The sequence below is a fragment of the Lepidochelys olivacea genome, assembly GCF_965140295.1.
Source record: "Lepidochelys olivacea isolate rLepOli2 genome assembly, chromosome: 5".
Classification (NCBI taxonomy): domain Eukaryota; kingdom Metazoa; phylum Chordata; order Testudines; family Cheloniidae; genus Lepidochelys; species Lepidochelys olivacea.
In genome coordinates, this window is record NC_140415.1 from 79,980,505 (window position 1) to 80,124,683 (window position 144,179).

The 144,179-nt window shown below is 39.3% G+C and overlaps 1 protein-coding gene and 1 long non-coding RNA gene across 4 annotated transcripts; one reads left to right on the top strand and one right to left on the bottom strand.

Annotated features, from left to right (window-relative positions):
• Positions 1-710: 710 nt before the first annotated feature.
• ZNF608 (zinc finger protein 608) lies at positions 711-107,491 on the bottom strand (the record flags this gene model as incomplete). Of its 3 annotated transcripts, none has more annotated exons than XM_084628384.1 (10): positions 107,428-107,491; positions 103,315-104,375; positions 59,804-60,059; positions 10,870-10,957; positions 7,950-10,401; positions 5,812-6,229; positions 5,100-5,272; positions 4,029-4,182; positions 2,685-2,766; positions 711-1,611 (listed from the first exon to the last, which is right to left on the bottom strand). In XM_084628384.1, exons 2-10 carry the CDS (start codon positions 104,203-104,205, stop codon positions 1,605-1,607), a joined length of 4,521 nt encoding a protein of 1,506 aa, XP_084484510.1. In that variant the 5' UTR covers positions 104,206-104,375; positions 107,428-107,491. The 3 variants fall into 3 exon arrangements, with proteins under 3 accessions (XP_084484510.1, XP_084484509.1, XP_084484511.1); XM_084628383.1 differs by lacking the exon at positions 107,428-107,491 and adding an exon at positions 105,259-105,820; XM_084628385.1 differs by lacking the exons at positions 711-1,611; positions 107,428-107,491 and adding an exon at positions 105,259-105,821 and having other exon boundaries at positions 2,681-2,766.
• LOC311520708 lies at positions 13,078-21,991 on the top strand. The gene is made up of 3 exons (XR_014711675.1): positions 13,078-13,143; positions 19,863-20,023; positions 20,201-21,991. It is a non-coding gene; the product is annotated as an uncharacterized lncRNA (long non-coding RNA).
• Positions 107,492-144,179: the final 36,688 nt, after the last annotated feature.

Genomic DNA, 144,179 nt, shown 5'->3' on the forward strand with positions numbered 1-144,179 from the left:
AGGAAGTTTTCCCTAATGTCCAACCTAAACTTCCCTTGCTGCAATTTAAGCCCAGTGCTTTAAGCTCATTGTTTCTTGTTAACGCAACAACATGTTCTTGGGTAGTATGGGTAGGAATATTTAAAATAAAGGTGGCCTAGTTCTGTCCACAGGTACACACAATCAACTCCACAACGTAAGGCTGCACAGGTTAAATCCAGGGCAAAGTTTGGTTAGCATTTCTAGTGCACACAGCCAGTCATTTCTCAGCTGAAGGTATTAGAGGTGTAAATATCAGAAAGATCACTCATGGGTACTAGGGACCTGATCCAAAGCCTACTGAGGTAGATGGAAAGACCTCCTTTAACTGCAGTTTTGGCTCAGGCCCTATGTGCCCAAAAGGAAGAAAGGGCAAGGAGAAAATGGAACAGGCTGGGCATGGAGAGTGTGGATTCATGCTTCACCTTATTCAAGGATAGCTTAGCTGCCAGACTGGTGAGTGCTGCCTGGGAACCAAGCCAAAAGTCCTTCTGGGGACACTAACAACTGTATAGTGCCTCCAGAGTCTGTCAAACATACCTGTTGGTAACTAGGACACAATCTCTCTCTGAGCTGGGCAGAGGAAAGCAAAGTGAGACAGACGCCAAAAAGTACAAAAACAACTTTTTTTTTTTATTCTGATTGCCAAATTATTTAAGGCAGGTATAAAAATGAAAGCATTCAATATACATTTTACATAAAATAAACTAGATTACAGCATAAAACAAGTAACCAGGCAATGGCATTAAAGTCTCTCTTCTAAAACTGGATAATTGTAAACATTAAAAAAAAGACTGCAGGACTATTCAAGTAATAGAACAATCACAGATGTCTTCTGGTATGCAGGCTATTGGGTTATTTGCCATTCAAGATTATAAAAAAAAAAGACATTTCATTATTCACAGATACTCATTATTTCCCCATTTAAAATCTATACATTATGTACAACACAGTTTTTGTGGTACTGGCAACCCCATGCCTTCCAAATGTATATTTTTCACAATACACAATTACAATGAAACAGTGAGTACAGTAACATTTTACACTGATGCATCTTAACAGGAGCCACCAAATAGACATCTAAATTGTACCAAAGTGTCATCATCACAGTTAGCCTCTCTGAGGGCTTGTGGGCAATATTAGAAGGGTATGCAAGGTTCAGGCACACTGATACATAATATTATTTATTTACAATTAAAAAGCAAAAAGCAAAAAAAAAAAAAAAAACCGGCCTTTTGTGGTTAACATTTTTCTAAACATGACAAATACATTTTTCCTTTATTGTGTGGTTTGCAACTTAGCAGCAGACCCAGTGTGCGAGCCTGGTTACCGATACAAAAAAAAGTAAAGAATATATATATATTTATATATATATATACGCACATATATATATATATATATAAAAACAGAAGTCTAATTACAGCAACATTTGTTACTCTGTGATAAAATCTGCAATTTACAAAAACGAAATGACTGGTTTTTGCCTGCCATTAAGGCATTTCAAATTAACACCATGGAACTGATGTCTGTAATAAAGCGCTTCCTCATGTGATCCAGTCACATGACAATGTACATTTCCAAACTCCTCATTCTCTAAAAAAAAAAGAAAGAAAGAAAAAAGAGGTTTTAGTAGGATATCCTTTTCCATCATTTAACTCTGAACTCTTGAAATGCACAAAAACTGTGAAACTAAACACATGTAATTAGTATTGCCAAACCTAGCCCCCTGCTCCAAATCATGAGATTTTTTAAAAATAATAAAATTGAGAGGGGGAAAGGAATAGTTTGTGTCTCTTCTAGTTTCTGAACCTTTAGGGTGCACTTGGGTCATGTGCTCAGGCTTGTCTCTACAACACTGAGTGCTAAAAACTTGCTTTTTATTCAAATGAAAGGTGAGATTCTCATGTAATCACTGCCTCTGGGGAGCTGGGACTTTAAGAAAAACACCATATATCACGGCACTTGTGATAAAGTCATGAAAATTGGTAATTTTAGTGCGTAAGATTTATTCTGGAAGTGTTTGTGGATACTCCATTGTTAAGGCAGAGTTGAGCTTTTCACTTAAGACAGAATTTTTATTATATATCAGGTTTCCATTTCCTTTAGAGGTTGAAAAGTAAATTCTATTTAAAAGCAAGTAAACCGTTTACATTTGATTCTTAGGTAACTTTAAAATAATATAATCTTTAATGTACCTTCTAAAAATATTTTATTTCCAATAAAAGTATCTGCAAATCAGGAAGCCAGATAGACTTGTACTTATACATAAGAGCAGAAGTTTACTCAACTTTAGATGGATCTACTCCAAAATGAATCCCTTGCTTGCCTTTTATGAAAATATTTTGAATCCTAATTATATACTTCATAATAACTTGTTTTACTTTAATAGTACCAAGAGGTAAAGGATATTCTCTGAAAATCTCAGAGAAGAAGCAGTCTATTTCATTGATTAATTATCTACATTATGATTATAGTATGAGGGTCAACGACAAGTGTCTTGTTCGGAAGAATAGAGCTACAATTAACCAAAAAACCCCCCTCCCTTCTCAATAAAAGCTGCTGTCTATAAGGATGCAGATCTCCAGTCTTAGAAACCTATAATTTGCTTCCTCCCTCCCTATTAAGATGTCTATGTAAGTATAATTCAAGGGTTACAAGATATTTACCTTCTTTGTGCAGGAAACATACCAGATGCAGATGCCTGAGCAGCCACCTGCTGAGTGGCAACAAGGGCAGCAGAGGTCAACCCTGAAGGAAAGAAGAAACAGAAGACTGTGGATATACTTTTGGATTTTATGGTGTTCAGGAAGATAAGTATTGTCGTCAGTTCAAAAACCATAAATAGCAGCCAATCACTTTTTGCAGGATGCATACATCAAATATTTCAGGTAAGAGAGGTAAGACAATTTGCCTGGTCTGACCAATTTGCCTTAATATAATGTACTGAATTCTCCTTAATAGGCATTTTACAAGAAAATATGGCATTCTACCTTATTGTATTTCTTTCCAAGCACTGCACTGCATGGTGCTAAACGGTTTGTATGAATTCCTGAATAGGAAGCTCAGTTGAAATAATGGGTACCAGGAAACAACAAGAATCAAAAGTCACAGTGAATTAAAGAAACGACATGCTAGCTGCTTGGAATACAATACTTCCGTAGTAACTTATCATTTTAAATTTCTCCCACTGAATGAGCATAATGCATCCCATAAGGCGTATGGAATCACTGAATCCAATTTAGAAATATTCAAGACTTTTGCATAGGAAAATGACTCTAAGGCACTGAGAGAACACAATGAATTAATGTCATTTTAGCTACAAACTGTACTAGTGTGTACTTCACTGCAGGGGAGGAAATCTTAATTCTGCTAGAACAGTGTCAGAAAAGGAAGAAAACCTGGGGTAAATCAAGAGAGAATGAATGATCTTTCATGCATCTCTTATTGTGCTTCTTTTTCCTTGACTGCAACAATACGTGCTGAATTCACCTAAATAAAAACAGATCATGTGCTATTGAGAAGCTGTAGCTGTGAAAATCTCAAGGTTGACTGCAGGGTCTCTCTTGTACATAAAATTTGTTCAAAATTAAAAGCTTTTCTCTTTGCCATGCTCTCTCCATTGTTTACACAAGACTAATTGTGTAAAAAAGTTTATTTTTTTACCTCCTTTGGGTCTTTCTAATCAGTTAGTGTCAGTTTTTATTATCGTTGAAAATACTCATGTGAATGATATCCTAGCTGACAAGTAAAATTTTAATAATTTACTGGCAATCAGTGGTTGAGTTCTAAAACAGTATTACTCAAGCATGAAGCTGTAGCTATAGTGTCATTTGGTGTTACCAGCTTAGTCCTTGCTGAGTGTTTTCAAACCTTCTCCCTAGATGTAAACTATTTTTTCTGGTTTCCGTAAAACACGGGTTTCTATTAAAATAGCTTCACATCACACTTGCAACATCAATTAAATGACTTTAAAAGACACATCGATCCTACAGTCAGAAGCCACAGCTCACCTTGAAATGGGTCATATTGCCCAGGTATAAGTGGGTAGCCCATTCCAACGTGTGTGTGGTGGTGTGTATGAAGGTGCCGCTGGCTAAAGGGGGAGTGACGATCTCGCTCCCTCTCTGCTTCCCGCTCACGCTCAGCTGTAGATTTTTCCACAGGCTGACAATAAAAAGGTAAAAGAAAATGTATATAATATTTTTTAAATTGAGAATATCACAACCAATACACTCACTCTGGGTATCTAGCAATGGACATTTAAACACGAACTATGAGATCTGATTCTCCAGTAAACTGGAGCGGATTTGCTTTGCTCCCCAGAATAGAAAGCTGCCCTAAGGCTGGTGTAGCCATACTCTCAGGATAAAGGGATCCTCAGGCATCACACAGCAGCCACAAACCACCTCTTCTCCCACCAATTCTGCAGGAGGAGGTGGCCTATAGGCTCCCTTATGCCCGGCTGATTCCTGGCTGCTCTAACAGCCTATTTGAGCTGGTGGCAGCCGGTGTAAATCAGTCCTTGGACTTCTTTCATTTGCACTGGGGACTGAACCAACTCTCAGGAGCAGGAGAGCTATTTCAAAACTATCTTTCATCAATTACAACTTTACTGACTTATCTGAAGGCAAAATAACACGGTTTACTCTGACATGCAAGTCTCCAAAACAGGATTTTAGTAATTTGCTATTCAGAAGATAACAGCTCCGCAGCAAATATATTGAAGGGAATATTACCAAATCCCGTAGTTCAACTTTTTAATCTCATTATCTGTTTTCAAACAGGATCTTCTTGGCAAACTTTAATAAAGCGTACCATGTACCAAGAGCTATCTATGAATCTGGATTTCCATATAAATCTGCTACTTATATTAGGAAGTATATTAGCAAGAATCCTATTATACTTGTCACTTCCAGTATATGCCAGGGAAGCACCCTGATTTTAAATTACTTTGGATTTAGATGCAGATATTAAAAATATAGTCATAGCTTGACTATGCACATGTTTGGATGATGTTCTCTGCCCTTTCCCTACCCAACCCCAGATGTATTGCTGTTCAATAACAACAGATGAAGCCTTACAGCAGGGGACTTGCTGCGGTACTGGTTGGCATGCTGCTGGAGCAAATCCAGTGCTTTAGATTCAGTGGTTGATTTTGCGTTGATGCTAGGGCTGGTATTGACTTTCTCCGCCTCTTCTCTCCCTGACATCTTCCCATAAACAGGATAATGAAATCCTGGCGAGAGATAGGCCCCTGCAGATAAACAATAAATGCCACATCAAGTTACTGTTTTTACATTTGGTTATACATTGGGGTGGAGAGATTCCTATACAGGGGATTACATCAAAAATGGATCACGTGACTATAAAATTGTATCTTTGTTCTTCGATTTTTTCAGCTAATTCACCCTGATGAATGGAGGTTATAAAGAGGGTTGAGCTTACAGACATTTCAGACATTTATGGGTCCTCTTAAGTGAAAGGAATAGTAACTATAATGGTTCTGACAGTAAGTGCTTAGAATATTTTTATAGGCAATAAACTATCTGTCAGTCTAACAGCAACAGCAGCCTGTCAGGGGTTGTGGAAACTGTAACTGGGAACTCTGACAGTTCATAAAAGGAACATCTTGTATTAAATCAGTTTAATCTGCAGAACTTTCCCTAGCATAAGAACAAGCAAAACAAATGTCATCCGTGAAGCTGCTAACAGCCAATATTAAAATGTAGGTTTTACTCCACTGTTAGTGTGTAAATCTTTACTAGTGTACAATGCCAGTTACAGAACACATACCAGGATAGCTGTGCATTAGAACAGGAGAGACTGCACGGTATGCAGGATGGTTGGGATCATACATCTGTGGGTAAGGATAAGCGTGCAAGTACTGTATATAGGACTGATGCTGACTCATTGGTGAGGAAACGGCCACTCTAGCACCCCGAGAGTCCTTCCAATTTACAGGAGTCTTTCGATCATCGTTTTTGATCTTGCTCTCCTCCAATGACTGGGAATCAGAACGCTTGACCTCTTTCGGCTCCTCTTTAATGCTTGTTAATGAGACAGGGAGGTTGGGTATGGAACCTTCCTTATTAGGTGTTTTTCTAGGGCTGTCTTCTTTTAGTTTTTTCTCCCGATCAAGTTCTTCTGATTTTTGCTGATCAAGGTATTTGGGCTGGTAGACATAATGATGCCATGTTCTTGAATCTGCGTCCTAATATGAGGGAGAAATACATTTGGTTCTAAATGCACACTGTGAAACAAGATAGTTATTGATATTTCTCATACTTCTGTAGAGGTCATGTTTTTATAGAAGTGTTAACAACACACCCAGATTATGTATACTGTAGGACAGACATGCTTCTTATAGGTTCATTATACTTTTAAGCTCAAACTCCAGCCAATATTACAATGTAATAGCAATGTAATAAACTTCTACCATAATCTGATTGAATTATTTTATTTATATCCTTTCCATGCCTTTGACTAGTTTAATCATGAATTACATATATATTAGGTGTTAACATTATGTGATCATACTATATATGTATTTTGATTAATGGCCATAGAGAGAGAGATTTTCCCATCTGTGAACTACAACATTGCTAATGCTACGTCAAAGGACTTAGATAACCTGGAATGATGAACCTGAAAAATGGATCTTGCTGGAAAGGTGCTTATATTGGCCTTGATCCTGCCAACATTTGTACACTTGAGTAACTCTACGCATTACAGTCCCATTCAATTAAGTGGGACTGTTCACATGTGCAAAGTTATAAAATCACTGTTCACCGAGATTGAGGTCAGGGTTTGAGAAATGTGTGTAGAATATGTCTAACTATTATAAAACAGTTTATAAACATGCTAAAGAGTGGGTACATGGTTTCTCTACAGGATTACTTAAAACAGCACTATCTTTACTGAATAACAAAAGAACATTATTTTTTATGAGATGTACAAGGGCTAATTACTATTACTTTACTTTACTGGTCAATGTTCACAGCATAAGAAATACTAATAGGTAAACTGGATTAGCGTTGGTTCAGATACTCATCATAGTCCATGGAAATCTTCTCCTATCCAAACTTGAACCATCCCACTTTCCTTCTAGTTCCATGACCCTCAGCCTTACCTTGAAAGATGGCTTATGAAGATGAAATCTAGGAGTCAATCTAGTGCCAAATGCCAGAGCATGCGGATATTCAGTGTGGGAGCACTGGATCACAGCAAAGAAACAGTAAAATGTCTTGGCAGGGGTGTGTATTGGAAGGCTGTCTAAAATGTGAGAAGGCCAGGAGGAGCCAGAGTGGTAAAACCATCACTGGCTTCAGTGGGGCCAAGATTTTACCCATTGTGTGGGCCTGCAGAGGTCAGGAGCTTACTGACGACAGATAGGGAACCATGTCCCCGATTTTGAAAAGGTCACGTCGGATTAGGATAAAGAGTTGAGCATCAAAGAACCTGCTTGCCCTTCTTTAGTAAATGCCAGCTGTCATCAAAAAACAAAACAAAACCAAAAAAAAAACCCCAAGCCATTTTTTAAATCTACTTTGCACTTCATTCATAGTGAAGAGTGCTTATTTCTTGAAATTTCACTCTGCTGCACTAAGCAGAATGACTTAAATTTACATTTAAGAGTTTTAATTCTACTTGTTTCTATATGGAAACCATGAATTCTGTTTAATTAAGATTAAAAATTTTCTAACTAATTTCTTAAACCTGGATTCTGTCACCTCTACTCATGCTCAGTTTCCTCTCTCTCAGAAGCCCCACTGAAAGCAATAGATCTATTCAAGGAATAAGGTACTACTCAACGTCAGAAAGGGTGCCAGAGTTTGGCCATTTAGGTAAGATAGAAAAATACAATAAAATCGTGCCAGTAAAACCTTAAGAATAATTCAAGATTATCCGTGTTCAAGTTCCAGTGGCCTCACCTGTTTAAATCTTGTGGTAGGATCTACTCCTGTTTGTTTCATTGAATCCATAACAGATTTCATTTCCACAGCCTCCTTTATAAGCTGATGGTTTTCCATTTGTTTGGCTTTGAAGCTATCAGACTGAAGCTGCTGCTGGTGAGTGGAAAGAATCTGTGATTTGCTTGTCTCTTCAGCTTTGCTGGGGACTGATGACCCCATTTTAGTGTTATTTTTGCTTGTCTCTGGAACTGAAGGAGCCTTTGAGATAGTAGCAGAGGGGATATTTTTCTGCTTGTTGTCATCCTTTCCTAGTTCCTTCAGTGGAGGTTCACTCTTCCTTTCACAGTCTCTCCCAGTTTGTGCCATTTTCTGCTCTGCCAGTCTCTGGTCCTCATAATATCTTTCATACTGCTGCCTATAGGCAGGGTTAGAGGCCATCAAGGACTTTTGGTCCATGTAAAGCCCATAGGCATACTGTCCATAATAAAGTGACTGGGCAAGTGCAGGATGTCTCTGAGTTATTACTGACTGGTGCTGAGGCTGTAAATTAGTGGAATTGGTATCATTTTTCTTGGAATCTGATGGTTCTGTCTTGTCTTTCTTTTCAGCCTCTTCCTCAGCCTCCTTTTTGATCTTCAGTCCCTGTGAGGTACTGCTGTTCCCAGCTGCAGGGGTGCTGACCTGTCCAGAGTGCATGTAACTTGGAGAATAATAAGGATCGTAGCCATGGTAATAGGGAGAATGGGACTCTTTTACTTGTGATGATTGTGCTGTGATTGAAGAATGTCCTTTTACAACACTTTCCTTATTAGAAATAATATCTGAAGGAGAGCTGGCCTTTGACCTCATGCCCTCTGACCTGCTGTCAGAACCACCATCGTCCGCAGCATCAGAAATATCAGAGTAAGCCGGGCTGTTGGTTTTAGCAGCTCCACTATCTGCACCATTTTGTGTCAACACATGCAGTGGCGCCAGAGAAGATTGTCCATTCACCAAAGTGCTGCATTCCATTCTGGAGGCACTCCCTATAGAAGGGCTGGGTGCATTGTCTGTGAAAGTGTAAACCTTATCCGCTTCAGCTTTAATACTTGCCATCCTGCTCTCTTGAGACTCTGACAGTCCATTAGCTAACACTTCATTCTTGTTGAGATGGTCCTTTAAAAAATGTCCAGATAAATCTTTCCCAGACCCTTTTGAATCCTCTAGCTTTCCCAGCTTAGAATCCATTTTAGGACTTCCAGACTCTTTGCTTTCTTTGTCCTTCAGCTTTCTCTTCTCCTTTTTCTTTTTGTCTTTGAGTGATGTGAGAGCGGGGTTTACAGTGCTTGGCTCTCCCATAATAGTGGGCTTTGGTTGAATAGGTTTTAACGGAGGGCTCTTTGGTGTAGCCTGAACAACAGTAGTTGTGAGTGAGGGCAATCCGGGTATTGTCCCTGTAGTGGTGGTTGTAAAGGCTGTAGTGGGTATAGCTATTAATTGGGGAGGAGTAGGAGCTGGAGCTGGGGCAATGGGCCTAGCTGTTTTAAGTTTTGACAGATTTTTATCCACTTTGCAGGTATTGGCTTTTTTGCCCCTGTCTTTGTCTCCCAAATTTTTCTTGTCTACTAATCCTTCAGCTTCCAGTTTGGGCATTTCAGAGGCCAAACTGCCATCTGCTACTGAACAATTGTCCAGTGAGGCTGCCATATTAGAAATTACAGGAAGGGTGTTCAATTCACTGTTTGGGCCCTTCTTTTTACCAGAATTTTTGCCAGTTTTAGAACTGATGATTGAAGTTGGGCCATTATTGGTCAACTCTCTTTTCCCCTTGGGTGTCCCAGGGGTATTAAGAGGGCAAGGAGATGTTGGTGCTTTTAGCTGATCAAAACTTGATATACTTGTGCTTGGCTCACTGCATTCAAGTGCCACATTACTTAATGCTTCCTCACAGTCTGAAATTTTATCTTCGCTGTCAGGCTCAAACTCCAGTTTGTTTTCTGGATCTAAATGTGCATGAGCCTGGTGGTAACGCAGTCCATTAATGTGCTTGTACTTTTTGTTGCAATTGGGGTGAGGGCAATCAATCAATACTGGAGAAGAGCAGCCTTGGTCCAAAAACGTAGTCTCAAGTTTCCCCTGTGGGGTGGTTGGAGTGCTTCTAGAATTGGTGCGAATGCGCTTTCCAGATTTATTGTCCTCTGAACTGGAGTTCAAGTCTAGCTCCATTGGAGGCTTATTTTTCCTCTTATTTGTGGATGAGGGGCTAGCTTTGACATCCTCCACTGCACAATTTGGGGGTGTCCTGCGTCCACTTGAATTAAGGCTGCCCCGCCTCCCCTTCCCATTGGCACCACCCCTGTTCTTGTTCTGCAGTCCTCTTGACTCTGTAAAGCTAACATCATTTCCAGGTGCAGCTGCAGCAGACCTTGCTCGCTTTCCTCTCCCCCGACCTCCTCGCATTTCCAGGTCACTTGTTGGCGATTCACAAAACCTAAGTTAAGAAGAACAGATGTCAGAACAGATACTAAAACATCACCACCAGACACCATCAGCTGTTTCAACCATGAACTGATATTTCAAATATCAGAACGACACAGCTTTATGTAACAGAATCCTCTTCCAAATATTAATGTCATGAAAGAAAAAACATTTGCTTCAGGAATAATACTGACAGAGAAAAAAAGTAGTTCTTGTATCCAAGAAAATATTTTAAAATAAACTCAATTTCAATTTAATTCCAGAGATATTTTTTCAGTAACACAACAATAGAAAATACAAATTGCCAGCTCAACGTCTGCATTTTGCAGTGTGAAAGAGAGAATTACTCATTCTTCTTCTGAATGGTGTCAATTATATACAGTTGTTCTTTATTTATCTCTATTTGGTTTCTTGCCAAAGATTGGGGGTGGGGGGGTGGGGGGAAGAGTGGAGAAAAAACAGTCCCAGAATGACTGCCTACCTGGGAGGGGCCCAATCATGCTTTGTACAATCCAGCAGGGTCCCGACATAAGTCTTGTTCCGCCATGTAACATTTACCACCAGGACACCTGTAGGAGGAAGAGAAACAAAATATTATCACAGTTACAACTTTTTTTAAAAAACGAACAGAGCCCCATTCTTATTTGCTTTCAAAAGCTGTGGTCTACACTCTTCCTCTTTTCTGGTTTCAGGGACCTCAAGTTAAAACCCACAGGAAAGAGTGTGTGTGTGGGTGCGCGCGTGTGTGAGATCAAGATACAGCTGACAGAAGGAAATGGTTTTTGCCATGTCCTGCTGTAAAACGGCAACATTCACCTCTTAATTTTGCTATTACTGCACATAATTGCTTTCATTTGGCAGGCAGCCAGCATAAACTGAGCACCAGTTACCAGTGCTTAAATCAGTAGGTGACTCAGAAGAATGTGCTTTGTTTTCAACAATACTATAGTGGTGATATTATTGATCTGAAATTACAAATATCCAAATCACCACACACACAAGTTTTGTTATATAGGGATATCTACAAACCCTCTAGTTATTATTGGCATTCTCTCTGTCATTGTGAGCCTTCCATTAACCTGGCCTCCAACCTAAATTGAGGCATTTAGGAAGACAAATAATAATAATAATAATAAATAATAATAAACCAATGTGCTGTTTCAATGTTAATGTCTTTATCATTTAAAGCTTTGCTTTAAAAATACTTATGTTAAAATTTACATAAATCTGCACAATAAATGTGGGCTTAAAATTTTGTTTTATCTGAAAAATCAATGTATTAATAAGTATATACATTAGGGGCTTCTTTTAAAAAAAATTAAATGGAGGGTTTCATTCAAACTCATTCAGCTTTCTCTCAAACACTTTCACAGACAGAGACAATTTATACTTTCATTTTCACAGACAGAGACAATTAATCATGTTTGTTGACCAGTCAACATAATTACCCCTTTAATTCATTAGATACTGTAGATAAACATAAGGTAATATTCTGAATCAGTTATCATTTCTCTTTAGAATGCATGCTGAAAAGATTAATTTCACCTAGGCAGAAGAAGAGGCATGGTGCAAAATGTTAGCAGATTCACAGAAATTCATTCTAAAGAACTAAATATTTAACTAAAACTACACACGCGAATCTCATGGTTTGTATTTCTCTACACTCCCCTTGTTCTAGCTAGCTTTAGCTTTCCTACAATGGAAATAATAATGGCACTGTGCCAAAGACGTTTCTAGCCTGTCTGCTTGCTTTGTGTTACCAGTGTGATTTCTAATTTTACACTAAAACTATCCCACTCTGCAGCACCAATGTAAAGTAAACATGTAACCTCCAGCTTATTTCCTTAGGGACCTTTTAACAGCAGGAAAGTATTTGAAGTGCTGTTAGCTAAAGTACTAGGGAAGAAGGGATTTCCTTGAAAATTCTCAATAGCAGATTTGAAAATTGTTCCCCATATGGTTTTAAGTTGCTATTATTATAAGTTGACAGTAGAATACCATATATTGTGGTAAGATGGTCTAAAGGACAAAAAATAAATCACTCTTCAACCAAGGCTAAAAACAGGCTCCCAGGATATAAAAGATCAGGCTAAAATTCCTATTTAGACAATCAGTATATTAAATTTATTTTTTATCATCTGTGCTTTGATATTAACAAAATGGAATAGCTGGGGACATATATTTTATTCTGACCCCTTTAAAATAAAAAACAAACACCTGACAAAGCTATGGGGGGGAGGGAGTGAAGGTTTTTCCCATCATTTGCTCTCTAGGGCATCGTGTGTGGTGTCAGAGACCTTTCCAGCTGCTTAAAATTCTTCAGCATGTCAGCTATATTTACAACACTGGAATATATTTGTATTGCCAGAAGGTTACTGCATTTTAGCTTTAGATGCAATAGGCTGAATCACTGTGTTTCAAAGTCTCTGATGTAGCACAAATGTATAATTAAAATTGCTTGAAAGGAAACATGAAAGAAACAACAAACCGTCCATTCTTAGAGTAATAAAATTAAAAACGAGAAAAGTCTGCACAGACACTTAACATTTGTCTGCAGTGAAAGGCTTTTGTTATTGCATTCCCCTAAGGGTTTCACGTTTCCAGCAAAAGCAGGCTTTGGATTGGCCAACTCCTACTGCGAGCATTACTATCTGATTGGCTGGGCAGAGCACTGCAGCACAGACCACAAAAAGCAAGTGCCTCGGATAAGTAAGCTTCAAAGGGAAAAAATGATGCAACACCACAGAACAGAGCAGTAAGTGAGAGGGTGACTGACTGAGTGAGAGAGACTGTATATGCAGAAACTGTTTTATCAGGCAGGAATAATCCGAACAATGAGAGAGGCTTGCCTAATGCTTCTTGACTCTGTAAATCAAACACTGGTTTATTTGCACTAACTAGGCTTGTCAATGTGACGAAAGGTTACTGTCTGCTAAACTGCGTTGTGTTTATACACTGAGACTCATGTCATTGAACTGTTTAAGATAGCATTCAAACCTATTCAAAACTGTAAGAACTGAATTTGCTCACAGGAAAACAGGATTAAGAAAAGGATTACTTAAAAAATAAGTTATTAATCATTAATCATCTGTGGCACCGTTTAAGGCAGGGTAAGATTTTATAAATAACGGTCTAAATGAAACTGATACCTCAAAATAGTAAACCATTAGAGGCTCAACTTAAATGTATACCCCAAATTAAAAAACACAGTAAAAGAACTAAAAAAAGAGCCACCGTGGCTTAACAACCATGTAAAAGAAGCAGTGAGAGATAAAAGGCATCTTTTAAAAAGTGGAAGTCAAATCCTAGTGAGGTAAATAGAAAGGAGCATAAACACTACCAAATTAAATGTAAAAATGTAATAAGAAAAGCCCAGAAGGAGTTTGAAGAACTAGCCAAAAACTCAAAAGGTAATAACAAAATATTTTTAAAGTACATCAGAAGCAGGAAGCCTGCTAAACAACCAGTGGGGCCCCTGGATGATCGAGAGCACTTAAAGACGATAAAGTCATCGCAGAGAAACTAAATGAATTCTTTGCTTCAGTCTTCACGGCTGAGGATGTTAGGGAGATTCCCAAACCTGAGCCATTTTTTGTAGGTGACAAATCTTAGGAATTATCATCACTAGAGGAGGTTTTGGAATTAATTGAGAAACTTAACAGTAACAAGTCACCGGGATCAGATGGCATTCACCCAAGAGCTCTGAAGGAACTCAAATGTGAAATTGCGGAACTATTAACTATGGTTTGTAACCTGTCCTTTAAATCAGCTACTGTACCCAATGACTGGAAGATAGCTAATGTAACACCAATATTTAAAGAAGTGCTCTAGTCTAGAGGTGATCCTGGCAATTACAGACCGGTAAGTCTAAACATCAGTACCAATCAAATTAGTTGAGACAATAGCAAAGAATAAAATTGTCAGACACACAGAAGAACATAAATTGTTGCGCAAAAATCAACATGGTTTCTGCAAAGGGAGATCATGTCTTACTGATCTATTAGAGTTCTTTGAGGGGGTCAACAAACATGTGGACAAGAGGGATCCAGTGGACATAGTGTACTTAGATTTTCAGAAAGCCTTTGACAAGGTCCCTCACCAAAGGCTCTTATGTAAATTAAGTTGTCATGGGATAAGAGGGAAGATCCTTTCATGGATTGAGAACTGGACAAAAGACAGGGAACAAAGGGTAGGAATAAATGGTAAATATTCAGAATGGAGAGGGGTAACTAGTGGTGTTCCCCAAGGGTCAGTCCTAGGACCAATCCTATCCAACTTATTCATAAATGATCTGGAGAAAGGGGTAAACAGTGAGGTGGCAAAGTTTGCAGATGATACTAAACTGCTCAAGATAGTTAAGACCAAAGCAGACTGTGAAGAACTTCAAAAAGATCTCACAAAACTAAGTGATTGGGCAACAAAATGGCAAATGAAATTTAATGTGGATAAATGTAAAGTAATGCACATCGGAAAAAAATAACGCCAACCAAACATACAATATGATGGGGGCTAATTTAGCTACAACTAAACAGGAGAAGGATCTTGGAGTCATCGTGGATAGTTCTCTGAAGACGTCCATGCAGTGTGTAGCAGCAGTCAAAAAAGCAAACGGGATGTTAGGATTCATTAAAAAAGGGATAGAGAATAAAACGGAGAATATCTTATTGCCCTTATATAAATCCATAGTACGCCCACATCTTGAATACTGCGTACAGATGTGGTCCCCTCATCTCAAAAAAGATATACTGGAATTAGAAATGGTTCAAAAATGATTAGGGGTTTGGGACGGGTCCCATATGAGGGGAGATTAAAGAGGCTAGGCCTTTTCAGCTTGGAAAAGAGGAGACTAAGTGGGGATATGACAGAAGTATATAAAATCATAAGTGGTGTGGAGAAAGTGAATAAGGAAAAGTTATTTACTTGTTCCCATAATATAAGAACTAGGGGCCAGCAAAAGAAATTAATGCGTAGCAGGTTAAAAACAAATAAAAGGAAGTTCTTCACTCAGTGCACAGTGGAACTCCTTGCCTGAGGAGGTTGTGAAGGCTAGGACTATAACAGAGTTTAAAAGAGAAATGAATAAATTCATGGAGGTTAAGTCCATTAATGGCTATCAGCCAGGATGGGTAAGGAATGGTGTCCCTAGCCTCTGTCTGTCAGAGGTGGAGATAGATGGCAGGAGAGAGATCACTAGATCATTACCTGTTAGGTTCACTCCCTCTGGGGTACCTGGCATTGGCCACTGTCGGTCGACAGGATACTGGGCTGGATGGACCTTTGGTCTGTATGGCTATTCTTATGTTATGTTCTATTCCAATCTGTTATCATTTATAGAAGCTTTAGCTGAGTGGTCAATAAAACCAGAGCAATATTATACTGTGATTGATAAAAAATAAATGAAGGAAGTTTCATCTTCAAGGAGGAGGGGAGAGAGTAGTTATACTCTTTGAAAATCTCATCCATCTACAATGTTCCTCTGCATGAGAGCTTTACAGTTGCAGACAGATATTCCTATATACAAATATCTATTTAGAACTGTGTGTCTGTATTATGTCCATATGTCTTGCATATAAATTCCTGTGTGGATTGCTCTCATATAGGGAAGTGTACATTCAGTCCACATATGCCACTAGAGCCAAATGAGAATGGCAAGTTTTGGCTTTGGGAAAATAAATGGTATAGCATTTTACTCAAGTGCTGAAATCATTTATTTAATGTCCCCCCCCCCCCCACACTCTCCTGCTGGAGAAGATCACCTTAAGTGATCACTCTGGTTACAGTGTGTATGGTAACACCCATTGTTTCATGTTCTCTATGTATATAAATCTCCCCACCGTATTTTCCACTGCATGCATCCGATGAAGTGAAGCTCACAAAAGCTTCTGCTCAAATAAATTTGTTAGTCTCTAAGGTTCCACAAGTACTCCTTTTCTTTTTATTTAATATTTTGCGATCCCTGGACCTACTCAAGTGAATGGGCAAAAACTTAAAAGAAGGAAGAAAGTGCCAGTGAAGATATATGATGACAATTAATGATTGGTCACTGGAAATTTGGTTTCTGCAAATTAGAAGCTCCAAACTAAATGTCAACTCTACATTTCTGAACCATGGAGATACATTAAAATTATTTCAGTGGTAATGTTAATACTTTCATCTCATTTTATTCTAACGACCATAACCCTGAGAGTGGAAATCATAGATCTTCCCCATCTTTAAATTCTATTATGCTATCTAGCCCATCTCTCTCTGCTACTACAGAATTGTTCCCTAACGTAGATTTTCAGTATGTTGTCCAGTTTTGTTCTAAATGTACAAAGCAACTGGGCTTCTACGTCTTCTCTTGGGAGATTATGCCAAAGCATTAGAATGCTCTCTGTATTTTCCTAATATTCTGTCTACATTTAACCTTAGTTAAATTCATTTTGTTACTTCTTGTTAAAACCACATGTATCATCCTCAACGATTCGTCTCCCTCTTTGGTGTTTATATACTTGTATTCCATTATATTTCCCTGTATTTAATAATGTTAAATGTATGTAGTTTTTATATTGTGTATATATAGAGTATATGCATGTTACATTTTAAAAAAAGAAGCAGCACAGAGACAGGCATCAGAAGTAGCCACAAGCACAGAATAACTGAAATCAATAAGAAATTCAATCATTCACATGACCTTCCAGTATAAGAAAGTCAATACTGTATATTTAAAAAAATAATTGTCAAGCAAATAGGAGTAAATTCTTTCCTTATAAATCAGTTCTACTAATATCCTACTCATTTTTGTTGGTCATTTCTACGGCATCAATCCTTAACTTTAAGCATGTGTATAGTTCCATTTCAATGGGATTGCTCACATGTTTAAGTTAATGATGTGCTTAATTTTTTTGCTGGAATTGGGTCTAAACTTCCTTCTAAATTTGCCAATATCTTTTTGGTAACAACATGCCCAGAATGAAACAGAATGATCTAGGTCACCTCAGAGACATCTGTAGAAAGGAAGCCTTCACTCTCTATTCTTTAAGAAAAGTTATGGAAGAGGATGAATTCTCATTCCTTCATGTACAGAATACAGAATCTCTTTAGCCACAGGCAAGTTCTCTAAGAACGTGCTGTGAAGGAAGCACTTTTAATCAACTAAAATTATAACAGACATGCTTTGAGAGAACAGAAGCAACATGGGATTTTAGGAATGCCTCATAAAGAGACACAACTGGAAGGCCCACTGCAGCAGAGCTCTGGAAGATGAAAATGGAGGTGATCAAAATACTGGATAGCTGGAAAAAAATGACTTGTTGAATCCAGTTAAGATGTACTATTATAATTGGTTCCTTTAGTCCAAATCTTTATCCTGGCACATAACTCAAGTAACAAAGCTACATAACTGGGAATTCGCTGGGGATTGAGGGGGAAGGGATCTTCTTGCCAGGTTTCAGAAGCATTACACGGCCAGTAGCTTCTAATCTTGCTGCATCTGAATCCACATGGAGTGTACCTGCAGATTCACTGGCCCTTCCCTGACCTCACCCACAAAACTCCCCTATATGCTGAGGTGTTGAGAGCACATGTGCTTTAGTGGTTACAGACTCTTGTGTGGTTCTTCACATCCTGACAGATGCTTCTTCCTGTTCAGAAGAAACTCAATTGACGGAGATGAAAAAAATGTCTGTGTGCACATCTCATGAGTCATAGCACTACTACAAATTATGCCACTCTGTCTTCACTAGCTTTCCATCCACAATTCCCAGACAGGACAAACCATTTCTCTGATAATACACAGCAAAAGCATTCACAGACTCTTAGAGGTGTGGCACAATATCTCACCTTAGGTGGGTGCCAAGGTATAGGAAACAGCTGTAAAAAATAATTACCTCCCTTTCCATAACTGTTGTTCTTTGAGATGTGTTGCACATGTCCATTTCACTATAGGTGTGTGCATGCCTCGTGCACAGTTGTCGGAGATTTATACCCCAGCAGTACCTGTCAGGACACCATGAGTGCTCTCTGGTGCCTTGCACCATTGCAAGCATATATAAAGGGCTCTGCTGCCCCTGAACCCACTCAGTTCCTTCCTACCAGAAAGACTCCAATAGAGAGGGGAAGGAGGACAGGTTGTGGAATGGACACATGCAACACATCTTTAAGAACCACAGTTACATAAAGGTAGGTAACTATTTTTAGTTCTTCAAGTGATAGCACTTGTCCATTCCACTGTAGATGACTCACAAGCAGTTCGAATTGGAGATGGGCGAGAAGTCTATTTGAACAGGGATTGCAGCACGTCGTGTCCAAATCTGGCATCCTCTCTAGATTAATGTGAGATGTCATAGTGAAAGGGAAATGTATGGACTGATGACCAGGTTGCCACCCAACAAATGTCCAGTATGGGTACACAAGCCAGAAAGGCTATGGAAGTTGCCTGTGACCTGGTTGAATGAGCCACCACTTTGGCTAATATTGCACCTCAGGGTAATCAGTAGCTCAAATGCATATAGCTGGAAATCCAGGAAGAGATCATCTGGGTGGATACTGCCTGGCCCTTTACTCTGTCTGAAACAGCAATGAAGAGCTGAGACAAAGACTTAAAAGGCCTAGTCTGATCCAAGTAAAAAAACCAAGGCTCTTCTAGCATCTGGAGTATGGAACTTTTCTTTTCCTTTATTTAAATGAAGCTTTGGAAAGAAAATCAGTAAATCAACGGCTTGATTAATGTGAAAATCGGAAACCATTTAATTTTGGGTGAGGTCGAAGGAAAACAGTGCCCCTAAAGAAAATTCTATAGGGAGGCTCCCGTACTCTCCTAACTGAGGTAATAGCTACCCATAAAGCCACCTTCACAGATGGGTGCAACAGAGAACAAGTCACTAGCGGCTCAAAGGGGGAACCCATCCACTTTCCTAGAACTAAATTTAAACTCCACTGTGGAGGGTATTATCTGAGCAAACATTTTAGAAATCTGAGGGACACTGGGGTTTGAAAAAAGTTATCAGTTATACAGGGAGGATAGAAGCTTGAGTTAGTTCCATCAGAGTCCATTTGGTGGCTAAGTGCTAACCCTTGTTTCCAAAACAAAAAATAGTCCGAGATATAGCAAACTGGTGCCTGAGCTGAGGGGATGTCTCTTAAAAAGGAACAAATGGATAATCTCTTCCATTTAATAGAATATCAGGGTTGGAAGGGACCCCAGAAGGTCATCTAGTCCAACCCCCTGCTCGAAGCAGGACCAATTCCCAGTTAAATCATCCCAGCCAGGGCTTTGTCAAGCCTGACCTTAAAAACCTCTAAGGAAGGAGATTCTACCACCTCCCTAGGTAACGCATTCCAGTGTTTCACCACCCTCTTAGTGAAAAAGTTTTTCCTAATATCCAATCTAAACCTCCCCCACTGCAACTTGAGCAAGATAAATAACTTTAGCAAGATAAATAGACCCAGTTGAAAGCTTCCTACTATTTAGAAGAATTTTCTGCATCCCCTTAGAGAAAAACTCATTCTGAGGTTGTCAGCCATGAAGCTTCCACAGAGTCAGGAGGAGGTCCTGAAGATTGGAATGAAGGAGACAGCTGTGGAGGTTTGACGGATAGAGCTAGTAGAATTGAAAACGAATGCTGATAGGGCCATGCTGGGACTATTAGAATAAGGTAAGCAGACTATTTCTTGACTTTGGATATAACTTTGGGAAGGAGTGGAACTGGAGGGAAAGCATCCAGCAGACCTTCTGACCAGGGTAGGAGGAAAGCATCTGTCAGTGAACCTGGGCTGTGATCCCCTTGCGAACAAAAAAGATAACATTTTTTGTTTGCTATTGTTGCAAACAGGTCCACTTGGGAAGTTCCTCACCACTGGAAAATGGATGTAAACACATCTGGATAAAGAGACCACTTGTGGTGACCTGTGAACGACCTGATTAGGTGGTCTACTGAAGTCTTTTGAACTCCCAGAAGATAAACAGCTCTCAGGTTGATGGGACTGGTGATGCATAAATCCCAGAGGGGGATCACCTCTTGGCATAACTTTATCAAAGGTGTCCCCCTTGTTTGTTTACACTGATCATGGCTGCTATGTTGTTGAGTACCAAAAAATTTTGCCCCTTTATATGCGGAAGGAACTCCACACAAGTTAAACAGATGGCCCAAAGCTCCCTTGATATTCATATGGACACAGATACTGAGGCGACCAAAGGCCATGAGTCTGAAGGGGACTGAAGGGACCCCCCCCAACCTAGATCTAATGCATCTGTGACTAGAGTGAGTGACTCTTCTTGAAAGTAAAAAGGTATCTTCCTCACAAAAATGTGCAAGTTCTAACCACCAGTCCCGGGAGGATAAAACTTGTGCAGGTACTTGAACCATATGATGATGGGCCACTGAGTACACCAAGGCCAGCCAACCATGTTGTTCTCTGGGTTGTAGCCTGGCATGCTACACAACACAAGTGCATGCCGCCATCATGTGTCCTAGAATTTTGAGACAATTCCAAACTAAAGTGAGAGGGTGCACTTTTAGATCTACAGCAGTGATGCGCATTGTTTGGAACCTCTGTTCTAGCAGCAAAGCCCCAGCCTTTGTAGAGTCCAGAGCTGCCCTAATAAATTCTGTTCTTTGAAAGGCATGAGGATAGATTTCTTTGTATTGATTAGAAGCTCCAGAGAGAGTGTCAAAAGTGGACTGAATAGTGGTTAGGGTTGAAGAGTACCTAAGACCTGGTGCAGCCTCTTAGCCAATCATCCAAGTAGGGGAACACATGAACACCCAACTTTTGCAGGAATGCCACTACTACAGCCATGCGTTTTTGTTGGATCATATTAAAGAAGTTCTGTATTAAAATCACAAATGAGTTTGATTCCCCATTAGTTTAAATTCTAGGGTATTACTAACTAAGAGGTCTCTTGGTTTTTGGTACTGTTTCTCTCCCTCTATGTGTGAAACTTGCAAGCTGCTAATTGCATTAGTACATTCTAAGACAGAGTCTGTTCTCAAAGCAATTCACGCAGAGAGACTCAAAGCAATACTCTAACAACAGAAACAGCACCCTGAGACTTCCCGCCCTTTTGTTGTATTAACAATTGTGATTAAAATAGAGATAGAGGATGTATGTGGATGGATGCTTGGTGTGGATAATAACTGAATGATCAGGGAGGTGCCAGCCTAAGAATCCAGTGTCCATCGGCTGAAGAAGGCGTCAAGTGGAAATAACCAGAGGACCCCCCCGGAGGGCAGACTGGAATCCACCCAACAGCCTCAAGAATGGGAGCACCAAAGAACAAGATAACATCTTGGAGCCGTCAGAAATGTGCTATCTGCTGATTGATTCAGCAACAGCATGATAAAGCAATTCCCATAGACTGGCATAGGAAGAAATTCCTATAGAAATAGACTCTAAAAAGTGAGAACTTTGGGGTCTGATTCTGCAAACCAACTTCCAGGAGCATCAGATGAGCATCTGACAAGGCCCTGCTCCCTCCTCATGTCCAGGCCACTTGGCCAGTGGCTTGGCATGAGCAACTCTAAGGCTGGTAACTACGGTAACAACCTTGCAGAACCTGTGTGTGTGTTTGTATGAATGAATGTGTGAATAAATATGAGACTGAATGGAATGTTATAACTATAACTAACTGCTTACTATGATTCTTTCTGTATTCACAATAAATGTGGTATTTTGCCTTTTTCCCTTTAATAAGATCCTGCTGGTTTTTATTTTATTGGTATAACATTTTGTGACTAAGCTAGGGGATGCTGACAAGTCGAAAAGCAATACTGCAGTTTGGTTGTGGGATCTGTTGACCATGAATCTGAGAAACTTTCTGTCAATCTCCATGTGAAAAGAAAAGGAGTACTTGTGGCACCTTAGAGACTAACAAATGGTGGGAGGAGGTATTGTTTCATATTCTCTGTGTATATATAAAGTCTGCTGCAGTTTCCACGGTATGCATCCGATGAAATGAGCTGTAGCTCACGAAAGCTCATGCTCAAATAAATTGGTTAGTCTCTAAGGTGCCACAAGTACTCCTTTTCTTTTTGCGAATACAGACTAACACGGCTGTTACTCTGAAACCTGTCATGTGAAAAGAAGCATCCCTTTAAGCTAAGAGCAACGTACTAGTCCCCAGGATTGAAGGAAGAGATAATAGACACTAGAGTAATCATACAGCCTTTTGTTTTCATTGTTTAGCTGCCTTAGATCTAAAATAGGCCTCAGAGCGCTGCGACATGAAGGACTGAAACCATTGGGACTGCTGTAGGAGGAACAGCTTTCTTTTTGTTGTCGGTGTATAGATCTCCAGAGACTTAAGGGTCTCCCTTGAATCCTTAAGACTATGAAGCCTCTCATTTGTTGTATTGGAAAAGAGAAAGGGACCTTCAAATGGGAGGGCTTGGATGGTTTGTTGCTCCTCTGGGGGAAGACCTGATGATTGCAGCCAAGATGAACATCACATAATGATGGCGAAAGCCATTGCTTGAGCCACAGAGTCCGTTGCATCCCAGCTCACTTGCAATGATATTTTGACAATTAATTTCCCCATCTCCCCCACAGCACTGAACTCCTGCTTTGCCTCATCAGGGAGCTTGTCTTTGAACTTCACGATACTATCCCACAGGCTGAAATCGTAGAGACCTAGCAGAGACTCTGAGTTCACGATCCTCAACTATAAAATTCCTCTGGAATAAAACTTTCTGCTTTATCAAATGGGTCCACCTTGTTTGTTTACACAGACCATTGCTGCTATGTTGTCTATGAATACCGACAAATTTTGCCCCTTGATACGCGCAAGGAACTCCACCCAAGCTAAACAGATGGTCCAATGTTCCCTTGATATTTATATGGAGACACAGATCCTAAGGAAACCAAAGTCTAGCTTTTTTTGCTTCTTTTCTTTTCAGGGTAGAGGCCCGGTATCTCTGTCTCTCTTTATGTTAGCAGCAGCAACTACCAGGGAGCCTGGATGTGGGTGGTTATAGAAGTGCTCAAATCCCTTTTCCATCCTTTTAGCAGTTGGAGGCAGGGAAGATGGGGTTTGCCATAAAACCTTGATAGGTTCCAGCTTAGCTTCATTAATAGGGACAGCTATCCTAGACCAGTGTTTCTCAAACTTTTGTATTGGTGACCCCTTTCACACAGCAAACCAATGAATACGACCCACCCTTATAAATTAAAAATACTTTTTTTTTTAATTTAACACTATTATAAATGCTGGAGGCAAAGCGGGGTTCGGGGGTGGCGGCTAACAGCTCACAACCCCCCATTTAATAACCTTGTGACCCCCTGAGAGGTCATGACCCCCAGTTTGAGAACCCCTGCCCTAGACAGTCCTGCAAAGGCTAAAATATCCATGGGCCTGTGTGACCCTTGCTGCACCTCTTCTGGGTGGAAATACAGAGCTGCAGCCACCTCCTCAACAAGTATTGATGAGCTCTGAAATCATCAGGAGAGGGAAAAACAGACTCAGTCACTACCACCTCATCAGGCCATGAAGAAGCAGCAGCAACAGCTAAGGGTTGTTGAGGGGGTCCCTACTCCAGTTACTCCACAGGAGAGTCCCAAGCACACTGTCCGACACCAGTCCTGGGGGGAAGGAAGATGTTTACCTTGCTGCAGATGGTCCCTGTGTCTAGCCAATATTGAAGGGTGGAAAGGGAGCGGAGAGGCTCTAGAATGTGGAGGGAAGCCCAAAAGAGCCACTGATACAGAGGCAGAACCCAGCTATGTGCAGGCCATTGGCTCATACAGTGCTGAAGCTGTGGCTGGTACCACAATGGGAAGGCACCCACCTCAGAGTCTGATAAGGATTCCACTTTCTCAGACCACAGACCAGCTCCAAGTCTGAAGATGGGGGTACCAACAAGATCATTGCTGGCTTCCCTCTAAATGGAGCCCCACGTAGAGGAGCCACAACTGTAGAGGCCACTGGTACCAAACAGTGCTCTGGGGCTGGAGCTGGGACTCCAGAAGCATATGCTTCCAATACCAGTAATGGGTAAGATTCCTGAACAGCAGGGGAAGCTGGCACTGACAGGTTATGCAACTCTCTGGCTACCACAAAAGTCAGAATTGTAGATGGCACTGAAAAGGGCTCCTGAGTCTGCAGTACCGAAAGATATGCCAGTCTTTTAGGGATTGATCTCCTTGGACAATTATGGTCCTCCAGATTCAGCAATCCCTCCTGTCTTATGAACTGTGTCAGGAGGTGACACTTCTTTGAGTGTACCTTGGAGTCCTTGCCTCCATTCGGTCCCTTCACCGTAGAATTTGAAGGCCGTGGTACAGAGTCTTTGGTGTCTTTTCTTAGGTACCGGCAACAAGGATCTGCCTCTGGACTCAGAAAAGGGGGAGCACTCCTAACTGAGTCAGATGTGCTCAGTACCCGTTCTGAACAGGAAGGTTCTGACAGCAGGCGAAGTGCAGACTTCAATAGCAAGTACTTGAGTCTGGCAACCCTGTCCTTTTTCTATTGGGGTTTGAACCCCCTACAAATGTGACATTTGTTACTCACACGCACCTCTCACAGACACTCAAGGCAGCTGGGGTGTGGGTCGCTCACTGACAAATTTATTACATGGCTGACAGGCCTTGAAGTCAGGAGAATGAGGCATTAGTCTGGTATAGACCCCAGTATCCAAACAGGAACCCAACTCTAGAAAATTACTATTCCAAACTTATTCTTATCTCTAAATATGTACAAACACACTACACTAGACTAAAAACTAACTCTACAGGTACCATATACACTATTAGAGAGAAGATTTACAGACACAAAGATCAGCACTCCAACAGTCATCACTGGCAGTAGGAAGGAACTGAGTGGGTCAGGGCAGCATGGCCCCTCATACCTGCGTGCAGTGGCGAAAAGCGCCAGAGGGCACTCATACCGCCCCATCAGGTACTGCTTAGGGGAAAATGTCTGACAAACGTGCACAAGACAGGTGCGCACACCTTCAGCGGAATGGACACGTGCAATCACTCAAAGGAGGAGGATTATTTTTTCTGTTCATTACACTACCCCTCTTCAGTCCATTTCTTTAGCATTATTTCAACAGGAGGCACAACTGGAAAATATTTTGAGGAAATCAGGGATATGATGCTATCTGCACATTGGCATTTCTTCCACAAGGAAGGACAAAACAGCTCAAAATAACCAAGGAAAATTAATGTTCTATTCAAGGAGGGAGAAAAACTAAGGAATTTATAATGCAATTTTAATCACAAAATATTTAGAGTATAAGTTTCTCTCTTCAGGGAACTTGTCCTTTAAAAGTAGGTAGTTATAAAGTGCCTAGCACATTTTTGATGCAGTCGTATCAAAATAATAATAAATATGATTAGGTTAAATAAAAATAACTCTTCCAAACTAGTGTAGTAGACTACTAATTCCATGTTGGTTTAAGTATTAGGATTTGAGCGCAGTTTATAAATTATGTATATAATAGCAAACAACATATCCCAAAAATAGGAGCATATATCCCCTTTACAATTTGGATATATCATTCTATATTCAAGTTAACAAAGGCATTCACAATTAGGATACTTCTGTAACAAGTGATATCCTGCACACCAAGCTGTGTCAAGCACCCAGAAATCAAAACAGCCAAGTGTAAGGAACAATCTTTTTCAATATTTCAGAAGTTGACACTCCTGCTGCTGTAGATTTCCTTTTTTATTGCAAAGTGGACACAAGTAACCAGTTCTCTAAGAAAGAAAATAAATGTATTACACCTTTGGATTCTCAAAAACAATCCAATAGAACGAGACAGGATCATGTTACCTAAGATAGTCAATATTTTTTTGCACCAACATCCATTGACCAGTTAGTCAATAGCTCAGTCAAGGTCTTACAAATAGGCCTTAATGTAAGTGTAAGAGATGCCAAAGAATAGTTAGGGGCTGTCCCAAAGACCAATGAATTCTATGTGATCCTTTCCGTTGACTTTGGGGGGCTCTGGATCAGGCTCTTAGCAGTGGCAGAAGATCCTATATGAGAGACATTTATTCTCAGTTCACACTTTGAGGACCTTTCATTGCTCTTCAGCTTCACAGCCACATTGTAGGATGTGATAATTATGGCAAAAATGAAGCTAAACCAGTTGCGAAAACAGAATATACATAAATATCCCCAAGGACACAACAGGGTGTTCCCAAAAACATTTTGGGATAGTATTACTCAGTTTAGTGCATATGAAGGGTAGAAACTGTAAGCAGGTACTGGCGTTTTGTTATTGGATGAAAGAATGACATGAAAAGTGAAAATTTAAAATACAGTCCTCAGCAAGTTTAAAGAAGAAGTATTTTGTATGTTTTCGTGATGTTTTCATGAACCCACTTTTCTTTTCCTTCCTTCTTTTCACTCATTGGATACCAAATAGCAGGCCTGAAATTCATTGGCTACTGAATATAAATCTAGATAATAAGGTATGTAACACAATTTTGGTGGGGGAAAAGTCTATATTATTTCAGCAGTGATTTAAAAACAAAATCAGTAAAAGTAAATATCATAGCAGTGCTATATATGCTAAGCATTACAATACATATAACTCTAAATTCTTTCTTAGTGTTAACTACACTGTATACAACTTAGGAGACCGGTTGTGACATTAGTAAAAGAGAGAAAGCATAAATACTGTCTACACTGTTCACCACAAGGATCTCAGCTGGGCACTGGGGATCGCCAAGGTAAGGGTGGCAGTAGGGAGGGAGTAATTCTTCTCCCCCAGACTTTAGATTAGGAATGGGGCCACCTCAAGCCTAATGCTCTGAGTAGCTTCAGAAACCCTTGTAGTCACCCCAACAGCCCTGCAGCTGAAAGAACTAGACAATACATGTAAGATTACGATAATACATTATTTGCTTTCATAGTTCTGTTACTAAATCATAATAATAAACTTAAGCCAAGATTTTTTGATGCCAGGGCTCAAAAGTTTGAAAATGAGATTACTAATTTAGGTTCACCATTAACAAATTTAGGAGCCTAACTTTAGACCCCAATTTTTGAAAATCATGACTTCATAAAATATGTCATACTTTCAAAGCACTACACAAGTAGCCACTAAATGAATTATAATAGGAGAGCAATGAAATGCTCACATGAGATGTAGATCACAGCAACTACCAGAGAAATGCTAGTTTACTTAGATCAACTCTAACCTATCTTCCTAAATAACTCAAGGGCTGGATTATAGGGCCAAATTCTCTACTGGTGTGAATGGGTGCAGCACTGATGCCAATAGTGCTGTTTCTATTTACTTCCATTTATTTGGCCAGTAAAATGAAGTCAGCAGGTTTACACAAAGATTGTCTGAATATCTTCCAGATGATCTTCTAAAGGTGAGAACCATTTTTTTCAATCAAATGCCTCAACATGGATGACAGTCAAGCCTAATTGCCTTGGCATGCTGGTGTACCGTGGAGACTTTTCCACTTTCAGACAGTTTTTGCTCACTTGAAGCTGCAGAGAAAAACTCCCAGACAGTAAGTACTGCACTTCTTTTTTTGTCATTGTGTCCCAAACAAAGTCAAATTGGAGAGACTTTTATACCAAAGCTTTTCTGATTTAGCAGCTCTTGAACCTCGAGAGACCAATCGCAGGACTTCAAAACGGCATATTACCACATTTGTCACTTGATGCACACACACAAGCACACAAAATCAATTCTGAATATCTTCACTATCAGTAAATTTGTACACAAATCAAATTCAAATTGGTATTTGGCCCCTCTCTGCTGAATATACATAAAACAGATTGGGACACCTAAGATAGCCCAAACTATGGGAAACGGTCAGCCATGAAATAAATTGCTACCCAAGGATTAAGCTAGCTTTATTCTACACTTGTGACCGTCAACTAAGTTCTGCTCATACCTATTTGACATCATTATGTCCACAGTAACTAAAGTATTTCAAGTGTCAAAATGTATGGGAAGGAGAGGAGAAGGAAAACCACAATTTAGGAGACTAAGACTCATATATGGTCTGAACTTTTTATTGTCACTCATTTAGGAGGACCAGTATAACTCCTGTGTTAAAAATTTTATACAACAGCACCATCCATCATATAATCCTCCATCTATCCATCCATCCACGTTCAACAAAAAGAAAAACCCATACAAAATTTCATATTTTTCTTTCAATGAAAATTATACAGTATTTTTTCCTGTTCCATGACTTCCAAGTATTTTTTCAATAGCCTAAAACCCACATGAAATTCTTATAAATCTACACTGAAGAGTGAATTTGTGTTATAGTGATCCAGAAACTCTATATTTTTCACTAGTTTTATCACGTAATACACGTAACACCACCTAAGAATCTCACCATCTACAGCAGGTATATATATGTTGCAGAAACCAAGATCAACAAGTCTGGAACTGTAATGTTTGTCAGGTGACCAGAAAATGCAAGATGGGTTTGTTTGTCCCCCTCCTCCCCCCCTTCCAGAGAGCCCTACTGCTGGGCCGAATGTTTGAAGAGTTGCTTTACCCACATCCTGTAATCAAACCATCTGGAACACAGATCTGTGATTAGTCATCCTGAACATTAGGCTTTATCTGAACAAATAATGGACAGCAATGGAGCAGAGGAGATAGGGCAGCATTAACAAAGAGAACCGTAATGAAACACTTCATGCCTTAGGGTGCTGCTGCTACAGTCACAAACCTTTGAAACACATCACTCTAGTATTAGTGTACTACTTTATGAAAGCACAGTGATCTTAAAGATTAAAGGTCTGAAGGAGGACTAAACATTTCTGGTTTAGATAGTGTTGCTCTGTCGAAGGCTAGCGTAGGTTGGCCTTACTCTATCCACATTAATTTATAGCCTCATCAACAAGGTACCAGACTCCATTCATTTTCATGTGATTTCCAGTAGGTTTTGAATAATGTCAGTTTACATTTGCCAGGTGCTTAATCCAAATACTGCGCCTTTTTTATTTCTCCCTTAACTAAGACGTCATCACCACAAGTTACTTAAAACAACAAGCACCTTGACTTGAAATGATTTGTTATTCATTTGGCTAGTTGCAACATTTACGTAACAAAGAATGTGTCTTGTACCTATTGTTTCTGGGCATCAAGATGACAACCTTTTTATCCCATGTAAAAAAACTCACAAAAACCTAAAGATTTCTCCCAAAGCACACAGAACAAGCATTGAAAACCATAACTGAAGAAAGCCCGTTTCCCCACGGGCCCACATGCTTTAATTCACAAAAGAACATACAGCCACTTCCATCACTGTCACATCCCCTGCAGCCTTTGTTCTGAAGCCTGATGAGCTGTATTGATTTGGGAAAATCGTTGAGCTTCCTGGAAAACTAGACTCTAGCTTATTCACCACCATCTATTTCTTTCTCATGAAGACAGTTGGTCAATATTCAGTTGACTGGTCAGCCAAAAGAAGCTCTTGCTGCTTTTCTTTTTCTTGCCTCCCTAGTAACATTATCCTTTCCCAGCTCTAGAATAAAATACAACAGCATGTTAGGAAGGCTTGTTGCTAAGGGTGATATGAAATGGTAATGTCTGTGTGCACAAAGCAACCACCTAAATGCTAATGTTAGTGAAGTTTTAGAAGCTAGTACAGTGTAAAAGCCAAGCCCTAGTATACCTTATCGACTTTTCTGTATTATATTTTCACTGTAGGTTTCCGTTAAATAATTTTAAAAAATGCCTTCGTTAAAGTATAAGTGAACTCTATTATTCTATTTCCACCATCTACATATGAGTAGATAACTGATAATGCAGAAGTTCCTAATTAATGAAGGGCAAAATCCTGCATTCTTTTCCTGGGCAGCAAAAGACTTACTGAAGAGTGAGTTACCCACACTGCAGATTTGGCCCAAAAATGACTAGTAGACTTACTGCAAATTGAATAACTACACAAAAATATAAGCCACTTGGAAGAATGGTTTCCAAAACTATGAAGCCATAGCCATCAACACAGATAGTTCTTTCTTCTGTCAAACTGACCTGAAAATGGTTAGATCTTCCCAGAATTAGGAAAGGTTTTGATCAACTGCTGCTACACTCTTGCTTTTGTTTACAAACATTAGACTACCCTTTGCATCCTTTACAGGAAAAAGTGCAATTAACGTTACTGTAAACTAACTACTCTTATCTGACCTCCAGAGTACAACTTGAGTTTTATTATTTGTAATCTCTATCTTTTCCATGGTCACAGCAACTGAACCATTTCACTGTTCTTCGAACGTTTGAAAACAAAGCTGCAGACCTAAGGTTTCGGTGCCAACTGAAAGATAGTTAGTTGAAAAAATCTTTTAATATCCACATATTCTGAACAAGATCAAATCTGTTTCAGAAAAAAAAATCAATTATTTTTTCTCCAGCAGTACTTTTTGTTCTTTAACTGCAATAATCACAATTTGTGATTCATATTCTCTAACATTAAAGTCATATGGTAACAATTTTGATATAGAAAAGGAAACGCTCTTTTGTAATCTCCCAAATTTACCACTCGTTTCTCAAGGAGAGTTATTTTGGTCAACGGCTTTCCACACTATGTTATTGCTTTGTGGAACACATGGCCAGTCTTCTGCATTATACTGCAGAGGAAAGAAAAAAAAAATCCACTGTCTTTGCTTATACTCCCAGCACCACATGTCACTTGAGATAAGCAACAGAATGCAAGGCCTTTCAACTCATCTGTCACACTCACTTCCTGCAGTCTATATTAATTACAGGATCTCTTCAGCTAGTTACTCCTCCCTCAAACTCTTTCACCTTAAAAACCAAGTAAACAGAAAAGTAAAACAAGATTAGAGTAAAAGAGCCATAGTGTTTAAATCAAAATAGTGTAAGACAAAAGAGGAAAATCAAAACCATTCTTCCCCACATGGTCAGGCACTCAGGAGTCCTTTAACGATTATCTGCCTCCTTCCTATTCTCTCTCAGATGTCAGATCACGTAAGCGCTGTTTAGAGCAGTAAACTGTTGAGAAACAGCTGAAGAAATAGGGAAGCTCATTATTTTAAAACAAAAATTGCTAAAAGAGCTCATAGTACTAAATAAACAAACAAATAGCTAGCCAGCATTAACACACATCAACAGAACTTTGTTTCCTGGCTCTAAGTTATACCTTTGTAGGAAAAACGCACTGGGAGTGTAAATGCAAAAAAGCACCAAACAACAAGTGTCTTCAGTGATTAGTCCCCCATTGCTATCTATGGTGATAAAATGTTGCCACGTGTGAACACTGGCGCAATTATTTGTCAGAAGTGTGGAACAATTAATGAAACATAAGCCAGCAGGGGACAGGAGTGAAGGAAGTGGAGTTTGGGGGAAGAGAGGAGGAAGGATACAAACAAAACCCCCACAAAAAAAACAATCTGTGGACTGCAGATATCAAAATGCAATGGGAACAGAAAGACAGTTCAGCTCAACCTCAAAAAGCTGTTGCTGATCCATGTATCTCGTTGCGACCAAAAAGCAGAGCCTGATATAAATTATGATGCTTTATTTAAAGTCAAAACGTTTATTTGCTTTTGTGTCAGCTTTGGAGCCTTTTCATCTCTAGATACCAGGCCCAAGAGAGAACACATTCCTATAGCTCTGTTTGCAGCCAGCTGTGGCTTCACTAAATCATAAAGCCTCCTAACAAGCCATTCTTTACAAAGGCCAACAGCAGTTACTAGACATGATCACTTCTCTATTATTTCACTCACTGGAATTTAAAACAGCAGCTGAAAATACTGAAAGCCACTGAACTGCATTCTACCAGCGTGTGTGTCTGCATTAAGTTTCACATATCGTTTAAAGGCTTCATTGTCCACAGTCTGGGGAAAGGGTAAGTAATGAGGGAAACACCTGAACCAGATGCTCTCAAGACAAATGGGGATAGAGTTTGCATGGGATTTCTTTTACATGAGTCTCTAAGGAGTTCCTATTACAGTTAATAAAAGACCAGTTCCCCATTTTTATTTGTCATGAGGCTTTGGCCCACATCTTACATGTCTGTGGCGGGTGAAATCTTTCCAGCTCTTCAGGCAATAACATCACATAATGAAATGTCACAGTAAAATAACCAAAGCTAGGAAATGATGAACTCTAGCTAAGAATGGTCAACAATAAAATGTACACTAGAGTAACCTTAATAATTTCCAGTTACAATGATTCCAGTGTTACGATTTACAGTGTTAGCCTCTTAACACTGTGAATCATTGTAACTGAAAATTATTAATGTTACTCATCTTCCAGTTTACTGTTTTACTCCCCAACCCCACTTCCCCACACCTCTTCATATTGATTAATTCAGATTAGTACAAAACAAACATCTCTCACCAAGAACCTACTAAGCTTGACCTGTTCCATCTCCTAAACTATCTAGAAAAAGGAGAGTGGGAGGCTCGTGAATTTGAGGACATCCCTCACTTAAAATTCTTTACAACCACCAGCTCGGTTGAAGCATCCGATGAAGTGAGCTGTAGCTCATGAAAGCTTATGCTCAAATAAATTTGTTAGTCTCTAAGGTGCCACAAGTACTCCTTTTCTTTTTGTGAATACAGACTAACACAGCTGCTACTCTGAAACCTGTCAAAATAATCTTCCCTCTGACAAACCAGTTTTTCTAGAAAATAATAGTGGTTTTCTTGCCACCTTCCCCTGCTGTCCACATTCCAAAATTCTTATCTTCTAGTAGGGGAAAAGAAGCCCAACACAGTTACAAGTATTTCAATAACATGCTTAGAGACCAGCTCTCTTCTGTAAACAAGCCTAATGAAGTGTGACTAATAGTGTTCTCCTTGAGCAGAGGAAAGACAAAAAGGGCCTTTGTTAGCATTTACTGAAGCAAAGTAGGCATTTTGCTGGGGCAGAACAAAAGTTAGCTAGCTATTGACTGACCAACCTCAGTAGGCATCATAGTCCAGTTCAACTTTTTTCTTTAAATTACCCCGCAAGTGGGTGAAACTGGTAGACTCTCTGATGACCAACTGGTTAACCAATATTGATGGAATGCAGTGGGAAACTACCAGAAAACCAGTTTCCCCGTAGTGATCAGTACACTTTGAGGTAGGTATCTCTTCTTTTGTCTGTGATTGCATGGACAGTTTTCCTAACACTCTCCTTTGTGCAGTGTGTCCCAATTTCTCTGTTTATGAGTAAGAGACAAGCTAGCTTTCCTTGACCTGCTGTGATCCATACAGCTGCTACAGTTTTACCCCACTTGTAAAGCTGATCCGCCTTTGACTTTCATAAATTTAGAAACAAAACTGTGTTAGACACTGAGCACAGGACAATCATACCCACAATTTCAGCAGAATCTTATAGTTTGTGTGTTAATAGCCCTAATATAATCAGCTGAAAAACTCCACAGACCATGTTACCTGGGAAGCTTTGCACAGATGACCCCACATTTCTCTCGCTCTCTCTCTCCTGTGAAACTGACACGATGACAGAAGCACGTTTCAGCATTAATGAAAACTTGCCTGGCTTCAGCAAGAGCAAGAAGAGGCTGAACTCTCAGCCATGACTTAATTCTCACCTTGGTCAGACAAACAAAGTCAAGAAGTAACTTGCCTTACTTGAGAATCTGTGCACAAATTTCTGTATAAATTATTGGCTGAACTTTGGCCTCGTCTGAAACATTGGCCCCTCAGGCTGATAAGCTATGACCCCAGGTGGCACATCAAGTCCTCTCAGTTGAGGTAGGAACATTATTGCTTTGCACAGGGGATTGCAGCGTGAGAGCCAATCAATCAAGCTCCTTGACAGTTTTTACAGCCTCCTAACATTAGGCCTAAGTCAAACTCCACAGCTCCTATTGTTCACGTTATTATCTTTTTTTCTCTACTCTGATGAAGTTAGGGCAAGTCCAAGGCTTCAATGAGAAAGAAGGCTATTATGAGCAGCTCAGGGTTTATTGACTCTGATCTGTGGAACAATGTCCCAAAAGCCTTTCCCGGAAAGTAACACATTCTTAATTGCTAATAATAGTCAGTAAAAATAATCTCTTCCATACATCCTCTCATGAAGGAAAGATAAACAGTCAGACATCTCTTCTGATAAGTTTCCATTTATTACACAGCATGCACTAAGCATGCACACAAATAAAGACTATAAGCTTTCAATCAGCTACATTGACTTGCTGTAAAAATACTGAATGTTTAACAGAATACACCTAACACACCAAAAAAACCCAAAACAAACAAAAAACCCCATAGAGACTAAAAATAGAATAGGACTAAAAAAAGCAAATGCATGTCACATTATGCTAGGTAAACAGACAAAAGGATATTTTTTCTGTTAAGACTAGTGCATTTTAAGTTCTATACTATCCTTTGCTCAAAATGATGTGAGGAAAAACAGTTTAGGAACGATTTGATGGTGTTATATTTCCCTCTAGCATTCTTCATGAAGGTCTAGATGTCTTGTTCAGATTAAACATTTTCAACTCCTACATGGAAGTAACTGAATTTGTAGTTTAAGTACATTATGCACTAATTCTCGTTATTTTTGAGTACCAGTCTGTCACTCTAGCTCAGGGATTCTCAAACTTTTGTACTGGCGACCCCTTTCACATAGCAAGCCTGTGAGAACGAGCCCCCCCTTATAAATTGAAAACACTTTTTAATATTTTTAACACCATTATAGATGCTGGAGGCAAAGCGGGGTTTGTGGTGGAGGCTGACAGCTCGCGACCCCCCCCCCATGTAATAACCTCACGACCCCCTGAGGGGTCTCGACCTCCAGTTTGAGAACCCCTGCTCTAGCTGTATGTACAAATCTTATTACCAACAGGCTGTAGTCATGATGCACCACAGTTAAAGCCTATACATGACCTCCTTTTGTGTAAGGATTTCAGTCTTCCTTTACAAAACTAATTTCTACTGCTGGGGAGGATGCATCTGTAAATGAAAAATTGGAAATATACTTTCTTTTCTTCTGATCAAATTTAGAGCTGGAACTCCAAAAATAATAATAAAAAAGGGTCGTTCTGGTACGAATGGAACTCTTGATCATAAGGACATAAATCAGAATTTATGAATCAATTCTGCTGGATGCTAAAGAAACAGAATGGCTCGTTTTTATCTTAACTGTAGCGTTAGATGATTCTGCCGTAAAATCTCCAGCCTTTAGGAAAGCATTATGTCATTTTAAATTCTAAAATAGAACTTGATAGCAGTACATGAATATTTACTTACTTTCTTAAACCTGAATACCAGTACAAAGCTGACATTTCATCCACGTATGTTAGGGTACTGACTTCAAAATGTGAATGGAACCAGTAAACTACTCAGTGAGCTTTCTGCAGAGGTGCTGGTTGAGAGAACAGCAGTTTCTTTCTGCTAACTCCTCTTGATACAGCAGCTTGCCCTTTCAGCTGTCATTCAGTGCAACAGCACTTCTCATACAAAACAAGAGGATATCACATACTTGTTTCAAATTAAGGATTCCCCCCTTTCATCTTGCCACATTTATACCCTGAAGAATGAAAAGAATTCATATTGTATAATATATCCAATAACGTGTTTTCAGACAGTGCCAAAAACAGAATTTAATGATTATTTAGGAAAACATCCGAATAAACTGATCACAGTCAATGAAGCACTAGACTTTTTAAAAGAAGCATAACAGAAATCGGAGTAAGGCAGGCCTTTCAAATTACTGATGTAATTATTGTAAATATAAACAGCTTTTATGTTTATACCTATTCTGTTATTCTATCCCAAAATAATAACTAAATGCCCCATGACATATCATGTTTCTTGTCCTTTAAGATTAAAGTCCATCTTCTGGCTTTTATATACATTTTAAAAGACACTGGAAATCAGCAGTTAGGTCGAGTAGAGACTAAACAGCTCTCTCATCACTAGAGGGTTGAAGAACATTGGAGGCAGAATGAAGAGGCTTGCACTGGTGTAGCCTGAACTCTATTTGTTCTGAAGATATATAGTGGATTCCAGTTTCCAGCACAGTCAATCAGACACAACATTCATTTTGATGTTGGTGTGTGTGTTTTGTGTGTGTGTGTGTTTTAAAAAAGAAATAAGAGTGTAAAAAAACACCAAACCCCAATACATCGAGAAGGAAGCTTCTCTTTTCAATTTTCAGCTGCGGGATAAAGCATCCTTCTTCCAAGGGGGGGGGGGGGGGGAAATCTACTCTTAAACACGAGCGTCTTGATTTGCCTGCACTTAAAACACAAAGAAAATGGGTTCATTTCTATCTCATAATTTTTACAAAGCAATACAAAACTTTCAATGTGAGTGCTGTGTTTTAATGGGTGCTCCATAAAGCAAACAACATAGAAGTTAGAGGAATGAGAACACTTTTACTGGTCTTTCCAAAATAAACACCTATTTTAGTTTAACAAAACAACAGGAGACTGTTGAGGTGTATTTGTCTTTCAGCTGATGTATATGCACTAAGTACAGCCCATAACCCACCTACCCACAGTAGCTCCAGACAGTTAGCCTCACCCACAGCTCTTTGCAATTTAATGAACAGTCATATCCAACAAATCTCTTTCCAACAGTCTGACAGTAGTTATTCTCTTAGACTCTGGGCCCAAAAGAGAGATTTGTCATTGCTTAAATAAATTTTACAGATGTAATAGATAAAGGCAATAAAGAAAACAGGGCTTTTATAAAACAAAGTCGACAGAGCAGAAAGCTATTCCTCTATAATGTGCATGTCTCTGTGTGCGCACACGTGTGCTTGTGTGTACCAAAGGGAAATAGACAATGAAGGTTAGGAAGCATGAAATGACAGCATTCTTTGCCTTTCAGGGAACGTAAATTTTATTTGCAGAATGTAAATCTTGAAGCCATGGTTTTCAATCTGCATGTGTGATCACCATAAATTGATTTCAAGGAGATTTTAAAGTATTTAACTTATTGTTCAGAAATGCAAATCCCATCCAACACATTCATTACTGTAAAACAGAGAAAAATCTAGATGACATTTGAGGACTCTGTTTACGTATTGCAGTTTTTCAGGCACACACTGGTTATCAAGCTTTCAGTTAAAATTAAGCCTGTCTATACTAAGGAACAAAATGTATATGTTCAGTTGGGTTTAAGTCAGTTTAATTCTGCTAAAGGATAATATAGTTAAATTCAACCAGCTTGAGAACACATTTTTAAAAACACTGTTTAAACATGGTTATGCCCCATCCACAATGACCAGCAGAATACTGTTTAAAACTGCTTCAGCAAACATGGTAGTGAGGATGAGACCTATATTGGAAATGTGTAAATATAGCTAGTCTTCAACATGTGACTTCTGAGTCTCCACAGTGACATTCTTAGTACAAACTGTAATGTAAAAAAAAAAAAAAATTTTTTTTTTGATACTTCAGTTTACTACTAAACCCAGAAGCTAGAAGAAGGAATTAACTTCAGAAATCCAAAACAATGTGTTCCTTTAACATAGTAGGGATGCCTGACAGTAAATCTCTCTGATGCTAATTGCTGCTTCTTCCAAGGAGGGGGGGGGGGAGGAAATCTACTCTTAAACACGAGCGTCTTGGTTTGCCTGCACTTAAAACACAAAGAAAATGGGTTCATTTCTATCTCATAATTTTTACAAAGCAATACAAAACTTTGTAGTACATGCTGAGTGTTTTGTTTCGCTTCCTTGTCACATAAATTGACAAAGAGTTTTCCTCCCCGAAATTCTCTCTCCATACTAACTAAATTTTACACTAAAAAGTACCTTTGCTGAATACATAAAAAACTGAAATCAACAGTCCTCGAAGACTAAATTCTCATTTCCATTCCCTCATTCTCAAAGATTTTTAAAGTATGGTGAGGTACTGCCTACACTTCTTCTTATACTTGGCCATAGTTCTGAATGAATTTCTGAATGAATAGTAGTTCAGTCTAATTACCTTAAAAAGACGGAAATCGTGTTTTTTAAACTGAGTAAGTTTAGGAAGATCATGCTAGCACAATCTCGTTTTCTAGACATCCTGAAAATTCTGCCTATATATTTTCAATTTTTGAGATTCTAGGATAGGAGCATAAGAAAAAAAAAGTATTGTTATATGTTTGGGTAGGTACAAGGAATGGTGAACACTTCAGACAGATTAAGTATAAGTCTTTACTGCATGTTTTATTGTCATTTAAGTTTTACCTAACCACATGAGGAAAGCTGCTTTTGACAAACCATGATTTGTTCCCGCACTGCAAATCCCATGATGCATTCATTTTCTGACCTCTCTCCAAATATAAAATTGCAGCTCACTCCCTACATGATCATCTTTGTCAGAACAACTTCCACTCAGACAGCAGCTCTAATCCACTGCAGCTAATGGTTTCTGTCAGGAAGGAAGCAAGGGAGATGATACCATCATTATGCTGTACAGAATCTTCCACATATCTCATGGGTAGCTCTCCTTTCATCGAACGCAGGGTGATACATCAAGTGCATAAGGAAACTATTTTTCTTAACAATAAAATGAGCAAACACATTTCTCCCTACTTGTCAATATATTTACACATGGTAGCTAATCACAAGAAGAGAGTTTGCACCACTCTCCTTCATCTTGCTCCTCCTATTATGGCTTCCAAAAAATCCTAAAGCAATACGCCTTACGGAAAGCAGCCTCTGTGAGTGTTTCTGCAAAGAAGACTGCTTAGGTGACTTTTCTGAAGCTACAGAATCACAGAAGAAGAAGAAGAATTAGCCAGTAAGAAATACAGTAACTTGTTTTCTCTGTAACTTAGTTGCTCAGGAAGGACTGGTGTTCCTGGGAAACTGGTATGTAGAGGCAAGAAGCCTTCAAACCAATAGGTGGTTTTCTCAGGCATGTAGCCTTCAAGGTAGTCCAGAATGTCTCCATCCCAAATTTTATCTATATCACTGATTTTACCATTTCAAGCGCAATATTGACCCTTTAACCAACTCTAATAATTTTGGAAATCACAAAACAGTAGGAGTCTCATTCTTGGGATACCATTCTTTAGTAGAACAATGAGGAGTCCGGTGGCACCTTAAAAACTAACATCCTTCTCCTAAAGATTGAGGGGATAGCCATGTTAGTCTGTATCCACAAAAACAAAGAGGAGTCCAGTGGCACCTCAAAGACTAACGGATTTATCTGGGCATAAGTTTTCAAAAGCCTAACATGGCTACCCCTCTCATTCTTTAGGAGAAGAATATGAGAAATGGCCACTTTTCCTGCAGGAGGGAATTCAGAGACCTCCACATTTCTTTTGCTTTGCACAGAAAGAGCCAGCTTGTTTGTAGCAGTTTCCTGAAAAACCTGGAGTCTTTGAAAAGGAATACGATCATTCTCAGCTCTAACAAAGTCATCCCATTTGATAGATCTAGGGGCTTTGAGAGTCATAATAGAGAGTTTCCCGAGTTAGAGGCCGTGATTCCAAGAGGACCTGATTCAGTCAACAGTGGGCTGTGTTACTGAGGTTACTGATGGTAAAGACATTTTAGACAGAATCTTCTAAACTCCTTTGGATTTCAGACATCCATGCAATAGCTGCTATGACATGTATTGAAAATTGACCTGCCCCAAACTCAAATTTTTTTCTAACTGTACCTCCCACTCTTTCCTGTCTAGTTGATACATTAGAAGCATAGTTGAATCCAAGGGAAAGTCGGGCTGTCATTACTTGATGATCTCTTTTCTTCAGGGCTTTTGGATAGATTAATCAATTATTCATATTGTAAAAAGAAACACTTCTAGAGGGATTTGGGGTTTCTGTACTGGCTCTGAGCAAATTTGCCCTTTCCGTTGACAGAGATTCTGAAGAGAGAAAGAAACAGAATCCTTTACAGTGACTTTGCACCTACGTTTCTTGGTGTGGCAGAGGAAGCAAATATGCACAGAGCCCACTCCTTGGCCAGCTGTGGATCAGTTTCAGGATGGGAGATTATGTGGTGTACCAACCCATAAAGTCATGTGAACAATTTAAACCTGACTAATCCAGACTATGGACATCTGTGGCCCAGGGCTGTCATACTTTATGAGCAAAGGAATTCTTCTTGTCACTAATTCTTGGTGCTTAGATACCAAAGTTCTTCATGCCTCAGAAATACTATGGATTGACAGACAGACTAATGCTGGTTTTTAAGGTACCTGGAAGGACGTTTGCCTCATAATTTGCATTTGGGATAGGTCTGCCAGAAATGACTACTCAGTATAGCTATATTTGCTGCTTCTTTGATCCTGATGGTGGATGTAATAAATGACTGCAGAAGGAACCAAAGGATTCCATGATGAAAGGAAGAGTTTTGCTGCACAGGGCATATTTCGTTCTTCTCTCTCTCCATGGTGCTGGAACTTGGAGAAAGTAACACTAAGAGAAAACAAGATGGTGACTGAGAATATCCCACTATGAGCTGCCTTGACATGAGACAGGAAATAACTGGGAAAGAACAAGAGGAGTGGAAAGAGCTGGAGGACATAAAAACCTCATCATATGATTGACTGCCGCTTGCCTTATGATGCAGAGAGATAACACCTATTAGACTCAGTAAAACATACTAGATTACAACTGTGAGCCCTTGGAGGGAAATGTTTTCTGTGGTCCAATCAAGATTCAAAATGCAGCCAACACCACTAAAAGAACAGGCAAACACCAATAAATACTTACTGCTGGTGCTTTCCAAAAATATCCAGTTGGAGATGTTCTCCTTTAGCTCGTCAGACTAACAATAAATTCCACTCATCCTGCCAAATGAAAACTAACAGCCATCTTCACTGAGCCTAGATTGCATTATTTATGTGCTTTGCTCAGAATCAGCAGTTCATTTCTTGGATTTTAATATGGGCTGCCATGTTTACAGCTCTGCCTTCTTCTGCCATTTATAACATAACTCGAAAAGGTTATTTATTTTATTGAAAAGGGTAGATAACTGAGGAAGTGCCCTTCAAAATTTATGAGACAGGTACTGACTTGATGCTGGCATGAAAGATGGAGGCCCAAGAAGGGCCAGGTGCAGCATTCTAGTAGAAATACCAGCACCCTCTCCCTTCCCAACACACAGGGAAAGGGCAGTTGAACTGTTCATCAGTGTGTTGCCCATAGAAAGTGGGGTCTTATTTTTCCTATCAGCCGCTGGCTAATAAAGTAGCTATTCTGACTAACAGGTATCGAGTATAATTTTCACGCTCTGACTTTTAGCAGTCTTTACACCTAGCCTTTAAGTATTATAAGCCACACTTGTCACACTTTCTAGGTGGGTTACTGAATGTCAGGCCAACTGCAGACTAGTATTCAGCTGAACAACATGCTTGTACCTAACATAAAACAGATCACTCCATTTGGATTATGCTGGGGTTTACAGAAAAAGAGGAAAGTGATGGAAAAGCACACACTCAACATTACACCTTTTAGATTGTTTTTTTTTAAAAGCTGGACAAAAAGCTAGCCTTCAGAAAGAAGTCACCATGGCAAATAGTGTGGGGCCAAAGTCTAGTGAACACATTTCTACATTTATTACCTTCTATCAGTATGACTACTGTAAGAATGAGAAATCCTTTGTTGTAATTTGTGGTCTCCATTAATCTATTAAGAATTTTTAGCCATATATTTTTTCCATTCTATGTTATTCACAACAGTGTCATTCTTACATGCATGCAACCTGCCTCCGCCAATGTTGTTTTAAATATGACTAGTTTTAGGTGTAAAAGAAATTAAGGATTACATACTAACTTCACAGCAATTCCTTGTATGACAAAGGAAAGTGGAAAAAAACAACTTCAGTTTATCACAGGACCTTAGTTCAGAAAATTCATCTAGATCTAAACGAACTTTATTTTTTTTATTGCAATCACATGGTAATGAATGCTTTGCAAAATAAATCTACAAAAAGCAGATTTACAACTTCACATTTTAACATGCACATTAAATATTGTGATAATTCCTAAAAAGAAAAGGAGTACTTGTGGCACCTTAGAGACTAACCAATTTATTTGAGCATAAACTTTCGTGAGCTACAGCTCACTTCATCGGATGCATACTGTGGAAAGTGTAGGAGATCTTTTTATACACGCAAAGCATGAAAAAATACCTCCCCCCACCCCACTCTCCTGCTGGTAATAGCTTATCTAAAGCGATCACTCTCCTTACAATGTGTATGATAATCAAGTTGGGCCATTTCCAGCACAAATCCAGGTTTTCCGAAACCTGTGATAATTCCTGATACTCTTCTACCACTGTACTTTCCTTCATCTTGTTTGATTACAGAAGACAAAGGTCTAAACAGATCATGGGGCAATATGATGATTGATTAATTAATTTAAGCTCTACTAGAGACAGGGAGATTTATTAGTCACCTCTCCACCAAAGGATGTTTCCTGCAGGTATGCATCTCTGGCTGAGCCGGAGTACAACTTCTGTCTTTCACCATAATCACCCCATATTAGAATTGCACTTAACCATTACCCTTTTTCATGGAGTTTATCAAAGAGCTTTTCCTTTAAAGGACTGAAGGGGAAAGACTGTTGGCTTTACTGCACTGCTTAACCACAAAACCCTCTTGTGAGGTCTTCAAAAATAACAATTCAGCAAAAAGTAAGAGTGTTGCAGCCACCGAGTCAGCCCCTATAAACCCTTTTCTAAAAGGCAGCTTTCAATGAATCCGTTTTCAATGTTTTTTCAGTTATTCTTATATAGAAACTTCCCTCCCACACCCGCTTTCTCTTTGGAAATTTGGTAACCATAGTTTCTGTATCCTGCTGAGACTTGATATGTAGAGCTGTATTCTACCTGCTATTAAGCTGCTGATAGCAGTGTTTCTGTTGCAATTTATGAGAAATGTCAGTTGAAGGCAGAGAGTATTGTACATACTATATTTTCCCAGCTGGATACCTCCGTGAATGGAAAGCAAAAACATGAGTATACATGCACTGTAGATTTGAGGGGGGAAATGAAGAAAAACGCTGCAGGTTAGATCTGTTGGGTGGTCTCAACCCACCAATGAGTAAACACATGAATGGGAAGATGCAACTAAGATCATCAAGAAACAGTGGAGACACCCAACACATTGATGCTAAATCACCTCCTCTAGGTGGTTTAAACCCATAAACACCCCCCATCTTTTCACACATTCAGCTTATCTGCTTGAATTTACAACATAAATTTGTTTGCCTGGCTGACCTAAACTTCAGGGTTTTGTTTAACATTTTAGTATGAAGACAGACATTTTAATCCTAAATGCAGGCATCTGTTTCCATATTAATCACACTTTTTTTATAAAACGAGTACTGAGTTGCTAGACACAGGAAACATGATCAATTTTCTACTCCCCCTTCAAGATCAATTTTGCCTACTTTTAATTTTAAAAGTCAATCTGTTTGCTAACGAAAATATTTTAACCTTTCCTGGCAAATATATATTCCCTGTAAAAGCTCTTGGTTTCTTCATCACACAAAGGAGGCAGTTGCAGGTAATAGTCCTGACAGCACAGTAAGATGGAAGCCCAATGCAACAAAGACTGGTGGAGAAATCATGAGTCAATGTCTGCTCTATCTGTCTTCTGAAAATATGGGACTATAATCTTTTCCCCCACCAGTATTGGGGATTACAGTAGAAAACACTGACAAATGATTATTATCTAAACATTGTCAATTTGAACCAGATTCAAAATTCTGTGGTCCAGGTTTTGCCTCTCCAGAGATTATTATATTAGACTAAATGTTTTAAGGCAAATGAATTGATCAAGTTCCGTAGTTTGTGCTTACCGTACAGTCCACAATATACGAAAGCATTCAGTTGTCTGAGAGAAAACTACTATAAAGTTTCACATCTGGAGTAAAGGAGAGACAGATGATTACAAAAGCAGAATCATTTACTTACAAACACATGCTTCTCAAGGAACTTGTTTGCCTTACCAAAAAGCTGTCAACTCCTACCACAAGTAACTGGCTCCAAATTTGCAATTAGTCTTTGTCAGTTCCCAAATCACCCTCTCTGTTAGAAACACAAAACTGAAATAATGAAAGTCCAAAAGCTGCTAAACTTAGTCAAACTGAGGAAAGAGCCAAATTACCATTTAAATAACAATATGAAACTCTTTGAAGGAAGGGCCTTTTGATCTCAAAGATTCAAACGCTGATCGGTGAGAATCTGCATGCTTCAGATTTCCAGGGGAAAAACTACAGAAAGGAACTATGACCCAAGCTGTCTGTCATATGCTAAATTCCTAGCATATTTTAGTGTTGAAACATAGGGCTCTTGGCTTGTACTTAAAGGCAGTTTCATTGTCAATACCCTAGTTATCAAATGTGTATTGCTTTTTAAACAGGTTTTGATAGGAAGGGACATTAGCAAATAGCAGGGGGTGAATAAAGTTAGACTGATTAACATCCTCTTGCTCACCCCAAAGTTTCATGAGTGAATCACTCTTGCTTTTTGTGCCAATTTTACACATTTAATGTTTTGTTTTATTTCATATTCATAAAATACGGATGGTCAAACAGAATGACAAGTTTATGACAGAAACAATGATCCCAACGCTTTTGAAGAGGAGAATCAAACAATAAAACTGTGATGAACTGTGGCTCTGAATGCTGTCATTTTTGCATTTCTTTTCTGAAAAAAAAACCATGAACAGTTGATGCCTTTGAAAACTACTCTAGCCTTTGAGAGCTTACGGAGTTTGCTGATGTCACGCCTGGTAATTGACACAATGCAAGGTCTGCATGGCACATTGCTACAACATTTGTTTTACAAGTGCACATTTCACAGGAAACCAAGGATCAATATTCCCCAAGACTTATAGACATACACTTCCAAAAAGAGAAAAATAAAAAATAGTTACATATCCATACAAATCAAAAAAGTCATAGAATGGTGGCAGGCAGCCAGCCAAACTATTTCAGGTCTGCTTTCCCATCTGCTTGGCCTGTTAACTATTGTAAAATACAAGCAAATTGCTTTTTCTCCAAACTAATTCTCAGAAGGACTCCTTAGAAAACAGATTCCATGATAGAACTTTAATAAAACAGGATGCCTTATGATGATCAATAAACCTTCTAGCACTGAAAAAGGTAGGAAAACCATCTCAAAAACGAATAGCAAGAAAAACTGTTCCCTTCCTCCACCTTGGCACTGAGCCATGAAGCTACCACAGACCAGGAAACAGTTTTATCTTGATCCCTCTGCTAGCAAACAAAGTTATTATCAAGTCATAGTAAATTACTGCACCAATATACATTATTTAATTTACTGCAAGTTTTTTATTTATAGATTAAAAATAGAGTCTTGCATAGCTGTAGGCAATTTAGCACTGCACCAATATACAGTAATTAATTTACTACAGGTTCTTAATTCATAGATTAAAAAATAATTTGCCTAGAAGCATTTTCAACAGCTGCCCATAAATCAGCCCCTTCTGCCTGTAAAGTTCAACTCAGGAGTTATTGTGTCTATTGTGCATTTTAAGGTTCAAAGCAAGAATTATTATTGCATTCATTCATAGCCAAGAATGTATCCCAGCAATGAAATTTACCCTTCAAGGCTGACCCAAGCTTTACCATTGGACTGACTAAACAAATTAATTTCTCAATGATATGCTAGCTCCCTTTTCTAAAGACTATTTTTGGTGAGCATATCTAGGATTATGACCAATAGTATGTAATAGCACAAATTGTAAAGATGTAAACACTTGCTGTCTACAAACAATGCCAAATTGTGAATAATGGAGTATGAACAAACCTCCCGGGGATACAGTTGGGTTCTAAAAAAAATGTTTGAATTATAGGGTTATAAAATGAGTTTGTGGAAATAAGGATACAGAAGATGCACTGCAGACTAAAGCAAAGGTATTATTTGCAGAATGCCCCATGTGAAATATGCAAGGTATAAGTAATGTCACCAGCACAAAGTGATAGCTCTGTCACCTCTCCATAGCCAGCAACTGAATTTTTCCCCACTTACTGTGTGAGGTTTTGTTATTAGACACAAGCGAAGTGTGTTTTCATAATATACCAACAAGTCAGAATAGTCCCTGTGCAACTTCTCCGTGTCCTTCAGAATGAGGACTCTGGTACAGCAAATTCAGTAAACATTCCAGCCTTTCCTTGCTACATTAATCCAATGCAACTAGACTGACGATTAAGGAGCAGGAAAACAATTACACTGTGTGCTACTGCCAAGGATGCAAAGACTCTAAATCTCCTTGAAGCCGAAAACAAATTAGCAGTTTTGCCTGCATCAAGCTGTCTGTCCAAATGGAGGCTGCTCTTCACAACGACATTAGTAACTGTGCTCCTCTCAGATAACGCTTTAGGGATACAAAAACATTTTCTCTAGCTTATTTCCTGTCATTTCTTGTCTAGACCAACAGAACAGTTTGTAACCCAATCACCATCTTCACCCCTGGAACAACACCAGGCTGGGAATTCCTAACCTCCTCTGAAAAAGCCCCCCACTTCGTTTCTACTAATCTAATAAGGACACTTGGTCTGGCAGAATTAAGATAAGAATGAAGAAATGGGTTAACTTAGTTTCCCCGTTTCATAAAAATACACCATCAATGGAAAAATCCAAACCTCTCAGAGTAATCAGTTGTCACCTTTTACTTTAATCTCTATCTCAAGAAGAGACTGTCTACCTATTCTTGTGGGAAAACCTCCAGGCTGAAATCAGGATATAAACTAACTCATTTCTCAAAAAGAAAAGGAGGACTTGTGGCACCTTAGAGACTAACCAATTTATTAGAGCATAAGCTTTCGTGAGCTACAGCTCACTTCCTCAGATGCATATCGTGGAAACTGCAGCAGGCTTTATATATACACAGAGAATATGAAACAATACCTATTCCCACCCCACTGTCCTGCTGGTAATAGCTTATCTAAAGTGATTTCCAGCACAAATCCAGGTTTTCTCACCCTCCACCCCCCCACACAAATTCACTCTCCTGCTGGTGGAGAGTGAATTTGTGTGGGGGGGTGGAGGGTGAGAAAACCTGGATTTGTGCTGGAAATCACTTTAGATAAGCTATTACCAGCAGGACAGTGGGGTGGGAATAGGTATTGTTTCATATTCTCTGTGTATATATAAAGCCTGCTGCAGTTTCCACGATATGCATCTGAGGAAGTGAGCTGTAGCTCACGAAAGCTTATGCTCTAATAAATTGGTTAGTCTCTAAGGTGCCACAAGTCCTCCTTTTCTTTTTGCGAATACAGACTAACACGGCTGCTACTCTGTAACTCATTTCTGTTGTTAATGGAGAAGAGTTAGCAGTAAGATAACATAGTCATTCAAAACATGGGTGAGACGTCATGCTGGAGCTCACTGCTTCTCTAGTCAGCAGTTTGAAATATATCTCAGTTTAACAAAACAAAAGGGTGAAGGCCCTTCAGAACCTTCCTCTGCTGGGGAAAGAAAAAGTTAAAGATATCAACTGGAGCAGCTCGTGCTGCTAAAACATGCAGTGCTCAGATGGAATAATAGGCCTCTGACACCCTATTTTTAATGAGATGTAAGGGTTTTGCTGCAGAGGTCCATAGGAAATTTGAAAATGGGCTAGTTTGTTGGAAAGTGCCCCATGCAATATGGCAGGCTCATACCGGATTGGAAAAAGCAGTATGGAGATGCTTTCAGATTTGTGGTGGTGGCGTTTGTGGGGAGAACTATTTTGCTCTCTTTAGCTCTTTCCACACTGGAACGGATTAAGGAGCAGTGTTTAAACTTTGTTCCAGTTAATATGGTTTCTAACAAATCTTGGCTAGTCAGCGTGGTTACAAAGAAACTAGTTAAAAAACGTATTGAAAAACCATACTGCTTTTTCCAATCCAGTATGAGCCTGCCATATTGCATGGGGCACTTTCCAACAAACTAGCCCATTTTCAAATTTCCTATGGACCTCTGCAGCAAAACCCTTACATCTCACTTAAAAATAGGGTGTCAGAGGCCTATTATTCCATCTGAGCACTGCATGTTTTAGCAGCACGAGCTGCTCCAGTTGATATCTTTAACTTTGAAAAACCATGATGTTTATCTCCCATCTTAATTAGCTTTTTGGTACAAAAGAAGTGAAGCCCAGTTGCATAGCTGTCAACTTTCAGCAAGTTTAGCTGAAAGTTTAGTTTAGTTTAGACAGTTTAGCAAGGGACAGTTACCCAAATAAGCTAAATTTCTGAGGCTGTGACCGGAAAGTTCAGCGATTGGAAGGTTACACAGGCATTTTCATGTGCTTACATACATTACATTCTTAATGGTCACAACACTCCTGGGAGGCTGGGTGTATACCCTTTATATGTTAAAGAAACAGGCAAAGAGAAGTTTAAGCGAATACTTTCAAGCTTGGATGTACACAGTTAAGTATGCAGGTCTATATTTTAGCACCTAGATAAAAGTGGCCTGCATTTTAAAGGTGATGAGCACATATACCACTCACTGAACTCAATGAAAGCTTCTGGTTCTCAACATCTCAGTATTTAGATGCCTAACATCAAGTATTTCCATGTTTGGAAATACTGACCTATGTGATAAGTCTTTTGTTCTCAGCATCATTTAGCACACTGCCCATGGGGCCTCTTTCTCTATTGACTTGCCCCTTCTTATGCTCATATGCAGGAAGAGGAAGGTTGTAGAGGACCCAGTGCCACCAGTGGTAGCTTGGGCACAAATGCTCCCTGCAGATGTGAACTGATCTGGAGTTTTCATCAAAAAAAAAAAATGCACAGCCCAGAGCCATGATTCTTCTAGACTCTAGAGACCAGACCTAGAAAATAATTTGTGAACTTTGATTTTTTTCACAATGACAAGCTTTCAAACCTCCCAAGGAAAAGTGTTTGAAAATCATACTCATTTAATTAAATCTGAGATTCTCCTTTATATTTCTAGGCTCTCCAAATGGAGGTTGCACAGATGCACTGAAAAGGCTAGCTCTACTTAAATGGAAGCTCCCTTTACACAAAAGCATATGAACAAGTCTGGTGGTAAAGTCAATCTCAGCAAGGGAAAGCAGGTAGTAAACTCTAATAAAACATTGTCCCATCTAAGGGCAGAAATTTTAAAGTGAATTTTTAAGCACCAGATTAATTGAAGATTTTTTCTGGAATTGTCTTTGCTTGTAACCATTGTTTCAATGTTAAGCACAGGATATGGAATCACTAGCTACTGAAAATTAGCTTCAGCTCAGTTTTATGAATGGAGATCTTTATGCTACTGACTCCCTTTTTTGTACAGCTTGACCTACTTCTGGTGAAATGAAAACAAACAAAATACATCCTACAGCTGCTTTTGAATTAGTCAAACCACTTAAATACAGAAAAACATAATGCAATGCGTTCTGTCATTATCTCTCTGACCTTCCCTGAAAAGCGACTATTTAACAAATAAGTCACACACATTAAAAAGAATGACAGCTACACACTGTATGGGAAAAGAGGTTTTAAAAATACTTTTTTCCCCTGTATTAAAAAATAGAAACACGAGAACAACTTCCTCATTTCTGTATTTACATTCACTTAAAAAAATCTATATGAGATTCAAAAGTCTGCATCAAGGTAAAAGTTAAAAGAAAATGCAAACAAACCCTCTGAGTCTTGATGTAAATAAAAAACACTTTCAAAGCTGGTTAACGCTTTTTTAGAACAAAGGATTAAAAAGAATTTTGTCATACTGGAATGAACTGTGGATTAATCAGATTTTATGTTGTTGTTTTTTCACAAATCTAGAGGCGTTTAGGACAATAGACTTGATGAACCTTCACTGAAGTTTCCATTGCAACATTAACTTTGTGAGTGAAATTGTAGGATGCGTTGCTTGTGATAGTAGGGGGCAGGGTTCAACAGCCCTGGGGCTCACTTCCAGTGTATTTCTTTTGTTCCTAAAGCTCATGCTTCAGGGTTTCAGCCAGCCACTGGCAGATCTCAGGAAGGGATTCCACCCTCCTACCCCTCATATAATCTGGGAAAGTTATTTTTATCTCCTTCTGAAGCATCAGGGATGGCCACGGCCGGAGAGGAGACACGGGTGGGGTGTGTTGGGCTTTGAGGTGGCACCGAATAGTCTCTCTCTCTCTCTCTCTCTCTCTCTCAGGTGGTTGGCTGGCTGGTTTCTGCTCACATGCTAGGATCTAATTAGGTGGGGTCGGGAACGAATTTCCCCCTAGGTCAGATTGGCAGTGACTTGGAAGTTTTTGGACTTCCTCTGCAGTGTATGGGTGTGGGTCACTTCCCAGGATTGTCTGGGTATATCTCATTGAGTCATTCCTCTGATATTGCAGGAGCCTCAGGCACTGATGCACCTAGGGGTCCCTTCCACTTCTCTGTTTGTGTCACTTAATGCTCTAGTCTCCTGTGGGCTGTAATACCTTGGTCTCGTTTCAGTTGTTGGGTATAGTGTGCAGGTGCAGGGTGGTACTGGTGTCCTGCGATATACAGGAGGTGAGACTGGATGATCTAATGGTCCCTTCTGGCCTTAAACTCTATCACTGACTAATAAAACTGGACCTAGTTTTTCAGTCCAAATCAAAGCACGCCATTTCCCTTGAAAATTTCTTCAGTTGATATTCTCTCTCTCTCTCTCTCCACCCCATTCTCCTTTTTCACACTCCCTCTTTCAGAACAAAAACATAATCTGAAGGCCAAAGATTCATCATAATTTTAGAATTCTGAACTGAGATTTCCCGCATGGTCTTTGGATTTTCTTTTGGGCAGCAGCAGCCATTCCTGCCAAGTAGCAGTTACTACTAGATTCATTATTAATATGCCCTAAACTAAACCTTAAAAAAAAAAATTCAGTAGTTAGTTGCTGGTAATTCTAAAATATTAGGGGCCAAATTCTGTTCACCTCACCGCATGCAAAGCAGTAGAGAAGAGGACAACAAAAGGAAAAGTTCCTATTCTCTAATGTAGAGGTTCTCAAACTGTGGTCTGTGGATCAACAATGGTCCGCGAGCTCCATTCAGGTGGTCCACGGCCGCACACGAGAGAATGAAAGGCCACCCACCTAATTAGTGAAGCCGCACAGGCGTGGCTCCACTAATTAGGTTCCTGGACCCTGGAGAAGACGCACATGTAAGGTGAGGTGGTGGCCTTGGGGGGAGTAGGGGGTAGGTGGGAGGGGGCAGTGGGGTGAGAAGAGGGGGTGGGAGGAATTTGGGATGTGCAAGGCTGCGGTAGCCAGAGAAAGAGGTGATTTTCTCCAGCTCCAGGGCTGCGGTTGCCGGGGAGAGATGGCCCTCCTTCCCAGCCTCAGATCTGTGGATGCTGTGGTGGGGGAGCGACCCCCCTCCTTCCCAGCCCCAGCTCGGGGCCTGCCGCAGCAGAAGGGAGAGGGCACATCCACCGCATTAGAAAGGTAAGACTACTAATATTAAAATATAAGCTGTGTGCTTTTATTTGTAGAACAAAAAACGCTAATTATTATTAAGGGTTTTTTTATATAGCGCTTTTATCCAATGTGCTTTACAATAGTTAGCTAACGGTACAAACAACATTCGGAAAGATCATTGAGTTGTCCGCCGAGACCCTCAGCAATTTTCAAGTGGCCTGCGAAAAAAAAGTTTGAAAACCACTGTCTGTATGATCTACATATTAATTCATATTATTGTAGACATACACCTCCAGCAATAAGGGGAACCAAATTTGTTTCTCCTTCCCCCATTGCATACTGTAACCCAATACTGCCAGCATAACATGCATTTCAGAAGACATTCCTAAAGGGAACTGAGATAATTGAAACATTTGCAAAAAATAATGTACAATAGTGGTGCTAGTAGGTAATTTTTAAATAAATTATTTAATCTCTAAAACGAGCTAGATGCATATGTTTTCATTCCTCACTTTGATGGTATTCATTAGTTTAAAAAAATACCCATGCACATTAAAAATATATTCTTGCTTTGCAGTCACTACACCCTGATGGCCTGTTATAAACAGGAGTAGAACATGCAGTGAGTACTTTATAATGAAATGGTATCAGTCATAAAAAAACTGCTGCTGAGTGATTTTGCTTTGGAATACTGACTGGCTTCAAGGAACTGCTGTGTTCATACCTCATTGATGGAGCAGGCTCAGTTTCATGCTCAAATAGCTCCAAGCCAATGTTTCTAATCTTAATCATCCTCCTTCCTCTTCCTATGCACCCTCCCCACCCCCATATGTTTGTTTGAACAAGGAATAATTTTCTATGTACGTATAAGCAGAGCAGGGAGTCTTGCACTGCTGCAGTCTTGCAAGAAGCAGGTTTTTATGTAAGTATTGTCTGCAATTTGCTAGCTTTTCACATTCTGTGCCTTGGGTTATACTCATTTAGCTGTACTTAATCTTTTCACTGAGCTGTGAAAAGTGGCATTTGCTGGTTCCCTTTAAAGAAGCTGGCCTTTACTGCCCTTGCTAAATAAGACACCTTAGATATTCTTGGTCAGCTACCGTCAGTAAAAACGGTGGCTATGCTCTGCTTAGCGTTACAGCTGGTCAGTCAATATGAATCATATGAATATGAATCAGTATGGATACACAACCTGCATATTAAACAATGTCATATGGATTTCTCTCTCTAATACAAATTGGCTGAAAGAGAATGAGAATGCTAATGAGAAGCAATATTTTGAAGTTAAATTTAATGTATTTGGCAATAATGTTGCTATGCACATTTCTTAAATACTTTTCCCTTAAAGGTGACTAGTCAAGTTCACCAAAAAAAAAAAAGCCACTGCACTTGTGTGGGGTTGGGTTTTTGGGGAGGTGTGGGAGCGAGGAGGGACTGGGTTTTTTATAGCACAAGAAGAAAGCATGAAAGGCTTTTTCCTTTTTTAGATTCTTTTCAAACATGTACAATGCTATAGAAAGTAGACAAATAGTCTTGTGATGATATTACAAGACAACAGACTGAAACCTGGGCAACCGAAAGGAGAAAGGAGTTTTAACTGGCTGCTTAAAATATATGTTGACTTTGTTTTTAACACTAATTTAATTTTAATGACTGAGTATTTTAGAAAAGAACATCTTTGTTAGAGACTCAACACCCATAATGAAATTATGAGAGGTCAAAATATACAGCTCTGGTACACAAAGAATGGCTCTTCCTGCTACTTCAGGGAAAACCCAACTTGAGTTTTTTAACCGTAGAAATGGCTGAAATGTCAAGCAGAAAAAAAACTAATTTAGAAAGGGAATTTTAAAGAAAAATACACCACCACACATTTCAGGCTTCCTTTATAAACAACAAAGCAGCAAAAGAAAAAAGGGCACAAACACAATTTTTAAAAAATGGAAGTCATCTTTAACAAAGAAAGAAAGAAAGAAAAACAAACAAGGTAATTTAAGGAAAACCATGCCTTTTTATAACAACTCATCAAGTGGTTCAGCTTAGAAAACATTGTACTATGTTACTGAAACACCTTAAACTATGCTGTTAATTCAATTTAGACCCAGGATTTGCACTAATTTTTAGTCAATAACAAATACCAGCAGTGGGGGCAATGCTAACGACTACATTAACCAGATGTCACACCACAGAAACTAATTTTGGCTTTATAAGTGGCCAGGATGGCTCTCAATTTTGGCATGCAAAGTTATATCATCACACACTAAGATGCCAATGGGCTCTACACTTAGCCGTGTTTCAAATCTCTGGCGTGGGAGCTAAACTGCGGGCCATATCAAAAGCGTGGCTAGAGTGTACGGCACCACCACTATTCTCTGCTTCCTAAAGCCCACAGGTGGTACCAGGAAACAACATAAATTATTTTGCTTCAACTTCCAAAGACAGCTGAGCAGGCTTCCGTGCAGCCCCCGAATATATGGGATGGCTTGAAGGCACCTTTATCTCATCCACCTACAACCCTGCAGTCCTGCTGCAAGTGCAGGAATTGAGTAGCTAAGTGTCATTCTTCGGCTATGTCTACACTACTGCGATAAGTCCACTTACGCTACACAACTTCAGCTATGAATAACATAGCTGGAGTCGACATACCTTAGCTTGAGTTACCATGGGGTCTACATCGTGGGGGGGGTCGATGGGATAAACTCTCCCGTCTACTTACCTTACTCTTCTCCTTGGGGGTAGAGTACCGGGGTCAACTGGACAGCGATCTGCTGTCGATTTGGCAGGTCTTCACTAGACCTGCTAAATTGACCGCCGGTAGATCGATCTCAGACTGTCGATCCCAGCTGTAGTGTAGACCTGCCCTTCATGTTTTAAAACTGTTGTACTGCAAAAAAAACATGACCCAAAGGCTCCAATGAAGACCAAGGGTTTATGATTTAAAGTTATAGTTTGGTCCAATTTGTTATAACATACATTTCAGATCAAAATAATTTGGAGAAGTCTTAATAAAAGCACCATTTTAATTTGGAAACCAATAGTTGTGCGCTTAACTGTTAGTTGGTTTGGTTTGAAGTAATAACCTTTCTGCTTAAGACACAGCAATAAGACAACCTGGGTTTTAGACAGATGTGTTATATCCATGAAATATACAGGAACATAATTACTGGCCAGATTAGATCACAACAGTGGTCCACCTAGCCCACTATCCTGTCCCAAACAGTGGCTAGCACCAAATGCTTCAGAGTAAGGTAAAAAAAAAAAATAAAAAAATCCTGATGGAAATTCCTGTTATCAAATCATCTTTTAATATTGTGCGCATCACTGAGAAATGACTGCAGTTAAAGAGACACTGTTGACTTAATTGCCCTTCTGGTCTATTGTTCTTACACGGAACGCCTAAGATTCCTCTAACAAAGAGATCAGAGAAACCAAAACTTATTTTTCTTTATTTTTTGCATTTGATTACTTGGGCATATGACAGTACTTTCAGTACAGTGAGTTTCACTGTTCCACCACAATCAAGTTTCCTCTGTATTTATGATTTTTTCACATGTGAGTCTTGCACACAAAAAAGAAGAGAAAACAATTTTTTGGAAGTAGGAAAACGTGGTTGTTAAACCACAAAAATTGCTAAGGGGATTCAGCGGCAGGTAAACAACTTTTACATTATCTATATATATTTCAACGGAATAGATTTCAAATTGATTGTGTCCCTTTAAATACCTTTGCAAAACCAAAGCCATGTGGGAAGGGAATTCTCAGTCTCAGTTCTGTATAGTAACTACAGTATATTTTCGAAACCGTACCTACACTCAAAAGAGTTGGATGGGGAAGTTGGAAAAGCCTTCTGTAATAGATTTGGGAATGCCTGTATGTGAATGAAGGTGTTTTGTTTTGTTTCCTTACGTGCTCTTCTGCAGAGTTATGGCAGAACTGGCTGCAGAATAAACAATGAGATATATTTAGCCCAATTCCCTATTCGCAGACCCCATTTCATCTCTAATAAGAACCAACATAATGAAATGAAAACAAACCTCAGATTCCTAGGGTTTAAATTTGAGAACAAATCTCAATTATAAAAAGAACATGCCAACGCTGACAACAGCACTCTTTTCAAAAATACAATTCATTTCTCCATTATTTATTCTATAATGACAAAAACAAATTGTACCCAAACTCCACAAAGAGGAAGACTGTCAATCCAGCAATGTGAGAACCTGAACACCACATGTTGACAGCTTGTTCTGCACACAAAGGCAGCAACGTGACTGATGGCTGTTTCCTGATTCATTTTCAGGCAAACAAGTAATCATCAGTATAAGTACTTCTCACAGCTAACAGCTGACTCCACTGCTAGATGCAGAACCAAAAGCAGGACATAACCCAGGGCAACTGACTGTGAGAAACAAAATAATAAAAACAACCTCTAAGCAGTTTAGAAAGTTGGTAAGTGGTTTTCCCTTTTTTCTAGGCGATTTTTATTTCCTCCAAGCAGTATGAGCCAAGAAGCCCACTGCCTTTTTGCACGCTTCAGAACCATTTTAACAGAAGTTAATTAAAACATTCAAGGTTAACCTTATTTCTCAATTTAAAAATACGCACTCTTAACAGTTGTTTCCAAGAGAAAATGTCCAATATTAGATACAAATAAAACAAAGCCAAACCATACTGCTGTTTATCAGTGATTCTTAATGTTCCTAAAATGGTAGTTTATAGTATTATAGTATCAAATATCCACATCATCTGCCAAGTTTCAGGTTGACTTACCTATAAATAATTCCTCATACCACTACTAGAAAGTAGCCCCACCAGTTCTCCTCTTTCCTTTTTCCTCCACAACAATTAAAAACATTCCAAGTCCCAGCCAAACAATGAGATTATGCAGATGAGAACAGTAAATGCCTACAGTACACATGTGTGCAAACTGAACACCCATGGACCATTTAAGAAATACCCATCGGATAACCATCATTTGGTAAAAATTATATTGGTGAAATCACAGACACATTTAGTTACAAAGCTCCATCATAAAATGTGACAGATTTCAATTGTCTGCTTCCCACATCCTAAAATTGAAACATTCAGAGGAAAAAATGGTCTTATGTATGAAATCTTCTGATCAAACTAACTGGATTGATTGGCCTGGGATAAATGAAAAATAGGGTAACAAAAATTTTCTTTGTATCAGCCACAATATTGCTTGAAATCCTATGTGTTTTTTTTTTTTTTGCTTTGGACTGGCTACCCTAAAAACAAGACTAATAAAACCACAGCCTTCTTATGACCTAAAAAAAGAGAACAAATGCAGCAGAACATGCAGAATGTTACATTTTGTGTAATGATCCTAAAAGGGAACCAGTTATTTCAAATACTAGCCATCCTCAAAACATGAATCCTCAAGTATACTTCCCCCTTGTCTAGAAAAGTACGATTAGACTTAGTAAAGAATGCCAAATAAAATATCAGTTCATCTCCTTTACCCACTGTAACTGTTCTCATTATAGCTGTAACCGCCACATCCTCTCTGTATTTGCATTCCCACAGCTAGCGTTTGAAAGCTCCTCAGCAAGCACATTTGGTTCATAGTTCCCATATGCAGAAGAATGTAGGGTGTGCAGACATCCTACAAGCACATGCTGATCATTAAGCAACTCGTTTTACCAAATGGCTAATTACATACAAAATTATTCAAATTTCTCATAATTTCTGACCTTTGTCCAAGTTCTTACATACTTTAGTCTGTTACAACTCTTTCGACTGTGCCTTGAAAAAAAAAAAAAACAGTGTAGGTTTTAATTTTTTGTAATGGGCTTTGAAGCGAATGGGAAAGAAGGAAACCCAAATTTCAACTGTGCATTATAAACAATGGACCAGATTCTGACCTCAGTTACCTTGGTGAAAATTCAGAATAACTTCATTGACTTCAATGGAGTTCCTCTAGATTTAAAGCAGTAGTGCAAAAGGTCAGGCTTTGACCTAATTAAAAGTCGAAATCAGAACTAAAAAAAATAGACACCTGATAATAAACCCAATGTTTAAATTAAATAAAAGGCACATGTGTACCCTGCATTCATAAAAGGATGACAAATTTCAGCAAACATCAATTCATGCGAGCTATAATATAGACCTTCTGTGAAAACGTGAAGTCTGAGCAAATTTGAAAACAGCTAAATACATGTGTGCACCTGTGCTCCAAATGTCAAAACTAAACTATAAAGGAAAGTTAATCGTCTGTTCTACTGGTACACTGTTTTTGGAAAGGGTAAGAGAATAACCAAACATCCAGATATAGTAATCATATATTCCATTAAGCAGGGTCTGAATTTTTTTGTTTTTTTTTCCTAGAGGGAACCATACAAATTATCTTACTCTTTCCACACAATTTAGGCTCAAGCTACACTACCATTGTTGAGTTGCTAGTATTATCATTATTCTAGCAGTATCCACAACCTTTTAGGCACTATCCATAGACATGAAGATACAGCCTCTGCCCTGAAGAGTTTACATGTAAGAGCCTGATTCTGTACCTCCCTGCACTGCATGTAGTCATTTACACCTGCAACCCCGCCACATAATATCTGTTTACCCATAGTAAGATTCATAGGCATTCAAAAACTATTTCACAATTTCATTGCTTCCTCAATTGTTTTAGAAGAGCGTTTTATGCAGGATGGAGAGAGGTTAATGATATTTGGGCATTAATTTTTAATAAACAACAGGTAGAGCACTGAGAGAATGCAGATGGAATGTCATCCTCACAAGTGTGCTAGAACTTTATAAAATACCATATTTCTGGCCTCAGACCTTAAACAAGGAGGGCTTCTTAAAGTCAGTGGGGGTCAGAAGTTTAGATTCAGCAAGAATAACATTATTAAGAACTACTGCTCTTTCATGTCACCACAGTTAACACCCACACATTTCAACACTGGTTAATACAGACCCGTAATGGGAAGATTGTAGCTGCTAAGGACAGCCATCTCTGCTGGAATATTCTAAAACAGAATTTATACTGTGCTTTACAAACAATCTGCTTTATTAATCTGTTGTAGATATACGGAGAGAGAAAAATGGATGGATGAGAGCATACAAAAGTAGGTAAATCTGACTCTCTATATTGATTTTTCAGAGGACACTGTAAAGCACTTTGGGGAGGCCTTATATATCATTGCAAAGAACCAAATGCCATTGTGCTTATATTCCACGGATGTCAGGATATATTATCAACTGATGCACTTTTGTATTCTTTCATTATGTACTTTTATAAATAATCTGGTTTTCATTGCAGAGTTAAACACTACAAACCACCTCAAAACAAACAGGAGACAATACTAACAATAGTATCTTTTAGTCGCTTTTAGACATAATTTGGGAAATACCTTATTACAGTTATTATTACATCAAAACTTGCAATGGTTTAAAGTACACACACAGTATTTCTATAACTAACAACAGGAAGCTCAAATTTTAATAATGAGCTTTTAGAAATCAAAATGGAAAAATCTGCATATATCGCAGCATAATCCTCTCTCTATTTATTTTATTCTAAATCACCAGCCAATCAGCATCTCATATTCCCCAAAGCTCTACAGCACTCCTATATGGCCAAGTGCCATCTAAGGATATTGGAGAAATCAGACTGGTTTAGCTAGCACTTCTGCAACCAAGGGAACATTCCTTTTAAAACAAAAATGTTTTCTCCTTAAAACATGTTTCAAACCAGCAAAATGCAAATAATTCATAACATAACATAGGAATAATTTTAATACAAGTCTTTAGAATAGCTTTTATTATATAAACATGCAGTATCGATCAAGGTGCCTGGGGCCAGAATTGCTGTTTTACAGTTTTCACCTGTACTACTCATAGGAGCACTCATAATATACATACCCCTCAAGAAAGACATATAATAAAACTCTATTTTGCTAATGATTTGTTAATATTATGTTTTACTGAATACCATGATAGGAAACGATTAACTACATCACTAAATGATCATTCCGGCTTATACAAAGACAGTTAGCACAACACTTTAACAATAATGTTTTTAAGGAAATGAACAGTCTCACTAGGTTTTTTATAAAACTGTGACAGACACCACAGGTGATGGGAGATGAATAGTCTTGTACCACCTCAGACAGGTAATACAGAGTGAGTCCCCTAATATACCTCTCTCATATACAAGCCTAATGGGGAAAAAACAAACAAACAAACACACACAATTTACCTTCTTCGGTTTCATGCCACACAATCCCTTCCAAGTTCACACTGGTCCCAGGCTCACAGGGTCCAAGGCATTCCGGTTCTGTTACTACTCCAACCTCGCAAGTATTTACACCCACTGAACGAGTCCGTACCAAAAGCTGTTCAACTGGTGCAGCAATATTGGATGAAGATGAGGAAAAGTAGGAAGGTAGAATCTGAGGCGTGATACTGCTGGAAATTGGAGGTGGAGGTGCAGGCACTGTAAACAGGGGGTCAACCTGAAAACAACAGACAAACTTACTATAATGGTGCTGAAAGATGTTTGGTTTTTTTTTTTAAATCAGTTTGCTTAGAATTGTATCAGCTTTAGAGTACATAGGTATTTAGTATATCATAGCGTGATTTCAGTCTTGCACTCTCCATTTTTTTTACATGGATCCCACATGCTGCATATGAAAAAATTATAGAAAAATCTGTCTTGCTAAACAAGACAAAACACTAAAGTTCTAAAAGAATATTCCCTGCAGCCTTAGATTACTAGCATGAAATAAAAAAAGAATTAAAACCACTGTTTTTCTTGCCTCTGGCAGAAGACTGATTTGTGGAAGGAAATTAGTTTTGCAAACTGGGAACAGCATTTTTCTTCCTTAAGAAAAACATTTATGAAGGCATAAAGACATAGAAATGTCTTGTTTTTCTGTAGACCATACAGAAGTGATGTACATGGAACAACTCAAACACCCCTATGCCATGAAACATGATCTCTTGTCATTGCAGCTTTTAAAACACATTATTAGGCTCATCCAACCGATAACACTCCGACACAGTTCTGTCTACTATCTATGCACTTACAATGTCAGAGATTATGACTTCTTTAACAATCACAACTATCCAGCTAATTTATAGGGCTTATCAACACATAGATTTTAGAAGAATAAAATTAATTAGACAGTTACTCTATATGCTGATTTAAAAACACCACCACATTTTTGCAGTATGTTAATTATACCTGTGCAACAGGAGATTTTTCTGCACTGGGGCTTGAGCCTGCAAGGTACTGAGCATTTTGGTCTAACCTAGCAAAGTCCTTAATCATGTGATGGGAATTTGTTTTAGTTTTCCACTCTGCATGCTCAGTCATATATTCACTCTTAAGCACTTCAGAAGCTCAGTAGTTTACTGTGGACATAATGTTCTCTTCTTCACATAAAAATGGAAATAAAAAAATGAGGAAATGAGCTCCCAGTTAAACAGCTGAACCAGGCATCCTGTCAGCTTTGCGTTTATGTTAGTTAAACAATCCTCTATACAATCGTACATTAAAAGGATAAACTAATGTTCATTTGGTCCATCTGAGCCAAGACTCAACCAAGAAACACTTCACCCATCTGAATGTTAAAAGTTTCCTGCTTTCAAACCTGTAATAAAATTTCTTTAACTCTATGTTCTTTACTGTTCTGCATCCCTGATAATAATGCCCAAGAGAGAAGATATTTAGAAGTCACATCCCTATATGTTTTGATTTATGTTTCATGTAAATGCAGCTTAAAGCAGATCAAAGTTCACATTGATGGTTACTCTTTTAAAGCCAAGTTGACAAATGTACAGAGAGGGAGGGAGATTAGAGAGCACATGCTAATATCCATATTATTTATATATTTTCATTATGAGAAAATCTAATCAAATATGAAATGACGAAAAACTTTTAAAAATTGTAATCTGTTCTAACAACAAAGACTGCCAATTTCTCTTTTAATCATCATTCATACAATTGAAAATTGACACTCTCCAGCTATGCACACAATTCTGAATATATGTAAGGACTGAAACTATTTCCTTAAAAATCACTTATTCTTGGTCTTAATTGTTCATAAACATATAGGAAGAAAATTATGATTGCAAGGGCACGAACAAGATGAAATGTAAAGATAACTGGCTGGATTCTCATCTCAGTTATACTGGGGTAAACCAAGTATCAGGGGTAGTCGTGTAAGTCTGTATCCACAAGAACAACAAGGAGTCCGGTGGCACCTTAAAGACTGGGGTAAGTGATGTAATTGAGATCAAATTCTTGTCCAACATACTTATCACATTAGGACTAATAACATTTCTGAGCTAAAAACATAGTGGACCAAACTTCCAAAAAGCAGAGTCTAAATTTTTACCCACAATTCTGCATGTATAAATTTTTTTGCATTGTAACTGCATTTCTCAACATGTGTTAGTTATGTATATATAAAATGCATTTGCATGTACAAGCAGGATAAGTAATGGTCTGACCTACATGCACAAAAGCAATTTGCACACACTTTTTAAAAAAATATTATACGCTATTAATTTTTAAACCGTTACTGCAAGAAACTAAATTTTGTTTCATACAAGATAACACTACACATGGAGAAGAAAAAAAAAAAATCAAAGAATGCAAATATTACAGCAATTTGTAAAACTGAAGGCCTGATTCTCCATTTATTTACACCATGTTTACACCAGGGTGGTCTACTGACTTCAGTGGTGTTATTATGGCATAAAAATGATGTGATACAGTACAGAATCAGAGCCTAGCATCCTTATGCTTATCTTTCTGCCATCAAACTTGCAGAGGTAGGCAATAATAAAAGCAAGAAAGCTTTGTACCATGGGCTGAAGCAGGCAGGTCAACTACCAGCTGACTCCCCAATAGATGATCATTGCAAGATTTCCCTGAACTAAATATGAAATAAAAGAATATCTATGTATAAGCAGCATTCAAAAGACACTGATTCTGCGCTACATAGATCCTGACAGTACCTTGCCAGCAGATAATTCGCTGGTGGAGGGGAACTACTAGCTGAGGCAGAGCCCTTGGAACTGGCTCCTACCATTGCTACCCTTGCCATCCGAGTGTAGCTCTGCATGGTGAATCTCCACTCCTGGTATAAGATGCCTTGGGGATCATATGCCATTGACATAAAAGTAGAGGCGCTCCTAAGATGCTCTACTTCACACTGGCACAGAATCAGGAAGTCATAAATGCACACACATAAGCCTCTACTTATTTCCCTCCTGTGCTGAGTGCAGCTCAGCTGCAGAGGAGAATTTGAGCCCTGTGCCTTTATAAAATTGAAAAATGCTAAATGAATTGCTGGGCTGATGGTTTGCAGCTGGGAAAATTCCTGTGTCATAGATGACATCATTCTTCCATAGGATGTACTCATCACAAAGAGAGGAGAAACACTAAATCTTTGCTTCTGCAGAACTAGAAAAAAAGGACATATTATAAATGGACAAAGACAATATGGCAGACTTTGTTTTTCCATTTCCAAAGTATTACAAACAATTGAATGGGGGGAAAGTGCATATTTGATAGTGTACCCCTTTAGCTATTGATATAAACAGTTTTATTCAGTTCTAGTTTCTCTCCACTTACTAATAAATATTTAGACTTCATTGTTAAAAATACAATACAGCCATAAGGAACCAGGAGGGGGGAAAAGCTGCAAGGTGAATATTACAATAAAAGGAAAGATTGCTCTGTGGAATTAATATAAAACAAAAATCACTGGTAAATAGAAAGATTGTACTATCCTTTTGAATTTGTGCTTGAGGTGAACATTTCCTCACTCATAATAAAAGTGGTGTGGAGCTTCAACAGTGCTCCAGTTTCCAATATTTTAAAATTATTTTAAAAGGTTGCTTGATAATCATAAAGCAATAGTTCTCAGTGATCAGTGTGGTGTCACAAGTGTTTTTTTATGAATGCTCAAAAGGGCACTGATGTAATCTATTAGAGTTAAAAAGAGAGAGGCAGGAAGGCCGCCATCTCCAGTGGAAAAAAGGCACATAAGTTTAACATCTGGTGGTGGCAGTCTGTCAACCTGAAGAAAGTTAATGTCAAGAACAGACGCTCTGCCATTTCTCACTGTTATTTTTGCATGATTATTCCCAGGTGCTGGTACATACGGAGCAGTAGCCTTGCTATTTAACGCACAAGAGATTCCAAGGGGTGGGGGGAGTTGAAACACAGGAAGGTTATTTACACAGATCGTAGCTCTTAATGTACATAATCAAAGGGCTTAAAAAATGTACAGAAATAGTAAAGCAATATTTTCTACATTCACTGTATTTCAAGGGCTTTTGAGAGCTGATTAATAATGAAGGCTACAAAACTGGAGTGTTGTTTGTGGCCGCTTTCCATCGCGGAAAGTTTGATTGTATCAAGCAGTGGTGGTTCTCAGGACTAGAAAGCTGACTGCGAATGAAGAATGTCTGCCAATGAAGGGATAGTAAGTGCTCCAGTGAGCACATCTCCAGCTGAAAATGACAAAAAGACATTTTGGTGGCTGCACTATGAATGCCTTGGTGACTGTATTTGGGTGGGAGAGTTTTAAGAGAGAAGAAATGTCATCTTAAGTGGAAACACATGTGAAGCTCTTAATGTATGCAGATTTCCTTCAATTTCTCATTGGTTTTATTTTAGATACTGAAATTAAGCTCTGTGCATGACAGCCAGTCTTTCTGATGCAGTCACTAATCTCCAGAAGTACAGTTTTGGAGCTTTAAAATTCTGCCTCTCCTACAGGGTGGATTCCATTAAAAAACACTGAATTTCTGTAAAAAAAGATAAGGCCTTCTGTCCTGTAGAAAGGAAGTATGTCTCCAAGGGCCTCACTACACCTGTGGAAACCCATGCTGATGAAAAAATAATCTGGACTGTACACAAGCCCATGGATCCTGGGGTTGTGGTGATCGAAAAGTGATTTAGAATTTTGTTCTAATGAAAATGTTCTGACCTTTTCAGAGACTGTAAATAGATTACTTTAAATTATTAAACATTATTAAGACATAACATATGTCTTTGCTGTTACCTGGAAATTAAGTTTATTTATTTAAACATATTAAATATTTTTAAAAGGTATCTTGCTGAAACTCTAGATGTTCTTGACACAAATTGCAAAAACACAATACATTATTAGCAGCTATACAATAGCCAACAAAACTTCGACGATCAGCTCTGATTCAGCAAAGCACATAAGCAGGTTCATACTATAAGTAATTAAATAGTCTCACTGAAGTCATGACAACTGTCTTGCTGAATTAGGGTCAACAGATCATGATTCTCCCCGCCCCTTTTGAAAAAGTCTGAGTGAACAGATGTCCCTCAGAGAACGCTCTGAAGATCAACAGAACTGAACTATTTCGGATCAAGGTAGAGAAGCAGATTCCAAGCTGAAGGCCCTTTACGGAGAACACTCTGACACCAAACCTCCTCTTTTAAATCAAGACAAATCTAGCTTGAACACTTCCAGTGATAACTACAGCAGCATGGCTGGGGGAAAGAAACTTTTTTTTCCAGGCAGGAAAGGTTCCAAGACATTTTATGGGTCATTTTATGGCATGCCTGAAAATGAAAGCATGACCCTTACCAAAACACACCCTCCATTTAAAAAAAAAAAAAAAAAAAGGCCTGCAAGGAGGACTGCAATATACAAGAAAATGGCAACTATTAATACTGGCGGCAGCATTCACCTTTTTTTTTTTTTTTTTTTTTTAAATACAGATGTATTAGCTCACATTTAATGAAACCACCGCTTCTCAAGTAGGGCTGGGGGAGCTTGAATAATCTGTCCTTGAAGCAAGCTCTCCTTTTCTCCAAATGCCTTTCCAAGATTCCAAGGCCAAGCAAAGATTAACTTGGTTTTACTTTAAAGTATGCCTCTCCTTCGTCAATGGAGCACTGAAACAACAATGGCCCCAGAAGGCCTGATTCTAATCCCATTTACGGTGTGTATAAATAGCAGGAGCTATTCTGTTGAAATTAATGGAATTAAATAATGGGAAAACAAGTATGAGAGGAGAAAAACTGACCAAGAATGTATAGATACAGATCTAAAAACCACTGCTCTCCCTACTAATTCTCCCACTTAATGAAACTGACCATATGAAATAATTCCTTCATCGTCACCACAGAAGAATAATCTCAGGCTCATCTGAAAAATCTCAGTTTAATCTCAGTTCACATATCTCATATTTAAATAACTAACTATCAGCTTTGTAACTCTCAACAATCCACCCAACCTAACCAGTCTGACACAGTAGCTCAACAGACTCGGGTACCAAATAACCAAATGTAAAGTGCAGCTGCTTTTTAATCAATCATTTTGAAAGCTTTGGTCACTACTCAACTGCAGTGCTCTCTAAAGACAATGTAAAACAAACCAATATTCTTCTCAACATTAATTGGGGAAAATGTTATGAAATATGTATGGGAAATATCAAGAAATCTTTTGTAAGCTACATATGTTGCTTAAAATCCTCCGTGCTGTACAAGTTTGATATTGTACAAAAAGGGTCAGTTCCCCCATCTTCAAGATTTACTGTAACAGTCCAACAGCTGGGTTATAGTTCCTCCCAACTACCAAATACATACAATACACAGAAGTATTTTGATGATCACATATCCTCATATGCATATAAGGCTCTACCCAGCTCTCAGATTTGAGATGAACACTTCAAAAGTTGTTTCAAAAAACTGGACTGAAAACACAGGAAACCAACTATGTTAATGATCATTCACAACACGAACGAAAACCTTTCAATACATTCTCATGCAGAAATGAACTTGAATAATAGATGCTAAACTACACAGATAGCACTTCAAGACCAGAAGAGAAGATCTTAAAAAAAGAAGATTAACAGGCAACGGTAAAAAAATCCTCTTTTTCCTTTGATCTTCTATACAAGTCCAGATGCTTGCACTTCCCAAAGCAGCTCACTCCTTTTTAGAATGGGACAGATTAGCATTTGACAGCTGCCTGCAATATTCTGCTGCCAAAGACTGCATCTGCAGAAGCCTGTTTGTCAACTCCAATGTTTGGCAGAGGCATGGGATGATGGCCAGATGGCCACCTTGCCAATTTCTAATAAAGATACTTCTCCTGTCCCAACCAAAGAAAATCCCATTGATTGGGATGAGTATCCCTTAAAAGTCTCTGTCACGACCTTTCTCCACAGTAACATAAGCTTTCCTGATCCACTTCAAAATGGTCACCTCAGGCTGCCTTCTCTAGTGCAAAATAAACAGTCTCTGAAACTCCCTAAATCTAAGGGTAGGTCTTCACTACCAACGTTAAAGCGCTGCCGCGGCAGGACTTTAATGTGTCTGTAGTTGCGGCACCAGCGCTGGGAGAGAGCTCTCCCAGCACTGTAAAAAAACCCACCCCCACGAGGGGAGTGGCTCCCAGCACCGGTGTACTGTCTACACAGGCACTTTACAGCGCTGAAACTTCTATTGCTCGGGGGTGGGGTGGAGGGTTCACACCCCTGCGCAAGAAAGTTTCAGCGCTGTAAAGTGTCTGTGTAGACAAGGTCTCTGTAGATTCACACCACTCTCGGGACAGCAAGACAATGAGTCTACCTTTCTTTTTACTGTTTGGGTTTGGGCAGAATGTATATAAAATTAACTCCCGTTTCATATGGAAGTCTGATGATATCTTGAGTCTGAATTATGAAGAGTTCTAAGCCCAAGCTTGTCCCAGTGAAGGATCAGTTATGGTTCTTTGCCTGAAGGTGCCTGGAGTTCTGTAACCCTTCCAGATAAGCATTCCACAACAAGGAAAAGAAATGTACATAGATATTTTCCTCAGATGTCTGAAGGAGGAGCCTTCAGGATGCTGATCAAGTTCAAATGCCATTCAGGGAACAGGCAATGCACTACTAGATTCAGTTTATGAAAAGCCTTCAGAAAGCTGAACAAATCAGGGTCCCTGCCTATGGAAATGCTGCTGTCCAAGCACTGAAAGCTGCTACTGCCGATGATTGAACCTTGAAGCAGCTGGTACTTAACTCCATGTCCAGCCTAGCTTGTAGAAACTCCAGATCGCTGGCACTGACATGGAGTGAATACATCCTTGCTCTATCACACCACCAAGATAAGGTTTTCCAATCTCAGGTACATATGTGAAGTTAATAACTTCATTGCTTGCGCCATGATTGTAATAACCTTACCTGATAAGCTTGTCTTCTTCAGGTTTTCACTCTCAGTATCCAGGGTTTCAGAGCAATCACCAGAGATCTTCAAGGCAAATAGGCCCTTGGCACACTAGTTCTCTTACTGGAAGTCAAATCCAGCTAGTCACTGACATGATTGCTGTATCCTGGGACAGAGGTCTCTTCAGCCAGTCTAGAGCCATTGAAGACGCTGTATGACTCAGTAATCTCTCATAGATTCATAGACTTTAAGGCCATAAGGAACCAATATGATCATCTAGGGATCTCCTGAATATTGCAGGCCACAGAACCTCACCCACACACTCCTATAATAGACCCCTAACTTCTGGCTGAGTTACTGAAGTCCTCAAATCGTGATTTAAAAAGACTTCAAGTTACAGAAAAGCCACAATTTACAATAGTTTATTTAAACCTGCAGTGACCCGTGCCAATGCTACAGAGGAAGGCAATCCCCTCTACCTTGGGTCTCTGCCAATCTGATCTAGGGTAAAATTCCTTCCCAACTCCAAATATGGCAATCAGTTAGACCCTGAGCATATGGGCAAGACCCACCTGCCAGACACCTGGGAAAGAATTCTCTGTAGTCACTCAGAGCCCTTCGCATCTAGTATCCCGTCAGCAGCTGATGGAGATATTTTCTGCTAGCAGTAGCAGATTGCCTACAATGGCATATAGCCAGTCTCCTCATACCATCCCTCTGCAGGATCTGTAAGTGAGGCTGAACCTCATGGGAGAGCTAAAGAATCTATTTTATCTGCTCTGGCCTCCTTAGAATTCACTAAATACTTCTGTACTTTTCTGTTCTTTCTGGTCATCATTAGGTCAACTTGTGGTCTGCACCCCACTTTTTTCCACATTCAGTCAAGCACTGTGATTTAGCTCCCAGTCTCCTCAACTCAGATATAGCATCAATTCAGGTGCATCGTGCTGAGTCAGTCCATCTTGTTATTTTTATTTCCTGTAATGTGGACTGCCAAAACGAGGGTCTATATCTTTGGACATTTCATGACACCATGTGCTCCCCCGATGTGTGCCACAAACTTGGCATTATCTGATTAGATCCTTACAGATGAGACTTTCAATATGTTCTGAAAATGCAATGTCTTTTTGTCTGGTGTATTTATGGATCACTTACTTTCTTTCCATGCCCATTGGCAGCGTCCTAATTACTTATAAATACTAGATATTATTATTGTCATTATGTAAATTATGACACACACTCATAACCACTACATGACCAAATAAAGTACAACAAAAAATGTCCTCTCTGTTTTCTTTCGCAATCTGGTAGTTCTAATCCTGAAAAGGTATTTATATGATTAGTATTCAACTATCAACTTGAATAACCATAGTTGAAAACACATAGCTAACAAAATACTCTTTTTTTCCCCTAATATCGTTTGCAGTATTTAAGGAATCTTAAATTATCCTAATGAACAAATTCTGCTTTCAGTTACACTGGTGTAAATCCACAGTAACTCCACTGAAAGCAGAATTTGGCGAGGGTGTTTGTTTTAATTGGTAGGGAGGAAGTTAGCTTTTCAAGAGATTTTTAAGGGGCATAAAAACCTTTTGAAAATAATCCAAGTGCAGTGAAGATTTTGAACTGGAAAATAATCCATGTGAGAAAGAAACTGCTAATAACCATTCCTCTCCAAGATGTTTATTTTCTCCCTCTTTTAAAATGGAATTTTGTGCTATGAAAAGTGCCAGACCAATAGCCCTAACCCACAAAGATAGATACACACAGCATAGGAGCTAGCAGTGAAAGCTTTCCCCACATTTACCTATCAGTGTGCCTGAACTCTGAGCTAGCAGACCTTTAAAAGTGTGGGGGGGGGGAAGGGCGGGAGGGAACAGGACCTGAGATTCTTTGCCCTATTAATTCTTTTTCTCTCTGATGTAAATACTAATACGGCTGTCAATTAATGCCAAGTGTAATTAATTATAGTTTATATGAAGACCATCTGTCCACTAGTAACTAAGATCATCAGATAATTTGTTTATAGGCCACTGAACAGATATCTGATCACCAGAGCTTTTCCTCACTGTGCTGAATTCAAAGCTGTGGCCTTGGCATTAGAACCTATTAACTCAGTGGTTCTCAAACTGCAGCCCAGTCAGCAAATAGCTGCGGCCCAATCATGTGACCGCCTCATGGCCATACGGGCAGTATATATATTGTGTGGACGTGGCTCACATAACACACAGAGAGCTGCGTATGTGGCCCACAATGGTAATTAGGTTGAGACCCACTGCATTAACCCATGCCACCCAATCTCTTTCTCAAGCATGTTCCACATTTCTAATGTTTTGCTTTTTCACTGATACTGTCAAGTTGCTTATACAACCCCATCCCTATAAAATCTAAGCATCCAAATAGTTCTGGAGTTTATGCTTGCAACTTTCCTGTTAGGGCATTATTATTTCCATTTTACAGATGCAGAACTGAGACACAGCAAGCCCGTGGTAGAGCCAGGAATTTAACCCAGCTCTCCTGAAGCTCAATCCAGTAATTTAACCACTCAAAACCACTCCTTCCTCCTTTCTTGCATTACTTCATGGATTATTTTTATCAAACAACAGTGTGATAAAAACTGATGGAACTGTAACACCCATCTTCCCCACATAAGAAAACAAAAAAGAAGTCCTATTTTGGGTAATTAATTACTGTATGTTGTAAATTTCTTGTACAATACGCCATCATTCCACACACCTTTTATTTCCTTCTCTCCCTTTTTCTATTTAGATCACTCTGTGATTAATCCATTACAAGAACAACAACAAAAACACTTATTTACACTTGGAAGAAATTCAAATACTTTGCCCAAGTGAAATGAAAAATAAACATAATCTTAACTGTCATAAAATCACGAAATGCCTCTGGCAGTTCTATCAAAGTATGTAGACCTCCAGACCCTTTGAAGAAATGAAACTGCAGTTTATCAAGTGTGATTTATAAGCAACACTGATTTAGCTAGGAGATAACACTGCTTTCTAATCATTAGTAGTCAAACAACAGCCATGTGAACACATCAATTATGGGCCACTGCCAAAAGCCCTTGAGATCCTGGAGATTAACAGCCAATCCTCTGTTTTACAAGCTCACATCAAAAAGAATATTAATAAGAGGAGGGGCAATGTGAAAGCTTGTCAGAGTAATTCAGCCACTGAAACAAGGCTTTTTTTTTTTTTCTTTTTTGCTCTGCCTTGAACAGGTCCATGAAAGAAGCTGGCATAAGCTATAAAACATGGAGCTGCCAATTTCTCAGAAAATGTTTTGCCATTAACATATGAGAAGTTGTAAATGCCCACAAAAGCTCTGTTTGGTGTATAATGGCTACAACTTCTGAGTCTCTATCTTTAAGGCATCAGTTATACAAGAGCAATCATCATTCAAATATTTGCAAATTAACATCCATATACAGCAGCACTCACTGGCTTTTCCCTTCCCTCAAAATCAGAGATATTTGTAATCATAAAAAGAAAAGGAGTACTTGTGGCACCTTAGAGACTAAGCCACAAGTACTCCTCTTCTTTTTGCGAATACAGACTAACACGGCTGCTACTCTGTAATCTGTAACCATAAACAAATTAGCCAGTCTCCAAGACATCCGTCTAATACACCTGACAAGTGAATTAAAATAACTACAAGTGCTAATAAATAGTCATCTCCATATTCATTTTTTTTCTTCAAACGAAACTAAATGAAAACATTTGCCTACTTGTGGAAAAATCCCATGATTGTTCCTTTCTTACTGAATTTTCTCTTATCCAGGGGTGGCTGAGGAAGCCCAACTAGACGTTTATTCTCATTATCATGTAAGGGAGGTGCATGGAGACAAGAATACACCTCCAAAAGGGAGAAGTAATGCAATATTTATTCTTTCACAAAAATGTAAACATTCTCTGTGAGACAAGTTTCAACGGCACATTACTGGCACTTAAATAAAATAATATCAACAATAATACTGCAATAGGCACACTCTTACAACTTGATCCACTTAAGTCAGTTGGACCTTATCTAGATTAGGATAAAGGGTGTTGTTTTAAATAAAATGTGTTAGCTAAACCCTAAGGTTCACTTCAACCAGCTAATCCATTCTAGGTTTTGTCTTCACTATGAAAATAGGTGTGTTCTTAACTCAAGCTAGCTAGATTTACACTAGTTAGCGGGTCAATTAAAACTCAACCTGCTAACTCATGTGTAAAACTACAAACTGGCTTTATACTAGAAGTTTAACCCAATTTAATTAATCTGAGTTAAATAAATCTTATTTGCGTTTTTTTCACAGTGAGGACAAGACCTCAAAATACAATTTGCCCATTAAGATTTTATAGTCTGTTAGTTAAAATGTGCTAACCAACTTTTTTGTTTTTTTAATACCTGTTAGCCTGGGAATGACAATGCCTGGGAATATTTCCGTGGGCACTGGATTGGGCTCTAGTGCTAAGAGTTCTCTTACAATCCCTTCCAAAAGTCATCAAGACCCCTCCAAAAAGTAAAGGACCCCTCCAAAAAATACTACACTTTTACTTCAGAAAGTTTATTATTTCCTTTGTTTTCTATAAAAGCCACCCATTTTAATATTTAGCTGTTTATTTTAAAGAGAATATCTTTAATTAAGTCAGTTATATTTAGAGTGGCATGTCCGCTTGTGTTACTTCTGCTCTGATAAAAATCAGAAGTGGTTCAAGCATCATGCACCTGCTCATTACAAAAATGCCTTCTCATAGTGGTCAGAAATATTTTTTTTAAAAACGTATGCTTGTTTCAAACTTGTAATTTAACAACAATCTGCCTCAAGGGATAAAGTCACCGGAAATCTGAAAATAATTCTTAATAAATGGGGGAAAAAAACCCTTAATATTGAACCAATAAAGTTTCCTATATAGCTGGTGTGGCTATGTAATTATCATCATTACATCATATTAGGATCCATGACACTTACATTATAATGTATTAGATCTGATTTTGCCAATTAACAAGCAAAATTGGGTCAAGGATACAATAGCCAAACTATAGAATGCCTGCTGGTTTTCTCCAAATCTCCGTAAATTCACCTCTGTTTAGCAGATACTCTGCTACAACCAAAACAAGTTACACGTTAAGAGCCAGATAATAGCTGGCCCTTGCATGGATTTGGGAGGGTACAAGAAGCTTTCCCTCCCTCATATGGTGAGCCCAGTACAGCCACAGTTACAATCCCTGCGATCTCCTAAGCCAGTACCAGCTGGGGTGCAGGGCTGGTATTACTTTGGATGCAAAAGGGATGGGAAGATGGTATTGCCTCATAACTCCCTCTCCTGAGCAGGAGAGCTGAGTGGCTGCAGAGGGAAGTACATGCCATGTATTTCTAAGGGGTAGCACAGGGCCCATGCCACTCCTGAGCAACAGGGAGAGTTCCTGACCTCAAGCTGGGCAATGCAGCTTCACACCACCCCGAACACAGGGTAATGATGACCCTAAAACAAACTGATTGAACTGATAAACTGTTAATACTACCCACAACTCTGTCACTCATTGTGTCCAAGGTGGTTTCAAGAACAGGATACATTCATCTGCCATCTGGTTTTTGTTTAGTTGCTTGGGACAAGAAAACCAACTTCTTTACTTTCTCTAACGATAACTGTTTTCCAGTGTGAATGAACTAATCCAAATGAAGAAAAAAATACTGAATATTTAAAAATTGATCTCAGTGGGTGTATTCATATGAATTAGTTTTGCAGGATTGAGTTCTCAATGTCTAGCAAATCAGAAATAGAATATTTATCCATTTTTACAATAATGTTAAAATTAGGGAGGAGATTTTCAATAGTGACCAATGTTTTTCGGTTCTTCAATTTTTGTGTGCCCAGCCTTCTGATATTTAGAAAGTGTTGAGCACTCACTGTCTCGTGTCTCAAGATGGGCAACCAAAAGTTGAAGTCCCTTAAATCACTAACCACTCCTGAAAAACTTGCCCTAAGAACATGAAAAATGAATTTAGGGCCTAGTCCTTTGGAGTCAATGGAAAGCCTCTCACAGCTGACTTAGAACAACCCTTCCTCAGCTCTCGTCCCCTAGCGCCCCTCCTCTACTTACGCTACATTGATGACATCTTCATCACATGGACCCACGGGAAGGAGGCCCTTGAAGAATTCCACATGGATTTCAACAATTTCCACCCCACCATCAACCTCAGCCTGGACCAGTCCATGCAAAAGATCCACTTCCTGGACACTACAGTGCAAATAAGTGATGGTCACATAACCAACCCTATACCGGAAACCTACTACTGACCGCTATACTTACCTACATGCCTCCAGCTTCCATACAGGACACATCACATGATCCATTATCTACAGCCAAGCCCTAAGATACAACTGAATTTGCTCCAATCCCTCAGACAGAGACAAACACCTACAAGATCTTTATCAAGCATTCTTAAAACCACAATACCCACCTGGGGAAGTGAGGAAACAGATTGACAGAGACAGGTACCCAGAAATCACCTACTACAGGACAGGCCCCACAAGGAAAATAACAGAACACCACTGGCCATCATGTACAGCCCCCAGCTAAAACCTTTCCAGCACATCATCAACGATCTACAACTGATCCTGGAAAATGATCCCTCACTCTCCCAGACCTTGGGAGACAGGCCAATCTTCGCTTACAGACAGCCCCCAACCTGAAGCAAATACTCACCAGCAACTACACATCACACCACACACTAACCTAGGAACTGACCCCTGTAGCAAACCTAGTTGCCTACTCTGTCCCCATATCTACTCTAGTGATACCATCGGAGGACCCAACCACATCAGCCACACCATCAGAGGATCATTCACCTGCACGTCTACTAATGTTATATATGCCAGCAATGCCACTCTGTCATGTACATTGGCCAAACCGGACAGTCCCTACTGTAAAAGAATAAATGAACACAAATCGGACATCAGGAATGGGAACATACAAAAGCCAGTGAGAGAACAGTTCAATCTTCCTGGACATTCTATAACAGATTTGAAAGTAGCTATACTTGAACAAAAAAACTTCAGAAACAGACTTCAAAGAGAAATAGCAGAACTAAAATTCATTTGCAAATTTAACACCATTAATTTGGGCTTGAAACGGGGACCGGGAGTGGCTGGCTCATTACAAAAGCAGCTTTGTCTCTCCTGGAATTGACACTTCCTCATCTATTGTTGGGAGTGGACTACATCCACCCTGATTGAATTGGCCCCGTCAACACTGGTTCTCCACTTGTGAGGTAACTCCCTTCTCTTCAAGTGTCAGTATATTTATGTCTGCATCTGTAATTTTCACTCCATGCATCTGAAGAAGTGGGACCCACGAAAGCTTATGTTCAAATAAATCTGTTAGTCTTTAAAGTGCCACCAGACTCCTTGTTGTTTTTGTGGATACAGACTAACATGGCTACCCCCTGATAATTGATTTCAGTAGGCTTTGGATCAAGCCCTTTTGTGCTCCACCAAATCCATTCTTTAACAAGTTTAGGCTCTCATACCAACCAATAAAAATGAAGTCTTTATCAAAGTAACTAGGGATGGAAAAGGACTAAAATCAGTCATTTCGATCAATTCTTCATAGGGTGTGTGTATGTATATATAACTCTTTTAGAGGTAAATACATTTTATGTATAATGAAGAATCAAATGTATGTAAAAATTCCCTGTACTGTAAACCTGAAGTGCATTTAAAATCAAATGTAAATCACAATGAGAAGCTAATGAAATTATATGGTTCCAAGATACAGAGACCATGATGTGCATAGTTTCAGAATCCTTGTCTCCGACAATCCCAGTTACTCCTTTTCAAATTCTCTATTAGCAAGTAGCTGATACGTAGGTTTTCAGCACCAAGTGTGCCAGGCATTTAACACTTATTTGATTTAAGACAGTGTTAATGCCTTTGCCAATCACACTTTTTTATAGTTCTACAAAATACTGTGCTGTAAGAATTAAACTGCTGTTTATTATACCTCTGCTACCTTATACTTTCCTACTTATTGCATGAACTCTTAAATTAGTTAAAGCAAATACTGTACTACAATAAAGCATAAACAAATGTACATTGGGTCTGACAGCACTTCTGAAGATGTAAGGCAGAAAGCATTTTATTTCATAAACAGCTGTGCTGTTTTCAGATAATAAAAAGAATGATACATTTATTATTCTATTTGGGGAAGGGGGAGTAATTAGGTATAAGACCTGGATACTGTCAAGCTTAAAATTAAACAGCCTTGTTTGTATTATTATTAGCATCTTAGATTATTTAAACTGGAAGAATTTTTAAGAGGGTGGATAAAAATCAATTTTTTTTTAAATAAATTTTTTTTTTTAATTTAAATTGGATTTTTTGGATAAAATGCTTTTTGAGGAAAAAACTATTTAAAGATAGTTTTAATTAAGATACTTTATAGCTCAAAGATATCTCATCATGGAATAGGGATTATAAATTCTAATTCTATAGTATGTGACAATATATTCCTGTAATGTTTAAAAAAAAGTTTTGTAAGTGAGTTCCAACAGTTCATGGATTAGGGACCCAATCTTATGGGGCTTCTGTATAGATTATTTAGGTTAATCTTTCTATCTACCCAATGGGACAGTGTTCAGTCTAGAAGATACCATCAGAGATGCTTAGTTTTGCAGTTCTCAAACGGTGGATTTGTGTTTCCAGTGATAACATGCTTGTTAACAGCAAAAATGTTTTTAAATAAAATAAAAAGAAAGAAAGAAAGAAAGAAAGAAAGAACAGACCTCAACCCTATTGTCCCTCTGCAAATTTGTGTACATAGAGTCAATCCCTTACCTCGCTCTAAAAAGTGTACAGTTTCAAAAGTTCAATGAATAGAAGATTGTTGGGGGTGGAATAGATCTGGACAAAGAGAAGAAATCTGGAGATAAATGTGAGAAGGGAGGGACAGGTAGTAGAAACAAAAGTGAAACTGTTGAGCAGCATATTCCAGAAGTCTTGAGGTCTTTGTGAGTATAGCCTTCATTGATTTGAGATCTACCATACCATTCTCTTACTAGAAGGGAAAACCTAGAATGGCAGCAGCCTGTAAAAGAGACCCAGTTTGGGAATATTTTAACGAAGTTCCTCTACCTGTGAGTAAGACAGGCACGTGTGCAAAATGCAAACAGTGCAACAAAGAAATGCAAGGCCTGGTTGCCTGAATAAAACAACATCAGGAGAAGTGTTCCTTCTCAGGAAGAAGCTGCGCTGAAGATGATGAAAGGAACATGTCTGAACATGCAAGATCTTCAGGTTGGTAAACTTTTTTATTTCATACTTCTTTCTTAAGGACTGCTTGTCTTCCTTCTGGACTATTATTGAATTTTCATGTTTGGGCAAAAAATATAGTTGTTACTCTATGGTACTATTATTTTTGATGCACTTGTGATAAAAAATAAATAACTGAAATAGGCAGATCTTCCTTTTACAATTTCACCTTTAAAGTAGTACTGAGTGTCAGTGAATGCAGTGACAAATACTAAATGAGCAGTATGGTAATAATAATTAATTAACTGCATTGACTTATTTTGTTTAGGAGAATCCATCCTCAACATACAGGATTCTAAAGACTATCCACCTTCAAGATCACCGTCATTTTCTATAGTTTCAGAGTTATCTGCCAATGATAGTGTTTCAGTCACATAATGTATGTCACATAGCCACAGTATATCACCTATAGCAAAAAGAAAAAAAAATCTCCATCATCCAGAAAGAGCCATAGATAAGTTTGTGCCAAGAACGAATAGATTATAAAAAGAGGTAATTGATGAAAAAATTGCCTCGTTTGTTTATGCAACAAACTCTCCTTTCTGTATGATTGAGAACCCACATTTCATTAACATGGTTCAGTCATTAAGACCAGGATACAGTCCACCCAACATAGCAGATGTTGCAGGCAAATTGCTGGATAAAGTGTATGAAAAAGAAATTGAGCAGTGTGCAAAAGGTCTAGAGGGTGAAACTGTTCACCTGAGTCTTCCTGGGTGGAGCAATGTCCACAATGATCCTGTTGTATGTGCTTGTGTGACAACAGAAGAAGGGAATGTCTTCCTTACAGAAACAATTGATACATCAGGAAATGCACACACAGCAGAATACTTACAAGTAGCAGCAGTAAGAGGTATAACAAACTGTGGAAAAAAATTCAAATGTCTAGTACACAACTTGGTCACAGACAATGCTGCAAATGTATCCAAGATGAGAAGAAATTATTTAGAAGAGAGTGAAGAGACTCCCAAACTAACAACATACGGTTGCAGTGCTCATTTGATGCACCTCCTAGCCAAAGACTTCAGTATTCCAGAAATAAAGGCTAATGATGTTGAAATTGCAAAATATTTCCATAACAACCACTTTGCAGCAGCTGCTCTGAAAAATGTGGGAGGAACCAAGCTCCCACAAGACGTGCGAGGAACTCACTAGTGGACTGTTTTGAGCACCAGATCAAGAACTGGCCTAATCCGATGACAGTTTGTGAACAAAATCATGAAAAAATAGATGGCACGGTCATAGCCAAAGTTCTCAACATTGGGCTTAAGTGAAATGTTGAACACATGCCGAGTACCCGGAAACCTATTTCTGTAGCCTTGAACAAAATGCAGGGAAACAGCTCTTCTATTGCTGATGCTGTTGAAATTTGGAAGGAACTGAGTGAGATCTTAAAAAGAGAAATATTCAACGACAGAGGTAAATTACAAGTATTAAAAAAACAAATGGGACAAGCACTATCTCCAGCTCATTTTCTTGCAAATATTCTCAATATTCAGTACCAGGGTCAAACCTTAACTGCTGAAGAAGAGGAGCTAGCTATGACATGGATCTCCAGCAATCATCCCTCCATAATGCCAACTATAATAAACTTCAGAGCTAAGGATGAACCATTCAAGAAATATATGTTTGCTGATGAGGTTTTCAAAAAAGTCACACCAGTGAAGTGGTGGAAGTCATTTAAGCACTTAGATTCAGAGACTGTTGAAGTGATAATCTCACTTTTAAGAGCAGTAGCTTCTTCTGCCGGTGTAGAAAGAATATTTTCTTCCTTTGGACTAATTCATTCCAAATTGAGAAATCGTTTGGGACCTGAAAAAGCAGGAAAACTTGTTTTTCTTTTCCGGATTATGAACAAACAGGAAAATGAAGGTGGAGACGACTGAGTTAGCTGCAGAAGCCAATATTTTAAGTTTCTCATATTGACCTGGCTGACATAGTCGATTTAATTTTGTTGTTGTTGTTGTTGTTGAATATTTCATTTAACTGTTTTAATTAATTAAAAACTATTTTTAAAAAAATGAACCTGATTTTAAAAAACTTGAATGTTTAACGAAATTCAAAAATTCATATGCTTGTTTTGTTAAAATATTATGTTTTCTGTCAAAGAAAAAAAATCCAGAATACATAACTTTATTTTTTAGTTAAATAAAACAATTTAAATGCCTGTCTGGTGATGTTCTCCTCCTAATACAGTGTGGCAAGAAATCCTCCAAATATTAATGATTAACCTGTTGAATTGGAGATATTTATGAAGTCATTGGGAGGAACTATCTGCTTCAATTACCTTTGGTAAATAAAATAAACCAATCGTTCATTTTCTGATATAGCTGTAAAACTAATCTGAAAAGTTTTCAAAATAAATCACTTTAAAAATGTATAGTGTGTACCTTCTAAAAATGAAATCTACATTGATCTCTGAGCTGTGAGGAATATGTATTAAGGTTATAACAACCAACAAGAATGCACTTTTATGTAGAAATCCATGATTAAATCGAGTCTTCCTGACTAGTGATTTAAATCAAATCCACCCTGATTTTTAAAGTTGAATTTTCTTTTTATTATTTATTTTTATTTACTTTTTGTATTTTATTCAATTTGGACTCTAAAAATAGACTAGTCCATTTAATTTGTGTGTGTGTGTGTGTGTGTGATCTTTAACTGTAGCTAGTACTTCATATATAATTTTATACGATTCTACTCAACCTTCATGTAATTTCCACATGAATAAATCCTGCTAGTGCTTTTGGCAGAAAACATAAGCTTTACCTACTTCTTTTTTCCCGATGTTTTTTTCACCACTGTTGCCAACATTGGTTCAGATCCACCAGTCTTACCCATTTTAGGAGCCCTAACAGAGGTGGGCTACTTGCTGCTGCCAGTGTTTTAAGCACCATGTCATATAATCCCACTTGGCGCAAGTATGTTAGGGGTCAGTGTTGCTAACACCAGTGGGACTGAATCAGTGTTAATATTGGAAAAGTACTGAAACATATCCTAGGTGCAGACAAGGTTTATCTAACATGACCTTATGTGTACTGTCATAGCTGTATTGGGCCCTTCTTCAAAATGTTAATCGAGAATCATTACAATTAATGGCTGTGCAGACAAGACTGGAAGGGGAACCTCTACAAAGCATAATGCTTACTATCCATGCCTATTGAGGACTGTGAAAATGGGTAAGGCAGATCCAAATGGTTGCGGGAGATGGGTAAATGGACTTCTGGAATATGGTGGTGGGGGTGATGGGGCTTTTCATAAACAAAAGGAACCTAACAACAATACTTAGCTCTTATACAGTAACCTAGTTTTCCTATAACAAAAAAAAGCTCTAGAAAACTCTGGTTTACAGAGACCTCTTGGATCTGGATACACAAACCATGTTGGGATACTGAACGGCAGAGATGATAAACAGCCAGCTACTCTCTACTACGCAAAGTTTTCATTTTGCTTCAAATATACTAAATTGAGAGAGTCCAGTTAGCTATACTTTTTACAACAATTAGTCTTGCTGCATTAGTATTTCTGAAAAACAATTAGTTTGATTTGTGGATGTCAAGCACTGTGAAAATGTTTCTTCTGTCCTGGAATCATATCTGTTGGTCTGAATTTTGGACCTCCTTTAACCACAAGAACTCTCTACCTTAATTTTTCTGTCTGTAGAATGGGTGGTGTGTGGTTTAAAACAGACTTTCAAAAGAGCTCAATAACCACAACTGACGCCAGAATTTCAAAATATTCCTCAGTTCCTATTTAAGTATCAACTCAAGTAGCCAGATTTTCAAAAGAGCAAAGCCTATTTACTGCTAGGGTCTTTTGCAAATCTGCCCATAAATCTGCTTGCCATTGTGTGTGTTAAAGACTTAAAAGTCCAGCCCTGAGCTCTTCTGCAAATCTACTCCTTTATGTTTATAAAGTGCTTTGGGATTATTGGAAGAAATGAACTAACCAAATGAACAGTTATTTTAAAATATTTTTTTTTTATGGCTGAGCGTTACAGTCCTAATTCAGACAAAAACCTGTTGACTTCAATGAAAGTTTTGCTCGAATAAGGACAGATAAAGGAATCTGGAATTTAGCCCTTCATTTGTATTTCAGTAAATTCCTCCCACTTTGCACAGAGACCATTTCTTGGCTTGCCTCTTCCCTTCCCTGTCAACAAAGGTAAATCTTTCACTGTTATCTTGGTTCTCAAATGAAAATAAAAACAGAGCTGGAGATGGATGTCACTGCATAAAGTGGGGCAAATTAAGCTATGTTTCCTTCTCCTCCAGAACAAGAACTCAGCTCAGTTACATATATCACAACAGCACAACAGAGCAGAATGTATTGGCTTTTTCCGATTACGCCATATTTGCATGAAAAGGAACAGTCAAACAAAAAAATTAAGCACTTAAACAGCTTTAAAAGGACTAGTTCAGAATACTGTACTTCAGCAAAACCTTCATTGTTATTCAGTGCTTGGCAAATGACATTGCCATCAAATACCAGCAGAGGAACCGTGAAGAGTAAATGCTATCTGAAAAAGAGGCTTGTACTTATGCAGTGCTAATGACCATCTAAAAGAGCGATTCTGCATGGTTACATCCTCTTTTAGAGTCACAGCTGCAGTTTCACAAGAGCAGCCATACATCATAATCTGCAGCCATTTTAGGCTATCCTTGTGCTTTAAAGAACAATATGGGCAGTAAAGAACTGCTAAACTGTGAACTACAGTTCCCAGTCAATACCAAGTCTATTTTAATAGAAATGATTGGGGATGGAAATATTTAAATGTTATTACAAACAACAGATAGCAGGACCAAATGAAAGGCAGTGAAAGGACTCCCCTATAGTTAGCTTCACTAATATACTCCTTTATTAGGTTTTAATTTCTAGTTAAGTATAGCACAAACACAGAGTAGTGTATTAATTGTATGGGGTCAGACAGTTATATTAAAATATAATACACACATTTTAATTAATGTCATGATTTTGATTTAATCACAATGTTTATCTATCTAAAATGATGCCATTTATTAACGGATATACAGTGACTTTTTCAGAGGTTAAAATTTTGGAAATGGAACATTATTTCATTGTACTTTGAAACAGTTCCACCATCAAAGCCAAACATATGGGCAAAAATCTTAACATTCACTAAAATCAGTCACAGACTTTGTGGGCAAGCTGAAAAAGTAACTGCTATATTCAGTGCTGAGATTTACAGTCACACCCACCACAGCAAAATAATCTCAATTATGTACACACATTCAAGCCCAAGTAAAATGGAGGAAACTATAGGTCACCGCACACCAGATTTCTATGCCTTATTATTACATTTCTTTAGTTCTTGAACTGGGTTAAGACAATAAAACAGCCTGGCAGTTCTTTCAACATTTACTCTCCAGGTGAAGGACTACAGGAAAGATCCCATGTCAGATCACTTAAATTAGCTGTGGTTTCCACAGTCCTAAAAGTGACATCAGTCGTCACTGTGGTAACTTTCAGGATACCTTTTTGTATACATTTGGAAGAGGAAGTTCTAGAATAGAGAGATGGGCTGGTGCCAGTTTAAACTGTCAGAGTTCAGCTGGAGGTTAACTATAACCAGGGAAAGAATGTGTTTTGCTTTTGGCTCATAGTTCTAAAAAGAGAGTCACTGGTGATATACATAGATAATGCTTCTTGTAAACCCCAGTGAGATGAAAGCAGCTTGGAGTCCAGGTTACTAGAGGCACAAGCATCTATATGGAAGTGTTGAAGTACTGAAGAGAAACGAACTCTTCTGTAATTAGTTCATACCATATGTTCCTCTCCAGTGTGAAAACACACTGAGGGAAACAAATTAATTCAAAGTGTCCCTGGGCTTGAAAGGGCAGCTGTGATACTGCATCCCTGATCTGCAGGAGTGGCAACAGCATGTTGGGGTACGGCCAGAAAAAGCCACAGAATTAGACAGTCACAAGAAGGATCATTATACAGTGTCCCCTGCCCTGCCCCCAGCAATTAGCCACTGTCTGCAATCTATGTCTTAAATGGTCTTCATTCCCAAAGGGTGTGTTCCTACTTTGGAGTATCTAAAGTGTGTTAGCTACAATGCTGTAAAATCCTAGTGGAGACAAGGCACACAGTGAAGACCTAGTCTATGGCTGCTCTGAAGGCGCTCAGAGGAGGAGTTAATGCTGCTCTAAGCAGTATTCATTCATATTTCATACAGATTTTAGTTTGTGAAGAAAGGAAACAAGCTGCTTTAAGTGGCTTATTCCTCCCCCTGACAGTACCCCTTTCTCCATATGGCCCATTGTGGAAGGGACAGAGAAAGCTGTATGGAAAGAGAAAAGAGAGTATTTCATATTATCTCCCTTTTCCTTCCACATGGCCCCACAACTAGTTTGACAGTTGTGTCCCACCCAAATCCTCATCTCATGAAAGTCTGCTATAGATGGATGATGTCAGGGAACGTACTCTCCTTGACTCTCGGAAGAACACAGCCTGTGCCAGATTAATCAGTCACATAATGGATTGCTCTCCACTGTTGGTACTTATATGGTCCCCAATATCATCCTATGTGAGTGGCTCATAACCTTTAATAGATCTATCCTCACAACACACCTGTGAAGCAGGGAAGTACTATTATCTCCATTTTAAAGATAGTAAACGGAGTCACACTCCGACTTGCTTGAGATCACACAGGAAGTTTGTGGCAGAGCGGGGATTAAAATGGACATTCTGAGATCCGGACTAGCACCCTAACTATTGGACAAACCAACCTTCCTCTCCTCATTGTTAACTCAGGGTACACTTACACTGAACCTGGATGTGAACCTCCCAGCCTGAGAAGACAGACTCACACTTGCGGTGCTTGAGCTAGCATACTAAAGATATTAGCATGGTCACCGCTGCATTGGTGGAGGCTCAGGCTAGCCACCCAAGCTCGGATTGATCCAACCCCAGTAGTTAATGTGGGCTAGGGATATATTTAAATTAAACATTTGTAAACCTGTAATTTAGATGAGTGAGATTCAATTAATCTCAAAACAACAAAGGTCTCCTCTCCTGTTCATAACTTGACTTCTCAGAGAAACATCATTAGGCATTTAGCCATGACTAAAATAAAATAGCCTATTTATGCAAAAAAGGATTTCTGTACAAGAAACTGTTGGCACTCAGTTTTACGCTTCAGCGGACTTTCTCAAGGACAAAAAAGGAAAATATGAGAATGAATAAATTTGGCGCTGCAACCTTATTCACAGAAGTAGTCCCTACTCATATGAGTAACACCAGTGACCTCAGTGTCATTACTTGTGTGTGGGCAACTCTCTCTTTCACTCTCAGACACACAGAGCTCTCTCATACACTTTTGCTGTAGTCGTACGTTAAACTCAGCAATTCAAAATCACCAAAGCTTCATCTCCTGTGTGATATTTACCATGTGGGTTATTTTGGTAGTTCAAATCACTCCTTTCAACTTCTGAAGGTATCACTATATTCACAAGGGTTTTCTTGGAAGGATTAAAATTTGTTAAACACAGTTTCAAGACCCCGCCACTTCCCCCCAAAAAAACTTTAAAGCTGCTATAATCATCATCATCCATTTTTATCTTAATAAGTTGGATCTATGTCCGCAACTTCCTCTGTTTTTCTCAGCTATTTTACCAGCCCTTTGGCTCCCAAAGCAAACCAAAGTTGAGAGCATAATGAATTTCCAAAAATCCCTAGGTCAAGTAACTTAAAAGGGCAAAAACCTGCTCCCATTGAAATCAAGAGCAAAACTTCCTTTGACTTCACTGGGCCCTATATCCAAGGGAATATTTCTTATTTTTCCTCTTTGTCTCTTCCAGACAGAAATATACAAGATACATAAAAGTTAGTCTATCACTTAGCCACATGGTATTATTAATAAAACAAACATACCTTTGTACATACTTTATTGTTTTGTTAGAAATTAAACATAAGCCTGGGATGAATTTGGGCCATTAGAAGTTAATGGAAGCCTTGTGAACTTTGCCCTCTGAGCTTAAGAAACTATGCCTTATATCTTCAGTAATAGTATTTTACCATGTAGCATGATGAAAGTCCATTTGCATATTGTTGGAAGCATCAGTAATAACAAATGGTATTAAAAATATGTAACTGGCTGCAAAAAATACCACCACTTTGAGGACATGCTTGCAAAAATAAACTGAAAAAAACCCCGTTCAATCACTGGCTATCATGATAACTTGCCAGTAATATCATACACATTTCAAAGTACAATGTGAACAAGATCACAATACCAGAACATAAAGTAAGGAAAGGTTCCTTAAGGGTCACTTAGAACATTGCTTTAAATCATTTAACACATGATGTCAAAGCTCCTTGTACCAAGTACATATCCGGTAACAGACTGTAGTTTTAATGTTCCAGAAGAAAATATCCCTTTCATTGCCAAGGAAAAAAACCTTGGATTTATACCCATACACAAATATGCATATAATTATGCTGCGCATAACAGATCATTTCTCAGATTATATTTAGGGCTCAGTTCTGCTCCCAGTGAGTCAGTGCTTGTGTTGCGAATGCTTCCAAAGGGAGCAAGATCAATCCCTAAATGCAATTTGAGAAAAGGCCTGTGATTTGCAGTATAACTTTATGTCTTTTAGGATATGTTGTCTCTTAATTATATATATAGGTGGAAGCTAATATTGAAAACACATCTTAATAGGAAGCCTCTTGTTCATAAGTAGACTATAATTCTGTTAAGTACAAGTACTTCTTTAATAACACATCACTGACTATTTCCCTTACGTGTTTATTTGTAACAGAATTGAGAGGGAAAATATTTAAAATTATAACAATAGACAGTATTCCATTAAGAAGAGTATGTTAAGTGAAAGTTAAGGTTGCATAGCTAAGCACTCAAAAGTCAGGAAATGCCACAATTAAGGTCACATGTACAACCTTTTCTCCTTGAAAGTATACATTACAATAAATATTTCAATTATATCTCAAATGCAACAGAATGTGATACAGAAAAAATGTATCTTAGACCTTGTCGACACACAAACTTGCACTAGTTTAATTAACACAGTTTAACTAAACACATGCAAACCCCTACATGGACACTATTTCAGTTTAAAAGGCTGTATTTAAAATCAACTTAAGATCAATTGGAATCAGGTTTAAACGGAAGTAAGAGTTTCCACACAACCTTTTGCGCCAGTTAAAGTCCACTGGTTTAAAATCGCCCCTTAAGTTAAACCAGTTCAACTCTGCATGTAAACAAGCCCTTATGTGTAACATCTTCTAGTACTGAATACCACTCAGAGTCCGGTGGGCAAACCAAACCCATCAGACTGATTTTTATGGAACAGTGACAGCAGCGAAGGATGCAGAACAGCTTTTTTAAGGTTTACTTGTGGCACCTTAGAGACTAACCAATTTATTTGAGCATGAGCTTTCTTGAGCTACAGCTCACTTCATTGGATGCATACTGTGGAAACTACAGAAGACATTATATACACAGAGACCATGAAACAATACCTCCTCCCACCTGGAACATCTACAAAAAGTCCTTGAGCACATAAGGGAGGCAGGACTAACTGTTAAGGCTAAGAAGTGTCAAATAGGCCTAAACAGAGTGACTTACCTTGGACACCAGGTGGGTGAAGGAACTATCAGCCCCCTACAGGCCAAAGTGGATGCCATCCAAAAGTGGCCTGTCCCAAAGTCAAAGAAACAGGTTCAATCCTTCTTAGGCTTGGCCAGTTATTACAGACGATTTGTACCGCAATACAGCCAAATCGCCGCCCCACTGACAGACCTAACCAAAAAGAAACAGCCAAATGCTGTTCAGTGGACCGAAAAGTGTCAGAAGGACTTTAACAAGCTTAAAGCGACACTCATGTCTGACCCTGTACTAAGGGCCCCAGACTTTGACAAACCGTTCCTAGTAACCACAGATGCGTCCGAGCGTGGTGTGGGAGCAGTTTTAATGCAGAAAGGACCTGATCAAGAATTCTACCCTGTAGTGTTTCTCAGCAAAAAACTGTCTGAGAGGGAAAGCAACTGGTCAGTTACTGAAAAAGAATGTTACGCCATTGTCTACGCTCTGGAAAAGCTACGCCCATATGTTTGGGGACAGCGTTTCCACCTGCAAACCAACCATGCTGCACTGAAGTGGCTTCACACCGTCAAAGAAACTAACAAAAAACTTCTTCGGTGGAGTTTAGCTCTCCAAGATTTTGATTTCGACATCCAACACATCTCAGGAGCTTCTAACAAAGTGCCTGATGCACTCTCCCGTGAAAGTTTCCCAGAATCAACTGGTTAAAATCGTCCTTGAGATGTAGAAAATATTGTTAGTCTTTATGTATTTGGTAGTATATTTAGAGATACATGTGTCTTATTAACTCTGTTTTCCTAGAGCTCCAGGAAGAAATCCCAGCCAGTGTTTCACCCTAGCTGCGATTTGGGGGGCGTGTCATAAATATAAAGGGAAGGGTAAACCCCTTTAAAATCCCTCCTGGCCAGAGAAAAAAATCCTCTTACCTTTAAGAAGCTAAAGGTAAACTCACTGGCACCTGACCAAAATGACCAATGAGGAGACAAGATACTTTCAAAAGCTGGGAGGAGGGAGAGAAACAAAGGGTCTGTGTGTCTGTCTATAATCTGTCTTTGCCGGGGATAGACCAGGAATGGAGTCTTAGAACTTTTAGTAAGTAATCTAGCTAGGTACGTGTTAGATTATGATTTCTTTAAATGGCTGAGAAAAGAACTGTGCTGAATAGAATAACTATTTCTGTCTGTGTATCTTTTTTGTAACTTAAGGTTTTGCCTAGAGGGGTTCTCTATGTTTTGAATCTAATTACCCTGTAAGGTATCTACCATCCTGATTTTACAGGGGGGATTTCTTTATTTCTGTTTACTTCTATTTTTTATTAAAAGTCTTCTTGTAAGAAAACTGAATGCTTTTCATTGTTCTCAGATCCAAGGGTTTGGGTCTGTGGTCACCTATGCAAATTGGTGAGGCTTTTTATCCAACATTTCCCAGGAAAGGGGGGGTGCAAGTGTTGGGAGGATTGTTCATTGTTCTTAAGGTCCAAGGGTCTGGGTCTGTAGTCACCTAGGCAAATTGGTGAGGCTTTTTACCAAACCTTGTCCAGGAAGTGGGGTGCAAGGTTTTGGGAAGTATTTTGGGGGGAAAGATGTGTCCAAACAGCTCTTCCCCAGTAACCAGTATTAGTTTGATGGTGGTAGCGGCCAATCCAAGGACAAAGGGTGGAATATTTTGTACCTTGGGGAAGTTTTGACCTAAGCTGGTAAAGATAAGCTTAGGAGGTTTTTCATGTAGGTCCCCACATCTGTACCCTAGAGTTCTGAGTGGGGGAGGAACCTTGACATGGTGGGAGCAGTGGGATTGTTTCATGGTCTCTGTGTATATAATGTCTTCTGTAGTTTCCACAGTATGCATCCGATGAAGTGAGCTGTAGCTCACGAAAGCTCATGCTCAAATAAATTGGTTAGTCTCTAAGGTGCCACAAGTACTCCCTTTCTTTTTACGAATACAGACTAACACGGCTGTTACTCTGAAATCTTTTTTAAGGTTGAAATTTTCAAAGCTGTCTGAGAGATCTGAATGCCCAATTCAATTCCCTTTGAGGTTGCTTTGAAAATCCACCCTAAGAGTACACAGTAAAATGTATTTACACAACATGCTACAGATTAAGAATAACAGCTGAGAGTGCCAGTCAAAATTTGCTGAAATATTTGAATCAACTAAGGCCCTAAACCTGGAGGCAGGCCTGAACAGAGCCCTAGTGAAGAGCTCTGTCTGGATGCAAGGATCATGCCCACGCAGATCTGATTGCTGGACTGGGGCTTAAATTATCGGAAAAGTCAATTGTTCCATCCTCCAAATTGTAGCCAAGGAACTGTGCACTCTGGGTACGTACACATGGAAGCAAATTAGTTTACTGACTCCCTAATTCGATGCCTATCTCAGGCAACATCTTCACTGTTAAAGAAGATGTATTATTTACTTCAGCTTAACTATCTCCCTGCCAGCAGGTCACCAGACTACTGTGAAGGAATCCACCCCTTTGTCCTCGGTATTTTAAGCTTCCCTGGGTGTCAGAAGGCTGCAGAATGTCAGCTATCTTTGAAGTAAAAACACAATGAAGAAAAAGCACTTGAGTTTTACTGTGAGGGTAGGCAAGGTGTATAGCGATGACCTTGCCTAGTTTACTGCATGGTAAAACTAAAACTGTCTTATCTTCACTGTGTTTTACCTCAGAATAGCTCACACATGCTAACAGGTTTCAGAGTGGTAGCCGTGTTAGTCTGTATCAGCAAAAACAATGAGTCCTTGTCGCACCCTAGAGACCAACAAATTTATTTGGGCATAAGCTTTTGTGGGCTAAAACCCACTTCATTAGATGCATGGAGTGGAAAATACAGTAGAGAGGTATAAATACACAGCATATGAAAAGATGGGAGTTGCCCTACCAAGACCCCCATTTGGTAGGGCGGGGCTTGGTAGGGCAACTCCCAGTGTGTCATGAAATTGATGTCCTGAGATTCACAAGCCACCAGTCAACTGGTCTTTTTTAGAAAAAAAAAAAAAAAAAAAGTATAGCAATAAAGCAGTAACCACAGCCTTGCTGACCATTAGCACTTGCCACTAATGAATTACGATATTGAAACAAAGACCCATTTACACAACTTTTTTTTTTTAAAGGTTCTGTGAGCAGGCCAAATTGCATTTCAGGGAGACAGGTTCAAGAGACTGTATTATGTTTGTTCAGATTAGCAGAGGTATTTCTCCTCTCTCTTTTTAAATTCAGGCGAACAAAAGAGGCAAGCTCTTCTTGCCAACAACTGGTGCCCCTTAGCTGGAAGTAGCTCGAGTTGTCAGGTTCCTGTCAGACTGCAAAGGCATACCGACACTTCCCTTCCCCCACCCTTTTGTTGTTTTTAAATATGTGCACTTTGCTCAGCAGTCCTCACCATTAAACAATTCATTTTTTCCTTGCCTTCTCTGGTTTAGGAGGGGGTAAAAATAGCAGAACCTGGTCACAAAATATAAAGCCAGACATTCATTTCCTGTACCTCAGGGTCTCATTCTTTCACCTCCTGGTCCATAGAACTTGGCTACCAAATAGGTCTTAATCTGTAAACAAATGATTTGCTCTACAATTAAACCATTCATTTCTTTTTCCCTTTCTGTGGCTGCTTGGCTGCTGTCCAATGTGGAGGCTCACAGGTTCTTCTGTTATTTAGTGCTCATGATGGTTAAAAGGCAATAAGCTCATTTAGAGTTTATAAAACTATAAGCCATCAACAAAAGCATTTAATGCTTCTCAGAAGCACCGTGGCTTTTGCCTGCAAAATTAATAATACTTTTAAATGTGCTGACCCTGGTTATGCACTTTGGATTTCTTTAAGTCAGTTATTGTATATTGCAAATACATGCATTCCACTTGAATTTTAATTGTCTGTGCACTTTCTTCTTAACAACTGACAAATCATAGCAAATGCAATTTGTCCTGGAATTAGTATTGAAGCTCAGAGACTTCTGATGTTTCATTTTTAAAAAATGTTGCTGGAGCATTTCACAATGTGTGCCAATATTGTTTCCTCATAAAAACGTGATGTGCCTCATTGGAGGTTACCGGAGTAAGCAAAATAAAAAAAAAAAAAATAGGTTTCCAATCTTTATATCAGGAGTCTCATATCAGAGCTTTATGATCCAAGAGAAACTGAGTAATATCAAGGTCATCTTCCTTTGCCTCTATTTTAACCATTTCCTGCTGAATGAAAATCAGTTTCTCCAAAGATATTGTGTATATGTGGGTATCTACATTCATGTTTATATGGACAGAAAAGAGAGCGTGATGGTGATATGCTACTACATAAGCGTAGGGTAGCTAATGAAATTTAATTATTTTTTACATTTTCATGTCCATAAATAATAGAATTGTTGATAGTGTACCAATAGCTCAATTTACAGGTGCAAATCTCATTTAGAAATGACAGGTACTTAGCAATATCAACTTCAGCAATTTACTTTCAATGAAATTCTGCAAGCCTATTTAAAGTCTATTACAGCTGCTGACATCAATCTGCCAAGCTGTAGAGTGCTAAGCTGTACTAAACATTTGCACCTATAAATTTAGCTACCGGTATACTTGAGTTAAATACACAGCATTTCTCCAGATATGCTACTAGAGATATAATACAGTGAGGTGGAAATGCAATATGGTGGGAACGTCAATGGGAGTTTTGCCTAAACAAGGTCTGCACATTGGGGTCCTCTAGAGTTTTAGGTTCCTGTGCTTCCCCCAATCCTAAATGCCACACAAATTAAGGTCTAGTTCTGAAAGTCTTTATGGCACTATTTCCTACTCATCCAAGTGGCCCTATTATAAGGGCAGTAGTCCTAATTGAACTACTCATGTGAGTATAAGTACTGTTGCCAGAGAAGTTTGCAGGATCACATCCTATCCATTACAATATACATTTAAAAGGGAAACACTCACATTTTAACAGGTTTCAGAGTAGCAGCCGTGTTAGTCTGTATCCGCAAAAAGAAAAGGAGTACTTGAGGCACCTTAGAGACGAACCAATTTATTTGAGCATAAGCTTTTGTGAGCTACAGCTCACTTCATCGGATGCATTCAGTGGAAAATACAGTGGGGAGATTTTAATTAGCCATATCTATTTTAATCTTGCCAACACCAGGAAATAAGATGAATCTAAGACTCTTCCTCGACCAATCAAATAATTACTCTTAGCTGACGGAAGAAGAATAGAAAATAAGCATTTTCTTTCTCCTGCACAGTATCTTAAAGATTTCTGTGTTGTGGATCATGCACAGGATCGGTGTTCTTATATTTTGAATTGCCAAGATAATTATAAATGAGGAAATATAAAAAGAAATTGCTGTAGTTTTAACTTCTCTATATGTACTACATTTTCAATAATCTCAGAAAGCTGGGAAGGTTTATGGGTGGGTTTTTTTTAAATTCAGAGGACATCTTTAAATCTATGCTAAATATTAGAGTTTGAGGGAAAATGTAAACCTTGCAAGTCACTTGAAAACAGTTGGCAACTTTTCCTCTGAAAGTAAATCCAAGGGCTCAAAAAATAAATATTCAAGAGCATTAATTTGTTTCTAGATGTGTGCATGCAAGTAAAACAGCAGTCATAATGTGGAAATTTCAGTCACATTTTGCAACTAATTGGAAGCAGATTAGAATTCTGCCTCAGGGGAACATTGTCAAACTAGAAGCTGGAGCAAATGAAGAAAGAGGTGAAAGAATCGTGAAGAGCTGACAGATTTACAGTGCTCAAGGCAATAAACGGGTACTAGATGAAAATGAATGTGCTTCACTGTACTGCATGCAGTTCTCTCGGTCATATCTCAGCAACAGCAGCTTACAGCTATGAAACTATTATTTTCAGTGGAGCGGGTAGAAAAGCAAAGTGTAAGAGTTCAAAGTATATATTCAGACTGAATGTAAAAATCACACAACAGTTGTCAGAGACATAAATCAAATTATTAACTTAAGGTCCTATTCTGCAATTTATGTGCACGTTGAGTAGTATTTACTAATGCAACTAATCCCAGGGACAACTAATGCGGGAAACTGCTACTCAACGCGAGTAAGGATTGCAGACTCAATATGATCAAGAGTTGCAGAATCAGGCTCTTCATGGAAAAAAATAAAAGCAGATTTTTTTCAAAAAATACTAGCAATGACAAGATAACCTGGGGACAGATAAATCAGAGTTCCCAAATGTCAGTGGGGAAAATGTATTTAAAAGAGAGGGGGATACAGAGGAAGAAAAAAAAAAAAAGATACACAGTTATGGTGGAGAGTATAGCAATGGTGTAATGGAAACAGCTGCCTGCCTTCTTCTTCAGTGTCTGGCATCTGCTGAAGCATCATGGGAAAGGCTGATGAAGGATTTGGACAAGGAATGTAAATATACACAACTGGCCAAAAGTAGCTGGATTCTGAAAAGCTCAGTTACTATATTTTTTTAAACAATAGCATGTTTTTATATTTTGTTTTATTTTTTTACAGCAACAAGCAATATTATCCGAGTTATATCAAATTATACCTTCATACCAGCTAAAAGAGTAGGGAATCTGAATATCTTTTTCTTTTTCCGCAGTAATTGATGATGTGAAGCAACAACATACGATATGCTCAAATTATGACCAAAATGATTTTTCTCAAAGTCCAGATCTCAGCACAATTTAACCTTCATATGTACATCACATAACATTCGGTCAAGGGAGAATTAATAAATTAATATTCAAATATACTCCAGGTGTATCTTTCATATATCTTCAGGGAAAAAAATAAACAACTTCTTAGCTATTTGGCCAATCTTATGTAAAACTTCCAACACCACCACTGACTCCCATTGAGAAAAGGGGTCAATTTCTGATTTGTTTGTGTGTCTAATTTTCACGCTTTGTTGCTAAGATATAGATCTAATTTCATTTCCCTCCCCCCAAAAGAAAAACAGGCAACGACATGAAACCCAGAAACATACAACTACTGCTGATGCTCTACAGTTATAAGCTTATAATAAAGCCCAGATTTGATAGTATTATCCATGTACTGTGGCAAACCACACACAAATAAACAGTTCTCCATGAAGAATAAAAACCTAAAGACCAAACCCTTCCAATTCAAACATTATTGTTACTTTTAACATGAGCCATCCATAAAAATCAGCCAAGGAGTTGACAGGAAATCCAAAAATAATTTGGTCTGGCCCTCTACACTGCGTGAAAGGAGGTTACAAGTTGCTTTTGACTCTTCCAAATGGTTGAGGTGGAAGAAACAGCAAAAAACTATAAAATCTAAGTTTATTTAACAAACCTATCGTAGTACTGCTCTGACAGAGTCAGAACATTTTCTAGCATAGGTTATTATAGCATAGCTCAAATATCACTGAAGGTGTTTTTTTGAGTGGATTGTGCTTTTGAGAAGGAAAGAACTTTAACAAAACCTCTGAATTAAGTCAATGGCTAATGTGAAAGACTAACAGTGTGCAAAATTAAACTGTATAGTGTGAACAGAGGCCAGATGTGCATCAAGCTTTCCTGGGAAACTGAGCCTAAACTTGGGAGCTTTCTTTAATCAAAAGGATGAAAGGTGACTTCTAGGAGTTTACAAAAGTGTGACCAATTGGAGCTTAGTCTTCTATTGCTAATTGAAGCATAAAAAAGAGCCAGTTTCTTAGAACCAACTACAAACATCTATGTTTTATATTGCATTGCCACATGATAAAAACCAGAATCAAGCTAACTAGTAGAAAGTTGACTGGCAACCAAAGACCAAGCTATTATTTCAAACTGTCATGGGAAGGCTATAAAATTGCTACCAGCTCTCCTCAAGTTACCCTTCAATAAAAAGAAGCCATCAGGGAAATAAGAGAAAAGAAAACACATCAAAACCTTTAAAGTTCCTTTAAGTAAAATTATACTTCTGTGGCACAATGCCATCTGCTTCCTGGTTAACATAATAAGACAATACCACAACCTGAACATCAGCTTTTTAAAATTGCTAACCAAAATAAAAAATATGATCAATATACTTTCATCTGTTCTTTTAACTGCAAAAGCTGCATTCACATGGTCTGATTGGAATATGCCTAAAATGTCCATGTGGACACATATTTCTTATGTTACTAGTTGACAGTGAAGGTTCCCAGGAGGCTGAAAACGCAGTTGTCAAGCAGGGATAGTCCCTGTGAATAATATTCAGACATAAAAATGAGAAAAAAGTTAAATCAAAAATCAAGAACAATTTCAGTGTTCACAATAATTATTTTTTCCACACAACTGTCTGTAGCCATGAGCCAGAAAGGATTCCATGTAAAGGATTCAAAATTCACCTAAAGCACTGCTTTTTTTGTTTTGTAAATTTACTGGGAAAAATAACTTCAAATTTAAACAGACACTAGCTTTGTAGAGTCTCTGAAGACATTGTGTATGCGAAGTGCTGGAAAAGGTGACATCTTTCTTTTCAGGTTTAGTAGTATTTGCCTACCTAGATTAAATAAGAATACTAATATTATTAAACTTCTCTCACACTAAAGCATAATGTATTTTGAATCACAGTGTTGACCCAGGATTTTAGCACTTATAAGGGACACAGACACCAAGACTGTGCAGCCTGAAGTGTAAATCCAAGCAAAACAGACATCACAATTCACCACATGCGTCCATAAATTAACTGATCTATTCCCAAATGTATTTTAATCAAAATTCAACAGCCATAGGGAAAAAGTGCCAAACTTTCTCTTCCACAAACACAAAATAAAAAATACAAACAATTCAATTGTCAATCACGCCATTCTGAATAGTTTTACAACCTTTCTTTCAAGTGTAAATGCTTTGTTCCAATTGCCAAGACCATTTACTGTGAATTAAAGAGAAACTGCACAACAGTGATTAGTGCAACCTCAGCTACAGCACAGTGCAGTTCTAGACTAGTCTTTATAGTTCAAGTAGCAATTCATTGCTTGCACTCAGCTGCTGATTTTTCATGGGTAAGATTGAAGAATACATCTGATTTAAAATTTGAATGCTTTTGATTCTAAACCCAGCTTCAGATGATTTACACTGGCATGTTCTGAAACTACCAATAGGACACATTCAGCAACTATTCTGTTCTAAATGTATTTTTCAATGTAGTGAAAATGGCTTAGAAGTTTGACAAGCCCTGAAAAAAGAACCTATGGCTTCTGTGATAAAAACCAGAGTAGCCATTTCTAAATTCTAAACAGCCATTTATACTGTGTATTCAGATAATCCTCTAAAAGTAATGAAGAAGAAACAAACACGAGTTTGCAATCCTCAGCTATACAGAAATATTCTCTGTTTTTCCTATCTGTGTATAAATACAATTTCTAAATTATGCTTATTATTTAAAAACCTTAACAATATAACAGTGCTGACCTGAGATTTCACTATAAATAGGCCAAATCCTCAAGTAGTGTAAGGGAATCAATAGAGCTAACTATCTATCTAAGGATCTAGCCTGATGTTCTAATTGAAGGGGGAAAGGCACAAATAAGAACTGGACAAGCTCATCAACCATTCACAGAAATGCAGTGATGTGTTGAGGATTCTGGCTAGCATAACTGTATGTTATGACATTATATATAATTATTGGGTAAAGCTTGTATTGTGCTTAATGAATTAAGTACAGAATAACCTGACACCCCCATCTGATAAATCTCTCTACAGACTTTGTCCAACAGGAATTATCCCAGCTAGAGGGCAAGAGATAATCTGAAGTACTACAAAAACTTGATTATAGTCATGAAGACTAATTGAGTACCATGGAACAAGTCAAGAAGATGCATCATTGCCTACTGCTTGAGTTATGCAAGGGAGTAAAACAGAGTAATAGAGACTATTCAATAACTGTATCTAGAGGGCAGGTAAATACTGTAGCTGTGAAAAAAGTCTAGCCTGCCTGTGGGACAGTGGAAACTCCTGCACATATACAGCATTGTCATTTCGGTCCGAGGACCTGAAGAAGAGCTCTGTTTAAACTCAAAAGCTTGTCTCCCTCACCAACAGAACTTGGTCCAATAAAAGATATTACCTCCCCCACTTTGTCTAACTCCTGCACGTTATTTTGCTCAAAACAGTCATTTGTCCACAGGTGAGCCTTGGTGGCTTGGGTAAGAGTCTGGTAGGAATCTTGAGTAAGGTCTGACAAGCACCAGGATAGTGCATGCTTAGATGCCATAGGCACCAGTAACACCACGCCAAACACAGTATGCAGGATGAAAAATTACACACAGGGCTTGAGTTGCAAAGAACATACATGCATGGTGTATCTAGGCATTACTTACATAATTTGCATCTTTTTAGCTGCACTCTGCCTAATTTCATATTTGACTGTAGCCTCTTATCTCCATATTTCTTTATAGTATTGACTCTAATCTTCTGATGTAGCTCTTCCTGGGTCAAAACCTACAACTTTTACTCACACATGTAGTCCCTACTTGTAGTCCTAGTCTCAGTGGCTTCAAGGGAAATAAAGGTTTCATGATAGAGCACTATATTTGGATCACTTCCATCCCTGCTCAAGCATGGGCACCAGAAAAATGATGGCTTTTCTCTCCTGATTTCCCATCTCTACTTCTCATAGGATTTTGCCAAGTGCTCCTGGATCACAGTGCATACTTTATCTCTCAACTCAATCTCCAACTGACTGAGGTTTCTGTGTAACAATTTAAAGAAGTATAGTATACATTCTGTGACCTGCCAACCTGCAGCATGCCCTCGTTTTGGTCTCAGAAACTGAAGCAAGTTGGAAGTGCACAGGAGATGCATTAGAACCAGCCAGGCACTGTAAACTTTCAAATAGAATAGATTTGCGTTTGCTTCACGGAACAGTGGAAGGTAAGTACCTTCTCACTGGAAATGGTGAGCAAGAGGCCTGCTCCTAGAGATAAGGAGCAGACCTATCCATCCTTGAGTGACATCAATCTCGCAGCTTTCTAATATGTACTATTAAGTTCCATCACCCCACAACACCTTTCAAGACTTTTCCTTTTTCATAGAGAAATGCAGTTTATACCAACCTAATAAACATATAGGTTTTACAAAACACAGAATAAATCCTGCTCCCATTGAAGTCAATGTAACTTTTTGCTTGAATAAAACAAGCAGCATTTGGCCTCATATCTACTTTTACAAATACAAATCACCAGGATAACACAGTCCAATTGCAGAACATAACGCTTAACATCCAAAAGACATGTTCAATTAATGGAAAGCAGGCCACAAATTCTCATATAGATGTCAATATTATACAGCCTAGAGCTGGCATCTTTTAAAAACTAGAGCACACACTTCTTAAAAAAAACACACAAGTTTTAGTATGCAAAGAAACTAGGAGTTTCAGATTATGATTTAAGTGCTTGTTGATAAAATAGCTTTCCAATTATCATGGCCCCCATAGGAAAAGCAGGAATGCATTATGTGTTAATGATCACAACCAGGGGTCCATGCTTTACCCTTTTGTCAGAACTATGGCAGATCCTCCCTGCAGCTTCACCATTAACATGTCTGTTTCCTGTCAGCCCACTCAGAGATAATGTCATTTATCTCAGGGCGGCACAAGACCAGTCATTAGCTTCAATAAAAGACCTCAAACAAAAGCCGGATGATGTTTTATCCGGGGCTCATAGTCTGCAGCCAAGAATCTTATTGCCTAACAGTTCAGAACTTAAAAGGTATCTTTAAAAAAATGTCCAGCTATCAACAATTTTAGGACACTTGTTTGAACAGCAAAGTCTCTCCATGGATATTTGTAGTTAATGGTTTTATCACATGCAATTTGGTAACTGATAGGAGCTCACTAAATTTACCCTTCGAAAGATTTTTCCCTCATTGGGGAAAATTGACAGAATAATTCAGGTTCTAGCTAAACAATAAGATCTTTGAAGAAATGGCCATCATTGTGTTTGCCTGCAGGAGCTGATTCAGTATAATAAATTCTTCAGTGACTGAACTTCTGGAAATGTCTTTAAATAAAAGTAGAACTGGTTAAAATATGCGTACAAACATGTGTTTTCACAGTCTTGCTTGTATTATTGCAATTCAGAAAGTTTCAAAAAAAAAGTTCCAGGTGAACTTTTTTCAGTAATTAAAGAAAAGCAGGAGTCAAAATATGAGTAAATCTCAGCTATTCAATTCTTGTCTTTATGTTGAAAACTAGGAACAGATGGTACTTTCCATGTTACTTGACTCTGGTTATTGAACACCTTTGTGGTTATGGGAGAATTTTGGTTAGCACTTTTAACATACATTTCATTTATTGGACTATAAAATGCTACTTTGGAAAAACAAGTCTTTATATAACTCTAATTAAAACAATCTTGCAGTGAAACCATTTAACGTCGAGAACATGCTTAACCTCATGACATCTGGACAATCAATCCTTTCCTTTTTAATGGGTATTTATGAAGTTATTAAAATTGTAAAATTACTGATGTTCTAAGTGAAATATAATTTGCCTGACGTTCAGAATAACCTCATCACCTTCAATACTTTGTGATATAAACATTCTAGACCACCGTCAATTGTTTTAATGCTACTTTAGCTTTGCACAGGAATTCAATAGCAAAGCTGGTCATACATATTCTCAGAGGTCAGCAAGTTCACATAGAAAGCTTTCCTAGCCAAAGGGCAACACCTCTTCACCCAGCTCAGAAAGCTCTGTCACACTACTAGACAGCACTACAGCACATTAGGACCTTGAGCTGTGCTTATTGTTAGACACCCATAGTTATCAATGATTTTAACAGCTAAATCCCTTATGTAGCTTTCAAAACAGTTTGCTATCAAACAACAATGGACTTTGTTCTTTAATTACAGCAAGTGACCTTTTTGCCCTTTTATTTCACAGTGAATAAACTACACCCAAGAAGTAGTGTTTGTAAGGCGCAAAATATATGGAAAGCATATCTCTATAAACTCATTAATCAGAACATGTTCTTCAGTGATTTACAAGAATTCCCTGATTAAGTGTAAAAACAACAGCTATACAAGAAGAATAAAATAAATGATGCCAGTCACATGTGAGTTAATTCACTGAAGACAACTTTCAGATGTGAAATGCCGTCTTAATGAAAGCCAATAAACCAATACAGGAGAAATAAATTCCATTCTGGAATATTACCAGATTTATTAATTTTAAAGATGGAACACAGCTAGACTTTATATATATGTATATAAAAAACTGTTGATATAGACTTTCTGTATTTCTTCCCCCCTCCCTAAACAAACAAGGTTTTCATAGCATATGCTTAGTATTCCTATTTTTAGGGTCTGTTGTGAGCCCCCACACACAATAAACAAAATCTAGGACATACTACTACTTATAATCTGAACATTTCTCAGTGTAAGAGCAATTAAAATTACAAAAGTGTAACAGAGGTGAAGAGTATATGTTGATCAATATTTACTGAGTAATTGTCCTTAAAAAAAAACCTAAAGGGTGGAGAAAGGGGACAGGTTTTAACACCAAAAATCTTAGGAGTGGTTAGCCTACCTGTCAAATCTACCTATTCAGACATGGCACTGGTGTCTTAACCACAAAATGAGCTTCATGAATATAGCTCAAACATCTTAGAATTATAGCATACTTTGACTTTATCCACGTATTAGGGGAGTGGTGACTTTTACAACATACTTGTGGTTTTTGCATAAAAGAGCCAGCAGAACACAGTCATTGATTTAATTAGACTTCATGAAATCCAATTTATCATGTTTTACATGACTTTCTGCAGTAAGGAAACAGAACAAACAGACCAAAAATAGACATTTGAGCATACTGTGAAAATTAAACAGTGACTGCAACTCTTGGGAATCTACTCCAAGCTTTTAACAAAGAGTAAACAAACAATAAAATATCCTCCAATACCACACAAAGAAACTCAGGTTTAAAATTTGTGGGCATTAACTAATTTGTATCTAACAAGATATTATTCAAATTTACGAGACAACTTATTCATAAAAGATTAAAACAACTGGAAATTGATTTTAACAGCCAGGCTTGAAAATTATATAGTCATCTACGGTCACAACAGTGCTTTTTGGTCATGTCACATCTATAGATACACGTGTGTATAGCCAAAGCGGGAAAAAAAAAAGATTCAATCTTAAATCCCTAAAATAATTCTCTTGAATGATTTGTAAGTCTTTTTTAAAACTGAAGTTTCATTGATCGCATTACAGGCTGGATCTAAAATTGCAACCAAAGTCTGCAGTGAGTTCTACTTTCATATGCCAAGTAGGAGACGTTCTTTAAAGAAAATTGCTCTCTGGAGTGAAACACTAAGGGATGTTGTTTAAAACAGTAAGCCAGCACACCAGCGTGATAGACAATGGCCAGCACTGCAGGACTCTAACGTGTGAAGCCTATATTAAAGTCACTGTGTGCCAACAGCAGTGGGTGTTAGTGGAATTGCAAGCTCTGAGAATTCTATAAAGCCAAGAGCTGGAAAATAAGGTGTACCTTTGGCTCAAAACTACTCCTAACATGTTTGTTCTTAATTTACCTATTATCCCATTTACATTACACTGACTGAAAATTACTTGTATGTATATGAATTCATTCTTCATACAATTTCCTGTGTGACTAGAGTGAAAAGAACACAAAAACTGAGAAACCACACTACTCTCTAATCTCTGTTGCCATGACAGCAAGCCTTTGAGATACTGAAATGTTCAGATTGCCAGCTAAACAAAATTGTTGAATGTGAACATTTGGCTGAAAGATTAAAAGGCTAAGGGGGTTGCAAAAGGGCAGTACCTCCCACATTCCAGGCAGCCACTGAATCCAATCAAATGGCTCTGACTCTTTAACCAGAACCATTGTGAAGACTGGATTAGGGCAATTTATCTAGATAGTTAAAGCAGATTAGAGAACTGCAATTTGAAGACTACTGGTAACAAAAGTAAATGTCTACTGTATGTACTAAATTAGGAAAAAGACCATGGGATTTTAGGACACCTTTCTGAGTGACAGCAGACCTTTAGTAAATCAGAGTGCAAGTTTACACCTGTGAATTAATTAAAGCAACCTAGTTTCTCTCATCTGTATTTAGAAAAATCAAACAGATCATTCAAATTGACCTGTAGATATATTATCCTAAAAGTGGCAAAATACCTACAAATGTGAAATTCAAATTTTCTCCTCATACAAGACATTTGAATCTATCTTTACATTTTCTTAACATATTTAATGTCACAACCCCCAAAATCTAATCCTATCAATAGCCCAAGAGTTTGTTGAAACGTTACACAATCTTAAACATCAGCAATGACACACAAAAAGAGGCTCATAATCTGTTGTAAATAGCATAAATTTTCCCAAGGATTTCAATCCAGCTGGACTCTGGTAAACAACTCTGTACACTTAACACTAGCCAGAAAGTTTTCCCATCACTTAGAAGTTAGTCAGGGAAGTTGTAAAAGCAGGTAATTTAAGAACAATTCCAGACAATCATGCCACAAATTAATACCCTTAAGGTTTTGGGTTTTTTGCGGGGCGGGGGAGGGGTGAGGAGAAGGTGTCTTTGTTTAACCAAACCTGTAGAATTCATTTGACTCTTAATCATGGGCCAACAATAGCCCCCTAGATCCTAGAGAAGAAACCTTCTGCCCTCTGGATAGAACAATTGCTGCTGACACTAGAACCTGCCTGAATGAGCAATAACAATAGCCAAGAAAACCAGCTCTCTCCCCGCCCTCCCTTAACAATACAAGGCCATTTATTCTTACAGAGAGCATCCTTTATGCATTAACACAGAAAGGAAAACACACACATACCACTTGATTTCTTTCACACATTTCAACCACTCAGCAAACAAGAAGTTCACAGCCAAGAACCTATAGGGCTCAGATAAGAAAGACTGCCCTGACAGGAGAAAACTGTTCCCCCACATTTGAGAGAAAGATATTTTGTACATATATCAGAGTACAAGGTGCGGTGCACTCCCCTCCCCCAACTCCCTTCCTCCAGGCTGATTATTACAGGCGCTGAGTGTCTTCTGGCTCAGTGCTCCCCTTTCCCCACGCCAGCTTCCGAGGCCTCTTGGCTGTTGTAAACACAAGAGCCCCCCAATACCAAAAAGACCCCAGACTAGGGTGGATGAAAGAGCCAAAGTATCTGCAGATGCATCTCTCCTCCCTATCACAATCTAAACTCCAAAGAGAAGAGTGGGAAGAAAGGATGTGAATTTCCTTTCCACCTTGGCAGAAGGAACATCCGCTTTTATACTAGAGTGCACAATAAAAAGGATAGTAAACAAAACCCAGGCAGGTAGGTCTGAGCCACACACACACAAACCAGCCTCCGGTCTGCAAACACGTGTCCTCGGGGGTTGCAAACATCACTTCGGAATGTTATTAGTGTAACAGCCCCATCAGGGAGGGTCACTTCGAATTCTCCTTTAAAATAAACAAAAGGAGGAGACACAACAACAGGACACACACGTTTGGCCACATTTGGGAAGATACTGGGGATGGGGAGAGGGGGAAAGAGAAATTAAAGACAGGACGAAAATAAGACTCCACCGTAGCATTTTCTGTCCGGGAGTGGGGTTTGTGTACACACAGATTATATGTATATCACAAACGCATAACATCAATAACAGGAGCGAGGAACACAGCTGCGGGAAGTTTGTAATAGACACAGGGGGGGAGATAGCCAGGGAAAGAAGAGCTTGTCCTACCTTTTCTGTTTTCAATTTCTTGATTCGCCTGTGGTTCTCCTCCTCCTCCTCTTCCTTCTTTACCAAAATAGAGTTCCCCATTAACCCTGAATCCGGGGCGCTTTTGCTCACCTCCCCCACCGTGGAGGAGCCGCAGTGGAAGGGGCTGTTGCTCCCACCACAGCCTCCCTTGGCCCCGAAGCCATACAGGTGCCCAGAGGGAGCTTGACTGCTGCCACCCCCACCGTTGGGGTGGCCCTGCTGCAGGTCATGCTGCTTGTCCTTCCTGGATTTCCCCGCATCCTTATCCCGCTTGGAGCCTCTGCTGCCCTGGCTTTTACCTGGTTTCTCCTCTTTGTTTTTCCCGCAAGAGGCAATAGAGTTGTTGTTGCTGGTGTTGTTGTTATTGCCGTTTGGGTTGCTGCTCACACTTTGACCCAGTGCTGAATTCATGCCAGTTGCCTCTCCAGGGCGCCCTTGGACTTCCTGCCTCTTGCCAGCACTGCTGATCTCAGGAATCCCATACAAGGCAGCAGAAGGCAGAGATTTATTAGCATCCTTAGAAGTTTTACTCCTTTTCACTTTTGATTTGCTAGTCTCTTTGTGAGAGGAATTCCCCTGGGGGGCAGGGGGCTGAACAGAAGCAAATTTTAGGCCATCAGCTAAGGCTGAGGTAGCATTAGCCCCACTGGAAGCCAGACCCCCACAATCCTTGGAGCTGGTGCTGCTGCTGCTGGTGGTGGTGGTATTAGTGGAATTATTCATCTCAAATTTCTGTCTGTCCTTCTCCAAATCGGCGTCCAAATCGATTATTAAATTTCCAACACCGATTTCCCAATCATCGCCACTGTCATAAGTATCAACCGCGTTTGGATCCACACCTTTGCCTGCAGTGGAAGTGTTCACTGACATCCTGAAGATGAGATCTCTAGAATAAAAATCCGATGAACTTTCCTTTGGAGATGAGGGGACATTCGTTTATCTCCGTTGGGCTTTTCTTTTTAAATTATTATTTAACTCTTCTTATCTTCCTCCCCCTGGTATGTCTAGGTTTATACCCTGAAGTCCAGGTCCACCTTTTCCTGTGAGGAGGGGAAAAGTCGAATATTTCTTGTCTGGATATTACCAGAATATAATACGATTAATATAGGGGGCAAAGGAGAGGGGGAGCAAGATCATTCAATGTTTCCACGTTTAATTTTGTTTTAAAAGTTGTTAAATAGGAGGCAATTGCTTGTGATTATTTTATAGTGAACAGCTTGAATCTAGTTGTACCCCAACATCCATAATCACTCTTAAAATAGTCATCTATAAAAAAAAAACCCACCCTAACTACATGATTTAAATCCACAAAGTCAGGGACATAGGGAGTTAGGGCTGGTGACTAGCTGTTGGAGCACATGTGTAATATAAGCTCCTGGACCACCACTTAGACACAAAAGCCAGAAAGGAAGGACACAGCTTCAGCCCTCACTGCATTCCTTGGATTTTGTGGCTTTATACAAGACCCTGGAAGTTTTGTGACTTTTCTATACTATTTTTTACCCCAATTTTACTTAACCTTGGGGAGGTGGGGGGCATGAAGCCTGTTTTTCATTAACACAAGATAGTTTCCATTAAAAAAAATCAACAACCTATACTTTAAATGGTGCATTTACTTGAGAAATATCCATCTTCATGGGTAAAAGTGTCTTTTCTTTTTAAAATATACCCAAGATAATTCTAAAATCAGTTTTAATGCACTCCTAGGTTACACAATTGCTCACTCTGTTAAATATAGTATTACTGACTGTACAGGAAACTGATTAAGACATACACTTTAAGTGATCTGCACCAAGGTGGCCTCAATGACCGCAAATGAGTGTGTGTTTGACAAAGCTTAGTTAAAACGATTTTTAAAGGGATCTCTATCCCTTTTACAGTTGACTGTCTCAATATTTATACATATTTAGGCATATTGCTTACCTTTAATCCTTTATCATTTTTAATTAAGCCAGCAAATCAAAATGCTGTCCCCACTCGACTCAGCAACAACTCTGTGCCTCATTTTACTTAAAGAGCAAAGTGATCAAGAAGTAGAAAACAAAATAACATCTCAGCCAGTATAATCGCTCAAAAAGATATCTCCCCCCATTTTGGCATACGGATCAGGAGTCCTTTTATTTGTGTTGGTTTTCCTCCTTTCTTAAAAATGTTGTTCCTCAACTTTACAAGCTGGAAGATAATATTTCACATTCAGAACAGGAGCATCAAGGACCAGGGTTTTTTGTTTGTTTGTTTTTTCTTAACAGGCACCGAGATATAATAATAACAATTTTAAAATGTTTTCCAACTTCACATTCCGTCTTCAACTCCAGACTTCAGAGCCATCCTGATCAGTAAGTAATGATCCCATGAAACAAACCTACAGGCGTCCGGTTGTTACAAGACAGAATGTGCTAACATCAGGATAAATTAGTGAAAGGGAGGAAGGAAAAAAAGAAGAAAGGACTGAAAATCTGGGCTGGATTCCGCCTGTTAGTCGGGAAGTGGCATTTTTTCCGCCGGTCCTGACAGATCTGATTTCTTGAACTAACTTAAGGAAGGGGGGAGGATGAGGAGGGGAAGGGGGGGGCGGAGAAGAGGGAGGGGGAAATCAGTGTTCTGATAAACCAGTTATCAGAACATTTCGTGGGAGTGGAGGAAAGAGTGTGTTTTTAAATTAAGTAAATCTTCCCAAGGGTATGATCCGGGGATTCCCCCCCCCCTTTTTTTTCTCTTTTGTATATTGTAAAAAAAAAAAAAATAGCATCCAAACTACCCGGGGGAGCGGGGGAAATCTGGGAGCTCAGGCTAATCAGTCATGTTGCAAGTAATTCAGTAATTAGAGACCAAAGAGATAAAATAGACTTTGGGTTTTTGCAGGACACATTTTTTCCTTATCGTTTCAGCAAATGTTGCATCGTCTTTTTATTTATTACCCCTCATGACTTCCTCCCCTTTTGCCTTTAAGTCAGATAGTCTCGGAGCTTGGCTTAGTATTTTTAATTAGCTGGCGTTTGGAAGCTAAAAGCTGTAATGAATTGTTGATGGATTGGAAAGGAGAGCTGGTTTGCTGGAAATGTTAGGGCAGGAGGGGGGAAGGGCGAGTTACCAACAACCAACCATCTAAAAGGAGCGATTTTGTTACAGTTCAAGCCTTTCTCATCACGTGACGATCAAGGGCTCAATTGGTTGTCGTGAGAACAAAAATGGGTGACAAGCGTATCAAGAAAATACTGATCTGGTCTTTAGGGGGAAAAAAAACTTAAGGTCTGTTTCTCTCCCTCCCCCTTCTGCTGCTGGCACAGCTACAAGTTATGAATGTGAAACATTTCTCTCTGCGAACTGGGTCTCTGAAGTTAGGAATGAGTAAAATGTACTGAACACCATGGCAAAGCATATGTTTTAGAGAAACACCTTATAAAATCTTTCTTCGAGTTATCTGCAATTTGTAGTAGTTTAGAGACACGGGATGGGGAGGTTATTTCAAGGTTTTAATATCTTCGTATATAAAACATGACTAAACATTTGATAGCTTCCAAGTTAGTCTCCATTCTAAACCCTGGGTAGATTCTGGTTGGGGGATGGCTGGCTTTGGGGGGGTGGGGGTGAAAAACGCTCACTGCACCACAACGTATGGGCGTCACTATCCCCTAATTTAGCATTACATTATTGGTATTAACATGTGACAGAAGAAAAAAAACCTCCTGCTCCACTACGCTATTTTGTACCCCTAAGGTCCTATTAACAAGTTGCTTGCTCATTTTTAGGGGGGATTGAGTGGAGAGAGAGAAAAAATATGCTGGCAGGCTTGTAGTTGTGTCACTTTGATTTTCCCCTCTTGGTTAGTTTAAAAAAAAAACCAAAAAGGTAAAAACGCCCCCCTCCCCCCGCCGAGTGCACCGTCAAGTATGATTTGTGTGAGAAGCTACAATGCTTTCACCCTCCTCACCTTCATATCCCTTAGATAACTCAGCCTACTCGTGGTTTTTTTGTTGTTTTAAAACACAAATAACTAGTTCCTTATTTCAATGCACAAAACTCATAATACTCCCCTTCGCATGAAAAAAATCCCCTCTAAGTGCTAGAGACACACCACGCAACCGTACTTACGATCTGTATTGGATCGAGTTGACCTTTTCCTTCTAACTGCATTGAGTGTGTTTTTGTTGCAGCCGCTTTTTATTTTTGGAAAAAAAATCTAATTTCTTCAACAGATTTATTGTGTTTGGAAGAAAAGAGCACCCGATTTCATGAACCTTCTTTTTTAAAACAAAATTAAAAAAAATAAAAATCCCCCTACACACATATACACACATACACACTACACAACAAACTGGCTTTACTGCAATAGTGAGCTGCAGAAATCAGAACTGGAGAAGGGAGAGTGTGAAGCAAGCACAGACTCTGTACCTGAAAGGGACTTTTCTTTGTTCCCAATGCCCTTTCCCATCTGCCCAATCAGAGACCAGCTTTTATGAAACCGGGCTCTCCGATTGGCTAGCTGCTCCTCTCGGCTGCTGAAGGGGGTGAAAGGGAAAAACACACACACACGCATACATACATAGAAGCCTTGTATTTTGCAATCCTCAAACTACATTTAGTGCTACAGCAGGCAGCTTCCTGCTGCAGCAAGATACAAATCATGTTTCCCATTTCAATTACAGCATTATCCTATATAACATTTTATGTCAAGACAACCAAATAGGGAGGCGAGCAGCCCAGCCAAGCCTCACACAGTGGGAGGAGGACTTCCTCATTTTCTTTTTAATTTAATTTCAAGGCAGTTTTCAAAGCAATGATGGATGATTTTTCTGTTTCAAAGAGGCAAATTAAAATCTCACTCTCCGTTTTTAAATGCCCCCTCATTCAGAATTGCAACAGTTTGACACGAAACCGAGAGAGAGAGGCTGTTACATGAGTGCGATCATTTTCATGTTTAGTGAAGGAGAAAAACAAACAATGTCTTAAGAAGGGGAGGCTCAGCAAAGAACAGAACTGGATTCCATTCCTCCCCCACCCCAGCGTTAGAGAGACACTCAAGGTACTGCAGCGTGTTCGGTTTGTCCTTATTCCTCAGCCTAACGCTTGTCCCTTCCTCAGAGTTTATTTCATGTTCATTTTTACAATAGGACTTACAGGAGACAGTGCGGTTTCTCTGTTGTTGAAAAAACACGTAACCCTTTTGTTTCCAGTTTCCTCATTTACTGCTGCAAGCACTGAACTGTGAATGCAAGCGACCATATAACTACCACGTGAACAACACCCTTTCACAAGAATCAGTAACACAAATCTTTTCTAGCAGGCTTTGTCTTGCGTCAAAAAAGGGGGAAAAAATCTTAATCAGTTCTTTTGTTTAGCCTTAGATCCAAATGCTCTTTAAAATGCATTTGAATTGATTAAAAAATGTGAGTACGTTCCTTATGCAGCTTAAATTGATCAGTTTGCCAGGCACAACCCCTCCCCCACGCACTCTGCAGAGAACAATTTCTACATTGAAGGGACCCAACAAACATGAATGTCTTGTCGAGAATTGAATTAACTGTAGGACGAAAGGCTGATAACCCAGATAATGTGTCTCTGCGGTCACATATCATGAGGTTGATGGGGTCTAGCATGAAAATAATAGTTTGTATGGGTAATTTAATATTAAAGTCTATTAACTACCCTGGAGTCTGGCTAACTGTGCGCTTTTATTTTTCATTTATGTCTCATTTCAAATCCTCTGTGTGTGTATTTGTGTGTGTAAAGTATCTCACTCTGAAAATCAATATTGGACTTTTCTTATCTTTGAATAGCTAATTGAAAATTTTGTCCAAATCATAGTTTCCGGGAAGAAGTTAAAGCACGACATTTGTAAAACTGCTTACAGATGACAATGTGACAAGATACGCTTTTGGATTTTGTCCAACTGAGCAAATTATGTGCATTAGTGCTTATACGGTCGACACTTAACATCAAAATGATGTTTAGTAGAGTATTTTCGGATGAGTAAACATTTTAGATCCTTCTCATTTCAGAAGTAACAGTTAAAGAAACATTTGGTTGAATAAAAATCACTTCTGATTTAGTTGTCTTACCAAAACACTAGACAGCCTCTGTCTGTTCTTTAAAACCAAACTGGAGTTGATGCTGCAATAAACAACATTTTCCATTCTTCTCTGTGGCGAGTGCATACTTCTTTCCCCTCTGGCCGCATAGTGAATCACAACACGTCTGAATTATTGCTAATGTATCATATAACTGAGATCATCTTTAAACGTAATGAAAACTATATTTTAATGACCGTAAACTACAATAATGGGTCGCGTCTCCTGTTCTCCTTTCCCCAGCTATACTGAAATTTGTTGAGAGTAAAGAGTACACATCACGCCATATGTTGTTTGGATAGTTGCATGGAAGGAACGATGTATGCTCCTCTTCCTTTTCTTTTAAAAGATATCACCTTTTGGAGCTGCTAGAGAAGGGTCTAATTCGCTCAGATAAAGTAATTGCCAAGAAGGCCCTTGATGACATTAAACATTTGAAATTGTTTTAAAAAAATACCAGTTTGCGTACACTATAAGTAGGAAAAGGCATTTAACGATAGTGTCAAAGAATCAGTCGAGAATACTTCTTAGGGGTGGGTGAGAAGGGGGATTCTTGAGCATGGTTGTTATGTAAGCAAGGTTTGCTGTGTGGACTCTTACACAGGCAATCTCACAATACACAACACTATGCCAACAAAGTAAGTGCTTGCAAAGTGCCTACTTCCAAAGCAGCAGTGCAATGCAAATCAGTGTAAACACTGAAGAATACACGGCTACTCCTGCCTTCTATGTTCTTTAAATTGCTATGCACATCATAACTGGTATGGATACTGTGACATGGTTGTGAAAAGAGTGTGAAATGAAACTATTTTAATGATTTAACTTTGTGCTAGTGAAGCTTTTAAAATCACCGACATCGAGGCTACTCCCCCCTCCCCCACTACTTAAGGCAGATCATTGTTGCTGGGTTTTTTACAATATGTGTTTTACAGATTTAGGTAATAGCCCTGATTTTTCAAAATCGACCTCTGTTTAGACACGTTTCACTTTGGGCTGTTTCTTGTCTGCAAAATTACAGTCATTTGCACGTTATTATTGCAGTGAGTAGGAGACAGATTGTATTTAGCATTGGGTGGGGGAAGGGTTATTATGGGACGTGATCTGCTACCGTCAGCACATAATTTCATCCTGAAGAAAATTGCTTCTGAATGGCTGGTCTGTTAGGTAGCCAAGGAATGGTCACTGGGAAAGATTGCAAAAATGCGCCCACTGCTTTATCTGAATTAGTCAACCTTTCTAAATTTTTTCAAAGGACGGCCTATTGAACAGATGTTTGTGCAACTGAAGCGGGCATTATGTTGATGAAATAGCGTCACCTTACCCCGCAGTTCATATAACTCGTGGGGGGGGGGGCGGACGGACCCCAATACATATAGCTACATGTTTTGTGTCGTTTATTGACTGATTATTAAGAAGCTTTTTCGAAAGGAACGATTACAGCGAGCCCATTGCCAGGGGCTGCTGTATCTTCAGCGCTCACACGTCATGGTGAGTGGTTGCAGAAAGATTTCTCACAAGAACTCCTTTGTGAAGGGGAAAATGTCCTTCATCCTAAAAGAATGAATGAGCATCCAGAGGCTTTTCCACCTTCATTAATTTCTGCCTGCTCTCCGAACTGAATTACAATTTTGGATTCGTGCACATTTTAAAAGACCCGCACAAGGCCAATAAACTTGTGATGTTTGTCAGAAATAGCACAATCTTGTTTAATTAAAGCAATTGTAGACTGTTATGAATCTTGAAGAAAACCTCACTCTATTTAACTAGCCAGGCATGTGCATCAAATTTGCTAAGCAAATTTACCAGCAAAAATCTATTTTTAGCAAAAAGAATGATAGGCTATTATATGAAACCCTTTGGCTGTTTGAAACCTATTTCTTGTGAACAAATGTTTCCTTTTTCCCCCAAAAACAGCTTTTTAAGAAGATGAATTGGTACCGAGAATATTTAACAAGCAACAGAAAGTTGTGTAGCCTATCTTCTCAGCAAAGCTCCTCTTTTTCTTTCCTTTAAAGGCTGAAGTGAGCCTGGAGTCCGGCAGCCAATCATCATTATGGAAATATGCTTTTAAGCCTTCTCATTGGCTGATACACAGGCCAGTATATTCAGTTAGCAGCAATACAGCAGAGTCTGCACACCGACCTCGGCCTGGTTTATGCCTTTTGTGGAGGAGAGAGTCAGGTCATCTTATTTTTCACATTCCCTGCTCCACAAAGCATTCTTTGTAAACAAGCAGTTAACCATGGAGAAACATATTAGCTGTGTGCAAATATATTCCCACTGGGAAGATGTTCATGGTTTTGTTAACACTAGTCCCTCTGACATGTCTGATTTTAAAATAATTGTATTTTTAAAAAGTATTGTTTAAATGTTTGAATAAAATCTTAATTTTCAGCTGGGTTTTTATTGTCTTATTTTATTGTTTAAAAATAAGAGAGTCCCTGACTGTTGCTCTTTGTTTCTGATTTGTAAAAGGACTGTGCGGGATTTTTTTTAACTAAGGGAGCTGAGAGGTGTATATGGGAGCTGAGAGGTGACAGTATTGATTCTAAAAGTACCATAGCAGCAGTAACTAAACCAGCATTTCTTCTTTTAACCTAGCATCCAAAAGGAGACAATATCTAGTTTTCTATTAATTATTTTACTCGATGAATTAAGTAAAAGTAGAATGAAATGTTGTTGTTGTATATAGCACCTTTTATATACAAAGCACACCACAGTACTTTTGAAAGCAATACATTAGATACTTGTGGGGCAATGATTGTATAGACAAATAGAGTTAGCCATTATACACTTAGCAAATAGTTCATAAACAGACTTACACAGAGTGTATTTTACTGAAAGAGAATATTAGTGAGGTTATCCCCTATTCCTTTAGAACAGTCTTTAAATTTCACCTGAATAATCACAAGGTACCTCAATTTAATGTTTACTCTGAAAGTCAATCTCTCTAATTGTGCGGGATGCAGGTAGGTATTGCTGTGCATTGTATATGACCACAAGTCACCTCAATGGTGTTTAGAGAAGGGCAACAAAAATTATCAGGGGCTATGCATCTGTGTTAGACAAGAGTACAGTTAAGAGTCAGGGGCTGAAAATAATAGAGAAAAATTCAGCTGAAGACCAGGAAAAGAATCCTGCCAGTGAGATGTATTAATCTATGGAATAATATCTCAAAGGAAGTTGTTAAATCCCATTGCTTGAGACTTTAAAACTAGGTTGGACAAAACACTAGACAAATATACTGTAGGGAGCAATCCCATGCTGGCAATGAAATGGACTGAATGATCGAATAAGTCTCTCATTTCTAACTTCTGTGATTCTATGAAATCCTGCAGTAGAATTTGAGCTACTGACCTTTTGACCCAGACATGAGTGACCCAGCGGTATAGATACTCCTTTTTTCAAATAATTTCAAAACTATAGTACTTAGTGTATTGTGTAAGTATTCAGCTAATTTTAAGAATACGTTCTATTTATAAGTAGATTGTGCATGATAAATAAAAAATTTAAAATATACATTACTTTTCTTATAGATCTAACATATTATGTATGCAATTGTTGTATAGCGTCTTTCATACAAAACATCACAATGCTTCATAGTGAATTAAAGTCTGTAATACATATGATGTATGAAGGTACAATATTTTATACAGGTAGTAGTCATAGTTATTATAGTGCTAAGGTGAAGGAGCATACAAAGGCCAATGACTGAGTGCCACACTTTAGATTTTCAGGGAGAACAAATGAGCATGGGGAAATGAAACTAAGGCTTAAGGAATAGGATTAGATTGTTTTATTAGAGGGAAGGCTAGAAGTCATAGGCCAGGGAAAGAGGAGATGAGTCTTGAATTGGAATTTGCAGAGTGGTGGTCAATTAGGCATAGGGAGTCTATACTAGAAAATGAGGGAGAGAGGGATGTGTTGTGCAATGTGAAAAGAGGGCAGACAGAAATCTGACACTGAGTGAACAGAAGGAATGGGACAGGCAATGGAAAGAAATACAATCAGATAGTACATATTCGGAATAAGATCACGGTGACTAGGAGGCAGAGTGTCTACTAAAATTTGAAATGAAGAGTGATTTGGTGAAAGTTTCTGAGTATGAGGGTAATAGGTTCCTACCACTGAATAGGCAGGACAAGACAAGCTGCTACATTTTAGACAGAACAAAATTTGGAGAGTTGTAACACTGGAATTTCAGCAAAGAAGGTATCAGAATGTGTTTGGAAAGTAACAACTGGCATCCTGACAAGCCTCATAAGTGGAGAGTGAGAGACACAGGGACAGAGGACTGTGGGAGAGAAATGAGAGAACTGTCTGAAAAGGTGAGGGAGAAAAGATAATATGGCAGACAATGCAGAGGGGAAAAACACAACAAGAGATAGGAGATATTGGAACCTAGAGATGGAAAAGGAGGAAAGAAATAGCACAGGTACAAAAAGAGGAAGAATGATCTTGTGGTTAATGCACAGCACTGGGAGTCAGAACTCCAGGGAGTTACTTTCCTATTTCTCCAATTGATTTGCTGTATGGTTTTGGGAACATCCTGTCATCTCCCCATGCCTCCCTGTTTTTAAAATGGGGACAAGACAATAATACTGACCTATATCTCAGATAGGTAAAAGTACCTTAAGATCCTCACTTGAGAGTATTAGCGTTAATTTGTTATGTCTACACTGCAGAGCCTCTGATGGCATAGTCCCCAAGTGTAGATGCAGCACATGGCAACAGAAGGAGTTTTTCTACTGGTGTAGAAACATCAAGAAACCATCTGAGAAGCCCTCTTCTGTCAGCAGGGCTATGTCTTCTCTGGGGGTTTTGCCAGCATAGCTATGTCACCAGGGAATGTGCTTTTTTCCCCCACACATCTGACTGACATAGCTATGCCGGTATAAATTTTAAGTATATACCAGGCCTTAGTTAGGGGAAGAAAGGCTGAATCTGAAAAAAGCTGTTCACTCCATACACTCCTTATGCCACTAAGGGCATGTCTACACTTACCTCCGGAGCGATCGATCCAGCAGGGGTCGATTCATCGCGTCTAGTGAAGATGTGATAAATCAATCGCTGAGCGCTCCCCTTTCGACTCCGGTACTCCACTGGAGCGAGAAGGTTCTAGACCTGCACGTTCAGATCTTCACAAAAAGGTTTAGAAAACCTGACCTATGAGGAAAGGTTAACAAAACTAGGTATGCTTAACTTGAGAAAAGACTGAAGGGGTCCTGAAAATAGTTTCCAAAGATGTTAATGGCAGTTGTAAATAGGATGGTGATCAGTTGTTCTCCATGTCTGCTGAAGGTAGAACAAGTGGTAATCAGCTTAATCTACAGCAGAGGTTCTCAAACTGTGGTCCGTGGACCACCAGTGGTCTGTGAGCTCCATTCAGGTGGTCTGCGGATAGTTCCCTATAAGGTACACGCCTGGGTGACTGCACACGAGAGAAGGAAGGGCCACCCACCTAATTAGTGGAGCCGCACAGGCATGGCTCCACTAATTAGGTGCCTGAACCCTGGAGAAGACGCACAAATAGGGTGAGGTGGTAGCCTTGAGGGGAATAGGAAATAGGTGGGAGGGGGCAGTGGAGTGAAAAGAGGGGGTGGGGGGAATTTGGGACTTGCAGGGCTGCAGTGGCAGAAGAAAGAGGTGACTTTCCCCAGCTCCAGGGCTGTGGCTGCCGGGGAGAGACCCCCCAGGCTCCTTCCCAGCCTCAGCTTGGGGACTGCTGCGGTGATGAAGAGACAGCCCCTCCCCCTTCCCAGAGGGCTGTTGCGGTGGGGGAGAGAGGGAGAGACCCCCTTCCTTCCCAGCCACAGCTTGGGGGCTGCCACGATGGGGGAGAGAGGACACATCCATTGCATTAGAAAGGTAAGACTACTGATATTAAAATATGAGTTGTGTGCTTTTATCTGTAGAACAAAAACTTTAATTATTATTAAGGGTTTTTTATATTGCACTTTTATCCAAAGTGCTTTACAATAGCTAACGGTACAAACAACATTCGGAAAGATCATTAAGTGGTCCGCTGAGACCCTCAGCAATTTTCAAGTGGTCCGTGAAAGAAAAAGTTTGAGAACCACTGATGTACAGCACGGCAGTTTTAGGTCAGATATTAGGAAAAATGTTCTAACTATAACAATAGTTATGTACTGGAATAGATTACCAAGGGAATAATTGTGGAATATCAGTCACTGGAGGTTGTAAAGAACAGGTTAGACAAACACCTGTCAGGCATGGTCTAGGTATACATGGTCCCGCCTCAGTGCAAGGAAATGGACTAGATGATTACTTGAGGTCCCTACAGACCTCAATTTTATGGATTCTATGAAAATTAGAAGAAGGTGGTGTCTAAGACCCCAGCAAATTCTTCCCAGTGATCAAGGTAGCAGTGGTGATGGCTCTCTTTGTCTTATTCTATCTCTGTTAATGTTTTTAGACTGTAAATTCTTTAGGGCAGGGATTGTCTTTTCATTATGTATATATATATATGGCACCTAGCACAATAGAGCCCCAATCCTTAGTTTGAGCCTTTATACTCTACCACCATATAAATAATCAATCATCATAATTACTTATCATTTTTATGAGGGAAGAAGGATAGTCTTGAGTTAACCTTGGGTAAGTTATTTAGGCCCTCATTTTAAAACTGTATGCACTATTGTATATGATCAATAGTGTTTGCACAATTTGCATAAACAAAACACCTGGTCTATTTACAATTTGATTTGCATACACATATTCCAGACTTGCGTGCACATTTCTGCCATTGTGCATTCATGATCAGGAGCGTTGGTGGGTGTGTGTGTGTGTGTGTGTGTGCGTGTGCATCTTTACAGACATATTTTGAAAAATGTGGGTCTCACCATCTCAAGTGCTGTCCTCTTCTGTAAATTGGGGTAATAATGATTACCTACCTTATAGGGATGGTTTGAGGTTACAGGTTTCAGAGTAACAGCCATGTTAGTCTGTATTCGCAAAAAGAAAAGGAGTACTTGTGGCACCTTAGAGCCTAACCAATTTATTTGAGCATAAGCTTTCGTGAGCTACAGCTCACTTCATCATCGAAGTGAGCTGTAGCTCACGAAAGCTTATGCTCAAATAAATTGGTTAGGCTCTAAGGTGCCACAAGTACTCCTTTTCTTTTTGCGGTTACAGTTTATGAAGCATGTTGAGTCCAAGTGTAATGTAGTTATGAATACCCAGCTACTACAGGGAAAGTGCCATAAAAATTGTGTTTTAAATAGTAATATAGAGAATAGACCATTCCCTCAGGTATGGAAGGCAACTTCTGCAGCTGGATCTGCTGCCTTCCACATGGAAGAGAGATTCAGCTGCTTCAACAGCACCACCTCTAAAGTTGCATTAAGGAAGTGAGAGGGATGTAGCCAGGAGAATCATTCCCACGGGAAATCTGCACAAGCCTAGGCTGAATTACCTTTTGTGTGAAACCCCTCTGTCCTGTGGAATTCTTTCACGGGGCAGGATCTCAGGGACAGCCACCTGTGTTTTCCCAGCAGCTGAAAGGATGCAGGCGGGGAACAAAGATCCCTACCACTGGTGACAGCCCTAGCTTAAACTTCGTATGCCAAGTTTTAGCCTGGAGCAAAGTTTTGTGACCCCTAAACATTGTTGTGTTTTTGTTTTGTTTTGGTTGTTTGTTTTTAACGGTGATACTAAGAGATACCTTTAACTATAGTGGTATTAAAGGGACATACTAAAATAATTTCATTTTAAGAAATTATTAAAGATGCAAATATGTGCAGTGTGAAATATGTCTAGTCATAAATCTAATTTCTTTGCTTAATATATACCTGTTTAGTGTAGGATCTGACCAAAAAAATAAAAATAAATTAAAAAAAAGAGATAATTGGTAAGCCTCACTTTGTTTTGTTGGTGAAAACCCATTCCTGTGGTGTCAAAATCAAGGTTGTATCAAATGCAGATTGGTATTCTAATTCAAAATGGCAAATTCTTTTCAAACCATTTAATGCAATGGGATTATTCTAGCATAAATCATTTGTGCTTGTATATACATAGGTTGGGACATTTTGAGGGGAAAAAACTACACAAACACCCTCCCCTGCAGAATTGCATTATATACCCACTATTCTTTTGTGTCCTATACATTAAAACTGGATTACAGTTCAGCTATCTTGATACTTCTTTCTACCTATTGGTTTGCAGGAATACGTCACAAATTTCTAAAAGGCAAAAAATAAATGAATGGTACACCCAATACATGATTGCTCTTCTAGATTCTGATAGCCATGGTTGTGTTGAATAATTCCTTACTTTGTCAGTAGTCCGCTTGACTTCAGTGCAAGGAAGTGTGGCATAATCTGACCCTGAGGGGAAAAAGATGATGAACCAAATATTATTTGCATAACTTTTAAACACTTTCATACACTTTTATAGTGGCCATAAAATTGCAAAGGCATATTGCTATAGAAAAACAAGTTTATCATACACATCACAACAACTAAGATTTCAGGTGATTATTTCTATTTTTTATTTTCTAATAGGTGCTTATGGAGAGCCTGGGGAAGATGTGATTGTATTAATTTTATTTCTCCCCATTTTCACCTTATTAAAAGAAGAAAATATGCATCTGAAAAGAAAAACATGAAGAAGAGATCCCAGTGCCATTACTTTGGAGTGCTGAGAGGTAGAGAATGAAAAAGCCATTGGTCTCAGTTTTACTACCACAATGGCCTTTTATGAAAGGGATTAGATACGCCTAGAACTGGTGCAGCATTCATCGCTGCCCTGGACAACAATCTGGGAAAAAAAGACAATAAAAATCAGTTTGTTGTAAGGTTAAATCACCACAGACTTGCTAGATTCGCTTTTCAGATTGTTTTTTGTTTGGGAAGGGGAAAAAAAAAAGAAAGAAAGAAATATGTCTTAAAAGCTGATTTCTCTCTCTCTCCCCTCCCTCTCCATCATCCCCCCCACCCCCCCGGCGCGCAAGATGTAGCATTCAGAAAACATGTTGAGCGAGTTGAGGCATTAAAAAGATCAGTCTTTGGCTGTTGAATGAAAGACTGTTGTGCGTGTGACTCACATACTAAATGGAAATCTGCCTTCAAAGCCTATTTTACTGCCTAATTATATATACACAAAATGTAGCTGTCTGTTTCAATCAAATCATAGGAAAAGGAATAAAACTCTTCTTAACATGCAATTTTCATGGTTTGTCATAACCTTAGAACACACACTGCTAATGCAAAAGGAGGAAGTACAGCTGCAAGGTCCAGATAAGGCTCCAGTAATTGTTTTTCTTTTAATTATTACTTTATAAATACATTATAGCTCCCACTCAGAATAAAGAAAATTAGTGTCCTCTGTTTTTTTAAAGATTTTTCCTTTTTCAGAGATAGCTCGTTGATATGCATTTCAGGAGCAGCCAGCAGCCATAAAAACTAATTTTAAGTAACCTATGTAATAAAAAAGCCTTCAGGAGGACTTTAGGGATTCAAGCATCCCGAAATCTATGTATTGAATGGAACGCTCCTATCCATGGCATCAAATATAAAGAGGAAATGTTCTGCAAATATACAATAATAGTTTGCAATCATCTTTCTTGGAAACATTCAAGCTGTAGAACATGTGCAAATCTTTTCTTTAAAGAGTGACAAAAAATGTTAAATTTTTCTTATTATTTCAGTTCTTCTCCTTCGTGTTTGAAAGGGATGTGGTTAAGTATATTAAAAAAGCTAATTATTTTTTCATCATCTAATATACATAGGTCTTTTTTAGAATAACTTAAACTGTAACATTTAATAGGCCATTACTAATTTACATCCTCTCACCGATACAAATCATTAAAATGAAAATGATGTTTTAATGGTTTACTCAATATATATATATCTAATTGCAGCTTAAAAGTTTCCAACTTGGAACATGGAATGGCACTTGATGTCTCACGAAGAGGCTCTAAGGTTCTTATACTAAACTAGTTATTGACTTCAGAGGAGTTACTCCTGAAAATAAGTAGTGAGAATAAAATAAGAATCAGGCCTTAAGTGTTCCGTTCACAAACAAATAATTTTCCACTCTTGGCACATGGCACTGGCATTACACACTGAAAAAGGTGCATAAATTGAAAACTGGGTGGTGTCCGTTAATGATGGAATTAAATAATGGGCCTTACATGTTCTAATGTGTAATATACTTGCATTCATCCAGAAAAACCTTTTTTGGCATCCTCTCCCACCATCCACTGAAAATGTAGCACCTTGGGCTACAACATGGAGACTGGGGAACATTTCGTATTTTAAAATGACTTACAAATTATCTCTCTTTTTTAATTGGGTGTGTGCACCCTCTTTTATCCTCTTTCTGGACTCTTTTCTTTCAGGATTTTTTTTTGTTTTTTGGGGTTTTTTTTGTCAGAAACAGTAGCATTGCCAACTCTGGCTTGGTAGGGCAGAACTCAGAAGATGTACATTGTTAGATTTCACCTCTGAATTGAAGAGGTGAGCTGTGGAATTTTTAAACAAGTAGCCCCTCTCCCAGAATGTTAATTAGTTATTTAAATTAAATTAAATAGGTGTTAACAAAAGAGCAACATTTCAAACCATTTGATCAGAAATTCCTTCCCTTCCCAGTTGCTCAACTTTCACTGTCTTGTGGTGTCATCATTTTGTTCTCTCTCCACTTACCATTCTCCCATCCCAGTCAAAAACTGGAACAAACAGAATCCAAATTTCTAATGTAAAAATCAAGCAGTTTTTTAAAATTATGAATTTATTTATTGTTACAATAAAATTAAAATAAAATTGGCCCTCCTTATTGTAGGCGGGCATTAGCACCATTGTAGTTAAGGCTGAGACTATCTCCTTGTTTACTAGACAACTTTTCTAAGTGCTGTAAAATCCATATGCTCTCCCAGTTTATCTTGGAAACTGTTGTGCCTCATAGGGATCTGAGTTAAGATTAGTGATCCAAGTTTGAGGTCATCTGAGCAAAGGTTTCTTGACATATAGCTCCCATTCCACACCCTTGTCCCCAAAAGTGATGAATATTTTACAATTCTAAACTCCTTTTGCACATTTCTGGGGCTCAAACTATGTCTCTGATCCTTTCCAGACTGATATCACCCAGGTATTTATCTCAGCTAGTGTCCAGTGCCCATTAGGTTCTTTGGGGAAAGAATACTTTTAAAGTTTTTCAAGATTAAAAAAAAAAGTTGGATCTACATTATGACTCAAGCCCATTTGTCAAGACAGAGAAAGTCATTGTCATATGTACAGCACAGCAAGACTGGAGCTGTCACAAGCCAGTATTTGGTGATATCTCAGAGTAAGTGGGTAGTAGCTCAAGGATACATGCTGTGGCCACTAAACCCAAACAGATCCCAGGTACTGTAAGTTTGAGTCATGACCTGGGAAGCTTTATGAGAATGTGTGTTGTGCACATTAGTTGCATTCTGCAGGGGCTTTTTCTGGAAGTTTTGCCCTGAGAGCAGAGTTTAATATTTCAAAGTACCCTACAATTTGTGTGCATACTCTGATTTTACTGTAGGGTATTGTCAAGGAAAACAGCATTAATGAACTAGAGGGAAGATGAAAGACTCCAGTAAGCAGCAGCACTAAGATAATGTAAGCATGCTACATGCTTTTCACCTGTTTCCTGAATAGTGGGACCGAGCATGATCTAAGAAAGCAGGTAGCTTCAACTTTCATCAAATCAATGTGATCAAAAGGGTTGCTGAATAGAGCTGGGCAGAAATATTGCAATGAAACAGTTTTTTGTTTGAACTTTCTAATTAGTCAAAGTTAAGACGTACTGCACAGAAAGCTTGATTTTGACAAAGTTCCTCCAGAAACCAGGCAAGATTCCAACTGAAACCTGCGTTGTTCCCTGCCAACTTGACTACTGATTGCTCAGCAGCCCATGCTTTGAGGATCCACAGCACCTCACCACGTGAATTATCTTGGTGCTGGGGAACCCAGGGCTTTCAGGGTCTATGACTCTGGGATAGCCCACCAAATGGACTGCCTCAGAGTCATGGACCCCTTGACTTCCAGGGTCTGCAGCTCCAGGACCGCCCCACCCATCAAATTGCCCTAAAGCCAGAGATCTATCCCCTTTCTCAGGGAATTTCAAATGGGTGTGGGGTGCTAAATTCGAACAAAACCACATTTTGAAATAGCTAAATCATCTGTGAATTGGAATGCCTTTCTCAATCCAGCGCTATTGTTGAGCATCAGGAATCACAACTGTAAAAGAGAGCCCTGTTCTTAGGAGTGGCCTGTGGTAGATATTGACTAATGCAGCACCAAGAGACTGTCGCCAGTCAAAACAATACCTTATGTTATCATAAAAAATAAACACACAGAACAAATTTCAGCATTCTACAATAATTCATCTAATCCAGTTTACCAAACCCAGAGTTCATACCTATCCATTTTATCTGTCAAAGTGCTGTAGTTCTTTGAAAAAAAGGGGTGTGAAGGAGAGGTCAAACACTGCACACTGGAAAAAATGTCAGTCACATGGCCCTTTTAAAAAACAGATAGCAAATCTCAAATGATATTTTCCTCTACAAACTTCTACAGAAAAATCAAACAGTGGACAAAATACAATATACATTTAAAGGTGATGCCATAATCCAAAAGAGTTTTTGTAGGTCTTTTTCAACCCCATTAAAATGGAAATCTTGATGTAACCTTAACTGTGGCAGCACTGCTACCATAATATTACTATGTCACATTAGGCCAGGGATAGTGTTAGTGGTACAAACTGAGGTAACTGGGAAAGATATAAGTCTCATTATGTTCCATGGGTTTTAGAGACTTAAATACAGGTGCACGTGAAGGGTATGAGCCATTGCCAGTCAACTTGAACTCTATGTTAATGAAGTTTTGGGATAATGAATACATCATCAAGAATGAAGGGGGAGGAATCCCATAGCTATATCCCCCCACCCCCGAAACTCATCTGTAAGCTTTCTCAAAATATCATCATCAAAACATGCATAGTTTACTGCGGACAATTGTGCCAGCCACAGTGACCACAGTTAATGGCATCAGACGAGGCAAGTAGTGAAGTTCCCAGATTGGACTCAATTTCGTGAATCCACTAATCGCTTGTGAGCAGTGCCAGTAGGGTCAAGACATGTGCCCCTTCACACATCAATGGAGAGTTTGAGAGCCCACTCTGCTGGGGTGTTTTTGTGCATCCCAAATGTCAGAGGACCAGGAGCTCCCTGATATCGAGCAGTGAGTTTCAGATGACCAAACCAGTTCAGTGTACCTCAACTCACTAATGGCATAACCTATTCCAATAGGTGTCATGTCAGGAATCATCATAAAAACTAACATACCGATCTTTATTCTTACATATACAGTAAACACCCAAAGGACTGTACAGTTGCACTGGAAATATGGGACTAAAATGGTCCAAACCAAACAAGTCTGGGTGGTTGATAAACAGGTTTTTCTCAGAGAAAAGGAAAGGCTGATGCCTCCACCCAGGCGCAATTACAATCAATGCATTATTCATTAGTATATCAGAGATTGCAGGAACAGATCGATTGCATTGTAGCAGTCACCAGCAAATGAGGGGCAGGGGTAAACCAGCATGGAGCCTTATCCTTCAGACCTCATGCTACTGTACTCAGTATGAACTAATGAACTTTAGCTGAAGGTACTCTTCAGATGAATACATTTCAAAGGTTCAGTGGACTATAAAAGAGAGGGGCAAAGAACCCCTGAGTTCTCCTTCACCTTAGGAGGCAAAGAACCAAGTAATTTGATCTCTGTGATAGATCCTGGCCAGTAAAAGCTGGAAAGGAGTCTGTGTGTAAAAGAAGCCATCTAGAAAAAGACTATCTTGCTAGAGTAAGTTTTAGTGTTTTAGATGATGTTTTCACTTTCATGTCTTGAAATCATTTCTACCTTTATTTCTTTTAGTTGGTGTCACTTAACTTATGGCTTTTGGTTAATAAACATTTTACTATATACAAACTCAGTACTGTATTTAAAGGGAAGGGTATGTGTACCCCAGTTAAGTTAATAAACTGTAATGTACTGACTTTAAAAGAGCAGTTAACTTAATGTCATGTGTGAATGCACACTGGTAGGGGCTGTGCATTGAAAAGAAACACTTCTGAGGAGTTCAGGGACTGGAGTTCACTGATTCTTACCTGCTAGGTGAGGTCCAGGTCAGGAGAACCTTGAGAAGTTTGCTGATGAGGAAGAGAGACTGGTGTGGCAAGAAGCTGACACAATTTAATCTCTAGCAACCCTCACTCTTGCTGAGGCAGAGAAGTAACACAGTGGTTCATAGCTCTGGGTGCTTCCAGCAGCATATGACAGCTACTTTTGAAGGTAATGTGCAATTGAAAGAACGGGTCCCTGCAAGATTGATATTTTGCACAAAGTCAAACCACTTCATGCTCAGGATTTAGCACTGACAGCTCATATGGAATGCTTCTAGTCACTCCAAGTCTGCCTGCAAGAGGGTCCAGGTTTCTGACCCATATAGCAATACAAGTAGCACACAGGTTTGATAGATCCTGAACTTTGCCTCAGTGCAAAGACTTTTTTGCATTCATAACTGAGACATGGACTCCATGTAGGAGGCAGCAAGACCTATTTGTTTGTTTCCACCATTCAGATAATGCTTGCAGCATAGGATATGAATTTGTCAATTCTCTCCCTGGTTCTCTACCCTTCCTGCACCGAGGGTTCTGGTGGCCCAACTCTGAGGTTCTGAACCTTGGTCTGCTGTCATGAGATGTTCCACTCCACAGTGCAGGCAGCAGTATCGTGGAGACCTTGGAGGGTGGTATTGAAATTATCTGACTTCCACACAAGCAAGACAGTGTCATTAGCGTAGTCTTGGTCAGCGAAGACTTCTTGACCAACTTTGATTCAGACATGTGGAAGGACAAGTCCTAATACCCAGTTGATAGCTCAACAGAATACTGCCAGGGCGAGAATGTATCCCTGAGCACACTTGAGCCTGTCTAGAAACATGGCAAGAGCCCAGTGCCATTAAGCTTTCCTCAGAGTGCTGGAAAAACATGATGTACTTTTTTTTATCTGGGATACTTAGCTATTAGGGTTAGAGCTTTTGGTTCCTGCAGACAATAAGAGTTCCACAATATAGAGTTAGTGTAGTTTCTTTTTGCATCATGGTTTTAATATAAAAGTCCTTAGTAATAAAGCATGAGAGAAGAGAATACAATGTACTATGCATACAGATTTGTTCTAACAGTAATTGTGAAAGGTTCTAAACTGGCAGCTCAGGAGATGGAATCCCTTTGGTACTTTGTATTTCTTTTGCTCTTTCCATGAAGAGCTCAAAAGACTTCACAAAAAATTAGTCAATCCTCAGAATATCCCTGTGAAGTATGATGCAGCTCCTAGATGCCACAGACACAGGTACCTTTAATATAACTTAGGTAGAAACATGGAGATAATAATACCTAGCCATTGTTCAGCAGGGCAAGCTAAGGCAACTTGCTGTTAAGTCCACACAGGAAGTCTGGTAGAGCCAGAAATGATCTTTGGACTCTGCCACTTTTTAGCAAAACAAGGGAAAGTAGAAAAATAAAATTTTGTGTATTGGATGCCTCTAGCTCAAATTTGTGTCCAAGATGAAGATGATTAAAGTTTAATTTCAAAATTTGAAACATACTTTTAAATTAAACTTGCATTTAAAAAATAAAACAAGTCTGTAGCCCTTTTTCTTAGAGAGGGAGATAGAGGTCAGAATGTATCCTGATCATAAGGGAGCCTTGTCAATGGAAAATCCCAGAACTTTTCTACCAAGGCTTGTGGGAAGATGTGGAGGACCAAGACAAGTCTCCTAAAGCTTGTAAATGGTGTTGATGAACCTCCTGAAGCTTGCCAAGTTGTCTCTCCCCTACTCCCTGCAGACCTGAAGTGCCCCACGGGTAGTGTGTGTGTAGAGGCAGGGAGGGGGAAGAGAAGAGAATGCTCCCTATTCTCAGCCAGTTTGCTCTTCCTCAGTATCTCCTGAAATCCTCTGATATTTCTCACAGCAGCAGGACTCCCCTCTGACAAGCCACAGGACATTCATCAGGTGGAAAAGAAATGGAACCACTAATGTTCCATCTAGCCCTTTCAGCTCCTTGCAGCCATTTCCAATGCACTGGCTGTTCGTGTGGTGGACATAGGGAGAAGTGGGTCTCTGATAGGAGAAATGGGGGCATAAGCCTATGTTCCCGGCCAACAGGAGCTGCAGAAAGTGGCGCGGGCCATAGGGACATGCTGGCCACTGCTTCCCGCAGCTCCCATTGGCCGGGAACAGCGACCCTCGGCCGCTGGGAGCTGCGGGTGGTCATGCTGTTCTGGAGCCCTATGCAGCCCCCCACTCCCACCGCGCAGGGGGTGCATGTGGGGCCCCAGGCCTCTGTGAGGTGGGGAGCAGGGTGGCGGGCCCCAGGCCTCCTTGGGAGAGGGGCCTGGCTTGGGAGGGCAGGGGGGCATCACCCCCCAGCACTCACCGGCGGTGCAGCTGGGGCCGGGTTGCTGCACTTCCTGCCGCCGGTGAGTGCAGGCCCGGCCCTGCTGCGCTCCTCAGGGGAGTGGGGGCAGGTCTGGGGCACAGCAGGGGCGGGAAAAGGCGGAGCTGGGGCAGTGACGGGGCGGAGCAGGGGCTGGAGCAGCATGCAGTTGTGCAGGGCACCAGGAAATTTGCCCCAAATTTCCTGGTGCCCTACGCAACTGCGTACTTTGCGCATGGGTAAGGATGGCCCTGGCTCCACTCCTTTCAAGCTACTAGGTCTCACAGGTGAGGAGATTACAAACATAAGGATCACTGAGCATTGGAGGAGCCTTAATATGCCTCCTAAAACTTGTAGATATTGGCAATGATGACCCTAACAAGGATTAGGAGACTCATCAGACTTGATGCACTTACTCAAGGTCTGCAGGAAATGGGCTTCTCTCCTAAGGACCTGAGGAGGTATGCATCAGTGAGGCACATAAGGGGGAAGTGCTTCATGTAGCACCTTGCAGCATAGGGCTCTTAATGAGGAGGGAGGAATGATTCCCATTGGCAGCCTGGCTGCCTGATCAGGAATTTGTAAAGTATGTGTTCTGAATTTCACCATACTGTATGACGGTAAATATGTACTGTATGTGACTGTAAAGCAGGCCATAAAGTAGCACAACCATTAGACAATGTAGAATAAGGCAATTCTAGGTTTTGGGGTTACTGATGCAGAAGGGAATAAGAATATCTGATTTTCTCAGGGCGTTGCAAAGGGCCAGAATTAAGGTAGTTTGGTTACCTTAGCTTTATTTCCACAGTTAGTTTTCTTTTAAGTTTAACATTAAAACTATATTTTAAAATAATTATAAACTCAGGAAAATTCAATGTTCTTTAAATGTAATAAATTCTCATTGCAAAAATATATGCATGCAAATTTAGTGTCACTTTTGTTGGACTGGGATTCAGATGGGTCTAACAAATATTTATGAAAGCAAAACACTCATCAAATAGTGATCACTTACTTACAAGTGGGAAGCTCATACAGGACAATCTCATCACACAATTGTCTCCAGCTCTGGACAAAACAGCTTTAACCTCCCTTTGTTACAAACAAACAAACCCAACCTATTTATAACTCTTATTATCTTGTCTTGTTAGACCTATTAGTCTCATTTCCATGAGAACTCTCCTCCCCTAACAGTACAAGTTTAGTGTTAATTCAAACCAATCTTTATTTTTTCTTGTTCTCACATATGATTATTCTGCAATTTCTTACATATACACAGTTCTACTTATGCTTACACTGTTAAATGTTATCAGAACAGACTCTTAAAATCCACAGCAGGCTTCTGTCAGGCCTAAATATGCCTTTGCTCTCAACAGCACTAGCAATGTTTTTTGTTTGTTTGTTTTTACCCTTTTATGAAACCCTAACACACTAAATATAAACAAACCTTTAATGGAGAATGGACACATAAATTGTTAGTCTATCATGTACAACATAAATATGTAGTTTAAAATGTATATCTTATGCATCAGTGAGACAACTACTCTCAATTATGTCTGTTTAAGATGAAGCACTACATTGTTAATATGTGTGCACACAAAAAGAATAAAGAGTGTATAAGCAATAACTGATTTTTAAGTGTCCATTAGATAGTACTAGTATTGGTATGTTTAAAATATCATAGGGTCCTAGTATCTGTTTTTATTTTCAAAACTTAACCTGTTTTTGCGTTACATAAAAATGCACCAGTGTATTTTTAAAATGCATTTTATTTTTACTCATATATTCAAGTAGTTAGCAAAAGAAAAAAAAATCACTTTCAAAAACTAAAACTCCTTGTCTAAAGATTTTAGTTAAAAACTCTCAGAAATGGAAAACACTGACAAACTGTTAAATATAGATGAGCTGACACCAGCATAGTAGAAAAATCCCAAATCATGCCAAGTGCTTGCTGTAGCAATGCTAACATATTTTGTTACAGTGCTCTCAGTCTTTTACCAAATGTCTAATTTCAGATCCGTTTCACGTGCTTTCCTTGGTTTAATGTATGTGATTAATCTTGACTCGCCTTAATACTGCTAGGAATGTGGCAATGACCTCAGCTACACTGGCAAAGTGATTAATGTTACATGAACTGGGATATTTTTTACTCTGGATGCTGAATAAACACAGACATGCAGTATTCAGTTACAGACCTTTGCTCAATTGAAAATGTACCATGGTTTCAAAGAGTAATGTTTCAGATGCAATAAACAACGTTAGAGGAAACATGGTTCTTGTTAAAGAAAATGCTGTTTCAGGCTAAAGTCCCAGTGATCATAAAAAATATATGATGCAATAAACAAAATGAACCACAGGCAAGACAGGTCCATCGATGACTAACCACTGATTGAATTTTCCAACACTCCTGGACATTCTGTGAGATAAACTATTCACAAAAGGTCCTTGTTAAATATAAGGTTGTCATTTCTTTTTTATTTTTATAGTGAGGTCCAAGAACTGTATGATTTTCCACTATTGGATGTTTGTGTTTTTGAATTTTTTATGATGTGGGAAGACAGGCAAACAGTTGCTATGATTGTCAAATGTCTTAAATCAAGTAGAGAAAATGCAATAAAACACAGTTTCCATGGCAATGCATTGTAACCTAGTACTTCTGGATTATGAGCCAGCCCAGCTCACATCTATGATCATTATTTGTTGACAGGCATAAATTGAGCCTAAAAGCATTAATTTCAGAGGTAAAATGGGAATGTTGAGCTAAGTTATAATAATGTTTAAATATATTCAAGGTAGTGGCAGCAAATCAACACTAGTTATGTAGTGTGACAAAGCTGTGTCCTTGTCTCCATGGGTCCCGTGTTTCCTGGTGGATTTCGCTAGCCTCAGAGGCTCACTGTGACCCTTCACGTAGCCCTTCTCTCTCTAGAGGCAAGAGTCACAGCCTACTGAACCATTTTCATCATAAGCCAGCGAGGGAGATGAGGAGAAGCTATCCTCCCTTGCACAGTCTCTGTTGTCTCCCAGTCTCAGTGGTTAATCAGGGGGGCAAAAGGGGGAGCCCGGGCCTGCCCTCTACTCTGGGCACCAGCCCAGGAACCCTAATAGTATCAGCAATGATAGTTGACTATTTAGAAACAGGACGCGTACAATTCCCTGGCCTACTTCCCTACAGCAGCCCCCACTTCCTCAAGATCCACTTCACCCTTACCTCAGGGCCTCCTTCCTTGTGCCTGATATGATGTGTACTGCTCAGTCTCTCCAACAGCGCAACTTCCTCCTACAGCTCCTGACATGCACACCCACCTGACTAACTGGGAGGCTTTTAACTAGTTTCAGCCAGCCCCAATCATTGATTGGCTTGATTGGCTTGAGGTGTCCCAATCAACCTAGCAGTCCTCCCTGCCTTTTGGAAAAATCTTAATTAGCCCCAGGTGTCTTAATTGACCTGGAGAAGCTGCCATTTGCTTAATCTGGTAACAGGGATTTGTTTAGCCTGTGGCTAATATAACTGTCTCCCATTACTTTACTATAGCCATATGGCCATGCCCCGTCACAGTAGCTATTTAAATAATGTTAATAAATTAAATGAAATCACTATTCTATTTACAAGCCTTTCAGGGAAGATGGTATTAATGAATATATACATCTCCAAGATGGCAAACACTAGTTGACATATTCTATGCTACTAAAAGAAATACAATAGGAGCAATTATACAGCAAAAATGTACAAGACATTTTTGTCAAATAACATGATTCTGATTTGTGATTGTTTGACAAAAACCTGGAAAGAAGAACAAATATAATATACACAAATCCATCTTACTATTTTGTGCAACATCAACCACCATGCTTTTTAAGATACAAGGTAATAAAAGAAAAAAAAATAGATGATCTGCTTTAGCTTTGTTGTCAGCAATTGTATTACAGAAACATTTTTTTGTGGGGGGGGGAAGGAAGTGTTGAGAAAATGCAGATTTATCAAAACAGAAACGTTTTGCAGAAAGATAATTAAAATATTGTCAGGAAAGTTTCTCATGTCTGGGATGAACTTTCTGGTAAAATAAGAGAGGGAGCCTCTAGAATAGCCAATGGCCAGTGGTTTGGGCCTTCACCGGTGGTGATATGAGAGACCCAAGTTCAAGTCCCTGCTCAAACTTAAACATGCATCTTCCTTAGTACATGCCCTAACCACCAAGTTATAGAGTCTATCTCAATATATCCTGTGGAAGCTGCTCCACTTTGTATAAATAATTAAATATTAACTGAACTAAAGAGACTGACTCCATAGTCTGGACATGGAAGATGCAGGTTCAAGTCCTTGCTCTGAATCAGGCAGAAAGGGTCTTGAACTTGGATCTCCCATATCCTGGTGAGTGCCCTAGCTGCTGGGATTTGGCTATTCTGGAGTATCTTTCATAAAAAATATCAGAACCTCAGGGTTTTTTTGAGAAAGCCTAGACTGAATAAGCACACAACTTGGGTTGTTTCTCATATTTGATTAGCTATATTAGGTAGGTATCTTATTAGGTAGCCTTTCAACTTGGTATATATGCATCAAATATAATATAAAAAGCACAAAAACTTCTGAAGGATGTTTTCCTCTCTCCACTTTCCACAGCTGGGATCTCCTTGCTCAGAAAGTTCTGCCGTAATGCTTGAATCTTATACTGGATCTCTTCAGCTACACCATAACTGTGTAGGTCATTTGTTTGTAATAAGTTTGCTAACAAAAATGTGGCCTGAGAGATAATCAAGTTCTGGTTCATTTAGGGCCAAGAGTTTGGGTTTCAATTTGGTCTGAAATTGACCTCTGTCATGTGCTTTTCTGAAACTTGGAATACTGGATGAAGACAGACATCACTGTAATTCACAAACACTATTAGGTGCTCAGATACTTTAATGAAGAACACAGTACAAAACCCTTGATAGATCTTCTCAATCATCTTGCCAAGAAAAGGAAGACTGAATGTGGGAGAGCCACAACTGGTGAATTTGTTGGCACTAAGGGTAGGCTTCTTCAAAACTGCTCAGACTACTGTAATCTTTAGGGTGGTCAGAGGCTTCCATTGTTTGAAACAGGCACTTATGATTGCAGTTTTGTGGCTCCGGTGTTTTTTTGCTGGTCTTCATCAGTCATGGCAGGGGCAGTTTTGTTGTTGGTAGGTGGGATGTTCCTTGAGATTCTAGTGCTTCTTTCTGGATGACTGACCCAAATACTGTCAGAAACAGAATGTTGGGCACTTTTCTTGATTCAAGACCCATTTTCCTTGTTCCAGCAAGCCTCTGTTGATTTTGTCCACAAAATAGACATACAGGGCCTGATTCACCACTATTTTGCTCCAGTTTATCCATTAGTGTAATTCCTTCAAAATCAATAGAGTTTCACTAGTGTAAAACTTGAATAACACAAAGTTAAATCAGGTAAAGAAAGGAACCACTTTTGCCCCTGTTTGAAATCCTCATTCAAATATATTAGTAGCACAGATCAGTTTCAGAGACCAGTGCAAGGTTGCATAATTTGTGTTACTTAAGCAAAATACCATATAGCCAGCATATCTATCCTGCTGGGCAAATGATATGAAGAAAGAAAATATGTTTATGTAAGTTTAAAAAAAAAAGAAAGCCAGAATAGACCCCAGAGGGGAGTATTTAGACTGAAGAAGTTGTTACAATTTATCATGTAAATGTGTATTTAGGGATGTAAATACTGATTATAGATGCAAAAGACTAACAGAGCCATTGATCTATCCTGTAAATCCTTCTTTTCTTTCAAATTATTTACACATGACTATGGACTTTAATGGCTCTATGTTTTCCTGGCTCTATTTGCGATGTGCATGCTCAAATTGGGTACTAAAAATAATGGTAAAATGTTTTAAAACAGAATTACTACACATATGAAGTATCCAATCTTCCGAACAAATTCTCTGCATATATAAATGGGTGCGGCTCTATTGATTTAACAAAGTCCATCAAAATTGAATGGAAAGATTCCAAACACCAGGTTAAAATTTGACCTCCTTCATCCTGGTCATTAACATTTTTCTCTCAAATATAAAAATAATTCATCTAGATTATGAGAAAATTTTGGATTAAGGACTAATTTATGCTGAGTTACAGTTGCACAAACAGAATATGACAACATTTAACTTTGGGTGTTTTCCCTTCCTTAACAATCTAAAACAGGGGTGGGAAAATTTTTTGGCCCGAGGGCCACATCTGGGTATGGAAATTGTATGGCGGGCCATGAATGCCCACAAAATTAGGGGTTGGGGTGTTGGAGGGGGTGAGGGCTCCAGCTGGGGGTTCCGGGCTCTGGGATGGGACCAGAAATGAGGAGTTCAGGGTGCAGGAGGATGCTCCAGGCTGGGACCGAGGGATTTGGAGGGCAGGAGAGGGAACAGGGCTGGGGCAGGGGGTTGGGGTGCAGGAGGGGGTCAAGGATGCAGGCTCTGGGTGGCGCTTATCTCAAGCAGCTTCCAGAAGCAGCAGCATGTCCCCTCTCTCCAGCTCCTATGCAGAGGCACGGCCAGGAAGCTCTGCATGCTGCCCTGGTTCCCGGCCAGTGGGAACTGTGGGGGGCAGCACTCGGGGTGGAGTCAGTGTGCAGAGCCCGCTGGCCGCCCCTACGCGTGGGAGCCAGAGGGGGGACATGCCACTACTTCCGGAAGCCACACGGAGTGCGGCAAGCCCCTGATCCCACTCCCCAGCGGGAGCCCAAGGGCCGGATTAAAACATCTGGAGGGCCAGATGCTGCCCTCGGGCCATAGTTTGCCCACCCCTCAGTTAAGAGAACACAGAGAATAAATTAATGGGTTGACACACTCATTTTTTGTGTTTTTATTAAAATGCTCATAATGTCTGTTATGCTTATTTGCAGGGCTGGATTAACCTTTTGTGGTCCTGATGCCAAACATATTTGTGGGTCCCCATGGGATTGCAGGGAGTCGGTCCCCGAGGGAGGCAGTGGCCGGGGGCAAGAGCACAGCAGGATAGAGATGGGGCGGGGCAGGGGCCAGGGAAAGCACAGCATGGTGGCAGTGGGGTTAGTCCCTGGAGTGAGGCAGGAGGCAGGGGCCAGGGGCAAGCACAGAGGGGCAGGTAGGGGGACAGGATCCAAAGGGAAAATGGGACACTGCATGGGGCTAGCTTGAGCCCCGCCCCATGCAGGACTGGCCCTAGCCGTTCGCCTAAGCCCTGCTCCTCTCCCCATGCAGAGCCACTTGCCTGAGCCCTGCCTGCCCCCCGCGCAAGACTGGGGCTGGTGTCGCTGCTTGCCCAAGCCCTGCCTGAGCCCTGCATCCCCCCGCTGCGCAGGACTGGCATTGCTGCTCGCCCCCTCTGCACCTCCTCTGCACCCCACTATTGTGGCAAAAGTGGGCATTTGTCCCGTTCACTCTTGGACAGGACAAATGCCCACTTTTGCGAAAAAAGTCAGGATGGCCTGAACAGGGCTTAAAAAAGGGACTGTCCCAGCCAAAACAGAACGTATGGTCACCCTACCCCTGGGGCAGCGCAGAGCGGTACCTACCTCTCTCCACCGGAATCAGGTCCTTGGGAGCCAGTTCTCTCTCTCTCCAGCTGAGCTGCAGCTCCTCCAGACACCAGTAACTACTCTCCCACCCTCCTGGTGGGCAGACTGATTGCAGTTACTCCTGTAACCAGACTTTTTGATCGAAAACTGGATATCTGGCAACAGGGGCACTGGAACAGATGGGCCAGGGGGCCATGGCCCCATCACTTTTAAAATAGCCCTCCCACTTTTTTCCAGTGTTAAGGGTAAGCGATGGGGTGAGGGGGCCGAGAGGAGTGAACAGTGGGCAGGGCCTCAGAGAAAGAGGCCGAGTGGGGGCAGGAAGGGAGGGAGTGAGGGCAGGGCCTCATCAGAAGAGGTGGAACGGGGCAGGAAGAGATGGAGTGGGTGCGGGGCCTTGAGGGATGGGTGGAGTGGGAGGCAGGGCCACAGTCCAGGCGCTGGTGGGCCCCCCACTTCTAGGGAGCTTCCAACGCCCCCGCCTGGCATCCATATGGGCCCCTTCCAAGTGTGGGCCCGGTGTGATGACACCATTGGCACCATTGTAGAAGCTGGTACTGCTTATTTGTCTATTACTGTGTTCCCTGCCCTTGTGTTTAAGAAAGAACCACAAATGCTTTGTTAAATAGTCTAAAACAGTGTCCCCCGTTACAACATTGCTTCAGAAATGGTGCTGTAACCTCCTGGTTGCGGATAACCCCCTGCCTCCTGAACGAGTGCTGGAGGCCATCCCAAGAAACGCTGCTCACCACCTTCTCCCAAAGCCTAGAAAGCACAGTGCCAGGTGACAGCCATTTGAACAGTGCAACTGCTTGCCATGCAGCTCGGCCTCATAAAAGACACAAAAAGCAAAGGAGTACTTGTGGCACCTTAGAGACTAACAAATTTATTTGAGCATAAGCTTTCATGAGCTACAGCTCACTTCATTGATGCATCCGATGAAGTGAGCTGTAGCTCACAAAAGCTTATGCTCAAATAAATTGGTTAGTTTCTAAGATGCCACAAGTACTCCTTTTCTTGTTGCGGATACAGACTAACATGGCTGCTACTCTGAAACCTATAAAAGACACAGTAAGTAACCCTTAGATCAAATGGCATTTACTCTAATTCAAGTATAACTATTGACTTATGCATATTAAAATATGTTATACTGACAGCTTATGTATTTATCAGCATTTTTTTGTATTTTTTTGCTCAATGCTTGAGTATTTTTCACTCTGATATAATTAATTGCCTCTAGGATTAGGTATGGAAGGTAAGTTAACATATCTGCCTATCTGTTAGAGAGAACACTTTTGTTCTTTAAATAGAGCTTTGTAGAATGCAGCAGTATCTGCCATATTCATCCCATGGTATTTAATTCTCCTATACTAATTTTTAAAAAAAATATCCCTACTACCACCTTGAAAAGGAACTTGAGATTCTATTCAGATTAGTTGGGAGAAGGAAAGGCTGTATCGCTGTTGTGCCCTTGTTCCACCTCATCTTATCATTAGTAATTCTATTCCATTCTTATCTGATTATGCAGGGACACATTAACTCATTGGCAAATGAATACACTATGGAAAAAAACTCCATCAAATGCAAATGGAGCAGGAGTTGCTGATATTGAACACAAGGAAGCTTCTTATACTCCTACTTGTCTGCTGACAGGGAGTCTCCAGCCTCCAACAAAATCTGCCCTTCCCCCTCAAACAAAAACCCTGTTCTAACAAGTATTAAGGAAATTATGGCTTCCTCCTCTGTTAAAAACAAATTTGATACTTAGTAACCTCTTAACATTCAAATGTATTACCTACCTGACATTACATTTTTAAAATGCCAAATATCAACCTTTAAAATGAAGCAAAGAGCAAACACTGATAACATGTACACCTTGGGCCCAATGCTGTGTGCTGTAGGATTAAATTCAGTGGGAGTTACAGGGTCTTCAGCATCTCTCAGAATTAGGCCCAATGAAAATTAAAGGCACTCAGTATCTTGCAGGATCAGGCTGTGTATTAGCAAAAAACAAAGGCTCTAAAATTTCTTCACTTGGTTATTTCAGAGTTTATATTGTGGTGATCTTTCCTGCACTAGCTATACAACAGATAAAAAAACACCTTACAGGTTTAAAGTACAGATTGTGTTTGGCCTTTCCGAATAATTCTAGTCAAAACACAAAGTAATAGAAAGGGATTAGATGAGAGTCTAAATAAACCACACAAAAATGTGTGCATTAGAAAACTACCTCATATTTTTTTCAATTTTTCTTTTATTCTAATCTTATTTTGGCCTAAACTAAGTCTTGACAAAGGCTTAATAGACAGCAACTGCAATGCTGTATAAGAACTAAGCTGAATCATCTAAGCAGCACTTTGTTTTAGATACTACTGCTTTCATGGTGACCTTATCATACCTTAGAAAAATGACCTTGAGTGGTATTTTTAAACAGAACTAGGACCTACTTGAACAGAACAGCTTACAGCCAGGTGCAAATTTTAAAAAACCCCACACACAGTTTTGCACATACCTAACTTGCACACCTACAAGGCCTGATTCACATGCAAGTCAAGGATTAATCCCTTGTGTGTGTCAGGCATTGCATGCAGACAAATTCATATGCATTGCTCAGTGTGCATGCATGTTTAGGTTTGCATGTACACACAGCTGTGTATGCACATAACTCCTATGTATGTATCAGGTGCTTGAACTTCTGAAAATTTGCAACTAACAGTTTGATTTGCTGCACAAGTACCATACAGTGGTCAAAAAGAACACTACATACACAGCAAGAAGCACACAAACAATGCCACACTATCATCCCAACAAGGCTTAAAAGAATGGGGCGTAGGGGAGGAGGAGGAAGAAGTTCAGAAGTAAATGTTTCAAGTTGCTTTCAAATGTTTGTATGAGAAAACCTGTTTTACTGGTTTCTAGATGATGAGCATTTTTACTGAAAACAATTATTTTCTATTTTACAGATGTTGTGTCAAGTTACTGATATGTTCTTTTATCTGACGTTGATTTACTTTACTTCATCCTTTAGCTGAAGACGGTGAAAACTAAGAACCTGCATAGTATGAATGTACAACTTATTTAATACTTTGACTCCACAGGGCTCAAATACCTTTGAGCCATTTGTCTCATTGGGGTTAGTTGGCTTAACCTTTTTAGATTTCTCCAAACAAACTAACTTGAGCTGCAGCAAGTTGTTTGCCAGAGATTTGAACTCTGGGGAAAACACCCCCAAAACACACACCCTCCCCCCATACCACACCACACAAAGGCTCTGTAGGTGTCTAAGAGAAAAACATGTTTTTACTCCTGTTTGCTTGTCAGACTCATGTTCACCTTTCTTTCATTCTCATTATGCCAATGGCCTGTGCCAAATATGTGTTTGGACTATGATCCCATTCTAGTGTTACCTCAAGAGGCTCCAACATTAGATTTAAAGGACATAGAAAAAAGTAACTTAAAAAAAGAAAGATCAAATTAAGGAACCTCTTCAGTATTAGTTTCTATCTTAAAATAACGATTCCTGGTGAAACTATGCCTTTGAGCTGTGGAACAACTCCTAATGAATTCAATAGTAGTTGTATGAAGGGATCAGACACAGTATATGGCCCGGTATTTGGAACATTTAGGCTCTTTAGACCTGTTACTTTAAAAAATGTCTTCTTTCACTGACACAGCACTAATGCTTTCATAGCAACAAAGAAACAGCAATGGGCTAGCCATATTTTAAAGCCATACATAACAAAGAAGGAAGGTCATCCTTATGGGGGGCAAGGGGATTCTACCCTGGGAAGCATTGACTCTAAAAAAGACATGGCATTCATGGTAGATAATCAGCTGAACGTGGGCACCCAGTGTAACACTGGGGCCAAAGGGCAATGCAATCCCTGGATGCATAAACCCAGCAATATAGAATAAGAGTAGGTTATATTACCTCTTGTGTTTGGCACTGGTGCAACTACTGCTGGAATCTGTCTCCAGTTCTGAAGTCCACAATGCAAGCAGGATATTGATACGCTGGATAGGGTTTGGAGAAGAGCCACAAAGAAGGATTGGGAAACGTGCCTTGTAGTGAAAGGCTCAAGGAGCTGGATCTGTTTAGCTTAACAAAGAGAAGGTTAAGGGGTGACTTGGTCACAGCCTATAAGTACCTATATGGAGAACAAAGATTGATAAAGGAGGACTCTTCAATATAGCAAACAAAGATGTAATAAGATTCAATAGCTGAAAGTTGAAGCTAGAGAAATTCTGATTAGAAATAATGTGCAAATTTTTAACAGAGAAGGTAATTAACCATTGGAGTATTTTAGAAGGGTTGAGTTGGATTCTCCATCACTGGAAATTTTTAAATTGGATATCTTTCTAAAAGATGTGCTCTAATTCAAGCAAGAATTAGTTTAGGGAAATCTTATGGCCTGTGCTATTCAGAAAGTCAGACTAGATGATCACAGGGATCCCTTCTGACCTTATAATCTATTAATCTGTGAATAGTGAATAGTGATAGGTCTAATTTCTTCCTTCTTTTCTGAAAAAGATAATTTAATGCCCATGATAGCTGGCTCATTGCCACCTGTGACAAGTATTTTGTCTACAAAAGAAGTCCACCATAAAAACTGTATAGCTGCCAAGTCTTGTGCAGTTCCAAATATAACATTTATGCAAATTATGTAATGAGCTAATTTGAAAACAATCATAGACTTCAGCTTTTGGCCTATATACTCTGCCCAAGCAGTGATGGGGATAGGACATGGAGCTGCATAAAACTTGGCAGTGATGGCTGGCATGTGTGGGTAGGTGAAAAGGAGGTTGATGGGGGTGCTGAGGTAGGTGATGGATTCTGTTTGGGCATGTTTATGAGATCTCTGGGGGATCATGTTTCCCTGGGTGGCTGAATCTGGCTGAGGAGATGGGGGGGAGGCCTATTTTGAGACCCCTCACCTTCTGAATCTGCTGCTTCTCCCAGCAGCTCCTTCCTTACTGGGATCAACAATGGGATCAGCAAGAGGAGAGGCAGATCAGCCACATGGCTGCATGCATAGCAAGTACTCTGAAGTCCCTTGGTGGCCTAGAGGAGCAACTACTGCTGCAGCCCAGAAGGATGCGTGAGGATAAAGCTGGTCTTGGGAATGCATGACAGGGCTGCCAGATACATGAGTGTCACATGAGATATGAAGGTCTTGGCAGTGCCTCATTGCTGCCAATGCGTGAAGAAGCTTTCAGCCCTAGTAGTGAGAGAGTAGTTTAGTTTCCATGGCTCATCTAGTCCTGCTCAGTTGGAGGAAACTAGTAACATGGGTGTTTATTTGTCTAAATTTTGGTAGTGATTTTCATGATGTAGACACTTGCTACCAGGAACTGAATTGAGACCACCAACTCATTTTGTATGTGGCATAAGATAGCCTTCAAACAGTAATGACTCTCAGATGCTATTAACCTGGGTGGTTGGTACAGATTAAATTTAAACATGAAGTCTCTGTGTTCTTATTTAAATCTTTATTTTGAAGGCTGAGCTTAAAAGGGAGACATTTTGCATAGTCAATGTCCTTCAACAAATTCTTCCAAGTCTCCAAACCTATTCTCAGGTCAAATTAGACATCTTACCCTTGGCTGGATCAGAGCAGGAAAAGTTATATTCACAGTACTAATAAATCATTTCAGTTAATGAAATAAATGTCTATGGCTGCAAATTCAAGAGGGTTTAGGGTTTAATTTAAATATACAGGGAGAGTGTGTTGACCATGCAGTTCCCTCGCACCTCCAAAAATAATCTAGCAAGATTTTATGGTGTATATTTTCTGATTTAGCACAAATGCAGTAACTGAATAATTAACCCATTTTCTCTTAGAAAACTATTTTTAATTAATCCTTATACATGGACAATTTCTCCATTATTGGGAGAACTTTTTAATGACTGCCACATTCCACGGCAGGAAATTGGTTACTGTACTCCTCTTCTTTGTATGCTTCACAGTTACTTTTCAGTTCAGGTGTATGATACAAAACCTTATTAATGAAGCAACAATCTGTGATCAGCATCTGAAAGCTCTTTATATGCTGTGCTAACAATGTTTTGATATACTCTCCCCCCCCCTCCCCTTTTCCTTAGCTGCCTGAGCTGTTTGGCCATGTCTGACTTCCTGATGATGAAGCCTTTGCTGGCAGGTTGCCCAGATTGCTGCTCTCCTGTAGATTCCAGTCTCTCTCCAGGAGTTGCCTGCCTTCAGCATAATGGGCAACATTGAAAGCAGCAAGGCATTCGGTCGACAAGGTCAGAGTGCCTTTCATTCCTGCAATAATCAACCAGTGTAGCTCTTCCTCAGACCTGGGGAGAGAGAAGATAGAGGTCAAAAGAGCAATTACATTTCACATTGACTCCAGGAAAGGCTTGGCACACAAAACTTGGGGGGGCGACCGGGGGACGGGGGGGGAGGGACACCAAAACACAGCACAGAGCTTCTCTCTTTCACATTTCTTTTCTGGTCATTATTAATAAAACAGTACAGTAACCATGTCTATTATGAACATTATAACAAGAAGAACCATTTTCCTCCAGTGGAGGACATCTGTCTTCTCAGACATTTAGCACTGTCAGCATATTGCAAAGGCATGTAAATGAGATACACAATGTATAGCCAGATACAGTGAGCAAAAGCTATTAATTATGTTAAAGAATGTTAACCCTAGCAGACTGTCGAACAAGTAATTGTGTTAATTTCAGTCTGTAATCAGTCCCTTAATTAGCATAACTTTATTTATTTAGCATTAAGACAACAATTTAGAGAATATAATTTAGTTGGAAATGTCAGTAATTTTCTGCTGGCATATTGTTGTTACAAACTTACCTTTATTTGACCGTACAGCTGCCAGGGCTAATTACTTTAATGGTATTAATTGTACTGCCCATTCTGGTGGTGTAGTTTGTAATTGCTATTACTGCATAGTTGGGATCACTGCAAAATGTGTCATGTTCGCTCCAGTCACCTTCCATTGTTTCCTTGTATATCTTTTAAAGCAGAATCTGCCAATGGTTTATAAAAAAAACTCCCCATAAAGAATAAATCAAAGCCAGCCCTTTATATAGATGAAGCTGCAAATTCTAATGGTAATATAGTTTGATATTAGAAGAATGTATTAGAAGAATGATCTATTTACTCACTGCCCTTCCCTAGTTTTATGAAAGCTGAATTAGCTCAGTGTTGACAAAGGATTAAGAAACTTGGTAGTGACATTCTTTACAGTCAACAAAACCTCCCTCATTGCACATTTCACATTGAAGGCAGTCACTTTTCACTCTTTGTTTTCAGCTGTAAAATGCAAACATAGCTTTATTCCACGGTTTTCAACTAAACAAAATGTGAATACAATGTCTCTATCCCATGGAACACCTGGTATTAGGCACTATTCTGCTGAAAACACTCTATCACCAAAGAATTGAAAGATATATTATCAACCACAATGAGCAAACAAAGATTCCCCCCTCCCACACACGCAGAATTACTACTAAAAGGCAGGAGGAAAAAATCCGCAGAATTTGGCTCAATCTCTGTTTAGAAACTATAGGAAATACAGTGCAATTAGCACCCAAAGTTTAAGAATCACAAATAAATATGATTTTAAAGGGCCAAAACCTAAAGTACTTACTGAGACAAAACTCACTAAAACCAATTAAGGATGAGACAAAACTGAATAAGGACTTCAGGATCTGGCACAGAGGCTGTGTACACAATGGGCAAAATTCCCACAAAATTCCCGCCCCCCTCCCCCCCCCCCCGCTCTCCTGCTGGTAATAGCTCACCTTAAGTGATCACTCTCCTTACAGTGTGTATGGTAACACCCATTGTTTCGTGTTCTCTATGTATATAAATCTCCCCACTGTATTTTCCACTGAATGCATCTGATGAAGTGAGCTGTAACTCACGAAAGCTTATGCTCAAATAAATTTGTCAGTCTCTAAGATGCCACAAGTACTCCTTTTCTTTTTGCGAATACAGACTAACATGGCTACTACTCTGAAACCTGCTTTATTTATGGGTCCCAGTATTTCAAAGACTTATTTTGTTTGAAGCAATGGGAATTTGGGGGTAAATTTCACCACTGAAGACAACGCCTAGTGTAGTTTTCTGGTGTGTTACAATGGAAACTTTGATTCTTCCTGCTCTTTCTTTAAATACAAGCAGACCATATTGACATAAAGCACAGATCACATGAAAGAAAATATGCACTAAAAATATGGCACAGGAAATAATCCTACACTAATAAGGAGCTGGGTAAAATGGCCAAATTGAGAGAGAGATAGAGATAATATATAATATAATGAATTAATTAGTTATAATTAATTATAATTAATAGTGTTTACTCTTATTTCTATTATAAAAAGATACCTAATCCTTTCAGGCCTTCTGTCTACAAAATACATTGACTGTGTAAGATGCACAGGTGCTCAGATACCACAGTGATACTTTTAGTATGTAAGAACCTAGCTAGAAAGAAAGAAAGAAAGAAAGAAAGAAAGAAAGAAAGAAAGAAAGAAAGAAAGAAAGAAAGAAAGAAAGAAAGAACGAAACAGCAATACTATTGGAAAACTTGCTGCTTCAAATAGATATATTGATTGTTCACCCTGTCTTTACTTTACTTTGGATAATCCTTCCAAAGGAAGAAATGCAGTCATAAATGATCTTGATTTTGAACTGATAGCCTCGTTAAACTAGGTGACTAAGGCTATGTCTATACTACAAAATTACGTTGCTTTTATAGAAATTGATCTTTAGAAATCAATTTTATACAGTCGATCGTGTATGTCCCCAATAAGCACATTAAGTCGGCGGAGTGTATTCTCAATACCATGGCTAGCATCGACTCACGGAGCAGTGCACTGAGAGTGGCTATCCCACAGTTCCCGCAGTCTCCGTTGCCCATTGGAATTCTGGGTTAAGCTCCCAATGCCTGATGGGGCAAAAACATTGTTGCGGGTAGTTTTGGGTACATGTCATCAGTCTCCCCTCCCTCCGTGAAAGCAATGGCAGACAATTGTTTTGTGCCTTTTTTCCTGGGTTATCTGTGCAGATGCCATAGCACGGCAAGCATGGAGCCCACTCAGCTCACTGCTGCTGTTGTGGGCATTGTAAATACCTCGCGCATTATCCTGTAGTATGTGTAGAACCTGGCTAAGAGACGCCAGCATGAGGATGACTGTGAGGAGAACATGGACACAGACGTTCCTGAAAGCACCGGCTATGGCAATTGGGACATCATGGCAGCAGTGGGGCTGGTTGATACTGTGGAACACCGATTCTGGGCCTGGCAAACAAGCACAGACTGGTGGGACCGGATAGTGTTGCAGGTCTGGGATGATTCACAGTGGCTGCGAAACTTTCACATGCATAAGGCCACTTTCCTTGAACTTTGTGAGTTGCTTTCCCCTGCCCTGAAGCACAGGAATACCAAGATGAGAGCTTCCCTGACAGTTGAGAAGTGGGTAGCGATAGCCCTGTGGAAGCTTGCAACACCTGACTGCTACCTGACTATTGATTCAGTCGGGAATCAATTTGGAGTGGGCACATCTACTGTGGGGACTGTTGTGATCCAAGTAGCCAATGCAATCACTGACGTTCTGTTATCAAGGGTAGTGAATCTGGGAAATGTGCAGATCATACTGGATGGCTTTGCTGCATGGGGTTCCCTCACTGCGGTGGGGCAACAGACGGAACGCATATCCCTATCTTGGCACCGGACCACCTTGCCAACCAGTACGTAAACCACAAGGGGTACTTCTCAATGGTGCTGCAAGCACTGGTGGATCACAAGGGACATTTCACCGACATCAACGTGGGATGCCCGGGAAAGGTGCATGACGCTCGCATCTTTAGGAATTCTGGGCTATTCGAGCAGCTGCAAGAAGGGACCGACTTCCCAGACCAGAAAATTACCACTGGGGATGTTGAAATGCCAATAGTTATCCTTGGGGACCCAGCCTACCCCTTGCTCCCATGGCTCATGAAGCCGTACACAGGCAGCCTGGACAATAGTAAGGAGCAGTTCAACTATAGACTGAGCAAGTGCAGAATGGTGGTAGGATGTGCCTTTGGATGTTTAAAAGCTTGCTGGTGCTGTTTGCTGACTAGGTTAGACCTCAGAGCAACCAACATTCCCATTTTTATTGCTGCCTGCCGTGTGCTCCATAGTATCTGTGAGAGTAACGGGGAGACATTTATTGCGGGGTGGGAGGTTGAGGCAAATCGCCTGGTGGCCGATTTTGAGCAGCCAGACACCAGGGTGATTAGAAGAGCACAGCTAGGCATGCTGTGCATCAGAGAGGCTTTGCAAACCAGTTTCATGACTGGCCAGGCTATGGTGTGACAATTGTCTGTGTTTCTCCTTGCTGCAAACCTGTCCCCTTTGTTGATTTTAATTCACTGTAAGCCAGCCACCCTCCCCACTTCAATCACAGCTGGCAAAGGAAATACAGTAATTATTGTTTTGAAACCATGCATTCTTTCTTTATTCATTAAAAAAAAAGTGAGATAACTGACAAGGTAGCCCGGGTGGGGTGCGGTCGGGGAGGAGGGAAGGACAAGGCCACATTGCTTATTGTAACCACACTACAAATCAAAACTGTTTGAATGACAGCCTTCTGTTGCTTGGGCCATCCTCCGGAGTGGAGTGGCTGGGTGCCCGGAGCCTTCCCCCCCGCTACATTCTTGGGCATCTGGGTGAGGAGGATATGGAACTTGGGGAGAAGGGCAGGTGGTTATACAATGGATGC